A 138,165-nucleotide genomic window follows, 5' to 3' on the forward strand; every position below is an offset into this window, starting at 1 on the left:
AACATCAGGCGCAGGCAAATGACAGAGAGTGAAATTCAGTGATAGAGAACAGACCCCAGTTTCCAGCTTTGTGGATCTTTCAAAAACTCTTCATGTCCCAAGTGGAGGAAAATGGTTGAATAATCCGTCAATGGACAGGGCCCAGTCCCAGGGAAAAGGACAGACTGGAGACAGAACGAGAAGATGATGTTCTTGAAACTCTTCCCTGCTTCCAATTCCCGGAGCAAGGTGGGACGGATTTCGCTCGGAGCCGGTCTCAGCTGATAAGGCACACGCTGCACGTTTCATCGGATGGTTCGTACGTGGAAGTCTGTGCTTCCCGCTTCGGGCTTTGTTCTATTGTACACATGGGAGAGGTCAGCAGTTCCAATCCCGGACGAGTTCTTGTTGCTTGTTCTCAGTTTCGCCAAAATGTGCGATCCGCTTTCCAACAAAGCAGCTTCGCTCAATGTGGTTGGACTACCTGACGTGGAGATGGGGCATAGGCTAACACTTGGAGAAAGTGTAAACAAGTGTCTCCGAGTGTTCGCCCACGCCACCCGACTCTGAGTGTATCCCCCCAGCTGCATCATTGCTGAATTCTGGGTGTGAAACTTCAGGAAGCGGTGAAGTGGTTGGAGACAGGTTCACAGGAAAGGTGCAATGTTTGAGGAATGTCAGCAATGAAGAGAGATTGGGAAGTAGAGACACTTCTCCTAGGAGAACAGAAAGCTGAAAGCTGGTCTGATTGAAGCTTCCCAAGTCATAGGGGATCTGGACAGAGGAAATACGGGAGTGAAAATGCTGCCACACCTGAAAGGATCGAGAACAATTAGACAGAGATTTGAAGTCTCCAGGAAAAGGAGTAAAAGTGCCATGAGGAAGACTGTTTTCACACAGGGAGTGGTTCGGGTCTGTGAGCGAGCTGCATGTTGCTGCATGTGCGCCCGGTCCCCGTCAGTGTTCCTCTGGAACGCAACTCTGTTTTCCTCGCTGCATTTTTAATCAGCTTTCTGATTGTGAGACACAGAATTTATAGCAAACGTTTACAGTGTGATGGAACTGAAATTATAGATTGAAAAATACCTTGATTGTTTGTTCTGTCTCTCATCTGTTAGAATGTCCGTGATAGGTTCACTTCTTTCATATGTAAATCGCAAAACATCTCTTTCAAAGAGTTACATTCTCAAGTGAACCTTAACAACTGGCGTCAGCCCAGATAATGTATTGGGTATTAGCACCTCTGTGTGCTGCTCTCTGTATCAAAATGTTTGCACTGATTCTAATCTAAAACAATGAATGAACACTATCTTACATGGATTCATGCAGTTTTTGAGCAAAGCATCTGAACTGATCCCTCTCTTCATTTAATTTTCAACTTAACTTCAGCCCTAACATCATCCTGATATAATTCCCCTTGCTTAGGATTTAAACGATCGGCTTCGGGCCAACCTTCTCTCCCTCGAAGTAAATGGGAAACTCAGTTACAGAGGGGGTCCTGCACTCTGAGGTCATGAATTACCTCTGTTTCATTTTCCTGGTTGCGTCTAGAAAGTACTACTCTAATCAATTAATAATTTATCTTGATCAACGAGCAGCGCTCCTAAAGCTTGTGATTTCAAATAAACCTGATATGGTGAGACTTCTGACTTTGTCCATGTCAGTCCAACACCAGCATCTCCACATCGGAATCATGAATGAGATTGGTTGGCATAGTTGGAAAAGTAAGGTAGTTTGATAAGTTATGTGATAGCAATATATACAACGGGATTCAAAAGGGATCACAGTGAGTGATAGCATTCTCAGAATTTGGTAAATCACTGTACACAGTGAGGCAGGAAGGTGCACAATTCAGGAAAGTTTCCCACCCACAAACAAACGACAATGAGGAATGTAACTGTTGGGACAGTCTTTCTTGGAATCAGATTGTGAAATTTGGATGTGACTCTAACTGCAATTGGTTAGGACTGCAATTTGGAAATGACTCTAACTGCAACTGCATCGGTTTTAATGAGCACACCGATGTAGGCAAGTGCGGTGATGATTAGCAAACCCGGAAGAGGAAATACTCGCCTTCAAGATCATGTCAGAAATATTCAGTGATTCAGAGGAACGAGAAGATTGTTCTCCGGGAGCATACCAATAAAATCAGTCCATGAGCCATGGAGTTTAGAATAATGAGAGTTGGGGAGAATATCTTCATCCACAAAAATGAATCATCGTGTTGAATTCAACTCAGGGAAAAATGAAGTGATGCACACAAACGGGACACTGACATAGAAAGACAGCACACGATATATAGGAGAGGTTTTTATTGAAGTGTCGATTTCCGAATCCTAATGGCAGTTTATTGTCCTTATTCAAGCTGCAGTAGAAGTGATAATATCCCAAAGTGAGGTGGTTGAATCTCACTTACGTTTTGAAACAGTTGAGAGTCATTTTGATCCTGTTGGTCTCAGCAGTTGTTTATTTTAATGAGACAAATGTTCCAAGCAAAGCCGAAGATAACATTGACACGGTTCAATGAAATAAATGTAATAGCTTTTTGATAATGACATCGAGCTGTGTGAGTTTGTCGCCAGTTGAGTAAAGAAATACCAAGCAAACATGAGTTGGCCGCAATGAAAGTGGAAGCTGTCGGCCGTTTGGAAGCATTTTCGAGCTGAACAAGAAGCACCTGCGCATGTTTCTCCCCAGATATTTCTAGAAGTTTCAAATCGTTGCAGGATAAGCTGGTTGATGGCCGAGGTATTGTTCAGGAAAGGTCATCAGTCAATGCAGAGAAAGTTGCATTTTTCAGTAGACTGTCTGACCATGAGTAGATAAAACTGCTCCAGCTGAGGCTCGAACTCACAACCTCGGCATTGCGCACGCCGCCATACTGCTGTATAAGTACCGCGCGGTGACCGATTGCGCCACTGGAGCCGCACGTTTATTGCCCTCCCAATATCACGAGTTATACCTCAGCGGTTGACAAAGAGGCCCTGGTGGAAGATGTTCCGGTTGTATTCACATGTGGTTCCGCACTTATTTGAGGAATTTGCTTTATTACACAGTGCGGAACTGGATTGATGTTGAAAAATGTATTTTCAATATTTTCCTCCATTGTTCTCTCAGCCATTGAGGCCTTTAGTCAGTAGAAACATGACAACCTCATTGTCGGGTTGACTCAATTACTGATCGCCACCGTATCTTGGGCACCAAGTTCGCGAAGTTGATCTTGCTCGGAGTTTTGGCATCACAAACAGAAACATACCCTGGCTGTGGAGTAAATGAACGACCTTTTAGATTGGAGATCAGGAGAAACCTCTTCAGCCAGAGAGTGGTGGAATTCAAAAAGCTGTCGAGGCCAGTGGGTGATTGAGTCCATTTAAGATTGAGATGGATTGGTTCTTGAGTATCAAGGGGATCCAGGCTTACAGGGAGCAAGCGGGAGAATGGAATTGAGGAACTTAATAACCATGATTGAATGGAGGAGCGTACTCGATGGGCTGAATGGCGTGAATACTGCTCCTATGTCTAATGGTCTTACGGTCTATTCACCAAGTCGACAAAAGGAAGAATATTTTCGTTTTAAACATAACAAATGCAAATAACACATGCAGCCACTCAGCCCATCGAGCCCCGCCTCGCCGTTCAGTGAGATCATAGGTGGCCTCCTAATCATCGCTACTTTTCTGTACTACCCCCTGAGCTCTTGGTGTTTTCAATCCGTCGAAAACTACCAATCTCATTTGCAACCTCTGAGGCCCCGAATTCCATAGATTCTTCCCACTCTGAGTTCCCTCATCTCAGTGCGGGATTTGGTGAGTTTTTCTGGTGTTGTGTCTCTGGTGCTGCTCTTGGCATCGCCTCCAGCCCTGCACTTATTTGATGTTTCCTGGCGGCAGATTGCGTGGCGCCGAGATTGTTCAATAGTTGGTATTCTGTGTTGTTTCAAATCCTGGTCATGATCGTGTGTACTGCTCCATTTTCTTTCTCTTAACACGTGCAGCCGGAACACAGTTTGCGAATCAATTAATATTGCAATCAAACCTTTACAAGGAGGCGTGTGAAAATGCCGCAGTTGTCAGATCAAGTCTCACTCAAAGCAGTGTTTATGAACATAGATCAGGGCTTCTCGGAACATCAGGCGCAGGCAAATGACAGAGAGTGAAATTCAGTGATAGAGAACAGACCCCAGTTTCCAGCTTTGTGGATCTTTCAAAAACTCTTCATGTCCCAAGTGGAGGAAAATGGTTGAATAATCCGTCAATAGACAGGGCCCAGTCCCAGGGAAAAGGACAGACTGGAGACAGAACGAGAAGATGATGTTCTTGAAACTCTTCCCTGCTTCCAATTCCCGGAGCAAGGTGGGACGGATTTCGCTCGGAGCCGGTCTCAGCTGATAAGGCACACGCTGCACGTTTCATCGGATGGTTCGTACGTGGAAGTCTGTGCTTCCCGCTTCGGGCTTTGTTCTATTGTACACATGGGAGAGGTCAGCAGTTCCAATCCCGGACGAGTTCTTGTTGCTTGTTCTCAGTTTCGCCAAAATGTGCGATCCGCTTTCCAACAAAGCAGCTTCGCTCAATGTGGTTGGACTACCTGACGTGGAGATGGGGCATAGGCTAACACTTGGTCAAAGTGTAAACAAGTGTCTCCGAGTGTTCGCCCACGCCACCCGACTCTGAGTGTATCCCCCCAGCTGCATCATTGCTGAATTCTGGGTGTGAAACTTCAGGAAGCGGTGAAGTGGTTGGAGACAGGTTCACAGGAAAGGTGCAATGTTTGAGGAATGTCAGCAATGAAGAGAGATTGGGAAGTAGAGACACTTCTCCTAGGAGAACAGAAAGCTGAAAGCTGGTCTGATTGAAGCTTCCCAAGTCATAGGGGATCTGGACAGAGGAAATACGGGAGTGAAAATGCTGCCACACCTGAAAGGATCGAGAACAATTAGACAGAGATTTGAAGTCTCCAGGAAAAGGAGTAAAAGTGCCATGAGGAAGACTGTTTTCACACAGGGAGTGGTTCGGGTCTGTGAGCGAGCTGCATGTTGCTGCATGTGCGCCCCGTCCCCGTCAGTGTTCCTCTGGAACGCAACTCTGTTCTCCTCGCTGCATTTTTAATCAGCTTTCTGATTGTGAGACACAGAATTTATAGCAAACGTTTACAGTGTGATGGAACTGAAATTATAGATTGAAAAATACCTTGATTGTTTGTTCTGTCTCTCATCTGTTAGAATGTCCGTGATAGGTTCACTTCTTTCATATGTAAATCGCAAAACATCTCTTTCAAAGAGTTACATTCTCAAGTGAACCTTAACAACTGGCGTCAGCCCAGATAATGTATTGGGTATTAGCACCTCTGTGTGCTGCTCTCTGTATCAAAATGTTTGCACTGATTCTAATCTAAAACAATGAATGAACACTATCTTACATGGATTCATGCAGTTTTTGAGCAAAGCATCTGAACTGATCCCTCTCTTCATTTAATTTTCAACTTAACTTCAGCCCTAACATCATCCTGATATAATTCCCCTTGCTTAGGATTTAAACGATCGGCTTCGGGCCAACCTTCTCTCCCTCGAAGTAAATGGGAAACTCAGTTACAGAGGGGGTCCTGCACTCTGAGGTCATGAATTACCTCTGTTTCATTTTCCTGGTTGCGTCTAGAAAGTACTACTCTAATCAATTAATAATTTATCTTGATCAACGAGCAGCGCTCCTAAAGCTTGTGATTTCAAATAAACCTGATATGGTGAGACTTCTGACTTTGTCCATGTCAGTCCAACACCAGCATCTCCACATCGGAATCATGAATGAGATTGGTTGGCATAGTTGGAAAAGTAAGGTAGTTTGATAAGTTATGTGATAGCAATATATACAACGGGATTCAAAAGGGATCACAGTGAGTGATAGCATTCTCAGAATTTGGTAAATCACTGTACACAGTGAGGCAGGAAGGTGCACAATTCAGGAAAGTTTCCCACCCACAAACAAACGACAATGAGGAATGTAACTGTTGGGACAGTCTTTCTTGGAATCAGATTGTGAAATTTGGATGTGACTCTAACTGCAATTGGTTAGGACTGCAATTTGGAAATGACTCTAACTGCAACTGCATCGGTTTTAATGAGCACACCGATGTAGGCAAGTGCGGTGATGATTAGCAAACCCGGAAGAGGAAATACTCGCCTTCAAGATCATGTCAGAAATATTCAGTGATTCAGAGGAACGAGAAGATTGTTCTCCGGGAGCATACCAATAAAATCAGTCCATGAGCCATGGAGTTTAGAATAATGAGAGTTGGGGAGAATATCTTCATCCACAAAAATGAATCATCGTGTTGAATTCAACTCAGGGAAAAATGAAGTGATGCACACAAACGGGACACTGACATAGAAAGACAGCACACGATATATAGGAGAGGTTTTTATTGAAGTGTCGATTTCCGAATCCTAATGGCAGTTTATTGTCCTTATTCAAGCTGCAGTAGAAGTGATAATATCCCAAAGTGAGGTGGTTGAATCTCACTTACGTTTTGAAACAGTTGAGAGTCATTTTGATCCTGTTGGTCTCAGCAGTTGTTTATTTTAATGAGACAAATGTTCCAAGCAAAGCCGAAGATAACATTGACACGGTTCAATGAAATAAATGTAATAGCTTTTTGATAATGACATCGAGCTGTGTGAGTTTGTCGCCAGTTGAGTAAAGAAATACCAAGCAAACATGAGTTGGCCGCAATGAAAGTGGAAGCTGTCGGCCGTTTGGAAGCATTTTCGAGCTGAACAAGAAGCACCTGCGCATGTTTCTCCCCAGATATTTCTAGAAGTTTCAAATCGTTGCAGGATAAGCTGGTTGATGGCCGAGGTATTGTTCAGGAAAGGTCATCAGTCAATGCAGAGAAAGTTGCATTTTTCAGTAGACTGTCTGACCATGAGTAGATAAAACTGCTCCAGCTGAGGCTCGAACTCACAACCTCGGCATTGCGCACGCCGCCATACTGCTGTATAAGTACCGCGCGGTGACCGATTGCGCCACTGGAGCCGCACGTTTATTGCCCTCCCAATATCACGAGTTATACCTCAGCGGTTGACAAAGAGGCCCTGGTGGAAGATGTTCCGGTTGTATTCACATGTGGTTCCGCACTTATTTGAGGAATTTGCTTTATTACACAGTGCGGAACTGGATTGATGTTGAAAAATGTATTTTCAATATTTTCCTCCATTGTTCTCTCAGCCATTGAGGCCTTTAGTCAGTAGAAACATGACAACCTCATTGTCGGGTTGACTCAATTACTGATCGCCACCGTATCTTGGGCACCAAGTTCGCGAAGTTGATCTTGCTCGGAGTTTTGGCATCACAAACAGAAACATACCCTGGCTGTGGAGTAAATGAACGACCTTTTAGATTGGAGATCAGGAGAAACCTCTTCAGCCAGAGAGTGGTGGAATTCAAAAAGCTGTCGAGGCCAGTGGGTGATTGAGTCCATTTAAGATTGAGATGGATTGGTTCTTGAGTATCAAGGGGATCCAGGCTTACAGGGAGCAAGCGGGAGAATGGAATTGAGGAACTTAATAACCATGATTGAATGGAGGAGCGTACTCGATGGGCTGAATGGCGTGAATACTGCTCCTATGTCTAATGGTCTTACGGTCTATTCACCAAGTCGACAAAAGGAAGAATATTTTCGTTTTAAACATAACAAATGCAAATAACACATGCAGCCACTCAGCCCATCGAGCCCCGCCTCGCCGTTCAGTGAGATCATAGGTGGCCTCCTAATCATCGCTACTTTTCTGTACTACCCCCTGAGCTCTTGGTGTTTTCAATCCGTCGAAAACTACCAATCTCATTTGCAACCTCTGAGGCCCCGAATTCCATAGATTCTTCCCACTCTGAGTTCCCTCATCTCAGTGCGGGATTTGGTGAGTTTTTCTGGTGTTGTGTCTCTGGTGCTGCTCTTGGCATCGCCTCCAGCCCTGCACTTATTTGATGTTTCCTGGCGGCAGATTGCGTGGCGCCGAGATTGTTCAATAGTTGGTATTCTGTGTTGTTTCAAATCCTGGTCATGATCGTGTGTACTGCTCCATTTTCTTTCTCTTAACACGTGCAGCCGGAACACAGTTTGCGAATCAATTAATATTGCAATCAAACCTTTACAAGGAGGCGTGTGAAAATGCCGCAGTTGTCAGATCAAGTCTCACTCAAAGCAGTGTTTATGAACATAGATCAGGGCTTCTCGGAACATCAGGCGCAGGCAAATGACAGAGAGTGAAATTCAGTGATAGAGAACAGACCCCAGTTTCCAGCTTTGTGGATCTTTCAAAAACTCTTCATGTCCCAAGTGGAGGAAAATGGTTGAATAATCCGTCAATAGACAGGGCCCAGTCCCAGGGAAAAGGACAGACTGGAGACAGAACGAGAAGATGATGTTCTTGAAACTCTTCCCTGCTTCCAATTCCCGGAGCAAGGTGGGACGGATTTCGCTCGGAGCCGGTCTCAGCTGATAAGGCACACGCTGCACGTTTCATCGGATGGTTCGTACGTGGAAGTCTGTGCTTCCCGCTTCGGGCTTTGTTCTATTGTACACATGGGAGAGGTCAGCAGTTCCAATCCCGGACGAGTTCTTGTTGCTTGTTCTCAGTTTCGCCAAAATGTGCGATCCGCTTTCCAACAAAGCAGCTTCGCTCAATGTGGTTGGACTACCTGACGTGGAGATGGGGCATAGGCTAACACTTGGTCAAAGTGTAAACAAGTGTCTCCGAGTGTTCGCCCACGCCACCCGACTCTGAGTGTATCCCCCCAGCTGCATCATTGCTGAATTCTGGGTGTGAAACTTCAGGAAGCGGTGAAGTGGTTGGAGACAGGTTCACAGGAAAGGTGCAATGTTTGAGGAATGTCAGCAATGAAGAGAGATTGGGAAGTAGAGACACTTCTCCTAGGAGAACAGAAAGCTGAAAGCTGGTCTGATTGAAGCTTCCCAAGTCATAGGGGATCTGGACAGAGGAAATACGGGAGTGAAAATGCTGCCACACCTGAAAGGATCGAGAACAATTAGACAGAGATTTGAAGTCTCCAGGAAAAGGAGTAAAAGTGCCATGAGGAAGACTGTTTTCACACAGGGAGTGGTTCGGGTCTGTGAGCGAGCTGCATGTTGCTGCATGTGCACCCCGTCCCCGTCAGTGTTCCTCTGGAACGCAACTCTGTTTTCCTCGCTGCATTTTTAATCAGCTTTCTGATTGTGAGACACAGAATTTATAGCAAACGTTTACAGTGTGATGGAACTGAAATTATAGATTGAAAAATACCTTGATTGTTTGTTCTGTCTCTCATCTGTTAGAATGTCCGTGATAGGTTCACTTCTTTCATATGTAAATCGCAAAACATCTCTTTCAAAGAGTTACATTCTCAAGTGAACCTTAACAACTGGCGTCAGCCCAGATAATGTATTGGGTATTAGCACCTCTGTGTGCTGCTCTCTGTATCAAAATGTTTGCACTGATTCTAATCTAAAACAATGAATGAACACTATCTTACATGGATTCATGCAGTTTTTGAGCAAAGCATCTGAACTGATCCCTCTCTTCATTTAATTTTCAACTTAACTTCAGCCCTAACATCATCCTGATATAATTCCCCTTGCTTAGGATTTAAACGATCGGCTTCGGGCCAACCTTCTCTCCCTCGAAGTAAATGGGAAACTCAGTTACAGAGGGGGTCCTGCACTCTGAGGTCATGAATTACCTCTGTTTCATTTTCCTGGTTGCGTCTAGAAAGTACTACTCTAATCAATTAATAATTTATCTTGATCAACGAGCAGCGCTCCTAAAGCTTGTGATTTCAAATAAACCTGATATGGTGAGACTTCTGACTTTGTCCATGTCAGTCCAACACCAGCATCTCCACATCGGAATCATGAATGAGATTGGTTGGCATAGTTGGAAAAGTAAGGTAGTTTGATAAGTTATGTGATAGCAATATATACAACGGGATTCAAAAGGGATCACAGTGAGTGATAGCATTCTCAGAATTTGGTAAATCACTGTACACAGTGAGGCAGGAAGGTGCACAATTCAGGAAAGTTTCCCACCCACAAACAAACGACAATGAGGAATGTAACTGTTGGGACAGTCTTTCTTGGAATCAGATTGTGAAATTTGGATGTGACTCTAACTGCAATTGGTTAGGACTGCAATTTGGAAATGACTCTAACTGCAACTGCATCGGTTTTAATGAGCACACCGATGTAGGCAAGTGCGGTGATGATTAGCAAACCCGGAAGAGGAAATACTCGCCTTCAAGATCATGTCAGAAATATTCAGTGATTCAGAGGAACGAGAAGATTGTTCTCCGGGAGCATACCAATAAAATCAGTCCATGAGCCATGGAGTTTAGAATAATGAGAGTTGGGGAGAATATCTTCATCCACAAAAATGAATCATCGTGTTGAATTCAACTCAGGGAAAAATGAAGTGATGCACACAAACGGGACACTGACATAGAAAGACAGCACACGATATATAGGAGAGGTTTTTATTGAAGTGTCGATTTCCGAATCCTAATGGCAGTTTATTGTCCTTATTCAAGCTGCAGTAGAAGTGATAATATCCCAAAGTGAGGTGGTTGAATCTCACTTACGTTTTGAAACAGTTGAGAGTCATTTTGATCCTGTTGGTCTCAGCAGTTGTTTATTTTAATGAGACAAATGTTCCAAGCAAAGCCGAAGATAACATTGACACGGTTCAATGAAATAAATGTAATAGCTTTTTGATAATGACATCGAGCTGTGTGAGTTTGTCGCCAGTTGAGTAAAGAAATACCAAGCAAACATGAGTTGGCCGCAATGAAAGTGGAAGCTGTCGGCCGTTTGGAAGCATTTTCGAGCTGAACAAGAAGCACCTGCGCATGTTTCTCCCCAGATATTTCTAGAAGTTTCAAATCGTTGCAGGATAAGCTGGTTGATGGCCGAGGTATTGTTCAGGAAAGGTCATCAGTCAATGCAGAGAAAGTTGCATTTTTCAGTAGACTGTCTGACCATGAGTAGATAAAACTGCTCCAGCTGAGGCTCGAACTCACAACCTCGGCATTGCGCACGCCGCCATACTGCTGTATAAGTACCGCGCGGTGACCGATTGCGCCACTGGAGCCGCACGTTTATTGCCCTCCCAATATCACGAGTTATACCTCAGCGGTTGACAAAGAGGCCCTGGTGGAAGATGTTCCGGTTGTATTCACATGTGGTTCCGCACTTATTTGAGGAATTTGCTTTATTACACAGTGCGGAACTGGATTGATGTTGAAAAATGTATTTTCAATATTTTCCTCCATTGTTCTCTCAGCCATTGAGGCCTTTAGTCAGTAGAAACATGACAACCTCATTGTCGGGTTGACTCAATTACTGATCGCCACCGTATCTTGGGCACCAAGTTCGCGAAGTTGATCTTGCTCGGAGTTTTGGCATCACAAACAGAAACATACCCTGGCTGTGGAGTAAATGAACGACCTTTTAGATTGGAGATCAGGAGAAACCTCTTCAGCCAGAGAGTGGTGGAATTCAAAAAGCTGTCGAGGCCAGTGGGTGATTGAGTCCATTTAAGATTGAGATGGATTGGTTCTTGAGTATCAAGGGGATCCAGGCTTACAGGGAGCAAGCGGGAGAATGGAATTGAGGAACTTAATAACCATGATTGAATGGAGGAGCGTACTCGATGGGCTGAATGGCGTGAATACTGCTCCTATGTCTAATGGTCTTACGGTCTATTCACCAAGTCGACAAAAGGAAGAATATTTTCGTTTTAAACATAACAAATGCAAATAACACATGCAGCCACTCAGCCCATCGAGCCCCGCCTCGCCGTTCAGTGAGATCATAGGTGGCCTCCTAATCATCGCTACTTTTCTGTACTACCCCCTGAGCTCTTGGTGTTTTCAATCCGTCGAAAACTACCAATCTCATTTGCAACCTCTGAGGCCCCGAATTCCATAGATTCTTCCCACTCTGAGTTCCCTCATCTCAGTGCGGGATTTGGTGAGTTTTTCTGGTGTTGTGTCTCTGGTGCTGCTCTTGGCATCGCCTCCAGCCCTGCACTTATTTGATGTTTCCTGGCGGCAGATTGCGTGGCGCCGAGATTGTTCAATAGTTGGTATTCTGTGTTGTTTCAAATCCTGGTCATGATCGTGTGTACTGCTCCATTTTCTTTCTCTTAACACGTGCAGCCGGAACACAGTTTGCGAATCAATTAATATTGCAATCAAACCTTTACAAGGAGGCGTGTGAAAATGCCGCAGTTGTCAGATCAAGTCTCACTCAAAGCAGTGTTTATGAACATAGATCAGGGCTTCTCGGAACATCAGGCGCAGGCAAATGACAGAGAGTGAAATTCAGTGATAGAGAACAGACCCCAGTTTCCAGCTTTGTGGATCTTTCAAAAACTCTTCATGTCCCAAGTGGAGGAAAATGGTTGAATAATCCGTCAATAGACAGGGCCCAGTCCCAGGGAAAAGGACAGACTGGAGACAGAACGAGAAGATGATGTTCTTGAAACTCTTCCCTGCTTCCAATTCCCGGAGCAAGGTGGGACGGATTTCGCTCGGAGCCGGTCTCAGCTGATAAGGCACACGCTGCACGTTTCATCGGATGGTTCGTACGTGGAAGTCTGTGCTTCCCGCTTCGGGCTTTGTTCTATTGTACACATGGGAGAGGTCAGCAGTTCCAATCCCGGACGAGTTCTTGTTGCTTGTTCTCAGTTTCGCCAAAATGTGCGATCCGCTTTCCAACAAAGCAGCTTCGCTCAATGTGGTTGGACTACCTGACGTGGAGATGGGGCATAGGCTAACACTTGGTCAAAGTGTAAACAAGTGTCTCCGAGTGTTCGCCCACGCCACCCGACTCTGAGTGTATCCCCCCAGCTGCATCATTGCTGAATTCTGGGTGTGAAACTTCAGGAAGCGGTGAAGTGGTTGGAGACAGGTTCACAGGAAAGGTGCAATGTTTGAGGAATGTCAGCAATGAAGAGAGATTGGGAAGTAGAGACACTTCTCCTAGGAGAACAGAAAGCTGAAAGCTGGTCTGATTGAAGCTTCCCAAGTCATAGGGGATCTGGACAGAGGAAATACGGGAGTGAAAATGCTGCCACACCTGAAAGGATCGAGAACAATTAGACAGAGATTTGAAGTCTCCAGGAAAAGGAGTAAAAGTGCCATGAGGAAGACTGTTTTCACACAGGGAGTGGTTCGGGTCTGTGAGCGAGCTGCATGTTGCTGCATGTGCGCCCCGTCCCCGTCAGTGTTCCTCTGGAACGCAACTCTGTTCTCCTCGCTGCATTTTTAATCAGCTTTCTGATTGTGAGACACAGAATTTATAGCAAACGTTTACAGTGTGATGGAACTGAAATTATAGATTGAAAAATACCTTGATTGTTTGTTCTGTCTCTCATCTGTTAGAATGTCCGTGATAGGTTCACTTCTTTCATATGTAAATCGCAAAACATCTCTTTCAAAGAGTTACATTCTCAAGTGAACCTTAACAACTGGCGTCAGCCCAGATAATGTATTGGGTATTAGCACCTCTGTGTGCTGCTCTCTGTATCAAAATGTTTGCACTGATTCTAATCTAAAACAATGAATGAACACTATCTTACATGGATTCATGCAGTTTTTGAGCAAAGCATCTGAACTGATCCCTCTCTTCATTTAATTTTCAACTTAACTTCAGCCCTAACATCATCCTGATATAATTCCCCTTGCTTAGGATTTAAACGATCGGCTTCGGGCCAACCTTCTCTCCCTCGAAGTAAATGGGAAACTCAGTTACAGAGGGGGTCCTGCACTCTGAGGTCATGAATTACCTCTGTTTCATTTTCCTGGTTGCGTCTAGAAAGTACTACTCTAATCAATTAATAATTTATCTTGATCAACGAGCAGCGCTCCTAAAGCTTGTGATTTCAAATAAACCTGATATGGTGAGACTTCTGACTTTGTCCATGTCAGTCCAACACCAGCATCTCCACATCGGAATCATGAATGAGATTGGTTGGCATAGTTGGAAAAGTAAGGTAGTTTGATAAGTTATGTGATAGCAATATATACAACGGGATTCAAAAGGGATCACAGTGAGTGATAGCATTCTCAGAATTTGGTAAATCACTGTACACAGTGAGGCAGGAAGGTGCACAATTCAGGAAAGTTTCCCACCCACAAACAAACGACAATGAGGAATGTAACTGTTGGGACAGTCTTTCTTGGAATCAGATTGTGAAATTTGGATGTGACTCTAACTGCAATTGGTTAGGACTGCAATTTGGAAATGACTCTAACTGCAACTGCATCGGTTTTAATGAGCACACCGATGTAGGCAAGTGCGGTGATGATTAGCAAACCCGGAAGAGGAAATACTCGCCTTCAAGATCATGTCAGAAATATTCAGTGATTCAGAGGAACGAGAAGATTGTTCTCCGGGAGCATACCAATAAAATCAGTCCATGAGCCATGGAGTTTAGAATAATGAGAGTTGGGGAGAATATCTTCATCCACAAAAATGAATCATCGTGTTGAATTCAACTCAGGGAAAAATGAAGTGATGCACACAAACGGGACACTGACATAGAAAGACAGCACACGATATATAGGAGAGGTTTTTATTGAAGTGTCGATTTCCGAATCCTAATGGCAGTTTATTGTCCTTATTCAAGCTGCAGTAGAAGTGATAATATCCCAAAGTGAGGTGGTTGAATCTCACTTACGTTTTGAAACAGTTGAGAGTCATTTTGATCCTGTTGGTCTCAGCAGTTGTTTATTTTAATGAGACAAATGTTCCAAGCAAAGCCGAAGATAACATTGACACGGTTCAATGAAATAAATGTAATAGCTTTTTGATAATGACATCGAGCTGTGTGAGTTTGTCGCCAGTTGAGTAAAGAAATACCAAGCAAACATGAGTTGGCCGCAATGAAAGTGGAAGCTGTCGGCCGTTTGGAAGCATTTTCGAGCTGAACAAGAAGCACCTGCGCATGTTTCTCCCCAGATATTTCTAGAAGTTTCAAATCGTTGCAGGATAAGCTGGTTGATGGCCGAGGTATTGTTCAGGAAAGGTCATCAGTCAATGCAGAGAAAGTTGCATTTTTCAGTAGACTGTCTGACCATGAGTAGATAAAACTGCTCCAGCTGAGGCTCGAACTCACAACCTCGGCATTGCGCACGCCGCCATACTGCTGTATAAGTACCGCGCGGTGACCGATTGCGCCACTGGAGCCGCACGTTTATTGCCCTCCCAATATCACGAGTTATACCTCAGCGGTTGACAAAGAGGCCCTGGTGGAAGATGTTCCGGTTGTATTCACATGTGGTTCCGCACTTATTTGAGGAATTTGCTTTATTACACAGTGCGGAACTGGATTGATGTTGAAAAATGTATTTTCAATATTTTCCTCCATTGTTCTCTCAGCCATTGAGGCCTTTAGTCAGTAGAAACATGACAACCTCATTGTCGGGTTGACTCAATTACTGATCGCCACCGTATCTTGGGCACCAAGTTCGCGAAGTTGATCTTGCTCGGAGTTTTGGCATCACAAACAGAAACATACCCTGGCTGTGGAGTAAATGAACGACCTTTTAGATTGGAGATCAGGAGAAACCTCTTCAGCCAGAGAGTGGTGGAATTCAAAAAGCTGTCGAGGCCAGTGGGTGATTGAGTCCATTTAAGATTGAGATGGATTGGTTCTTGAGTATCAAGGGGATCCAGGCTTACAGGGAGCAAGCGGGAGAATGGAATTGAGGAACTTAATAACCATGATTGAATGGAGGAGCGTACTCGATGGGCTGAATGGCGTGAATACTGCTCCTATGTCTAATGGTCTTACGGTCTATTCACCAAGTCGACAAAAGGAAGAATATTTTCGTTTTAAACATAACAAATGCAAATAACACATGCAGCCACTCAGCCCATCGAGCCCCGCCTCGCCGTTCAGTGAGATCATAGGTGGCCTCCTAATCATCGCTACTTTTCTGTACTACCCCCTGAGCTCTTGGTGTTTTCAATCCGTCGAAAACTACCAATCTCATTTGCAACCTCTGAGGCCCCGAATTCCATAGATTCTTCCCACTCTGAGTTCCCTCATCTCAGTGCGGGATTTGGTGAGTTTTTCTGGTGTTGTGTCTCTGGTGCTGCTCTTGGCATCGCCTCCAGCCCTGCACTTATTTGATGTTTCCTGGCGGCAGATTGCGTGGCGCCGAGATTGTTCAATAGTTGGTATTCTGTGTTGTTTCAAATCCTGGTCATGATCGTGTGTACTGCTCCATTTTCTTTCTCTTAACACGTGCAGCCGGAACACAGTTTGCGAATCAATTAATATTGCAATCAAACCTTTACAAGGAGGCGTGTGAAAATGCCGCAGTTGTCAGATCAAGTCTCACTCAAAGCAGTGTTTATGAACATAGATCAGGGCTTCTCGGAACATCAGGCGCAGGCAAATGACAGAGAGTGAAATTCAGTGATAGAGAACAGACCCCAGTTTCCAGCTTTGTGGATCTTTCAAAAACTCTTCATGTCCCAAGTGGAGGAAAATGGTTGAATAATCCGTCAATAGACAGGGCCCAGTCCCAGGGAAAAGGACAGACTGGAGACAGAACGAGAAGATGATGTTCTTGAAACTCTTCCCTGCTTCCAATTCCCGGAGCAAGGTGGGACGGATTTCGCTCGGAGCCGGTCTCAGCTGATAAGGCACACGCTGCACGTTTCATCGGATGGTTCGTACGTGGAAGTCTGTGCTTCCCGCTTCGGGCTTTGTTCTATTGTACACATGGGAGAGGTCAGCAGTTCCAATCCCGGACGAGTTCTTGTTGCTTGTTCTCAGTTTCGCCAAAATGTGCGATCCGCTTTCCAACAAAGCAGCTTCGCTCAATGTGGTTGGACTACCTGACGTGGAGATGGGGCATAGGCTAACACTTGGTCAAAGTGTAAACAAGTGTCTCCGAGTGTTCGCCCACGCCACCCGACTCTGAGTGTATCCCCCCAGCTGCATCATTGCTGAATTCTGGGTGTGAAACTTCAGGAAGCGGTGAAGTGGTTGGAGACAGGTTCACAGGAAAGGTGCAATGTTTGAGGAATGTCAGCAATGAAGAGAGATTGGGAAGTAGAGACACTTCTCCTAGGAGAACAGAAAGCTGAAAGCTGGTCTGATTGAAGCTTCCCAAGTCATAGGGGATCTGGACAGAGGAAATACGGGAGTGAAAATGCTGCCACACCTGAAAGGATCGAGAACAATTAGACAGAGATTTGAAGTCTCCAGGAAAAGGAGTAAAAGTGCCATGAGGAAGACTGTTTTCACACAGGGAGTGGTTCGGGTCTGTGAGCGAGCTGCATGTTGCTGCATGTGCGCCCCGTCCCCGTCAGTGTTCCTCTGGAACACAACTCTGTTCTCCTCGCTGCATTTTTAATCAGCTTTCTGATTGTGAGACACAGAATTTATAGCAAACGTTTACAGTGTGATGGAACTGAAATTATAGATTGAAAAATACCTTGATTGTTTGTTCTGTCTCTCATCTGTTAGAATGTCCGTGATAGGTTCACTTCTTTCATATGTAAATCGCAAAACATCTCTTTCAAAGAGTTACATTCTCAAGTGAACCTTAACAACTGGCGTCAGCCCAGATAATGTATTGGGTATTAGCACCTCTGTGTGCTGCTCTCTGTATCAAAATGTTTGCACTGATTCTAATCTAAAACAATGAATTAACACTATCTTACATGGATTCATGCAGTTTTTGAGCAAAGCATCTGAACTGATCCCTCTCTTCATTTAATTTTCAACTTAACTTCAGCCCTAACATCATCCTGATATAATTCCCCTTGCTTAAGATTTAAACGATCGGCTTCGGGCCAACCTTCTCTCCCTCGAAGTAAATGGGAAACTCAGTTACAGAGGGGGTCCTGCACTCTGAGGTCATGAATTACCTCTGTTTCATTTTCCTGGTTGCGTCTAGAAAGTACTACTCTAATCAATTAATAATTTATCTTGATCAACGAGCAGCGCTCCTAAAGCTTGTGATTTCAAATAAACCTGATATGGTGAGACTTCTGACTTTGTCCATGTCAGTCCAACACCAGCATCTCCACATCGGAATCATGAATGAGATTGGTTGGCATAGTTGGAAAAGTAAGGTAGTTTGATAAGTTATGTGATAGCAATATATACAACGGGATTCAAAAGGGATCACAGTGAGTGATAGCATTCTCAGAATTTGGTAAATCACTGTACACAGTGAGGCAGGAAGGTGCACAATTCAGGAAAGTTTCCCACCCACAAACAAACGACAATGAGGAATGTAACTGTTGGGACAGTCTTTCTTGGAATCAGATTGTGAAATTTGGATGTGACTCTAACTGCAATTGGTTAGGACTGCAATTTGGAAATGACTCTAACTGCAACTGCATCGGTTTTAATGAGCACACCGATGTAGGCAAGTGCGGTGATGATTAGCAAACCCGGAAGAGGAAATACTCGCCTTCAAGATCATGTCAGAAATATTCAGTGATTCAGAGGAACGAGAAGATTGTTCTCCGGGAGCATACCAATAAAATCAGTCCATGAGCCATGGAGTTTAGAATAATGAGAGTTGGGGAGAATATCTTCATCCACAAAAATGAATCATCGTGTTGAATTCAACTCAGGGAAAAATGAAGTGATGCACACAAACGGGACACTGACATAGAAAGACAGCACACGATATATAGGAGAGGTTTTTATTGAAGTGTCGATTTCCGAATCCTAATGGCAGTTTATTGTCCTTATTCAAGCTGCAGTAGAAGTGATAATATCCCAAAGTGAGGTGGTTGAATCTCACTTACGTTTTGAAACAGTTGAGAGTCATTTTGATCCTGTTGGTCTCAGCAGTTGTTTATTTTAATGAGACAAATGTTCCAAGCAAAGCCGAAGATAACATTGACACGGTTCAATGAAATAAATGTAATAGCTTTTTGATAATGACATCGAGCTGTGTGAGTTTGTCGCCAGTTGAGTAAAGAAATACCAAGCAAACATGAGTTGGCCGCAATGAAAGTGGAAGCTGTCGGCCGTTTGGAAGCATTTTCGAGCTGAACAAGAAGCACCTGCGCATGTTTCTCCCCAGATATTTCTAGAAGTTTCAAATCGTTGCAGGATCAGCTGGTTGATGGCCGAGGTATTGTTCAGGAAAGGTCATCAGTCAATGCAGAGAAAGTTGCATTTTTCAGTAGACTGTCTGACCATGAGTTGATAAAACTGCTCCAGGTGAGGCTCGAACTCACAACCTCGGCATTGCGCACGCCGCCATACTGCTGTATAAGTACCGCGCGCTGACCGATTGCGCCACTGGAGCCGCACGTTTACGGCCGTCCCAATATCACGAGTTATACCTCAGCGGTTGACAAAGAGGCCCTGGTGGAAGATGTTCCGGTTGTATTCACATGTGGTTCCGCACTTATTTGAGGAATTTGCTTTATTACACAGTGCGGAACTGGATTGATGTTGAAAAATGTATTTTCAATATTTTCCTCCATTGTTCTCTCAGCCATTGAGGCCTTTAGTCAGTAGAAACATGACAACCTCATTGTCGGGTTGACTCAATTACTGATCGCCACCGTATCTTGGGCACCAAGTTCGCGAAGTTGATCTTGCTCGGAGTTTTGGCATCACAAACAGAAACATACCCTGGCTGTGGAGTAAATGAACGACCTTTTAGATTGGAGATCAGGAGAAACCTCTTCAGCCAGAGAGTGGTGGAATTCAAAAAGCTGTCGAGGCCAGTGGGTGATTGAATCCATTTAAGATTGAGATGGATTGGTTCTTGAGTATCAAGGGGATCCAGGCTTACAGGGAGCAAGCGGGAGAATGGAATTGAGGAACTTAATAACCATGATTGAATGGAGGAGCGTACTCGATGGGCTGAATGGCGTGAATACTGCTCCTATGTCTAATGGTCTTACGGTCTATTCACCAAGTCAACAAAAGGAAGAATATTTTCGTTTTAAACATAACAAATGCAAATAACACATGCAGCCACTCAGCCCATCGAGCCCCGCCTCGCCGTTCAGTGAGATCATAGGCGGCCTCCTAATCATCGCTACTTTTCTGTACTATCCCCTGAGCTCTTGGTGTTTTCAATCCGTCGAAAACTACCAATCTCATTTGCAACCTCTGAGGCCCCGAATTCCATAAATTCTTCCCACTCTGAGTTCCCTCATCTCAGTGCGGGATTTGGTGAGTTTTCCTGGTGTTGTGTCTCTGGTGCTGCTCTTGGCATCCCCTCCAGCCCTGCACTTATTTGATGTTTCCTGGCGGCAGATTGCGTGGCGCCGAGATTGTTCAATAGTTGGTATTCTGTGTTGTTTCAAATCCTGGTCATGATCGTGTGTACTGCTCCATTTTCTTTCTCTTAACACGTGCAGCCGGAACACAGTTTGCGAATCAATTAATATTGCAATCAAACCTTTACAAGGAGGCGTGTGAAAATGCCGCAGTTGTCAGATCAAGTCTCACTCAAAGCAGTGTTTATGAACATAGATCAGGGCTTCTCGGAACATCAGGCTCAGGCAAGTGAGAGAGAGAGTGAAATTCATTGATAGAGAACAGACCCCAGTTTCCAGCTTTGTGGATCTTTCAAAAACTCTTCATGTCCCAAGTGGAGGAAAATGGTTGAATAATCCGTCAATGGAAATGACTCTAACTGCAACTGCATCGGTTTTAATGAGCACACCGATGTAGGCAAGTGCGGTGATGATTAGCAAACCCGGAAGAGGAAATACTCGCCTTCAAGATCATGTCAGAAATATTCAGTGATTCAGAGGAACGAGAAGATTGTTCTCCGGGAGCATACCAATAAAATCAGTCCATGAGCCATGGAGTTTAGAATAATGAGAGTTGGGGAGAATATCTTCATCCACAAAAATGAATCATCGTGTTGAATTCAACTCAGGGAAAAATGAAGTGATGCACACAAACGGGACACTGACATAGAAAGACAGCACACGATATATAGGAGAGGTTTTTATTGAAGTGTCGATTTCCGAATCCTAATGGCAGTTTATTGTCCTTATTCAAGCTGCAGTAGAAGTGATAATATCCCAAAGTGAGGTGGTTGAATCTCACTTACGTTTTGAAACAGTTGAGAGTCATTTTGATCCTGTTGGTCTCAGCAGTTGTTTATTTTAATGAGACAAATGTTCCAAGCAAAGCCGAAGATAACATTGACACGGTTCAATGAAATAAATGTAATAGCTTTTTGATAATGACATCGAGCTGTGAGAGTTTGTCGCCAGTTGAGTAAAGAAATACCAAGCAAACATGAGTTGGCCGCAATGAAAGTGGAAGCTGTCGGCCGTTTGGAAGCATTTTCGAGCTGAACAAGAAGCACCTGCGCATGTTTCTCCCCAGATATTTCTAGAAGTTTCAAATCGTTGCAGGATAAGCTGGTTGATGGCCGAGGTATTGTTCAGGAAAGGTCATCAGTCAATGCAGAGAAAGTTGCATTTTTCAGTAGACTGTCTGACCATGAGTGGATAAAACTGCTCCTGGCGAGGGTCGAACTCACAACCTCGGCATTGCGCACGCCGCCATACTGCTGTATAAGTACCGCGCGCTGACCGATTGCGCCACTGGAGCTGCACGTTTATTGCCGTCCCAATATCACGAGTTATACCTCAGCGGTTGACAAAGAGGCCCTGGTGGAAGATGTTCCGGTTGTATTCACATGTGGTTCCGCACTTATTTGAGGAATTTGCTTTATTACACAGTGCGGAACTGGATTGATGTTGAAAAATGTATTTTCAATATTTTCCTCCATTGTTCTCTCAGCCATTGAGGCCTTTAGTCAGTAGAAACATGACAACCTCATTGTCGGGTTGACTCAATTACTGATCGCCACCGTATCTTGGGCACCAAGTTCGCGAAGTTGATCTTGCTCGGAGTTTTGGCATCACAAACAGAAACATACCCTGGCTGTGGAGTAAATGAACGACCTTTTAGATTGGAGATCAGGAGAAACCTCTTCAGCCAGAGAGTGGTGGAATTCAAAAAGCTGTCGAGGCCAGTGGGTGATTGAGTCCATTTAAGATTGAGATGGATTGGTTCTTGAGTATCAAGGGGATCCAGGCTTACAGGGAGCAAGCGGGAGAATGGAATTGAGGAACTTAATAACCATGATTGAATGGAGGAGCGTACTCGATGGGCTGAATGGCGTGAATACTGCTCCTATGTCTAATGGTCTTACGGTCTATTCACCAAGTCAACAAAAGGAAGAATATTTTCGTTTTAAACATAACAAATGCAAATAACACATGCAGCCACTCAGCCCATCGAGCCCCGCCTCGCCGTTCAGTGAGATCATAGGCGGCCTCCTAATCATCGCTACTTTTCTGTACTATCCCCTGAGCTCTTGGTGTTTTCAATCCGTCGAAAACTACCAATCTCATTTGCAACCTCTGAGGCCCCGAATTCCATAAATTCTTCCCACTCTGAGTTCCCTCATCTCAGTGCGGGATTTGGTGAGTTTTCCTGGTGTTGTGTCTCTGGTGCTGCTCTTGGCATCCCCTCCAGCCCTGCACTTATTTGATGTTTCCTGGCGGCAGATTGCGTGGCGCCGAGATTGTTCAATAGTTGGTATTCTGTGTTGTTTCAAATCCTGGTCATGATCGTGTGTACTGCTCCATTTTCTTTCTCTTAACACGTGCAGCCGGAACACAGTTTGCGAATCAATTAATATTGCAATCAAACCTTTACAAGGAGGCGTGTGAAAATGCCGCAGTTGTCAGATCAAGTCTCACTCAAAGCAGTGTTTATGAACATAGATCAGGGCTTCTCGGAACATCAGGCTCAGGCAAATGACAGAGAGTGAAATTCAGTGATAGAGAACAGACCCCAGTTTCCAGCTTTGTGGATCTTTCAAAAACTCTTCATGTCCCAAGTGGAGGAAAATGGTTGAATAATCCGTCAATGGAAATGACTCTAACTGCAACTGCATCGGTTTTAATGAGCACACCGATGTAGGCAAGTGCGGTGATGATTAGCAAACCCGGAAGAGGAAATACTCGCCTTCAAGATCATGTCAGAAATATTCAGTGATTCAGAGGAACGAGAAGATTGTTCTCCGGGAGCATACCAATAAAATCAGTCCATGAGCCATGGAGTTTAGAATAATGAGAGTTGGGGAGAATATCTTCATCCACAAAAATGAATCATCGTGTTGAATTCAACTCAGGGAAAAATGAAGTGATGCACACAAACGGGACACTGACATAGAAAGACAGCACACGATATATAGGAGAGGTTTTTATTGAAGTGTCGATTTCCGAATCCTAATGGCAGTTTATTGTCCTTATTCAAGCTGCAGTAGAAGTGATAATATCCCAAAGTGAGGTGGTTGAATCTCACTTACGTTTTGAAACAGTTGAGAGTCATTTTGATCCTGTTGGTCTCAGCAGTTGTTTATTTTAATGAGACAAATGTTCCAAGCAAAGCCGAAGATAACATTGACACGGTTCAATGAAATAAATGTAATAGCTTTTTGATAATGACATCGAGCTGTGTGAGTTTGTCGCCAGTTGAGTAAAGAAATACCAAGCAAACATGAGTTGGCCGCAATGAAAGTGGAAGCTGTCGGCCGTTTGGAAGCATTTTCGAGCTGAACAAGAAGCACCTGCGCATGTTTCTCCCCAGATATTTCTAGAAGTTTCAAATCGTTGCAGGATAAGCTGGTTGATGGCCGAAGTATTGTTCAGGAAAGGTCATCAGTCAATGCAGAGAAAGTTGCATTTTTCAGTAGACTGTCTGACCATGAGTTGATAAAACTGCTCCAGGTGAGGCTCGAACTCACAACCTCGGCATTGCGCACGCCGCCATACTGCTGTATAAGTACCGCGCGCTGACCGATTGCGCCACTGGAGCTGCACGTTTATTGCCGTCCCAATATCACGAGTTATACCTCAGCGGTTGACAAAGAGGCCCTGGTGGAAGATGTTCCGGTTGTATTCACATGTGGTTCCGCACTTATTTGAGGAATTTGCTTTATTACACAGTGCGGAACTGGATTGATGTTGAAAAATGTATTTTCAATATTTTCCTCCATTGTTCTCTCAGCCATTGAGGCCTTTAGTCAGTAGAAACATGACAACCTCATTGTCGGGTTGACTCAATTACTGATCGCCACCGTATCTTGGGCACCAAGTTCGCGAAGTTGATCTTGCTCGGAGTTTTGGCATCACAAACAGAAACATACCCTGGCTGTGGAGTAAATGAACGACCTTTTAGATTGGAGATCAGGAGAAACCTCTTCAGCCAGAGAGTGGTGGAATTCAAAAAGCTGTCGAGGCCAGTGGGTGATTGAGTCCATTTAAGATTGAGATGGATTGGTTCTTGAGTATCAAGGGGATCCAGGCTTACAGGGAGCAAGCGGGAGAATGGAATTGAGGAACTTAATAACCATGATTGAATGGAGGAGCGTACTCGATGGGCTGAATGGCGTGAATACTGCTCCTATGTCTAATGGTCTTACGGTCTATTCACCAAGTCAACAAAAGGAAGAATATTTTCGTTTTAAACATAACAAATGCAAATAACACATGCAGCCACTCAGCCCATCGAGCCCCGCCTCGCCGTTCAGTGAGATCATAGGCGGCCTCCTAATCATCGCTACTTTTCTGTACTATCCCCTGAGCTCTTGGTGTTTTCAATCCGTCGAAAACTACCAATCTCATTTGCAACCTCTGAGGCCCCGAATTCCATAAATTCTTCCCACTCTGAGTTCCCTCATCTCAGTGCGGGATTTGGTGAGTTTTCCTGGTGTTGTGTCTCTGGTGCTGCTCTTGGCATCCCCTCCAGCCCTGCACTTATTTGATGTTTCCTGGCGGCAGATTGCGTGGCGCCGAGATTGTTCAATAGTTGGTATTCTGTGTTGTTTCAAATCCTGGTCATGATCGTGTGTACTGCTCCATTTTCTTTCTCTAAACACGTGCAGCCGGAACACAGTTTGCGAATCAATTAATATTGCAATCAAACCTTTACAAGGAGGCGTGTGAAAATGCCGCAGTTGTCAGATCAAGTCTCACTCAAAGCAGTGTTTATGAACATAGATCAGGGCTTCTCGGAACATCAGGCTCAGGCAAGTGAGAGAGAGTGAAATTCAGTGATAGAGAACAGACCCCAGTTTCCAGCTTTGTGGATCTTTCAAAAACTCTTCATGTCCCAAGTGGAGGAAAATGGTTGAATAATCCGTCAATGGAAATGACTCTAACTGCAACTGCATCGGTTTTAATGAGCACACCGATGTAGGCAAGTGCGGTGATGATTAGCAAACCCGGAAGAGGAAATACTCGCCTTCAAGATCATGTCAGAAATATTCAGTGATTCAGAGGAACGAGAAGATTGTTCTCCGGGAGCATACCAATAAAATCAGTCCATGAGCCATGGAGTTTAGAATAATGAGAGTTGGGGAGAATATCTTCATCCACAAAAATGAATCATCGTGTTGAATTCAACTCAGGGAAAAATGAAGTGATGCACACAAACGGGACACTGACATAGAAAGACAGCACACGATATATAGGAGAGGTTTTTATTGAAGTGTCGATTTCCGAATCCTAATGGCAGTTTATTGTCCTTATTCAAGCTGCAGTAGAAGTGATAATATCCCAAAGTGAGGTGGTTGAATCTCACTTACGTTTTGAAACAGTTGAGAGTCATTTTGATCCTGTTGGTCTCAGCAGTTGTTTATTTTAATGAGACAAATGTTCCAAGCAAAGCCGAAGATAACATTGACACGGTTCAATGAAATAAATGTAATAGCTTTTTGATAATGACATCGAGCTGTGTGAGTTTGTCGCCAGTTGAGTAAAGAAATACCAAGCAAACATGAGTTGGCCGCAATGAAAGTGGAAGCTGTCGGCCGTTTGGAAGCATTTTCGAGCTGAACAAGAAGCACCTGCGCATGTTTCTCCCCAGATATTTCTAGAAGTTTCAAATCGTTGCAGGATAAGCTGGTTGATGGCCGAAGTATTGTTCAGGAAAGGTCATCAGTCAATGCAGAGAAAGTTGCATTTTTCAGTAGACTGTCTGACCATGAGTTGATAAAACTGCTCCAGGTGAGGCTCGAACTCACAACCTCGGCATTGCGCACGCCGCCATACTGCTGTATAAGTACCGCGCGCTGACCGATTGCGCCACTGGAGCTGCACGTTTATTGCCGTCCCAATATCACGAGTTATACCTCAGCGGTTGACAAAGAGGCCCTGGTGGAAGATGTTCCGGTTGTATTCACATGTGGTTCCGCACTTATTTGAGGAATTTGCTTTATTACACAGTGCGGAACTGGATTGATGTTGAAAAATGTATTTTCAATATTTTCCTCCATTGTTCTCTCAGCCATTGAGGCCTTTAGTCAGTAGAAACATGACAACCTCATTGTCGGGTTGACTCAATTACTGATCGCCACCGTATCTTGGGCACCAAGTTCGCGAAGTTGATCTTGCTCGGAGTTTTGGCATCACAAACAGAAACATACCCTGGCTGTGGAGTAAATGAACGACCTTTTAGATTGGAGATCAGGAGAAACCTCTTCAGCCAGAGAGTGGTGGAATTCAAAAAGCTGTCGAGGCCAGTGGGTGATTGAGTCCATTTAAGATTGAGATGGATTGGTTCTTGAGTATCAAGGGGATCCAGGCTTACAGGGAGCAAGCGGGAGAATGGAATTGAGGAACTTAATAACCATGATTGAATGGAGGAGCGTACTCGATGGGCTGAATGGCGTGAATACTGCTCCTATGTCTAATGGTCTTACGGTCTATTCACCAAGTCAACAAAAGGAAGAATATTTTCGTTTTAAACATAACAAATGCAAATAACACATGCAGCCACTCAGCCCATCGAGCCCCGCCTCGCCGTTCAGTGAGATCATAGGCGGCCTCCTAATCATCGCTACTTTTCTGTACTATCCCCTGAGCTCTTGGTGTTTTCAATCCGTCGAAAACTACCAATCTCATTTGCAACCTCTGAGGCCCCGAATTCCATAAATTCTTCCCACTCTGAGTTCCCTCATCTCAGTGCGGGATTTGGTGAGTTTTCCTGGTGTTGTGTCTCTGGTGCTGCTCTTGGCATCCCCTCCAGCCCTGCACTTATTTGATGTTTCCTGGCGGCAGATTGCGTGGCGCCGAGATTGTTCAATAGTTGGTATTCTGTGTTGTTTCAAATCCTGGTCATGATCGTGTGTACTGCTCCATTTTCTTTCTCTAAACACGTGCAGCCGGAACACAGTTTGCGAATCAATTAATATTGCAATCAAACCTTTACAAGGAGGCGTGTGAAAATGCCGCAGTTGTCAGATCAAGTCTCACTCAAAGCAGTGTTTATGAACATAGATCAGGGCTTCTCGGAACATCAGGCTCAGGCAAGTGAGAGAGAGTGAAATTCAGTGATAGAGAACAGACCCCAGTTTCCAGCTTTGTGGATCTTTCAAAAACTCTTCATGTCCCAAGTGGAGGAAAATGGTTGAATAATCCGTCAATGGAAATGACTCTAACTGCAACTGCATCGGTTTTAATGAGCACACCGATGTAGGCAAGTGCGGTGATGATTAGCAAACCCGGAAGAGGAAATACTCGCCTTCAAGATCATGTCAGAAATATTCAGTGATTCAGAGGAACGAGAAGATTGTTCTCCGGGAGCATACCAATAAAATCAGTCCATGAGCCATGGAGTTTAGAATAATGAGAGTTGGGGAGAATATCTTCATCCACAAAAATGAATCATCGTGTTGAATTCAACTCAGGGAAAAATGAAGTGATGCACACAAACGGGACACTGACATAGAAAGACAGCACACGATATATAGGAGAGGTTTTTATTGAAGTGTCGATTTCCGAATCCTAATGGCAGTTTATTGTCCTTATTCAAGCTGCAGTAGAAGTGATAATATCCCAAAGTGAGGTGGTTGAATCTCACTTACGTTTTGAAACAGTTGAGAGTCATTTTGATCCTGTTGGTCTCAGCAGTTGTTTATTTTAATGAGACAAATGTTCCAAGCAAAGCCGAAGATAACATTGACACGGTTCAATGAAATAAATGTAATAGCTTTTTGATAATGACATCGAGCTGTGTGAGTTTGTCGCCAGTTGAGTAAAGAAATACCAAGCAAACATGAGTTGGCCGCAATGAAAGTGGAAGCTGTCGGCCGTTTGGAAGCATTTTCGAGCTGAACAAGAAGCACCTGCGCATGTTTCTCCCCAGATATTTCTAGAAGTTTCAAATCGTTGCAGGATAAGCTGGTTGATGGCCGAAGTATTGTTCAGGAAAGGTCATCAGTCAATGCAGAGAAAGTTGCATTTTTCAGTAGACTGTCTGACCATGAGTTGATAAAACTGCTCCAGGTGAGGCTCGAACTCACAACCTCGGCATTGCGCACGCCGCCATACTGCTGTATAAGTACCGCGCGCTGACCGATTGCGCCACTGGAGCTGCACGTTTATTGCCGTCCCAATATCACGAGTTATACCTCAGCGGTTGACAAAGAGGCCCTGGTGGAAGATGTTCCGGTTGTATTCACATGTGGTTCCGCACTTATTTGAGGAATTTGCTTTATTACACAGTGCGGAACTGGATTGATGTTGAAAAATGTATTTTCAATATTTTCCTCCATTGTTCTCTCAGCCATTGAGGCCTTTAGTCAGTAGAAACATGACAACCTCATTGTCGGGTTGACTCAATTACTGATCGCCACCGTATCTTGGGCACCAAGTTCGCGAAGTTGATCTTGCTCGGAGTTTTGGCATCACAAACAGAAACATACCCTGGCTGTGGAGTAAATGAACGACCTTTTAGATTGGAGATCAGGAGAAACCTCTTCAGCCAGAGAGTGGTGGAATTCAAAAAGCTGTCGAGGCCAGTGGGTGATTGAGTCCATTTAAGATTGAGATGGATTGGTTCTTGAGTATCAAGGGGATCCAGGCTTACAGGGAGCAAGCGGGAGAATGGAATTGAGGAACTTAATAACCATGATTGAATGGAGGAGCGTACTCGATGGGCTGAATGGCGTGAATACTGCTCCTATGTCTAATGGTCTTACGGTCTATTCACCAAGTCAACAAAAGGAAGAATATTTTCGTTTTAAACATAACAAATGCAAATAACACATGCAGCCACTCAGCCCATCGAGCCCCGCCTCGCCGTTCAGTGAGATCATAGGCGGCCTCCTAATCATCGCTACTTTTCTGTACTATCCCCTGAGCTCTTGGTGTTTTCAATCCGTCGAAAACTACCAATCTCATTTGCAACCTCTGAGGCCCCGAATTCCATAAATTCTTCCCACTCTGAGTTCCCTCATCTCAGTGCGGGATTTGGTGAGTTTTCCTGGTGTTGAGTCTCTGGTGCTGCTCTTGGCATCCCCTCCAGCCCTGCACTTATTTGATGTTTCCTGGCGGCAGATTGCGTGGCGCCGAGATTGTTCAATAGTTGGTATTCTGTGTTGTTTCAAATCCTGGTCATGATCGTGTGTACTGCTCCATTTTCTTTCTCTTAACACGTGCAGCCGGAACACAGTTTGCGAATCAATTAATATTGCAATCAAACCTTTACAAGGAGGCGTGTGAAAATGCCGCAGTTGTCAGATCAAGTCTCACTCAAAGCAGTGTTTATGAACATAGATCAGGGCTTCTCGGAACATCAGGCTCAGGCAAGTGAGAGAGAGTGAAATTCAGTGATAGAGAACAGACCCCAGTTTCCAGCTTTGTGGATCTTTCAAAAACTCTTCATGTCCCAAGTGGAGGAAAATGGTTGAATAATCCGTCAATGGAAATGACTCTAACTGCAACTGCATCGGTTTTAATGAGCACACCGATGTAGGCAAGTGCGGTGATGATTAGCAAACCCGGAAGAGGAAATACTCGCCTTCAAGATCATGTCAGAAATATTCAGTGATTCAGAGGAACGAGAAGATTGTTCTCCGGGAGCATACCAATAAAATCAGTCCATGAGCCATGGAGTTTAGAATAATGAGAGTTGGGGAGAATATCTTCATCCACAAAAATGAATCATCGTGTTGAATTCAACTCAGGGAAAAATGAAGTGATGCACACAAACGGGACACTGACATAGAAAGACAGCACACGATATATAGGAGAGGTTTTTATTGAAGTGTCGATTTCCGAATCCTAATGGCAGTTTATTGTCCTTATTCAAGCTGCAGTAGAAGTGATAATATCCCAAAGTGAGGTGGTTGAATCTCACTTACGTTTTGAAACAGTTGAGAGTCATTTTGATCCTGTTGGTCTCAGCAGTTGTTTATTTTAATGAGACAAATGTTCCAAGCAAAGCCGAAGATAACATTGACACGGTTCAATGAAATAAATGTAATAGCTTTTTGATAATGACATCGAGCTGTGTGAGTTTGTCGCCAGTTGAGTAAAGAAATACCAAGCAAACATGAGTTGGCCGCAATGAAAGTGGAAGCTGTCGGCCGTTTGGAAGCATTTTCGAGCTGAACAAGAAGCACCTGCGCATGTTTCTCCCCAGATATTTCTAGAAGTTTCAAATCGTTGCAGGATAAGCTGGTTGATGGCCGAGGTATTGTTCAGGAAAGGTCATCAGTCAATGCAGAGAAAGTTGCATTTTTCAGTAGACTGTCTGACCATGAGTTGATAAAACTGCTCCAGGTGAGGCTCGAACTCACAACCTCGGCATTGCGCACGCCGCCATACTGCTGTATAAGTACCGCGCGCTGACCGATTGCGCCACTGGAGCTGCACGTTTACTGCCGTCCCAATATCACGAGTTATACCTCAGCGGTTGACAAAGAGGCCCTGGTGGAAGATGTTCCGGTTGTATTCACATGTGGTTCCGCACTTATTTGAGGAATTTGCTTTATTACACAGTGCGGAACTGGATTGATGTTGAAAAATGTATTTTCAATATTTTCCTCCATTGTTCTCTCAGCCATTGAGGCCTTTAGTCAGTAGAAACATGACAACCTCATTGTCGGGTTGACTCAATTACTGATCGCCACCGTATCTTGGGCACCAAGTTCGCGAAGTTGATCTTGCTCGGAGTTTTGGCATCACAAACAGAAACATACCCTGGCTGTGGAGTAAATGAACGACCTTTTAGATTGGAGATCAGGAGAAACCTCTTCAGCCAGAGAGTGGTGGAATTCAAAAAGCTGTCGAGGCCAGTGGGTGATTGAGTCCATTTAAGATTGAGATGGATTGGTTCTTGAGTATCAAGGGGATCCAGGCTTACAGGGAGCAAGCGGGAGAATGGAATTGAGGAACTTAATAACCATGATTGAATGGAGGAGCGTACTCGATGGGCTGAATGGCGTGAATACTGCTCCTATGTCTAATGGTCTTACGGTCTATTCACCAAGTCAACAAAAGGAAGAATATTTTCGTTTTAAACATAACAAATGCAAATAACACATGCAGCCACTCAGCCCATCGAGCCCCGCCTCGCCGTTCAGTGAGATCATAGGCGGCCTCCTAATCATCGCTACTTTTCTGTACTATCCCCTGAGCTCTTGGTGTTTTCAATCCGTCGAAAACTACCAATCTCATTTGCAACCTCTGAGGCCCCGAATTCCATAAATTCTTCCCACTCTGAGTTCCCTCATCTCAGTGCGGGATTTGGTGAGTTTTCCTGGTGTTGTGTCTCTGGTGCTGCTCTTGGCATCCCCTCCAGCCCTGCACTTATTTGATGTTTCCTGGCGGCAGATTGCGTGGCGCCGAGATTGTTCAATAGTTGGTATTCTGTGTTGTTTCAAATCCTGGTCATGATCGTGTGTACTGCTCCATTTTCTTTCTCTAAACACGTGCAGCCGGAACACAGTTTGCGAATCAATTAATATTGCAATCAAACCTTTACAAGGAGGCGTGTGAAAATGCCGCAGTTGTCAGATCAAGTCTCACTCAAAGCAGTGTTTATGAACATAGATCAGGGCTTCTCGGAACATCAGGCTCAGGCAAGTGAGAGAGAGTGAAATTCAGTGATAGAGAACAGACCCCAGTTTCCAGCTTTGTGGATCTTTCAAAAACTCTTCATGTCCCAAGTGGAGGAAAATGGTTGAATAATCCGTCAATGGAAATGACTCTAACTGCAACTGCATCGGTTTTAATGAGCACACCGATGTAGGCAAGTGCGGTGATGATTAGCAAACCCGGAAGAGGAAATACTCGCCTTCAAGATCATGTCAGAAATATTCAGTGATTCAGAGGAACGAGAAGATTGTTCTCCGGGAGCATACCAATAAAATCAGTCCATGAGCCATGGAGTTTAGAATAATGAGAGTTGGGGAGAATATCTTCATCCACAAAAATGAATCATCGTGTTGAATTCAACTCAGGGAAAAATGAAGTGATGCACACAAACGGGACACTGACATAGAAAGACAGCACACGATATATAGGAGAGGTTTTTATTGAAGTGTCGATTTCCGAATCCTAATGGCAGTTTATTGTCCTTATTCAAGCTGCAGTAGAAGTGATAATATCCCAAAGTGAGGTGGTTGAATCTCACTTACGTTTTGAAACAGTTGAGAGTCATTTTGATCCTGTTGGTCTCAGCAGTTGTTTATTTTAATGAGACAAATGTTCCAAGCAAAGCCGAAGATAACATTGACACGGTTCAATGAAATAAATGTAATAGCTTTTTGATAATGACATCGAGCTGTGTGAGTTTGTCGCCAGTTGAGTAAAGAAATACCAAGCAAACATGAGTTGGCCGCAATGAAAGTGGAAGCTGTCGGCCGTTTGGAAGCATTTTCGAGCTGAACAAGAAGCACCTGCGCATGTTTCTCCCCAGATATTTCTAGAAGTTTCAAATCGTTGCAGGATAAGCTGGTTGATGGCCGAAGTATTGTTCAGGAAAGGTCATCAGTCAATGCAGAGAAAGTTGCATTTTTCAGTAGACTGTCTGACCATGAGTTGATAAAACTGCTCCAGGTGAGGCTCGAACTCACAACCTCGGCATTGCGCACGCCGCCATACTGCTGTATAAGTACCGCGCGCTGACCGATTGCGCCACTGGAGCTGCACGTTTATTGCCGTCCCAATATCACGAGTTATACCTCAGCGGTTGACAAAGAGGCCCTGGTGGAAGATGTTCCGGTTGTATTCACATGTGGTTCCGCACTTATTTGAGGAATTTGCTTTATTACACAGTGCGGAACTGGATTGATGTTGAAAAATGTATTTTCAATATTTTCCTCCATTGTTCTCTCAGCCATTGAGGCCTTTAGTCAGTAGAAACATGACAACCTCATTGTCGGGTTGACTCAATTACTGATCGCCACCGTATCTTGGGCACCAAGTTCGCGAAGTTGATCTTGCTCGGAGTTTTGGCATCACAAACAGAAACATACCCTGGCTGTGGAGTAAATGAACGACCTTTTAGATTGGAGATCAGGAGAAACCTCTTCAGCCAGAGAGTGGTGGAATTCAAAAAGCTGTCGAGGCCAGTGGGTGATTGAGTCCATTTAAGATTGAGATGGATTGGTTCTTGAGTATCAAGGGGATCCAGGCTTACAGGGAGCAAGCGGGAGAATGGAATTGAGGAACTTAATAACCATGATTGAATGGAGGAGCGTACTCGATGGGCTGAATGGCGTGAATACTGCTCCTATGTCTAATGGTCTTACGGTCTATTCACCAAGTCAACAAAAGGAAGAATATTTTCGTTTTAAACATAACAAATGCAAATAACACATGCAGCCACTCAGCCCATCGAGCCCCGCCTCGCCGTTCAGTGAGATCATAGGCGGCCTCCTAATCATCGCTACTTTTCTGTACTATCCCCTGAGCTCTTGGTGTTTTCAATCCGTCGAAAACTACCAATCTCATTTGCAACCTCTGAGGCCCCGAATTCCATAAATTCTTCCCACTCTGAGTTCCCTCATCTCAGTGCGGGATTTGGTGAGTTTTCCTGGTGTTGTGTCTCTGGTGCTGCTCTTGGCATCCCCTCCAGCCCTGCACTTATTTGATGTTTCCTGGCGGCAGATTGCGTGGCGCCGAGATTGTTCAATAGTTGGTATTCTGTGTTGTTTCAAATCCTGGTCATGATCGTGTGTACTGCTCCATTTTCTTTCTCTTAACACGTGCAGCCGGAACACAGTTTGCGAATCAATTAATATTGCAATCAAACCTTTACAAGGAGGCGTGTGAAAATGCCGCAGTTGTCAGATCAAGTCTCACTCAAAGCAGTGTTTATGAACATAGATCAGGGCTTCTCGGAACATCAGGCTCAGGCAAGTGAGAGAGAGTGAAATTCAGTGATAGAGAACAGACCCCAGTTTCCAGCTTTGTGGATCTTTCAAAAACTCTTCATGTCCCAAGTGGAGGAAAATGGTTGAATAATCCGTCAATGGAAATGACTCTAACTGCAACTGCATCGGTTTTAATGAGCACACCGATGTAGGCAAGTGCGGTGATGATTAGCAAACCCGGAAGAGGAAATACTCGCCTTCAAGATCATGTCAGAAATATTCAGTGATTCAGAGGAACGAGAAGATTGTTCTCCGGGAGCATACCAATAAAATCAGTCCATGAGCCATGGAGTTTAGAATAATGAGAGTTGGGGAGAATATCTTCATCCACAAAAATGAATCATCGTGTTGAATTCAACTCAGGGAAAAATGAAGTGATGCACACAAACGGGACACTGACATAGAAAGACAGCACACGATATATAGGAGAGGTTTTTATTGAAGTGTCGATTTCCGAATCCTAATGGCAGTTTATTGTCCTTATTCAAGCTGCAGTAGAAGTGATAATATCCCAAAGTGAGGTGGTTGAATCTCACTTACGTTTTGAAACAGTTGAGAGTCATTTTGATCCTGTTGGTCTCAGCAGTTGTTTATTTTAATGAGACAAATGTTCCAAGCAAAGCCGAAGATAACATTGACACGGTTCAATGAAATAAATGTAATAGCTTTTTGATAATGACATCGAGCTGTGTGAGTTTGTCGCCAGTTGAGTAAAGAAATACCAAGCAAACATGAGTTGGCCGCAATGAAAGTGGAAGCTGTCGGCCGTTTGGAAGCATTTTCGAGCTGAACAAGAAGCACCTGCGCATGTTTCTCCCCAGATATTTCTAGAAGTTTCAAATCGTTGCAGGATAAGCCGGTTGATGGCCGAGGTATTGTTCAGGAAAGGTCATCAGTCAATGCAGAGAAAGTTGCATTTTTCAGTAGACTGTCTGACCATGAGTTGATAAAACTGCTCCAGGTGAGGCTCGAACTCACAACCTCGGCATTGCGCACGCCGCCATACTGCTGTATAAGTACCGCGCGCTGACCGATTGCACCACTGGGGCTGCACGTTTTCTGCCGTCCCAATATCACGAGTTATACCTCAGCGGTTGACAAAGAGGCCCTGGTGGAAGATGTTCCGGTTGTATTCACATGTGGTTCCGCACTTATTTGAGGAATTTGCTTTATTACACAGTGCGGAACTGGATTGATGTTGAAAAATGTATTTTCAATATTTTCCTCCATTGTTCTCTCAGCCATTGAGGCCTTTAGTCAGTAGAAACATGACAACCTCATTGTCGGGTTGACTCAATTACTGATCGCCACCGTATCTTGGGCACCAAGTTCGCGAAGTTGATCTTGCTCGGAGTTTTGGCATCACAAACAGAAACATACCCTGGCTGTGGAGTAAATGAACGACCTTTTAGATTGGAGATCAGGAGAAACCTCTTCAGCCAGAGAGTGGTGGAATTCAAAAAGCTGTCGAGGCCAGTGGGTGATTGAGTCCATTTAAGATTGAGATGGATTGGTTCTTGAGTATCAAGGGGATCCAGGCTTACAGGGAGCAAGCGGGAGAATGGAATTGAGGAACTTAATAACCATGATTGAATGGAGGAGCGTACTCGATGGGCTGAATGGCGTGAATACTGCTCCTATGTCTAATGGTCTTACGGTCTATTCACCAAGTCAACAAAAGGAAGAATATTTTCGTTTTAAACATAACAAATGCAAATAACACATGCAGCCACTCAGCCCATCGAGCCCCGCCTCGCCGTTCAGTGAGATCATAGGCGGCCTCCTAATCATCGCTACTTTTCTGTACTATCCCCTGAGCTCTTGGTGTTTTCAATCCGTCGAAAACTACCAATCTCATTTGCAACCTCTGAGGCCCCGAATTCCATAAATTCTTCCCACTCTGAGTTCCCTCATCTCAGTGCGGGATTTGGTGAGTTTTCCTGGTGTTGTGTCTCTGGTGCTGCTCTTGGCATCCCCTCCAGCCCTGCACTTATTTGATGTTTCCTGGCGGCAGATTGCGTGGCGCCGAGATTGTTCAATAGTTGGTATTCTGTGTTGTTTCAAATCCTGGTCATGATCGTGTGTACTGCTCCATTTTCTTTCTCTAAACACGTGCAGCCGGAACACAGTTTGCGAATCAATTAATATTGCAATCAAACCTTTACAAGGAGGCGTGTGAAAATGCCGCAGTTGTCAGATCAAGTCTCACTCAAAGCAGTGTTTATGAACATAGATCAGGGCTTCTCGGAACATCAGGCTCAGGCAAGTGAGAGAGAGTGAAATTCAGTGATAGAGAACAGACCCCAGTTTCCAGCTTTGTGGATCTTTCAAAAACTCTTCATGTCCCAAGTGGAGGAAAATGGTTGAATAATCCGTCAATGGAAATGACTCTAACTGCAACTGCATCGGTTTTAATGAGCACACCGATGTAGGCAAGTGCGGTGATGATTAGCAAACCCGGAAGAGGAAATACTCGCCTTCAAGATCATGTCAGAAATATTCAGTGATTCAGAGGAACGAGAAGATTGTTCTCCGGGAGCATACCAATAAAATCAGTCCATGAGCCATGGAGTTTAGAATAATGAGAGTTGGGGAGAATATCTTCATCCACAAAAATGAATCATCGTGTTGAATTCAACTCAGGGAAAAATGAAGTGATGCACACAAACGGGACACTGACATAGAAAGACAGCACACGATATATAGGAGAGGTTTTTATTGAAGTGTCGATTTCCGAATCCTAATGGCAGTTTATTGTCCTTATTCAAGCTGCAGTAGAAGTGATAATATCCCAAAGTGAGGTGGTTGAATCTCACTTACGTTTTGAAACAGTTGAGAGTCATTTTGATCCTGTTGGTCTCAGCAGTTGTTTATTTTAATGAGACAAATGTTCCAAGCAAAGCCGAAGATAACATTGACACGGTTCAATGAAATAAATGTAATAGCTTTTTGATAATGACATCGAGCTGTGTGAGTTTGTCGCCAGTTGAGTAAAGAAATACCAAGCAAACATGAGTTGGCCGCAATGAAAGTGGAAGCTGTCGGCCGTTTGGAAGCATTTTCGAGCTGAACAAGAAGCACCTGCGCATGTTTCTCCCCAGATATTTCTAGAAGTTTCAAATCGTTGCAGGATAAGCTGGTTGATGGCCGATGGCCGAAGTATTGTTCAGGAAAGGTCATCAGTCAATGCAGAGAAAGTTGCATTTTTCAGTAGACTGTCTGACCATGAGTTGATAAAACTGCTCCAGGTGAGGCTCGAACTCACAACCTCGGCATTGCGCACGCCGCCATACTGCTGTATAAGTACCGCGCGCTGACCGATTGCGCCACTGGAGCTGCACGTTTTCTGCCGTCCCAATATCACGAGTTATACCTCAGCGGTTGACAAAGAGGCCCTGGTGGAAGATGTTCCGGTTGTATTCACATGTGGTTCCGCACTTATTTGAGGAATTTGCTTTATTACACAGTGCGGAACTGGATTGATGTTGAAAAATGTATTTTCAATATTTTCCTCCATTGTTCTCTCAGCCATTGAGGCCTTTAGTCAGTAGAAACATGACAACCTCATTGTCGGGTTGACTCAATTACTGATCGCCACCGTATCTTGGGCACCAAGTTCGCGAAGTTGATCTTGCTCGGAGTTTTGGCATCACAAACAGAAACATACCCTGGCTGTGGAGTAAATGAACGACCTTTTAGATTGGAGATCAGGAGAAACCTCTTCAGCCAGAGAGTGGTGGAATTCAAAAAGCTGTCGAGGCCAGTGGGTGATTGAGTCCATTTAAGATTGAGATGGATTGGTTCTTGAGTATCAAGGGGATCCAGGCTTACAGGGAGCAAGCGGGAGAATGGAATTGAGGAACTTAATAACCATGATTGAATGGAGGAGCGTACTCGATGGGCTGAATGGCGTGAATACTGCTCCTATGTCTAATGGTCTTACGGTCTATTCACCAAGTCAACAAAAGGAAGAATATTTTCGTTTTAAACATAACAAATGCAAATAACACATGCAGCCACTCAGCCCATCGAGCCCCGCCTCGCCGTTCAGTGAGATCATAGGCGGCCTCCTAATCATCGCTACTTTTCTGTACTATCCCCTGAGCTCTTGGTGTTTTCAATCCGTCGAAAACTACCAATCTCATTTGCAACCTCTGAGGCCCCGAATTCCATAAATTCTTCCCACTCTGAGTTCCCTCATCTCAGTGCGGGATTTGGTGAGTTTTCCTGGTGTTGTGTCTCTGGTGCTGCTCTTGGCATCCCCTCCAGCCCTGCACTTATTTGATGTTTCCTGGCGGCAGATTGCGTGGCGCCGAGATTGTTCAATAGTTGGTATTCTGTGTTGTTTCAAATCCTGGTCATGATCGTGTGTACTGCTCCATTTTCTTTCTCTAAACACGTGCAGCCGGAACACAGTTTGCGAATCAATTAATATTGCAATCAAACCTTTACAAGGAGGCGTGTGAAAATGCCGCAGTTGTCAGATCAAGTCTCACTCAAAGCAGTGTTTATGAACATAGATCAGGGCTTCTCGGAACATCAGGCTCAGGCAAGTGAGAGAGAGTGAAATTCAGTGATAGAGAACAGACCCCAGTTTCCAGCTTTGTGGATCTTTCAAAAACTCTTCATGTCCCAAGTGGAGGAAAATGGTTGAATAATCCGTCAATGGAAATGACTCTAACTGCAACTGCATCGGTTTTAATGAGCACACCGATGTAGGCAAGTGCGGTGATGATTAGCAAACCCGGAAGAGGAAATACTCGCCTTCAAGATCATGTCAGAAATATTCAGTGATTCAGAGGAACGAGAAGATTGTTCTCCGGGAGCATACCAATAAAATCAGTCCATGAGCCATGGAGTTTAGAATAATGAGAGTTGGGGAGAATATCTTCATCCACAAAAATGAATCATCGTGTTGAATTCAACTCAGGGAAAAATGAAGTGATGCACACAAACGGGACACTGACATAGAAAGACAGCACACGATATATAGGAGAGGTTTTTATTGAAGTGTCGATTTCCGAATCCTAATGGCAGTTTATTGTCCTTATTCAAGCTGCAGTAGAAGTGATAATATCCCAAAGTGAGGTGGTTGAATCTCACTTACGTTTTGAAACAGTTGAGAGTCATTTTGATCCTGTTGGTCTCAGCAGTTGTTTATTTTAATGAGACAAATGTTCCAAGCAAAGCCGAAGATAACATTGACACGGTTCAATGAAATAAATGTAATAGCTTTTTGATAATGACATCGAGCTGTGTGAGTTTGTCGCCAGTTGAGTAAAGAAATACCAAGCAAACATGAGTTGGCCGCAATGAAAGTGGAAGCTGTCGGCCGTTTGGAAGCATTTTCGAGCTGAACAAGAAGCACCTGCGCATGTTTCTCCCCAGATATTTCTAGAAGTTTCAAATCGTTGCAGGATAAGCTGGTTGATGGCCGAAGTATTGTTCAGGAAAGGTCATCAGTCAATGCAGAGAAAGTTGCATTTTTCAGTAGACTGTCTGACCATGAGTTGATAAAACTGCTCCAGGTGAGGCTCGAACTCACAACCTCGGCATTGCGCACGCCGCCATACTGCTGTATAAGTACCGCGCGCTGACCGATTGCGCCACTGGAGCTGCACGTTTACTGCCGTCCCAATATCACGAGTTATACCTCAGCGGTTGACAAAGAGGCCCTGGTGGAAGATGTTCCGGTTGTATTCACATGTGGTTCCGCACTTATTTGAGGAATTTGCTTTATTACACAGTGCGGAACTGGATTGATGTTGAAAAATGTATTTTCAATATTTTCCTCCATTGTTCTCTCAGCCATTGAGGCCTTTAGTCAGTAGAAACATGACAACCTCATTGTCGGGTTGACTCAATTACTGATCGCCACCGTATCTTGGGCACCAAGTTCGCGAAGTTGATCTTGCTCGGAGTTTTGGCATCACAAACAGAAACATACCCTGGCTGTGGAGTAAATGAACGACCTTTTAGATTGGCGATCAGGAGAAACCTCTTCAGCCAGAGAGTGGTGGAATTCAAAAAGCTGTCGAGGCCAGTGGGTGATTGAGTCCATTTAAGATTGAGATGGATTGGTTCTTGAGTATCAAGGGGATCCAGGCTTACAGGGAGCAAGCGGGAGAATGGAATTGAGGAACTTAATAACCATGATTGAATGGAGGAGCGTACTCGATGGGCTGAATGGCGTGAATACTGCTCCTATGTCTAATGGTCTTACGGTCTATTCACCAAGTCAACAAAAGGAAGAATATTTTCGTTTTAAACATAACAAATGCAAATAACACATGCAGCCACTCAGCCCATCGAGCCCCGCCTCGCCGTTCAGTGAGATCATAGGCGGCCTCCTAATCATCGCTACTTTTCTGTACTATCCCCTGAGCTCTTGGTGTTTTCAATCCGTCGAAAACTACCAATCTCATTTGCAACCTCTGAGGCCCCGAATTCCATAAATTCTTCCCACTCTGAGTTCCCTCATCTCAGTGCGGGATTTGGTGAGTTTTCCTGGTGTTGTGTCTCTGGTGCTGCTCTTGGCATCCCCTCCAGCCCTGCACTTATTTGATGTTTCCTGGCGGCAGATTGCGTGGCGCCGAGATTGTTCAATAGTTGGTATTCTGTGTTGTTTCAAATCCTGGTCATGATCGTGTGTACTGCTCCATTTTCTTTCTCTAAACACGTGCAGCCGGAACACAGTTTGCGAATCAATTAATATTGCAATCAAACCTTTACAAGGAGGCGTGTGAAAATGCCGCAGTTGTCAGATCAAGTCTCACTCAAAGCAGTGTTTATGAACATAGATCAGGGCTTCTCGGAACATCAGGCTCAGGCAAGTGAGAGAGAGTGAAATTCAGTGATAGAGAACAGACCCCAGTTTCCAGCTTTGTGGATCTTTCAAAAACTCTTCATGTCCCAAGTGGAGGAAAATGGTTGAATAATCCGTCAATGGAAATGACTCTAACTGCAACTGCATCGGTTTTAATGAGCACACCGATGTAGGCAAGTGCGGTGATGATTAGCAAACCCGGAAGAGGAAATACTCGCCTTCAAGATCATGTCAGAAATATTCAGTGATTCAGAGGAACGAGAAGATTGTTCTCCGGGAGCATACCAATAAAATCAGTCCATGAGCCATGGAGTTTAGAATAATGAGAGTTGGGGAGAATATCTTCATCCACAAAAATGAATCATCGTGTTGAATTCAACTCAGGGAAAAATGAAGTGATGCACACAAACGGGACACTGACATAGAAAGACAGCACACGATATATAGGAGAGGTTTTTATTGAAGTGTCGATTTCCGAATCCTAATGGCAGTTTATTGTCCTTATTCAAGCTGCAGTAGAAGTGATAATATCCCAAAGTGAGGTGGTTGAATCTCACTTACGTTTTGAAACAGTTGAGAGTCATTTTGATCCTGTTGGTCTCAGCAGTTGTTTATTTTAATGAGACAAATGTTCCAAGCAAAGCCGAAGATAACATTGACACGGTTCAATGAAATAAATGTAATAGCTTTTTGATAATGACATCGAGCTGTGTGAGTTTGTCGCCAGTTGAGTAAAGAAATACCAAGCAAACATGAGTTGGCCGCAATGAAAGTGGAAGCTGTCGGCCGTTTGGAAGCATTTTCGAGCTGAACAAGAAGCACCTGCGCATGTTTCTCCCCAGATATTTCTAGAAGTTTCAAATCGTTGCAGGATAAGCTGGTTGATGGCCGAAGTATTGTTCAGGAAAGGTCATCAGTCAATGCAGAGAAAGTTGCATTTTTCAGTAGACTGTCTGACCATGAGTTGATAAAACTGCTCCAGGTGAGGCTCGAACTCACAACCTCGGCATTGCGCACGCCGCCATACTGCTGTATAAGTACCGCGCGCTGACCGATTGCGCCACTGGAGCTGCACGTTTACTGCCGTCCCAATATCACGAGTTATACCTCAGCGGTTGACAAAGAGGCCCTGGTGGAAGATGTTCCGGTTGTATTCACATGTGGTTCCGCACTTATTTGAGGAATTTGCTTTATTACACAGTGCGGAACTGGATTGATGTTGAAAAATGTATTTTCAATATTTTCCTCCATTGTTCTCTCAGCCATTGAGGCCTTTAGTCAGTAGAAACATGACAACCTCATTGTCGGGTTGACTCAATTACTGATCGCCACCGTATCTTGGGCACCAAGTTCGCGAAGTTGATCTTGCTCGGAGTTTTGGCATCACAAACAGAAACATACCCTGGCTGTGGAGTAAATGAACGACCTTTTAGATTGGAGATCAGGAGAAACCTCTTCAGCCAGAGAGTGGTGGAATTCAAAAAGCTGTCGAGGCCAGTGGGTGATTGAGTCCATTTAAGATTGAGATGGATTGGTTCTTGAGTATCAAGGGGATCCAGGCTTACAGGGAGCAAGCGGGAGAATGGAATTGAGGAACTTAATAACCATGATTGAATGGAGGAGCGTACTCGATGGGCTGAATGGCGTGAATACTGCTCCTATGTCTAATGGTCTTACGGTCTATTCACCAAGTCAACAAAAGGAAGAATATTTTCGTTTTAAACATAACAAATGCAAATAACACATGCAGCCACTCAGCCCATCGAGCCCCGCCTCGCCGTTCAGTGAGATCATAGGCGGCCTCCTAATCATCGCTACTTTTCTGTACTATCCCCTGAGCTCTTGGTGTTTTCAATCCGTCGAAAACTACCAATCTCATTTGCAACCTCTGAGGCCCCGAATTCCATAAATTCTTCCCACTCTGAGTTCCCTCATCTCAGTGCGGGATTTGGTGAGTTTTCCTGGTGTTGTGTCTCTGGTGCTGCTCTTGGCATCCCCTCCAGCCCTGCACTTATTTGATGTTTCCTGGCGGCAGATTGCGTGGCGCCGAGATTGTTCAATAGTTGGTATTCTGTGTTGTTTCAAATCCTGGTCATGATCGTGTGTACTGCTCCATTTTCTTTCTCTAAACACGTGCAGCCGGAACACAGTTTGCGAATCAATTAATATTGCAATCAAACCTTTACAAGGAGGCGTGTGAAAATGCCGCAGTTGTCAGATCAAGTCTCACTCAAAGCAGTGTTTATGAACATAGATCAGGGCTTCTCGGAACATCAGGCTCAGGCAAGTGAGAGAGAGTGAAATTCAGTGATAGAGAACAGACCCCAGTTTCCAGCTTTGTGGATCTTTCAAAAACTCTTCATGTCCCAAGTGGAGGAAAATGGTTGAATAATCCGTCAATGGAAATGACTCTAACTGCAACTGCATCGGTTTTAATGAGCACACCGATGTAGGCAAGTGCGGTGATGATTAGCAAACCCGGAAGAGGAAATACTCGCCTTCAAGATCATGTCAGAAATATTCAGTGATTCAGAGGAACGAGAAGATTGTTCTCCGGGAGCATACCAATAAAATCAGTCCATGAGCCATGGAGTTTAGAATAATGAGAGTTGGGGAGAATATCTTCATCCACAAAAATGAATCATCGTGTTGAATTCAACTCAGGGAAAAATGAAGTGATGCACACAAACGGGACACTGACATAGAAAGACAGCACACGATATATAGGAGAGGTTTTTATTGAAGTGTCGATTTCCGAATCCTAATGGCAGTTTATTGTCCTTATTCAAGCTGCAGTAGAAGTGATAATATCCCAAAGTGAGGTGGTTGAATCTCACTTACGTTTTGAAACAGTTGAGAGTCATTTTGATCCTGTTGGTCTCAGCAGTTGTTTATTTTAATGAGACAAATGTTCCAAGCAAAGCCGAAGATAACATTGACACGGTTCAATGAAATAAATGTAATAGCTTTTTGATAATGACATCGAGCTGTGTGAGTTTGTCGCCAGTTGAGTAAAGAAATACCAAGCAAACATGAGTTGGCCGCAATGAAAGTGGAAGCTGTCGGCCGTTTGGAAGCATTTTCGAGCTGAACAAGAAGCACCTGCGCATGTTTCTCCCCAGATATTTCTAGAAGTTTCAAATCGTTGCAGGATAAGCTGGTTGATGGCCGAAGTATTGTTCAGGAAAGGTCATCAGTCAATGCAGAGAAAGTTGCATTTTTCAGTAGACTGTCTGACCATGAGTTGATAAAACTGCTCCAGGTGAGGCTCGAACTCACAACCTCGGCATTGCGCACGCCGCCATACTGCTGTATAAGTACCGCGCGCTGACCGATTGCGCCACTGGAGCTGCACGTTTACTGCCGTCCCAATATCACGAGTTATACCTCAGCGGTTGACAAAGAGGCCCTGGTGGAAGATGTTCCGGTTGTATTCACATGTGGTTCCGCACTTATTTGAGGAATTTGCTTTATTACACAGTGCGGAACTGGATTGATGTTGAAAAATGTATTTTCAATATTTTCCTCCATTGTTCTCTCAGCCATTGAGGCCTTTAGTCAGTAGAAACATGACAACCTCATTGTCGGGTTGACTCAATTACTGATCGCCACCGTATCTTGGGCACCAAGTTCGCGAAGTTGATCTTGCTCGGAGTTTTGGCATCACAAACAGAAACATACCCTGGCTGTGGAGTAAATGAACGACCTTTTAGATTGGAGATCAGGAGAAACCTCTTCAGCCAGAGAGTGGTGGAATTCAAAAAGCTGTCGAGGCCAGTGGGTGATTGAGTCCATTTAAGATTGAGATGGATTGGTTCTTGAGTATCAAGGGGATCCAGGCTTACAGGGAGCAAGCGGGAGAATGGAATTGAGGAACTTAATAACCATGATTGAATGGAGGAGCGTACTCGATGGGCTGAATGGCGTGAATACTGCTCCTATGTCTAATGGTCTTACGGTCTATTCACCAAGTCAACAAAAGGAAGAATATTTTCGTTTTAAACATAACAAATGCAAATAACACATGCAGCCACTCAGCCCATCGAGCCCCGCCTCGCCGTTCAGTGAGATCATAGGCGGCCTCCTAATCATCGCTACTTTTCTGTACTATCCCCTGAGCTCTTGGTGTTTTCAATCCGTCGAAAACTACCAATCTCATTTGCAACCTCTGAGGCCCCGAATTCCATAAATTCTTCCCACTCTGAGTTCCCTCATCTCAGTGCGGGATTTGGTGAGTTTTCCTGGTGTTGTGTCTCTGGTGCTGCTCTTGGCATCCCCTCCAGCCCTGCACTTATTTGATGTTTCCTGGCGGCAGATTGCGTGGCGCCGAGATTGTTCAATAGTTGGTATTCTGTGTTGTTTCAAATCCTGGTCATGATCGTGTGTACTGCTCCATTTTCTTTCTCTTAACACGTGCAGCCGGAACACAGTTTGCGAATCAATTAATATTGCAATCAAACCTTTACAAGGAGGCGTGTGAAAATGCCGCAGTTGTCAGATCAAGTCTCACTCAAAGCAATGTTTATGAACATAGATCAGGGCTTCTCGGAACATCAGGCGCAGGCAAATGACAGAGAGTGAAATTCAGTGATAGAGAACAGACCCCAGTTTCCAGCTTTGTGGATCTTTCAAAAACTCTTCATGTCCCAAGTGGAGGAAAATGGTTGAATAATCCGTCAATGGACAGGGCCCAGTCCCAGGGAAAAGGACAGACTGGAGACAGAACGAGAAGATGATGTTCTTGAAACTCTTCCCTGCTTCCAATTCCCGGAGCAAGGTGGGACGGATTTCGCTCGGAGCCGGTCTCAGCTGATAAGGCACACGCTGCACGTTTCATCGGATGGTTCGTACGTGGAAGTCTGTGCTTCCCGCTTCGGGCTTTGTTCTATTGTACACATGGGAGAGGTCAGCAGTTCCAATCCCGGACGAGTTCTTGTTGCTTGTTCTCAGTTTCGCCAAAATGTGCGATCCGCTTTCCAACAAAGCAGCTTCGCTCAATGTGGTTGGACTACCTGACGTGGAGATGGGGCATAGGCTAACACTTGGTCAAAGTGTAAACAAGTGTCTCCGAGTGTTCGCCCACGCCACCCGACTCTGAGTGTATCCCCCCAGCTGCATCATTGCTGAATTCTGGGTGTGAAACTTCAGGAAGCGGTGAAGTGGTTGGAGACAGGTTCACAGGAAAGGTGCAATGTTTGAGGAATGTCAGCAATGAAGAGAGATTGGGAAGTAGAGACACTTCTCCTAGGAGAACAGAAAGCTGAAAGCTGGTCTGATTGAAGCTTCCCAAGTCATAGGGGATCTGGACAGAGGAAATACGGGAGTGAAAATGCTGCCACACCTGAAAGGATCGAGAACAATTAGACAGAGATTTGAAGTCTCCAGGAAAAGGAGTAAAAGTGCCATGAGGAAGACTGTTTTCACACAGGGAGTGGTTCGGGTCTGTGAGCGAGCTGCATGTTGCTGCATGTGCGCCCCGTCCCCGTCAGTGTTCCTCTGGAACGCAACTCTGTTTTCCTCGCTGCATTTTTAATCAGCTTTCTGATTGTGAGACACAGAATTTATAGCAAACGTTTACAGTGTGATGGAACTGAAATTATAGATTGAAAAATACCTTGATTGTTTGTTCTGTCTCTCATCTGTTAGAATGTCCGTGATAGGTTCACTTCTTTCATATGTAAATCGCAAAACATCTCTTTCAAAGAGTTACATTCTCAAGTGAACCTTAACAACTGGCGTCAGCCCAGATAATGTATTGGGTATTAGCACCTCTGTGTGCTGCTCTCTGTATCAAAATGTTTGCACTGATTCTAATCTAAAACAATGAATTAACACTATCTTACATGGATTCATGCAGTTTTTGAGCAAAGCATCTGAACTGATCCCTCTCTTCATTTAATTTTCAACTTAACTTCAGCCCTAACATCATCCTGATATAATTCCCCTTGCTTAGGATTTAAACGATCGGCTTCGGGCCAACCTTCTCTCCCTCGAAGTAAATGGGAAACTCAGTTACAGAGGGGGTCCTGCACTCTGAGGTCATGAATTACCTCTGTTTCATTTTCCTGGTTGCGTCTAGAAAGTACTACTCTAATCAATTAATAATTTATCTTGATCAACGAGCAGCGCTCCTAAAGCTTGTGATTTCAAATAAACCTGATATGGTGAGACTTCTGACTTTGTCCATGTCAGTCCAACACCAGCATCTCCACATCGGAATCATGAATGAGATTGGTTGGCATAGTTGGAAAAGTAAGGTAGTTTGATAAGTTATGTGATAGCAATATATACAACGGGATTCAAAAGGGATCACAGTGAGTGATAGCATTCTCAGAATTTGGTAAATCACTGTACACAGTGAGGCAGGAAGGTGCACAATTCAGGAAAGTTTCCCACCCACAAACAAACGACAATGAGGAATGTAACTGTTGGGACAGTCTTTCTTGGAATCAGATTGTGAAATTTGGATGTGACTCTAACTGCAATTGGTTAGGACTGCAATTTGGAAATGACTCTAACTGCAACTGCATCGGTTTTAATGAGCACACCGATGTAGGCAAGTGCGGTGATGATTAGCAAACCCGGAAGAGGAAATACTCGCCTTCAAGATCATGTCAGAAATATTCAGTGATTCAGAGGAACGAGAAGATTGTTCTCCGGGAGCATACCAATAAAATCAGTCCATGAGCCATGGAGTTTAGAATAATGAGAGTTGGGGAGAATATCTTCATCCACAAAAATGAATCATCGTGTTGAATTCAACTCAGGGAAAAATGAAGTGATGCACACAAACGGGACACTGACATAGAAAGACAGCACACGATATATAGGAGAGGTTTTTATTGAAGTGTCGATTTCCGAATCCTAATGGCAGTTTATTGTCCTTATTCAAGCTGCAGTAGAAGTGATAATATCCCAAAGTGAGGTGGTTGAATCTCACTTACGTTTTGAAACAGTTGAGAGTCATTTTGATCCTGTTGGTCTCAGCAGTTGTTTATTTTAATGAGACAAATGTTCCAAGCAAAGCCGAAGATAACATTGACACGGTTCAATGAAATAAATGTAATAGCTTTTTGATAATGACATCGAGCTGTGTGAGTTTGTCGCCAGTTGAGTAAAGAAATACCAAGCAAACATGAGTTGGCCGCAATGAAAGTGGAAGCTGTCGGCCGTTTGGAAGCATTTTCGAGCTGAACAAGAAGCACCTGCGCATGTTTCTCCCCAGATATTTCTAGAAGTTTCAAATCGTTGCAGGATAAGCTGGTTGATGGCCGAGGTATTGTTCAGGAAAGGTCATCAGTCAATGCAGAGAAAGTTGCATTTTTCAGTAGACTGTCTGACCATGAGTAGATAAAACTGCTCCAGGTGAGGCTCGAACTCACAACCTCGGCATTGCGCACGCCGCCATACTGCTGTATAAGTACCGCGCGCTGACCGATTGCGCCACTGGAGCCGCACGTTTATTGCCCTCCCAATATCACGAGTTATACCTCAGCGGTTGACAAAGAGGCCCTGGTGGAAGATGTTCCGGTTGTATTCACATGTGGTTCCGCACTTATTTGAGGAATTTGCTTTATTACACAGTGCGGAACTGGATTGATGTTGAAAAATGTATTTTCAATATTTTCCTCCATTGTTCTCTCAGCCATTGAGGCCTTTAGTCAGTAGAAACATGACAACCTCATTGTCGGGTTGACTCAATTACTGATCGCCACCGTATCTTGGGCACCAAGTTCGCGAAGTTGATCTTGCTCGGAGTTTTGGCATCACAAACAGAAACATACCCTGGCTGTGGAGTAAATGAACGACCTTTTAGATTGGAGATCAGGAGAAACCTCTTCAGCCAGAGAGTGGTGGAATTCAAAAAGCTGTCGAGGCCAGTGGGTGATTGAGTCCATTTAAGATTGAGATGGATTGGTTCTTGAGTATCAAGGGGATCCAGGCTTACAGGGAGCAAGCGGGAGAATGGAATTGAGGAACTTAATAACCATGATTGAATGGAGGAGCGTACTCGATGGGCTGAATGGCGTGAATACTGCTCCTATGTCTAATGGTCTTACGGTCTATTCACCAAGTCGACAAAAGGAAGAATATTTTCGTTTTAAACATAACAAATGCAAATAACACATGCAGCCACTCAGCCCATCGAGCCCCGCCTCGCCGTTCAGTGAGATCATAGGCGGCCTCCTAATCATCGCTACTTTTCTGTACTATCCCCTGAGCTCTTGGTGTTTTCAATCCGTCGAAAACTACCAATCTCATTTGCAACCTCTGAGGCCCCGAATTCCATAAATTCTTCCCACTCTGAGTTCCCTCATCTCAGTGCGGGATTTGGTGAGTTTTTCTGGTGTTGTGTCTCTGGTGCTGCTCTTGGCATCCCCTCCAGCCCTGCACTTATTTGATGTTTCCTGGCGGCAGATTGCGTGGCGCCGAGATTGTTCAATAGTTGGTATTCTGTGTTGTTTCAAATCCTGGTCATGATCGTGTGTACTGCTCCATTTTCTTTCTCTAAACACGTGCAGCCGGAACACAGTTTGCGAATCAATTAATATTGCAATCAAACCTTTACAAGGAGGCGTGTGAAAATGCCGCAGTTGTCAGATCAAGTCTCACTCAAAGCAGTGTTTATGAACATAGATCAGGGCTTCTCGGAACATCAGGCTCAGGCAAGTGAGAGAGAGTGAAATTCAGTGATAGAGAACAGACCCCAGTTTCCAGCTTTGTGGATCTTTCAAAAACTCTTCATGTCCCAAGTGGAGGAAAATGGTTGAATAATCCGTCAATGGAAATGACTCTAACTGCAACTGCATCGGTTTTAATGAGCACACCGATGTAGGCAAGTGCGGTGATGATTAGCAAACCCGGAAGAGGAAATACTCGCCTTCAAGATCATGTCAGAAATATTCAGTGATTCAGAGGAACGAGAAGATTGTTCTCCGGGAGCATACCAATAAAATCAGTCCATGAGCCATGGAGTTTAGAATAATGAGAGTTGGGGAGAATATCTTCATCCACAAAAATGAATCATCGTGTTGAATTCAACTTAGGGAAAAATGAAGTGATGCACACAAACGGGACACTGACATAGAAAGACAGCACACGATATATAGGAGAGGTTTTTATTGAAGTGTCGATTTCCGAATCCTAATGGCAGTTTATTGTCCTTATTCAAGCTGCAGTAGAAGTGATAATATCCCAAAGTGAGGTGGTTGAATCTCACTTACGTTTTGAAACAGTTGAGAGTCATTTTGATCCTGTTGGTCTCAGCAGTTGTTTATTTTAATGAGACAAATGTTCCAAGCAAAGCCGAAGATAACATTGACACGGTTCAATGAAATAAATGTAATAGCTTTTTGATAATGACATCGAGCTGTGTGAGTTTGTCGCCAGTTGAGTAAAGAAATACCAAGCAAACATGAGTTGGCCGCAATGAAAGTGGAAGCTGTCGGCCGTTTGGAAGCATTTTCGAGCTGAACAAGAAGCACCTGCGCATGTTTCTCCCCAGATATTTCTAGAAGTTTCAAATCGTTGCAGGATAAGCTGGTTGATGGCCGAAGTATTGTTCAGGAAAGGTCATCAGTCAATGCAGAGAAAGTTGCATTTTTCAGTAGACTGTCTGACCATGAGTTGATAAAACTGCTCCAGGTGAGGCTCGAACTCACAACCTCGGCATTGCGCACGCCGCCATACTGCTGTATAAGTACCGCGCGCTGACCGATTGCGCCACTGGAGCTGCACGTTTACTGCCGTCCCAATATCACGAGTTATACCTCAGCGGTTGACAAAGAGGCCCTGGTGGAAGATGTTCCGGTTGTATTCACATGTGGTTCCGCACTTATTTGAGGAATTTGCTTTATTACACAGTGCGGAACTGGATTGATGTTGAAAAATGTATTTTCAATATTTTCCTCCATTGTTCTCTCAGCCATTGAGGCCTTTAGTCAGTAGAAACATGACAACCTCATTGTCGGGTTGACTCAATTACTGATCGCCACCGTATCTTGGGCACCAAGTTCGCGAAGTTGATCTTGCTCGGAGTTTTGGCATCACAAACAGAAACATACCCTGGCTGTGGAGTAAATGAACGACCTTTTAGATTGGAGATCAGGAGAAACCTCTTCAGCCAGAGAGTGGTGGAATTCAAAAAGCTGTCGAGGCCAGTGGGTGATTGAGTCCATTTAAGATTGAGATGGATTGGTTCTTGAGTATCAAGGGGATCCAGGCTTACAGGGAGCAAGCGGGAGAATGGAATTGAGGAACTTAATAACCATGATTGAATGGAGGAGCGTACTCGATGGGCTGAATGGCGTGAATACTGCTCCTATGTCTAATGGTCTTACGGTCTATTCACCAAGTCAACAAAAGGAAGAATATTTTCGTTTTAAACATAACAAATGCAAATAACACATGCAGCCACTCAGCCCATCGAGCCCCGCCTCGCCGTTCAGTGAGATCATAGGCGGCCTCCTAATCATCGCTACTTTTCTGTACTATCCCCTGAGCTCTTGGTGTTTTCAATCCGTCGAAAACTACCAATCTCATTTGCAACCTCTGAGGCCCCGAATTCCATAAATTCTTCCCACTCTGAGTTCCCTCATCTCAGTGCGGGATTTGGTGAGTTTTCCTGGTGTTGTGTCTCTGGTGCTGCTCTTGGCATCCCCTCCAGCCCTGCACTTATTTGATGTTTCCTGGCGGCAGATTGCGTGGCGCCGAGATTGTTCAATAGTTGGTATTCTGTGTTGTTTCAAATCCTGGTCATGATCGTGTGTACTGCTCCATTTTCTTTCTCTTAACACGTGCAGCCGGAACACAGTTTGCGAATCAATTAATATTGCAATCAAACCTTTACAAGGAGGCGTGTGAAAATGCCGCAGTTGTCAGATCAAGTCTCACTCAAAGCAGTGTTTATGAACATAGATCAGGGCTTCTCGGAACATCAGGCGCAGGCAAATGACAGAGAGTGAAATTCAGTGATAGAGAACAGACCCCAGTTTCCAGCTTTGTGGATCTTTCAAAAACTCTTCATGTCCCAAGTGGAGGAAAATGGTTGAATAATCCGTCAATGGACAGGGCCCAGTCCCAGGGAAAAGGACAGACTGGAGACAGAACGAGAAGATGATGTTCTTGAAACTCTTCCCTGCTTCCAATTCCCGGAGCAAGGTGGGACGGATTTCGCTCGGAGCCGGTCTCAGCTGATAAGGCACACGCTGCACGTTTCATCGGATGGTTCGTACGTGGAAGTCTGTGCTTCCCGCTTCGGGCTTTGTTCTATTGTACACATGGGAGAGGTCAGCAGTTCCAATCCCGGACGAGTTCTTGTTGCTTGTTCTCAGTTTCGCCAAAATGTGCGATCCGCTTTCCAACAAAGCAGCTTCGCTCAATGTGGTTGGACTACCTGACGTGGAGATGGGGCATAGGCTAACACTTGGTCAAAGTGTAAACAAGTGTCTCCGAGTGTTCGCCCACGCCACCCGACTCTGAGTGTATCCCCCCAGCTGCATCATTGCTGAATTCTGGGTGTGAAACTTCAGGAAGCGGTGAAGTGGTTGGAGACAGGTTCACAGGAAAGGTGCAATGTTTGAGGAATGTCAGCAATGAAGAGAGATTGGGAAGTAGAGACACTTCTCCTAGGAGAACAGAAAGCTGAAAGCTGGTCTGATTGAAGCTTCCCAAGTCATAGGGGATCTGGACAGAGGAAATACGGGAGTGAAAATGCTGCCACACCTGAAAGGATCGAGAACAATTAGACAGAGATTTGAAGTCTCCAGGAAAAGGAGTAAAAGTGCCATGAGGAAGACTGTTTTCACACAGGGAGTGGTTCGGGTCTGTGAGCGAGCTGCATGTTGCTGCATGTGCGCCCGGTCCCCGTCAGTGTTCCTCTGGAACGCAACTCTGTTTTCCTCGCTGCATTTTTAATCAGCTTTCTGATTGTGAGACACAGAATTTATAGCAAACGTTTACAGTGTGATGGAACTGAAATTATAGATTGAAAAATACCTTGATTGTTTGTTCTGTCTCTCATCTGTTAGAATGTCCGTGATAGGTTCACTTCTTTCATATGTAAATCGCAAAACATCTCTTTCAAAGAGTTACATTCTCAAGTGAACCTTAACAACTGGCGTCAGCCCAGATAATGTATTGGGTATTAGCACCTCTGTGTGCTGCTCTCTGTATCAAAATGTTTGCACTGATTCTAATCTAAAACAATGAATTAACACTATCTTACATGGATTCATGCAGTTTTTGAGCAAAGCATCTGAACTGATCCCTCTCTTCATTTAATTTTCAACTTAACTTCAGCCCTAACATCATCCTGATATAATTCCCCTTGCTTAGGATTTAAACGATCGGCTTCGGGCCAACCTTCTCTCCCTCGAAGTAAATGGGAAACTCAGTTACAGAGGGGGTCCTGCACTCTGAGGTCATGAATTACCTCTGTTTCATTTTCCTGGTTGCGTCTAGAAAGTACTACTCTAATCAATTAATAATTTATCTTGATCAACGAGCAGCGCTCCTAAAGCTTGTGATTTCAAATAAACCTGATATGGTGAGACTTCTGACTTTGTCCATGTCAGTCCAACACCAGCATCTCCACATCGGAATCATGAATGAGATTGGTTGGCATAGTTGGAAAAGTAAGGTAGTTTGATAAGTTATGTGATAGCAATATATACAACGGGATTCAAAAGGGATCACAGTGAGTGATAGCATTCTCAGAATTTGGTAAATCACTGTACACAGTGAGGCAGGAAGGTGCACAATTCAGGAAAGTTTCCCACCCACAAACAAACGACAATGAGGAATGTAACTGTTGGGACAGTCTTTCTTGGAATCAGATTGTGAAATTTGGATGTGACTCTAACTGCAATTGGTTAGGACTGCAATTTGGAAATGACTCTAACTGCAACTGCATCGGTTTTAATGAGCACACCGATGTAGGCAAGTGCGGTGATGATTAGCAAACCCGGAAGAGGAAATACTCGCCTTCAAGATCATGTCAGAAATATTCAGTGATTCAGAGGAACGAGAAGATTGTTCTCCGGGAGCATACCAATAAAATCAGTCCATGAGCCATGGAGTTTAGAATAATGAGAGTTGGGGAGAATATCTTCATCCACAAAAATGAATCATCGTGTTGAATTCAACTCAGGGAAAAATGAAGTGATGCACACAAACGGGACACTGACATAGAAAGACAGCACACGATATATAGGAGAGGTTTTTATTGAAGTTGCAAATGTGTTGCTGGTCAAAGCACAGCAGGCCAGGCAGCATCTCAGGAATAGAGAATTCGACGTTTCGAGCATAAGCCCTGATGAAGGGCTTATGCTCGAAACGTCGAATTCTCTATTCTGAGATGCTGCCTGGCCTGCTGTGCTTTGACCAGCAACACATTTGCAGCTGTGATCTCCAGCATCTGCAGACCTCACTTTTTACTCGAAGTTTTTATTGAAGTGTCGATTTCCGAATCCTAATGGCAGTTTATTGTCCTTATTCAAGCTGCAGTAGAAGTGATAATATCCCAAAGTGAGGTGGTTGAATCTCACTTACGTTTTGAAACAGTTGAGAGTCATTTTGATCCTGTTGGTCTCAGCAGTTGTTTATTTTAATGAGACAAATGTTCCAAGCAAAGCCGAAGATAACATTGACACGGTTCAATGAAATAAATGTAATAGCTTTTTGATAATGACATCGAGCTGTGTGAGTTTGTCGCCAGTTGAGTAAAGAAATACCAAGCAAACATGAGTTGGCCGCAATGAAAGTGGAAGCTGTCGGCCGTTTGGAAGCATTTTCGAGCTGAACAAGAAGCACCTGCGCATGTTTCTCCCCAGATATTTCTAGAAGTTTCAAATCGTTGCAGGATAAGCTGGTTGATGGCCGAGGTATTGTTCAGGAAAGGTCATCAGTCAATGCAGAGAAAGTTGCATTTTTCAGTAGACTGTCTGACCATGAGTAGATAAAACTGCTCCAGCTGAGGCTCGAACTCACAACCTCGGCATTGCGCACGCCGCCATACTGCTGTATAAGTACCGCGCGGTGACCGATTGCGCCACTGGAGCCGCACCTTTATTGCCCTCCCAATATCACGAGTTATACCTCAGCGGTTGACAAAGAGGCCCTGGTGGAAGATGTTCCGGTTGTATTCACATGTGGTTCCGCACTTATTTGAGGAATTTGCTTTATTACACAGTGCGGAACTGGATTGATGTTGAAAAATGTATTTTCAATATTTTCCTCCATTGTTCTCTCAGCCATTGAGGCCTTTAGTCAGTAGAAACATGACAACCTCATTGTCGGGTTGACTCAATTACTGATCGCCACCGTATCTTGGGCACCAAGTTCGCGAAGTTGATCTTGCTCGGAGTTTTGGCATCACAAACAGAAACATACCCTGGCTGTGGAGTAAATGAACGACCTTTTAGATTGGAGATCAGGAGAAACCTCTTCAGCCAGAGAGTGGTGGAATTCAAAAAGCTGTCGAGGCCAGTGGGTGATTGAGTCCATTTAAGATTGAGATGGATTGGTTCTTGAGTATCAAGGGGATCCAGGCTTACAGGGAGCAAGCGGGAGAATGGAATTGAGGAACTTAATAACCATGATTGAATGGAGGAGCGTACTCGATGGGCTGAATGGCGTGAATACTGCTCCTATGTCTAATGGTCTTACGGTCTATTCACCAAGTCGACAAAAGGAAGAATATTTTCGTTTTAAACATAACAAATGCAAATAACACATGCAGCCACTCAGCCCATCGAGCCCCGCCTCGCCGTTCAGTGAGATCATAGGTGGCCTCCTAATCATCGCTACTTTTCTGTACTACCCCCTGAGCTCTTGGTGTTTTCAATCCGTCGAAAACTACCAATCTCATTTGCAACCTCTGAGGCCCCGAATTCCATAGATTCTTCCCACTCTGAGTTCCCTCATCTCAGTGCGGGATTTGGTGAGTTTTTCTGGTGTTGTGTCTCTGGTGCTGCTCTTGGCATCGCCTCCAGCCCTGCACTTATTTGATGTTTCCTGGCGGCAGATTGCGTGGCGCCGAGATTGTTCAATAGTTGGTATTCTGTGTTGTTTCAAATCCTGGTCATGATCGTGTGTACTGCTCCATTTTCTTTCTCTTAACACGTGCAGCCGGAACACAGTTTGCGAATCAATTAATATTGCAATCAAACCTTTACAAGGAGGCGTGTGAAAATGCCGCAGTTGTCAGATCAAGTCTCACTCAAAGCAGTGTTTATGAACATAGATCAGGGCTTCTCGGAACATCAGGCGCAGGCAAATGACAGAGAGTGAAATTCAGTGATAGAGAACAGACCCCAGTTTCCAGCTTTGTGGATCTTTCAAAAACTCTTCATGTCCCAAGTGGAGGAAAATGGTTGAATAATCCGTCAATAGACAGGGCCCAGTCCCAGGGAAAAGGACAGACTGGAGACAGAACGAGAAGATGATGTTCTTGAAACTCTTCCCTGCTTCCAATTCCCGGAGCAAGGTGGGACGGATTTCGCTCGGAGCCGGTCTCAGCTGATAAGGCACACGCTGCACGTTTCATCGGATGGTTCGTACGTGGAAGTCTGTGCTTCCCGCTTCGGGCTTTGTTCTATTGTACACATGGGAGAGGTCAGCAGTTCCAATCCCGGACGAGTTCTTGTTGCTTGTTCTCAGTTTCGCCAAAATGTGCGATCCGCTTTCCAACAAAGCAGCTTCGCTCAATGTGGTTGGACTACCTGACGTGGAGATGGGGCATAGGCTAACACTTGGTCAAAGTGTAAACAAGTGTCTCCGAGTGTTCGCCCACGCCACCCGACTCTGAGTGTATCCCCCCAGCTGCATCATTGCTGAATTCTGGGTGTGAAACTTCAGGAAGCGGTGAAGTGGTTGGAGACAGGTTCACAGGAAAGGTGCAATGTTTGAGGAATGTCAGCAATGAAGAGAGATTGGGAAGTAGAGACACTTCTCCTAGGAGAACAGAAAGCTGAAAGCTGGTCTGATTGAAGCTTCCCAAGTCATAGGGGATCTGGACAGAGGAAATACGGGAGTGAAAATGCTGCCACACCTGAAAGGATCGAGAACAATTAGACAGAGATTTGAAGTCTCCAGGAAAAGGAGTAAAAGTGCCATGAGGAAGACTGTTTTCACACAGGGAGTGGTTCGGGTCTGTGAGCGAGCTGCATGTTGCTGCATGTGCGCCCCGTCCCCGTCAGTGTTCCTCTGGAACACAACTCTGTTCTCCTCGCTGCATTTTTAATCAGCTTTCTGATTGTGAGACACAGAATTTATAGCAAACGTTTACAGTGTGATGGAACTGAAATTATAGATTGAAAAATACCTTGATTGTTTGTTCTGTCTCTCATCTGTTAGAATGTCCGTGATAGGTTCACTTCTTTCATATGTAAATCGCAAAACATCTCTTTCAAAGAGTTACATTCTCAAGTGAACCTTAACAACTGGCGTCAGCCCAGATAATGTATTGGGTATTAGCACCTCTGTGTGCTGCTCTCTGTATCAAAATGTTTGCACTGATTCTAATCTAAAACAATGAATGAACACTATCTTACATGGATTCATGCAGTTTTTGAGCAAAGCATCTGAACTGATCCCTCTCTTCATTTAATTTTCAACTTAACTTCAGCCCTAACATCATCCTGATATAATTCCCCTTGCTTAGGATTTAAACGATCGGCTTCGGGCCAACCTTCTCTCCCTCGAAGTAAATGGGAAACTCAGTTACAGAGGGGGTCCTGCACTCTGAGGTCATGAATTACCTCTGTTTCATTTTCCTGGTTGCGTCTAGAAAGTACTACTCTAATCAATTAATAATTTATCTTGATCAACGAGCAGCGCTCCTAAAGCTTGTGATTTCAAATAAACCTGATATGGTGAGACTTCTGACTTTGTCCATGTCAGTCCAACACCAGCATCTCCACATCGGAATCATGAATGAGATTGGTTGGCATAGTTGGAAAAGTAAGGTAGTTTGATAAGTTATGTGATAGCAATATATACAACGGGATTCAAAAGGGATCACAGTGAGTGATAGCATTCTCAGAATTTGGTAAATCACTGTACACAGTGAGGCAGGAAGGTGCACAATTCAGGAAAGTTTCCCACCCACAAACAAACGACAATGAGGAATGTAACTGTTGGGACAGTCTTTCTTGGAATCAGATTGTGAAATTTGGATGTGACTCTAACTGCAATTGGTTAGGACTGCAATTTGGAAATGACTCTAACTGCAACTGCATCGGTTTTAATGAGCACACCGATGTAGGCAAGTGCGGTGATGATTAGCAAACCCGGAAGAGGAAATACTCGCCTTCAAGATCATGTCAGAAATATTCAGTGATTCAGAGGAACGAGAAGATTGTTCTCCGGGAGCATACCAATAAAATCAGTCCATGAGCCATGGAGTTTAGAATAATGAGAGTTGGGGAGAATATCTTCATCCACAAAAATGAATCATCGTGTTGAATTCAACTCAGGGAAAAATGAAGTGATGCACACAAACGGGACACTGACATAGAAAGACAGCACACGATATATAGGAGAGGTTTTTATTGAAGTGTCGATTTCCGAATCCTAATGGCAGTTTATTGTCCTTATTCAAGCTGCAGTAGAAGTGATAATATCCCAAAGTGAGGTGGTTGAATCTCACTTACGTTTTGAAACAGTTGAGAGTCATTTTGATCCTGTTGGTCTCAGCAGTTGTTTATTTTAATGAGACAAATGTTCCAAGCAAAGCCGAAGATAACATTGACACGGTTCAATGAAATAAATGTAATAGCTTTTTGATAATGACATCGAGCTGTGTGAGTTTGTCGCCAGTTGAGTAAAGAAATACCAAGCAAACATGAGTTGGCCGCAATGAAAGTGGAAGCTGTCGGCCGTTTGGAAGCATTTTCGAGCTGAACAAGAAGCACCTGCGCATGTTTCTCCCCAGATATTTCTAGAAGTTTCAAATCGTTGCAGGATAAGCTGGTTGATGGCCGAGGTATTGTTCAGGAAAGGTCATCAGTCAATGCAGAGAAAGTTGCATTTTTCAGTAGACTGTCTGACCATGAGTTGATAAAACTGCTCCAGCTGAGGCTCGAACTCACAACCTCGGCATTGCGCACGCCGCCATACTGCTGTATAAGTACCGCGCGGTGACCGATTGCGCCACTGGAGCCGCACGTTTATTGCCCTCCCAATATCACGAGTTATACCTCAGCGGTTGACAAAGAGGCCCTGGTGGAAGATGTTCCGGTTGTATTCACATGTGGTTCCGCACTTATTTGAGGAATTTGCTTTATTACACAGTGCGGAACTGGATTGATGTTGAAAAATGTATTTTCAATATTTTCCTCCATTGTTCTCTCAGCCATTGAGGCCTTTAGTCAGTAGAAACATGACAACCTCATTGTCGGGTTGACTCAATTACTGATCGCCACCGTATCTTGGGCACCAAGTTCGCGAAGTTGATCTTGCTCGGAGTTTTGGCATCACAAACAGAAACATACCCTGGCTGTGGAGTAAATGAACGACCTTTTAGATTGGAGATCAGGAGAAACCTCTTCAGCCAGAGAGTGGTGGAATTCAAAAAGCTGTCGAGGCCAGTGGGTGATTGAGTCCATTTAAGATTGAGATGGATTGGTTCTTGAGTATCAAGGGGATCCAGGCTTACAGGGAGCAAGCGGGAGAATGGAATTGAGGAACTTAATAACCATGATTGAATGGAGGAGCGTACTCGATGGGCTGAATGGCGTGAATACTGCTCCTATGTCTAATGGTCTTACGGTCTATTCACCAAGTCGACAAAAGGAAGAATATTTTCGTTTTAAACATAACAAATGCAAATAACACATGCAGCCACTCAGCCCATCGAGCCCCGCCTCGCCGTTCAGTGAGATCATAGGTGGCCTCCTAATCATCGCTACTTTTCTGTACTACCCCCTGAGCTCTTGGTGTTTTCAATCCGTCGAAAACTACCAATCTCATTTGCAACCTCTGAGGCCCCGAATTCCATAGATTCTTCCCACTCTGAGTTCCCTCATCTCAGTGCGGGATTTGGTGAGTTTTTCTGGTGTTGTGTCTCTGGTGCTGCTCTTGGCATCGCCTCCAGCCCTGCACTTATTTGATGTTTCCTGGCGGCAGATTGCGTGGCGCCGAGATTGTTCAATAGTTGGTATTCTGTGTTGTTTCAAATCCTGGTCATGATCGTGTGTACTGCTCCATTTTCTTTCTCTTAACACGTGCAGCCGGAACACAGTTTGCGAATCAATTAATATTGCAATCAAACCTTTACAAGGAGGCGTGTGAAAATGCCGCAGTTGTCAGATCAAGTCTCACTCAAAGCAGTGTTTATGAACATAGATCAGGGCTTCTCGGAACATCAGGCGCAGGCAAATGACAGAGAGTGAAATTCAGTGATAGAGAACAGACCCCAGTTTCCAGCTTTGTGGATCTTTCAAAAACTCTTCATGTCCCAAGTGGAGGAAAATGGTTGAATAATCCGTCAATAGACAGGGCCCAGTCCCAGGGAAAAGGACAGACTGGAGACAGAACGAGAAGATGATGTTCTTGAAACTCTTCCCTGCTTCCAATTCCCGGAGCAAGGTGGGACGGATTTCGCTCGGAGCCGGTCTCAGCTGATAAGGCACACGCTGCACGTTTCATCGGATGGTTCGTACGTGGAAGTCTGTGCTTCCCGCTTCGGGCTTTGTTCTATTGTACACATGGGAGAGGTCAGCAGTTCCAATCCCGGACGAGTTCTTGTTGCTTGTTCTCAGTTTCGCCAAAATGTGCGATCCGCTTTCCAACAAAGCAGCTTCGCTCAATGTGGTTGGACTACCTGACGTGGAGATGGGGCATAGGCTAACACTTGGTCAAAGTGTAAACAAGTGTCTCCGAGTGTTCGCCCACGCCACCCGACTCTGAGTGTATCCCCCCAGCTGCATCATTGCTGAATTCTGGGTGTGAAACTTCAGGAAGCGGTGAAGTGGTTGGAGACAGGTTCACAGGAAAGGTGCAATGTTTGAGGAATGTCAGCAATGAAGAGAGATTGGGAAGTAGAGACACTTCTCCTAGGAGAACAGAAAGCTGAAAGCTGGTCTGATTGAAGCTTCCCAAGTCATAGGGGATCTGGACAGAGGAAATACGGGAGTGAAAATGCTGCCACACCTGAAAGGATCGAGAACAATTAGACAGAGATTTGAAGTCTCCAGGAAAAGGAGTAAAAGTGCCATGAGGAAGACTGTTTTCACACAGGGAGTGGTTCGGGTCTGTGAGCGAGCTGCATGTTGCTGCATGTGCGCCCCGTCCCCGTCAGTGTTCCTCTGGAACGCAACTCTGTTCTCCTCGCTGCATTTTTAATCAGCTTTCTGATTGTGAGACACAGAATTTATAGCAAACGTTTACAGTGTGATGGAACTGAAATTATAGATTGAAAAATACCTTGATTGTTTGTTCTGTCTCTCATCTGTTAGAATGTCCGTGATAGGTTCACTTCTTTCATATGTAAATCGCAAAACATCTCTTTCAAAGAGTTACATTCTCAAGTGAACCTTAACAACTGGCGTCAGCCCAGATAATGTATTGGGTATTAGCACCTCTGTGTGCTGCTCTCTGTATCAAAATGTTTGCACTGATTCTAATCTAAAACAATGAATTAACACTATCTTACATGGATTCATGCAGTTTTTGAGCAAAGCATCTGAACTGATCCCTCTCTTCATTTAATTTTCAACTTAACTTCAGCCCTAACATCATCCTGATATAATTCCCCTTGCTTAAGATTTAAACGATCGGCTTCGGGCCAACCTTCTCTCCCTCGAAGTAAATGGGAAACTCAGTTACAGAGGGGGTCCTGCACTCTGAGGTCATGAATTACCTCTGTTTCATTTTCCTGGTTGCGTCTAGAAAGTACTACTCTAATCAATTAATAATTTATCTTGATCAACGAGCAGCGCTCCTAAAGCTTGTGATTTCAAATAAACCTGATATGGTGAGACTTCTGACTTTGTCCATGTCAGTCCAACACCAGCATCTCCACATCGGAATCATGAATGAGATTGGTTGGCATAGTTGGAAAAGTAAGGTAGTTTGATAAGTTATGTGATAGCAATATATACAACGGGATTCAAAAGGGATCACAGTGAGTGATAGCATTCTCAGAATTTGGTAAATCACTGTACACAGTGAGGCAGGAAGGTGCACAATTCAGGAAAGTTTCCCACCCACAAACAAACGACAATGAGGAATGTAACTGTTGGGACAGTCTTTCTTGGAATCAGATTGTGAAATTTGGATGTGACTCTAACTGCAATTGGTTAGGACTGCAATTTGGAAATGACTCTAACTGCAACTGCATCGGTTTTAATGAGCACACCGATGTAGGCAAGTGCGGTGATGATTAGCAAACCCGGAAGAGGAAATACTCGCCTTCAAGATCATGTCAGAAATATTCAGTGATTCAGAGGAACGAGAAGATTGTTCTCCGGGAGCATACCAATAAAATCAGTCCATGAGCCATGGAGTTTAGAATAATGAGAGTTGGGGAGAATATCTTCATCCACAAAAATGAATCATCGTGTTGAATTCAACTCAGGGAAAAATGAAGTGATGCACACAAACGGGACACTGACATAGAAAGACAGCACACGATATATAGGAGAGGTTTTTATTGAAGTGTCGATTTCCGAATCCTAATGGCAGTTTATTGTCCTTATTCAAGCTGCAGTAGAAGTGATAATATCCCAAAGTGAGGTGGTTGAATCTCACTTACGTTTTGAAACAGTTGAGAGTCATTTTGATCCTGTTGGTCTCAGCAGTTGTTTATTTTAATGAGACAAATGTTCCAAGCAAAGCCGAAGATAACATTGACACGGTTCAATGAAATAAATGTAATAGCTTTTTGATAATGACATCGAGCTGTGTGAGTTTGTCGCCAGTTGAGTAAAGAAATACCAAGCAAACATGAGTTGGCCGCAATGAAAGTGGAAGCTGTCGGCCGTTTGGAAGCATTTTCGAGCTGAACAAGAAGCACCTGCGCATGTTTCTCCCCAGATATTTCTAGAAGTTTCAAATCGTTGCAGGATAAGCTGGTTGATGGCCGAGGTATTGTTCAGGAAAGGTCATCAGTCAATGCAGAGAAAGTTGCATTTTTCAGTAGACTGTCTGACCATGAGTAGATAAAACTGCTCCTGGCGAGGGTCGAACTCACAACCTCGGCATTGCGCACGCCGCCATACTGCTGTATAAGTACCGCGCGCTGACCGATTGCGCCACTGGAGCTGCACGTTTATTGCCGTCCCAATATCACGAGTTATACCTCAGCGGTTGACAAAGAGGCCCTGGTGGAAGATGTTCCGGTTGTATTCACATGTGGTTCCGCACTTATTTGAGGAATTTGCTTTATTACACAGTGCGGAACTGGATTGATGTTGAAAAATGTATTTTCAATATTTTCCTCCATTGTTCTCTCAGCCATTGAGGCCTTTAGTCAGTAGAAACATGACAACCTCATTGTCGGGTTGACTCAATTACTGATCGCCACCGTATCTTGGGCACCAAGTTCGCGAAGTTGATCTTGCTCGGAGTTTTGGCATCACAAACAGAAACATACCCTGGCTGTGGAGTAAATGAACGACCTTTTAGATTGGAGATCAGGAGAAACCTCTTCAGCCAGAGAGTGGTGGAATTCAAAAAGCTGTCGAGGCCAGTGGGTGATTGAGTCCATTTAAGATTGAGATGGATTGGTTCTTGAGTATCAAGGGGATCCAGGCTTACAGGGAGCAAGCGGGAGAATGGAATTGAGGAACTTAATAACCATGATTGAATGGAGGAGCGTACTCGATGGGCTGAATGGCGTGAATACTGCTCCTATGTCTAATGGTCTTACGGTCTATTCACCAAGTCAACAAAAGGAAGAATATTTTCGTTTTAAACATAACAAATGCAAATAACACATGCAGCCACTCAGCCCATCGAGCCCCGCCTCGCCGTTCAGTGAGATCATAGGCGGCCTCCTAATCATCGCTACTTTTCTGTACTATCCCCTGAGCTCTTGGTGTTTTCAATCCGTCGAAAACTACCAATCTCATTTGCAACCTCTGAGGCCCCGAATTCCATAAATTCTTCCCACTCTGAGTTCCCTCATCTCAGTGCGGGATTTGGTGAGTTTTCCTGGTGTTGTGTCTCTGGTGCTGCTCTTGGCATCCCCTCCAGCCCTGCACTTATTTGATGTTTCCTGGCGGCAGATTGCGTGGCGCCGAGATTGTTCAATAGTTGGTATTCTGTGTTGTTTCAAATCCTGGTCATGATCGTGTGTACTGCTCCATTTTCTTTCTCTTAACACGTGCAGCCGGAACACAGTTTGCGAATCAATTAATATTGCAATCAAACCTTTACAAGGAGGCGTGTGAAAATGCCGCAGTTGTCAGATCAAGTCTCACTCAAAGCAGTGTTTATGAACATAGATCAGGGCTTCTCGGAACATCAGGCGCAGGCAAATGACAGAGAGTGAAATTCAGTGATAGAGAACAGACCCCAGTTTCCAGCTTTGTGGATCTTTCAAAAACTCTTCATGTCCCAAGTGGAGGAAAATGGTTGAATAATCCGTCAATGGAAATGACTCTAACTGCAACTGCATCGGTTTTAATGAGCACACCGATGTAGGCAAGTGCGGTGATGATTAGCAAACCCGGAAGAGGAAATACTCGCCTTCAAGATCATGTCAGAAATATTCAGTGATTCAGAGGAACGAGAAGATTGTTCTCCGGGAGCATACCAATAAAATCAGTCCATGAGCCATGGAGTTTAGAATAATGAGAGTTGGGGAGAATATCTTCATCCACAAAAATGAATCATCGTGTTGAATTCAACTCAGGGAAAAATGAAGTGATGCACACAAACGGGACACTGACATAGAAAGACAGCACACGATATATAGGAGAGGTTTTTATTGAAGTGTCGATTTCCGAATCCTAATGGCAGTTTATTGTCCTTATTCAAGCTGCAGTAGAAGTGATAATATCCCAAAGTGAGGTGGTTGAATCTCACTTACGTTTTGAAACAGTTGAGAGTCATTTTGATCCTGTTGGTCTCAGCAGTTGTTTATTTTAATGAGACAAATGTTCCAAGCAAAGCCGAAGATAACATTGACACGGTTCAATGAAATAAATGTAATAGCTTTTTGATAATGACATCGAGCTGTGTGAGTTTGTCGCCAGTTGAGTAAAGAAATACCAAGCAAACATGAGTTGGCCGCAATGAAAGTGGAAGCTGTCGGCCGTTTGGAAGCATTTTCGAGCTGAACAAGAAGCACCTGCGCATGTTTCTCCCCAGATATTTCTAGAAGTTTCAAATCGTTGCAGGATAAGCTGGTTGATGGCCGAAGTATTGTTCAGGAAAGGTCATCAGTCAATGCAGAGAAAGTTGCATTTTTCAGTAGACTGTCTGACCATGAGTTGATAAAACTGCTCCAGGTGAGGCTCGAACTCACAACCTCGGCATTGCGCACGCCGCCATACTGCTGTATAAGTACCGCGCGCTGACCGATTGCGCCACTGGAGCTGCACGTTTATTGCCGTCCCAATATCACGAGTTATACCTCAGCGGTTGACAAAGAGGCCCTGGTGGAAGATGTTCCGGTTGTATTCACATGTGGTTCCGCACTTATTTGAGGAATTTGCTTTATTACACAGTGCGGAACTGGATTGATGTTGAAAAATGTATTTTCAATATTTTCCTCCATTGTTCTCTCAGCCATTGAGGCCTTTAGTCAGTAGAAACATGACAACCTCATTGTCGGGTTGACTCAATTACTGATCGCCACCGTATCTTGGGCACCAAGTTCGCGAAGTTGATCTTGCTCGGAGTTTTGGCATCACAAACAGAAACATACCCTGGCTGTGGAGTAAATGAACGACCTTTTAGATTGGAGATCAGGAGAAACCTCTTCAGCCAGAGAGTGGTGGAATTCAAAAAGCTGTCGAGGCCAGTGGGTGATTGAGTCCATTTAAGATTGAGATGGATTGGTTCTTGAGTATCAAGGGGATCCAGGCTTACAGGGAGCAAGCGGGAGAATGGAATTGAGGAACTTAATAACCATGATTGAATGGAGGAGCGTACTCGATGGGCTGAATGGCGTGAATACTGCTCCTATGTCTAATGGTCTTACGGTCTATTCACCAAGTCAACAAAAGGAAGAATATTTTCGTTTTAAACATAACAAATGCAAATAACACATGCAGCCACTCAGCCCATCGAGCCCCGCCTCGCCGTTCAGTGAGATCATAGGCGGCCTCCTAATCATCGCTACTTTTCTGTACTATCCCCTGAGCTCTTGGTGTTTTCAATCCGTCGAAAACTACCAATCTCATTTGCAACCTCTGAGGCCCCGAATTCCATAAATTCTTCCCACTCTGAGTTCCCTCATCTCAGTGCGGGATTTGGTGAGTTTTCCTGGTGTTGTGTCTCTGGTGCTGCTCTTGGCATCCCCTCCAGCCCTGCACTTATTTGATGTTTCCTGGCGGCAGATTGCGTGGCGCCGAGATTGTTCAATAGTTGGTATTCTGTGTTGTTTCAAATCCTGGTCATGATCGTGTGTACTGCTCCATTTTCTTTCTCTAAACACGTGCAGCCGGAACACAGTTTGCGAATCAATTAATATTGCAATCAAACCTTTACAAGGAGGCGTGTGAAAATGCCGCAGTTGTCAGATCAAGTCTCACTCAAAGCAGTGTTTATGAACATAGATCAGGGCTTCTCGGAACATCAGGCTCAGGCAAGTGAGAGAGAGTGAAATTCAGTGATAGAGAACAGACCCCAGTTTCCAGCTTTGTGGATCTTTCAAAAACTCTTCATGTCCCAAGTGGAGGAAAATGGTTGAATAATCCGTCAATGGAAATGACTCTAACTGCAACTGCATCGGTTTTAATGAGCACACCGATGTAGGCAAGTGCGGTGATGATTAGCAAACCCGGAAGAGGAAATACTCGCCTTCAAGATCATGTCAGAAATATTCAGTGATTCAGAGGAACGAGAAGATTGTTCTCCGGGAGCATACCAATAAAATCAGTCCATGAGCCATGGAGTTTAGAATAATGAGAGTTGGGGAGAATATCTTCATCCACAAAAATGAATCATCGTGTTGAATTCAACTCAGGGAAAAATGAAGTGATGCACACAAACGGGACACTGACATAGAAAGACAGCACACGATATATAGGAGAGGTTTTTATTGAAGTGTCGATTTCCGAATCCTAATGGCAGTTTATTGTCCTTATTCAAGCTGCAGTAGAAGTGATAATATCCCAAAGTGAGGTGGTTGAATCTCACTTACGTTTTGAAACAGTTGAGAGTCATTTTGATCCTGTTGGTCTCAGCAGTTGTTTATTTTAATGAGACAAATGTTCCAAGCAAAGCCGAAGATAACATTGACACGGTTCAATGAAATAAATGTAATAGCTTTTTGATAATGACATCGAGCTGTGTGAGTTTGTCGCCAGTTGAGTAAAGAAATACCAAGCAAACATGAGTTGGCCGCAATGAAAGTGGAAGCTGTCGGCCGTTTGGAAGCATTTTCGAGCTGAACAAGAAGCACCTGCGCATGTTTCTCCCCAGATATTTCTAGAAGTTTCAAATCGTTGCAGGATAAGCTGGTTGATGGCCGAAGTATTGTTCAGGAAAGGTCATCAGTCAATGCAGAGAAAGTTGCATTTTTCAGTAGACTGTCTGACCATGAGTTGATAAAACTGCTCCAGGTGAGGCTCGAACTCACAACCTCGGCATTGCGCACGCCGCCATACTGCTGTATAAGTACCGCGCGCTGACCGATTGCGCCACTGGAGCTGCACGTTTATTGCCGTCCCAATATCACGAGTTATACCTCAGCGGTTGACAAAGAGGCCCTGGTGGAAGATGTTCCGGTTGTATTCACATGTGGTTCCGCACTTATTTGAGGAATTTGCTTTATTACACAGTGCGGAACTGGATTGATGTTGAAAAATGTATTTTCAATATTTTCCTCCATTGTTCTCTCAGCCATTGAGGCCTTTAGTCAGTAGAAACATGACAACCTCATTGTCGGGTTGACTCAATTACTGATCGCCACCGTATCTTGGGCACCAAGTTCGCGAAGTTGATCTTGCTCGGAGTTTTGGCATCACAAACAGAAACATACCCTGGCTGTGGAGTAAATGAACGACCTTTTAGATTGGAGATCAGGAGAAACCTCTTCAGCCAGAGAGTGGTGGAATTCAAAAAGCTGTCGAGGCCAGTGGGTGATTGAGTCCATTTAAGATTGAGATGGATTGGTTCTTGAGTATCAAGGGGATCCAGGCTTACAGGGAGCAAGCGGGAGAATGGAATTGAGGAACTTAATAACCATGATTGAATGGAGGAGCGTACTCGATGGGCTGAATGGCGTGAATACTGCTCCTATGTCTAATGGTCTTACGGTCTATTCACCAAGTCAACAAAAGGAAGAATATTTTCGTTTTAAACATAACAAATGCAAATAACACATGCAGCCACTCAGCCCATCGAGCCCCGCCTCGCCGTTCAGTGAGATCATAGGCGGCCTCCTAATCATCGCTACTTTTCTGTACTATCCCCTGAGCTCTTGGTGTTTTCAATCCGTCGAAAACTACCAATCTCATTTGCAACCTCTGAGGCCCCGAATTCCATAAATTCTTCCCACTCTGAGTTCCCTCATCTCAGTGCGGGATTTGGTGAGTTTTCCTGGTGTTGTGTCTCTGGTGCTGCTCTTGGCATCCCCTCCAGCCCTGCACTTATTTGATGTTTCCTGGCGGCAGATTGCGTGGCGCCGAGATTGTTCAATAGTTGGTATTCTGTGTTGTTTCAAATCCTGGTCATGATCGTGTGTACTGCTCCATTTTCTTTCTCTAAACACGTGCAGCCGGAACACAGTTTGCGAATCAATTAATATTGCAATCAAACCTTTACAAGGAGGCGTGTGAAAATGCCGCAGTTGTCAGATCAAGTCTCACTCAAAGCAGTGTTTATGAACATAGATCAGGGCTTCTCGGAACATCAGGCTCAGGCAAGTGAGAGAGAGTGAAATTCAGTGATAGAGAACAGACCCCAGTTTCCAGCTTTGTGGATCTTTCAAAAACTCTTCATGTCCCAAGTGGAGGAAAATGGTTGAATAATCCGTCAATGGAAATGACTCTAACTGCAACTGCATCGGTTTTAATGAGCACACCGATGTAGGCAAGTGCGGTGATGATTAGCAAACCCGGAAGAGGAAATACTCGCCTTCAAGATCATGTCAGAAATATTCAGTGATTCAGAGGAACGAGAAGATTGTTCTCCGGGAGCATACCAATAAAATCAGTCCATGAGCCATGGAGTTTAGAATAATGAGAGTTGGGGAGAATATCTTCATCCACAAAAATGAATCATCGTGTTGAATTCAACTCAGGGAAAAATGAAGTGATGCACACAAACGGGACACTGACATAGAAAGACAGCACACGATATATAGGAGAGGTTTTTATTGAAGTGTCGATTTCCGAATCCTAATGGCAGTTTATTGTCCTTATTCAAGCTGCAGTAGAAGTGATAATATCCCAAAGTGAGGTGGTTGAATCTCACTTACGTTTTGAAACAGTTGAGAGTCATTTTGATCCTGTTGGTCTCAGCAGTTGTTTATTTTAATGAGACAAATGTTCCAAGCAAAGCCGAAGATAACATTGACACGGTTCAATGAAATAAATGTAATAGCTTTTTGATAATGACATCGAGCTGTGTGAGTTTGTCGCCAGTTGAGTAAAGAAATACCAAGCAAACATGAGTTGGCCGCAATGAAAGTGGAAGCTGTCGGCCGTTTGGAAGCATTTTCGAGCTGAACAAGAAGCACCTGCGCATGTTTCTCCCCAGATATTTCTAGAAGTTTCAAATCGTTGCAGGATAAGCTGGTTGATGGCCGAAGTATTGTTCAGGAAAGGTCATCAGTCAATGCAGAGAAAGTTGCATTTTTCAGTAGACTGTCTGACCATGAGTTGATAAAACTGCTCCAGGTGAGGCTCGAACTCACAACCTCGGCATTGCGCACGCCGCCATACTGCTGTATAAGTACCGCGCGCTGACCGATTGCGCCACTGGAGCTGCACGTTTATTGCCGTCCCAATATCACGAGTTATACCTCAGCGGTTGACAAAGAGGCCCTGGTGGAAGATGTTCCGGTTGTATTCACATGTGGTTCCGCACTTATTTGAGGAATTTGCTTTATTACACAGTGCGGAACTGGATTGATGTTGAAAAATGTATTTTCAATATTTTCCTCCATTGTTCTCTCAGCCATTGAGGCCTTTAGTCAGTAGAAACATGACAACCTCATTGTCGGGTTGACTCAATTACTGATCGCCACCGTATCTTGGGCACCAAGTTCGCGAAGTTGATCTTGCTCGGAGTTTTGGCATCACAAACAGAAACATACCCTGGCTGTGGAGTAAATGAACGACCTTTTAGATTGGAGATCAGGAGAAACCTCTTCAGCCAGAGAGTGGTGGAATTCAAAAAGCTGTCGAGGCCAGTGGGTGATTGAGTCCATTTAAGATTGAGATGGATTGGTTCTTGAGTATCAAGGGGATCCAGGCTTACAGGGAGCAAGCGGGAGAATGGAATTGAGGAACTTAATAACCATGATTGAATGGAGGAGCGTACTCGATGGGCTGAATGGCGTGAATACTGCTCCTATGTCTAATGGTCTTACGGTCTATTCACCAAGTCAACAAAAGGAAGAATATTTTCGTTTTAAACATAACAAATGCAAATAACACATGCAGCCACTCAGCCCATCGAGCCCCGCCTCGCCGTTCAGTGAGATCATAGGCGGCCTCCTAATCATCGCTACTTTTCTGTACTATCCCCTGAGCTCTTGGTGTTTTCAATCCGTCGAAAACTACCAATCTCATTTGCAACCTCTGAGGCCCCGAATTCCATAAATTCTTCCCACTCTGAGTTCCCTCATCTCAGTGCGGGATTTGGTGAGTTTTCCTGGTGTTGTGTCTCTGGTGCTGCTCTTGGCATCCCCTCCAGCCCTGCACTTATTTGATGTTTCCTGGCGGCAGATTGCGTGGCGCCGAGATTGTTCAATAGTTGGTATTCTGTGTTGTTTCAAATCCTGGTCATGATCGTGTGTACTGCTCCATTTTCTTTCTCTAAACACGTGCAGCCGGAACACAGTTTGCGAATCAATTAATATTGCAATCAAACCTTTACAAGGAGGCGTGTGAAAATGCCGCAGTTGTCAGATCAAGTCTCACTCAAAGCAGTGTTTATGAACATAGATCAGGGCTTCTCGGAACATCAGGCTCAGGCAAGTGAGAGAGAGTGAAATTCAGTGATAGAGAACAGACCCCAGTTTCCAGCTTTGTGGATCTTTCAAAAACTCTTCATGTCCCAAGTGGAGGAAAATGGTTGAATAATCCGTCAATGGAAATGACTCTAACTGCAACTGCATCGGTTTTAATGAGCACACCGATGTAGGCAAGTGCGGTGATGATTAGCAAACCCGGAAGAGGAAATACTCGCCTTCAAGATCATGTCAGAAATATTCAGTGATTCAGAGGAACGAGAAGATTGTTCTCCGGGAGCATACCAATAAAATCAGTCCATGAGCCATGGAGTTTAGAATAATGAGAGTTGGGGAGAATATCTTCATCCACAAAAATGAATCATCGTGTTGAATTCAACTCAGGGAAAAATGAAGTGATGCACACAAACGGGACACTGACATAGAAAGACAGCACACGATATATAGGAGAGGTTTTTATTGAAGTGTCGATTTCCGAATCCTAATGGCAGTTTATTGTCCTTATTCAAGCTGCAGTAGAAGTGATAATATCCCAAAGTGAGGTGGTTGAATCTCACTTACGTTTTGAAACAGTTGAGAGTCATTTTGATCCTGTTGGTCTCAGCAGTTGTTTATTTTAATGAGACAAATGTTCCAAGCAAAGCCGAAGATAACATTGACACGGTTCAATGAAATAAATGTAATAGCTTTTTGATAATGACATCGAGCTGTGTGAGTTTGTCGCCAGTTGAGTAAAGAAATACCAAGCAAACATGAGTTGGCCGCAATGAAAGTGGAAGCTGTCGGCCGTTTGGAAGCATTTTCGAGCTGAACAAGAAGCACCTGCGCATGTTTCTCCCCAGATATTTCTAGAAGTTTCAAATCGTTGCAGGATAAGCTGGTTGATGGCCGAAGTATTGTTCAGGAAAGGTCATCAGTCAATGCAGAGAAAGTTGCATTTTTCAGTAGACTGTCTGACCATGAGTTGATAAAACTGCTCCAGGTGAGGCTCGAACTCACAACCTCGGCATTGCGCACGCCGCCATACTGCTGTATAAGTACCGCGCGCTGACCGATTGCGCCACTGGAGCTGCACGTTTATTGCCGTCCCAATATCACGAGTTATACCTCAGCGGTTGACAAAGAGGCCCTGGTGGAAGATGTTCCGGTTGTATTCACATGTGGTTCCGCACTTATTTGAGGAATTTGCTTTATTACACAGTGCGGAACTGGATTGATGTTGAAAAATGTATTTTCAATATTTTCCTCCATTGTTCTCTCAGCCATTGAGGCCTTTAGTCAGTAGAAACATGACAACCTCATTGTCGGGTTGACTCAATTACTGATCGCCACCGTATCTTGGGCACCAAGTTCGCGAAGTTGATCTTGCTCGGAGTTTTGGCATCACAAACAGAAACATACCCTGGCTGTGGAGTAAATGAACGACCTTTTAGATTGGAGATCAGGAGAAACCTCTTCAGCCAGAGAGTGGTGGAATTCAAAAAGCTGTCGAGGCCAGTGGGTGATTGAGTCCATTTAAGATTGAGATGGATTGGTTCTTGAGTATCAAGGGGATCCAGGCTTACAGGGAGCAAGCGGGAGAATGGAATTGAGGAACTTAATAACCATGATTGAATGGAGGAGCGTACTCGATGGGCTGAATGGCGTGAATACTGCTCCTATGTCTAATGGTCTTACGGTCTATTCACCAAGTCAACAAAAGGAAGAATATTTTCGTTTTAAACATAACAAATGCAAATAACACATGCAGCCACTCAGCCCATCGAGCCCCGCCTCGCCGTTCAGTGAGATCATAGGCGGCCTCCTAATCATCGCTACTTTTCTGTACTATCCCCTGAGCTCTTGGTGTTTTCAATCCGTCGAAAACTACCAATCTCATTTGCAACCTCTGAGGCCCCGAATTCCATAAATTCTTCCCACTCTGAGTTCCCTCATCTCAGTGCGGGATTTGGTGAGTTTTCCTGGTGTTGTGTCTCTGGTGCTGCTCTTGGCATCCCCTCCAGCCCTGCACTTATTTGATGTTTCCTGGCGGCAGATTGCGTGGCGCCGAGATTGTTCAATAGTTGGTATTCTGTGTTGTTTCAAATCCTGGTCATGATCGTGTGTACTGCTCCATTTTCTTTCTCTAAACACGTGCAGCCGGAACACAGTTTGCGAATCAATTAATATTGCAATCAAACCTTTACAAGGAGGCGTGTGAAAATGCCGCAGTTGTCAGATCAAGTCTCACTCAAAGCAGTGTTTATGAACATAGATCAGGGCTTCTCGGAACATCAGGCTCAGGCAAGTGAGAGAGAGTGAAATTCAGTGATAGAGAACAGACCCCAGTTTCCAGCTTTGTGGATCTTTCAAAAACTCTTCATGTCCCAAGTGGAGGAAAATGGTTGAATAATCCGTCAATGGAAATGACTCTAACTGCAACTGCATCGGTTTTAATGAGCACACCGATGTAGGCAAGTGCGGTGATGATTAGCAAACCCGGAAGAGGAAATACTCGCCTTCAAGATCATGTCAGAAATATTCAGTGATTCAGAGGAACGAGAAGATTGTTCTCCGGGAGCATACCAATAAAATCAGTCCATGAGCCATGGAGTTTAGAATAATGAGAGTTGGGGAGAATATCTTCATCCACAAAAATGAATCATCGTGTTGAATTCAACTCAGGGAAAAATGAAGTGATGCACACAAACGGGACACTGACATAGAAAGACAGCACACGATATATAGGAGAGGTTTTTATTGAAGTGTCGATTTCCGAATCCTAATGGCAGTTTATTGTCCTTATTCAAGCTGCAGTAGAAGTGATAATATCCCAAAGTGAGGTGGTTGAATCTCACTTACGTTTTGAAACAGTTGAGAGTCATTTTGATCCTGTTGGTCTCAGCAGTTGTTTATTTTAATGAGACAAATGTTCCAAGCAAAGCCGAAGATAACATTGACACGGTTCAATGAAATAAATGTAATAGCTTTTTGATAATGACATCGAGCTGTGTGAGTTTGTCGCCAGTTGAGTAAAGAAATACCAAGCAAACATGAGTTGGCCGCAATGAAAGTGGAAGCTGTCGGCCGTTTGGAAGCATTTTCGAGCTGAACAAGAAGCACCTGCGCATGTTTCTCCCCAGATATTTCTAGAAGTTTCAAATCGTTGCAGGATAAGCTGGTTGATGGCCGAAGTATTGTTCAGGAAAGGTCATCAGTCAATGCAGAGAAAGTTGCATTTTTCAGTAGACTGTCTGACCATGAGTTGATAAAACTGCTCCAGGTGAGGCTCGAACTCACAACCTCGGCATTGCGCACGCCGCCATACTGCTGTATAAGTACCGCGCGCTGACCGATTGCGCCACTGGAGCTGCACGTTTATTGCCGTCCCAATATCACGAGTTATACCTCAGCGGTTGACAAAGAGGCCCTGGTGGAAGATGTTCCGGTTGTATTCACATGTGGTTCCGCACTTATTTGAGGAATTTGCTTTATTACACAGTGCGGAACTGGATTGATGTTGAAAAATGTATTTTCAATATTTTCCTCCATTGTTCTCTCAGCCATTGAGGCCTTTAGTCAGTAGAAACATGACAACCTCATTGTCGGGTTGACTCAATTACTGATCGCCACCGTATCTTGGGCACCAAGTTCGCGAAGTTGATCTTGCTCGGAGTTTTGGCATCACAAACAGAAACATACCCTGGCTGTGGAGTAAATGAACGACCTTTTAGATTGGAGATCAGGAGAAACCTCTTCAGCCAGAGAGTGGTGGAATTCAAAAAGCTGTCGAGGCCAGTGGGTGATTGAGTCCATTTAAGATTGAGATGGATTGGTTCTTGAGTATCAAGGGGATCCAGGCTTACAGGGAGCAAGCGGGAGAATGGAATTGAGGAACTTAATAACCATGATTGAATGGAGGAGCGTACTCGATGGGCTGAATGGCGTGAATACTGCTCCTATGTCTAATGGTCTTACGGTCTATTCACCAAGTCAACAAAAGGAAGAATATTTTCGTTTTAAACATAACAAATGCAAATAACACATGCAGCCACTCAGCCCATCGAGCCCCGCCTCGCCGTTCAGTGAGATCATAGGCGGCCTCCTAATCATCGCTACTTTTCTGTACTATCCCCTGAGCTCTTGGTGTTTTCAATCCGTCGAAAACTACCAATCTCATTTGCAACCTCTGAGGCCCCGAATTCCATAAATTCTTCCCACTCTGAGTTCCCTCATCTCAGTGCGGGATTTGGTGAGTTTTCCTGGTGTTGAGTCTCTGGTGCTGCTCTTGGCATCCCCTCCAGCCCTGCACTTATTTGATGTTTCCTGGCGGCAGATTGCGTGGCGCCGAGATTGTTCAATAGTTGGTATTCTGTGTTGTTTCAAATCCTGGTCATGATCGTGTGTACTGCTCCATTTTCTTTCTCTTAACACGTGCAGCCGGAACACAGTTTGCGAATCAATTAATATTGCAATCAAACCTTTACAAGGAGGCGTGTGAAAATGCCGCAGTTGTCAGATCAAGTCTCACTCAAAGCAGTGTTTATGAACATAGATCAGGGCTTCTCGGAACATCAGGCTCAGGCAAGTGAGAGAGAGTGAAATTCAGTGATAGAGAACAGACCCCAGTTTCCAGCTTTGTGGATCTTTCAAAAACTCTTCATGTCCCAAGTGGAGGAAAATGGTTGAATAATCCGTCAATGGAAATGACTCTAACTGCAACTGCATCGGTTTTAATGAGCACACCGATGTAGGCAAGTGCGGTGATGATTAGCAAACCCGGAAGAGGAAATACTCGCCTTCAAGATCATGTCAGAAATATTCAGTGATTCAGAGGAACGAGAAGATTGTTCTCCGGGAGCATACCAATAAAATCAGTCCATGAGCCATGGAGTTTAGAATAATGAGAGTTGGGGAGAATATCTTCATCCACAAAAATGAATCATCGTGTTGAATTCAACTCAGGGAAAAATGAAGTGATGCACACAAACGGGACACTGACATAGAAAGACAGCACACGATATATAGGAGAGGTTTTTATTGAAGTGTCGATTTCCGAATCCTAATGGCAGTTTATTGTCCTTATTCAAGCTGCAGTAGAAGTGATAATATCCCAAAGTGAGGTGGTTGAATCTCACTTACGTTTTGAAACAGTTGAGAGTCATTTTGATCCTGTTGGTCTCAGCAGTTGTTTATTTTAATGAGACAAATGTTCCAAGCAAAGCCGAAGATAACATTGACACGGTTCAATGAAATAAATGTAATAGCTTTTTGATAATGACATCGAGCTGTGTGAGTTTGTCGCCAGTTGAGTAAAGAAATACCAAGCAAACATGAGTTGGCCGCAATGAAAGTGGAAGCTGTCGGCCGTTTGGAAGCATTTTCGAGCTGAACAAGAAGCACCTGCGCATGTTTCTCCCCAGATATTTCTAGAAGTTTCAAATCGTTGCAGGATAAGCTGGTTGATGGCCGAAGTATTGTTCAGGAAAGGTCATCAGTCAATGCAGAGAAAGTTGCATTTTTCAGTAGACTGTCTGACCATGAGTTGATAAAACTGCTCCAGGTGAGGCTCGAACTCACAACCTCGGCATTGCGCACGCCGCCATACTGCTGTATAAGTACCGCGCGCTGACCGATTGCGCCACTGGAGCTGCACGTTTATTGCCGTCCCAATATCACGAGTTATACCTCAGCGGTTGACAAAGAGGCCCTGGTGGAAGATGTTCCGGTTGTATTCACATGTGGTTCCGCACTTATTTGAGGAATTTGCTTTATTACACAGTGCGGAACTGGATTGATGTTGAAAAATGTATTTTCAATATTTTCCTCCATTGTTCTCTCAGCCATTGAGGCCTTTAGTCAGTAGAAACATGACAACCTCATTGTCGGGTTGACTCAATTACTGATCGCCACCGTATCTTGGGCACCAAGTTCGCGAAGTTGATCTTGCTCGGAGTTTTGGCATCACAAACAGAAACATACCCTGGCTGTGGAGTAAATGAACGACCTTTTAGATTGGAGATCAGGAGAAACCTCTTCAGCCAGAGAGTGGTGGAATTCAAAAAGCTGTCGAGGCCAGTGGGTGATTGAGTCCATTTAAGATTGAGATGGATTGGTTCTTGAGTATCAAGGGGATCCAGGCTTACAGGGAGCAAGCGGGAGAATGGAATTGAGGAACTTAATAACCATGATTGAATGGAGGAGCGTACTCGATGGGCTGAATGGCGTGAATACTGCTCCTATGTCTAATGGTCTTACGGTCTATTCACCAAGTCAACAAAAGGAAGAATATTTTCGTTTTAAACATAACAAATGCAAATAACACATGCAGCCACTCAGCCCATCGAGCCCCGCCTCGCCGTTCAGTGAGATCATAGGCGGCCTCCTAATCATCGCTACTTTTCTGTACTATCCCCTGAGCTCTTGGTGTTTTCAATCCGTCGAAAACTACCAATCTCATTTGCAACCTCTGAGGCCCCGAATTCCATAAATTCTTCCCACTCTGAGTTCCCTCATCTCAGTGCGGGATTTGGTGAGTTTTCCTGGTGTTGAGTCTCTGGTGCTGCTCTTGGCATCCCCTCCAGCCCTGCACTTATTTGATGTTTCCTGGCGGCAGATTGCGTGGCGCCGAGATTGTTCAATAGTTGGTATTCTGTGTTGTTTCAAATCCTGGTCATGATCGTGTGTACTGCTCCATTTTCTTTCTCTTAACACGTGCAGCCGGAACACAGTTTGCGAATCAATTAATATTGCAATCAAACCTTTACAAGGAGGCGTGTGAAAATGCCGCAGTTGTCAGATCAAGTCTCACTCAAAGCAGTGTTTATGAACATAGATCAGGGCTTCTCGGAACATCAGGCTCAGGCAAGTGAGAGAGAGTGAAATTCAGTGATAGAGAACAGACCCCAGTTTCCAGCTTTGTGGATCTTTCAAAAACTCTTCATGTCCCAAGTGGAGGAAAATGGTTGAATAATCCGTCAATGGAAATGACTCTAACTGCAACTGCATCGGTTTTAATGAGCACACCGATGTAGGCAAGTGCGGTGATGATTAGCAAACCCGGAAGAGGAAATACTCGCCTTCAAGATCATGTCAGAAATATTCAGTGATTCAGAGGAACGAGAAGATTGTTCTCCGGGAGCATACCAATAAAATCAGTCCATGAGCCATGGAGTTTAGAATAATGAGAGTTGGGGAGAATATCTTCATCCACAAAAATGAATCATCGTGTTGAATTCAACTCAGGGAAAAATGAAGTGATGCACACAAACGGGACACTGACATAGAAAGACAGCACACGATATATAGGAGAGGTTTTTATTGAAGTGTCGATTTCCGAATCCTAATGGCAGTTTATTGTCCTTATTCAAGCTGCAGTAGAAGTGATAATATCCCAAAGTGAGGTGGTTGAATCTCACTTACGTTTTGAAACAGTTGAGAGTCATTTTGATCCTGTTGGTCTCAGCAGTTGTTTATTTTAATGAGACAAATGTTCCAAGCAAAGCCGAAGATAACATTGACACGGTTCAATGAAATAAATGTAATAGCTTTTTGATAATGACATCGAGCTGTGAGAGTTTGTCGCCAGTTGAGTAAAGAAATACCAAGCAAACATGAGTTGGCCGCAATGAAAGTGGAAGCTGTCGGCCGTTTGGAAGCATTTTCGAGCTGAACAAGAAGCACCTGCGCATGTTTCTCCCCAGATATTTCTAGAAGTTTCAAATCGTTGCAGGATAAGCTGGTTGATGGCCGAAGTATTGTTCAGGAAAGGTCATCAGTCAATGCAGAGAAAGTTGCATTTTTCAGTAGACTGTCTGACCATGAGTTGATAAAACTGCTCCAGGTGAGGCTCGAACTCACAACCTCGGCATTGCGCACGCCGCCATACTGCTGTATAAGTACCGCGCGCTGACCGATTGCGCCACTGGAGCTGCACGTTTATTGCCGTCCCAATATCACGAGTTATACCTCAGCGGTTGACAAAGAGGCCCTGGTGGAAGATGTTCCGGTTGTATTCACATGTGGTTCCGCACTTATTTGAGGAATTTGCTTTATTACACAGTGCGGAACGGGATTGATGTTGAAAAATGTATTTTCAATATTTTCCTCCATTGTTCTCTCAGCCATTGAGGCCTTTAGTCAGTAGAAACATGACAACCTCATTGTCGGGTTGACTCAATTACTGATCGCCACCGTATCTTGGGCACCAAGTTCGCGAAGTTGATCTTGCTCGGAGTTTTGGCATCACAAACAGAAACGTACCCTGGCTGTGGAGTAAATGAACGACCTTTTAGATTGGAGATCAGGAGAAACCTCTTCAGCCAGAGAGTGGTGGAATTCAAAAAGCTGTCGAGGCCAGTGGGTGATTGAGTCCATTTAAGATTGAGATGGATTGGTTCTTGAGTATCAAGGGGATCCAGGCTTACAGGGAGCAAGCGGGAGAATGGAATTGAGGAACTTAATAACCATGATTGAATGGAGGAGCGTACTCGATGGGCTGAATGGCGTGAATACTGCTCCTATGTCTAATGGTCTTACGGTCTATTCACCAAGTCAACAAAAGGAAGAATATTTTCGTTTTAAACATAACAAATGCAAATAACACATGCAGCCACTCAGCCCATCGAGCCCCGCCTCGCCGTTCAGTGAGATCATAGGCGGCCTCCTAATCATCGCTACTTTTCTGTACTATCCCCTGAGCTCTTGGTGTTTTCAATCCGTCGAAAACTACCAATCTCATTTGCAACCTCTGAGGCCCCGAATTCCATAAATTCTTCCCACTCTGAGTTCCCTCATCTCAGTGCGGGATTTGGTGAGTTTTCCTGGTGTTGTGTCTCTGGTGCTGCTCTTGGCATCCCCTCCAGCCCTGCACTTATTTGATGTTTCCTGGCGGCAGATTGCGTGGCGCCGAGATTGTTCAATAGTTGGTATTCTGTGTTGTTTCAAATCCTGGTCATGATCGTGTGTACTGCTCCATTTTCTTTCTCTAAACACGTGCAGCCGGAACACAGTTTGCGAATCAATTAATATTGCAATCAAACCTTTACAAGGAGGCGTGTGAAAATGCCGCAGTTGTCAGGTCAAGTCTCACTCAAAGCAGTGTTTATGAACATAGATCAGGGCTTCTCGGAACATCAGGCTCAGGCAAATGACAGTGAGTGAAATTCAGTGATAGAGAACAGACCCCAGTTTCCAGCTTTGTGGATCTTTCAAAAACTCTTCATGTCCCAAGTGGAGGAAAATGATTGAATAATCCGTCAATGGAAATGACTCTAACTGCAACTGCATCGGTTTTAATGAGCACACCGATGTAGGCAAGTGCGGTGATGATTAGCAAACCCGGAAGAGGAAATACTCGCCTTCAAGATCATGTCAGAAATATTCAGTGATTCAGAGGAACGAGAAGATTGTTCTCCGGGAGCATACCAATAAAATCAGTCCATGAGCCATGGAGTTTAGAATAATGAGAGTTGGGGAGAATATCTTCATCCACAAAAATGAATCATCGTGTTGAATTCAACTCAGGGAAAAATGAAGTGATGCACACAAACGGGACACTGACATAGAAAGACAGCACACGATATATAGGAGAGGTTTTTATTGAAGTGTCGATTTCCGAATCCTAATGGCAGTTTATTGTCCTTATTCAAGCTGCAGTAGAAGTGATAATATCCCAAAGTGAGGTGGTTGAATCTCACTTACGTTTTGAAACAGTTGAGAGTCATTTTGATCCTGTTGGTCTCAGCAGTTGTTTATTTTAATGAGACAAATGTTCCAAGCAAAGCCGAAGATAACATTGACACGGTTCAATGAAATAAATGTAATAGCTTTTTGATAATGACATCGAGCTGTGTGAGTTTGTCGCCAGTTGAGTAAAGAAATACCAAGCAAACATGAGTTGGCCGCAATGAAAGTGGAAGCTGTCGGCCGTTTGGAAGCATTTTCGAGCTGAACAAGAAGCACCTGCGCATGTTTCTCCCCAGATATTTCTAGAAGTTTCAAATCGTTGCAGGATAAGCTGGTTGATGGCCGAAGTATTGTTCAGGAAAGGTCATCAGTCAATGCAGAGAAAGTTGCATTTTTCAGTAGACTGTCTGACCATGAGTTGATAAAACTGCTCCAGGTGAGGCTCGAACTCACAACCTCGGCATTGCGCACGCCGCCATACTGCTGTATAAGTACCGCGCGCTGACCGATTGCGCCACTGGAGCTGCACGTTTATTGCCGTCCCAATATCACGAGTTATACCTCAGCGGTTGACAAAGAGGCCCTGGTGGAAGATGTTCCGGTTGTATTCACATGTGGTTCCGCACTTATTTGAGGAATTTGCTTTATTACACAGTGCGGAACTGGATTGATGTTGAAAAATGTATTTTCAATATTTTCCTCCATTGTTCTCTCAGCCATTGAGGCCTTTAGTCAGTAGAAACATGACAACCTCATTGTCGGGTTGACTCAATTACTGATCGCCACCGTATCTTGGGCACCAAGTTCGCGAAGTTGATCTTGCTCGGAGTTTTGGCATCACAAACAGAAACATACCCTGGCTGTGGAGTAAATGAACGACCTTTTAGATTGGAGATCAGGAGAAACCTCTTCAGCCAGAGAGTGGTGGAATTCAAAAAGCTGTCGAGGCCAGTGGGTGATTGAGTCCATTTAAGATTGAGATGGATTGGTTCTTGAGTATCAAGGGGATCCAGGCTTACAGGGAGCAAGCGGGAGAATGGAATTGAGGAACTTAATAACCATGATTGAATGGAGGAGCGTACTCGATGGGCTGAATGGCGTGAATACTGCTCCTATGTCTAATGGTCTTACGGTCTATTCACCAAGTCAACAAAAGGAAGAATATTTTCGTTTTAAACATAACAAATGCAAATAACACATGCAGCCACTCAGCCCATCGAGCCCCGCCTCGCCGTTCAGTGAGATCATAGGCGGCCTCCTAATCATCGCTACTTTTCTGTACTATCCCCTGAGCTCTTGGTGTTTTCAATCCGTCGAAAACTACCAATCTCATTTGCAACCTCTGAGGCCCCGAATTCCATAAATTCTTCCCACTCTGAGTTCCCTCATCTCAGTGCGGGATTTGGTGAGTTTTCCTGGTGTTGTGTCTCTGGTGCTGCTCTTGGCATCCCCTCCAGCCCTGCACTTATTTGATGTTTCCTGGCGGCAGATTGCGTGGCGCCGAGATTGTTCAATAGTTGGTATTCTGTGTTGTTTCAAATCCTGGTCATGATCGTGTGTACTGCTCCATTTTCTTTCTCTAAACACGTGCAGCCGGAACACAGTTTGCGAATCAATTAATATTGCAATCAAACCTTTACAAGGAGGCGTGTGAAAATGCCGCAGTTGTCAGATCAAGTCTCACTCAAAGCAGTGTTTATGAACATAGATCAGGGCTTCTCGGAACATCAGGCTCAGGCAAGTGAGAGAGAGTGAAATTCAGTGATAGAGAACAGACCCCAGTTTCCAGCTTTGTGGATCTTTCAAAAACTCTTCATGTCCCAAGTGGAGGAAAATGGTTGAATAATCCGTCAATGGAAATGACTCTAACTGCAACTGCATCGGTTTTAATGAGCACACCGATGTAGGCAAGTGCGGTGATGATTAGCAAACCCGGAAGAGGAAATACTCGCCTTCAAGATCATGTCAGAAATATTCAGTGATTCAGAGGAACGAGAAGATTGTTCTCCGGGAGCATACCAATAAAATCAGTCCATGAGCCATGGAGTTTAGAATAATGAGAGTTGGGGAGAATATCTTCATCCACAAAAATGAATCATCGTGTTGAATTCAACTCAGGGAAAAATGAAGTGATGCACACAAACGGGACACTGACATAGAAAGACAGCACACGATATATAGGAGAGGTTTTTATTGAAGTGTCGATTTCCGAATCCTAATGGCAGTTTATTGTCCTTATTCAAGCTGCAGTAGAAGTGATAATATCCCAAAGTGAGGTGGTTGAATCTCACTTACGTTTTGAAACAGTTGAGAGTCATTTTGATCCTGTTGGTCTCAGCAGTTGTTTATTTTAATGAGACAAATGTTCCAAGCAAAGCCGAAGATAACATTGACACGGTTCAATGAAATAAATGTAATAGCTTTTTGATAATGACATCGAGCTGTGTGAGTTTGTCGCCAGTTGAGTAAAGAAATACCAAGCAAACATGAGTTGGCCGCAATGAAAGTGGAAGCTGTCGGCCGTTTGGAAGCATTTTCGAGCTGAACAAGAAGCACCTGCGCATGTTTCTCCCCAGATATTTCTAGAAGTTTCAAATCGTTGCAGGATAAGCTGGTTGATGGCCGAAGTATTGTTCAGGAAAGGTCATCAGTCAATGCAGAGAAAGTTGCATTTTTCAGTAGACTGTCTGACCATGAGTTGATAAAACTGCTCCAGGTGAGGCTCGAACTCACAACCTCGGCATTGCGCACGCCGCCATACTGCTGTATAAGTACCGCGCGCTGACCGATTGCGCCACTGGAGCTGCACGTTTACTGCCGTCCCAATATCACGAGTTATACCTCAGCGGTTGACAAAGAGGCCCTGGTGGAAGATGTTCCGGTTGTATTCACATGTGGTTCCGCACTTATTTGAGGAATTTGCTTTATTACACAGTGCGGAACTGGATTGATGTTGAAAAATGTATTTTCAATATTTTCCTCCATTGTTCTCTCAGCCATTGAGGCCTTTAGTCAGTAGAAACATGACAACCTCATTGTCGGGTTGACTCAATTACTGATCGCCACCGTATCTTGGGCACCAAGTTCGCGAAGTTGATCTTGCTCGGAGTTTTGGCATCACAAACAGAAACATACCCTGGCTGTGGAGTAAATGAACGACCTTTTAGATTGGAGATCAGGAGAAACCTCTTCAGCCAGAGAGTGGTGGAATTCAAAAAGCTGTCGAGGCCAGTGGGTGATTGAGTCCATTTAAGATTGAGATGGATTGGTTCTTGAGTATCAAGGGGATCCAGGCTTACAGGGAGCAAGCGGGAGAATGGAATTGAGGAACTTAATAACCATGATTGAATGGAGGAGCGTACTCGATGGGCTGAATGGCGTGAATACTGCTCCTATGTCTAATGGTCTTACGGTCTATTCACCAAGTCAACAAAAGGAAGAATATTTTCGTTTTAAACATAACAAATGCAAATAACACATGCAGCCACTCAGCCCATCGAGCCCCGCCTCGCCGTTCAGTGAGATCATAGGCGGCCTCCTAATCATCGCTACTTTTCTGTACTATCCCCTGAGCTCTTGGTGTTTTCAATCCGTCGAAAACTACCAATCTCATTTGCAACCTCTGAGGCCCCGAATTCCATAAATTCTTCCCACTCTGAGTTCCCTCATCTCAGTGCGGGATTTGGTGAGTTTTCCTGGTGTTGTGTCTCTGGTGCTGCTCTTGGCATCCCCTCCAGCCCTGCACTTATTTGATGTTTCCTGGCGGCAGATTGCGTGGCGCCGAGATTGTTCAATAGTTGGTATTCTGTGTTGTTTCAAATCCTGGTCATGATCGTGTGTACTGCTCCATTTTCTTTCTCTAAACACGTGCAGCCGGAACACAGTTTGCGAATCAATTAATATTGCAATCAAACCTTTACAAGGAGGCGTGTGAAAATGCCGCAGTTGTCAGATCAAGTCTCACTCAAAGCAGTGTTTATGAACATAGATCAGGGCTTCTCGGAACATCAGGCTCAGGCAAGTGAGAGAGAGTGAAATTCAGTGATAGAGAACAGACCCCAGTTTCCAGCTTTGTGGATCTTTCAAAAACTCTTCATGTCCCAAGTGGAGGAAAATGGTTGAATAATCCGTCAATGGAAATGACTCTAACTGCAACTGCATCGGTTTTAATGAGCACACCGATGTAGGCAAGTGCGGTGATGATTAGCAAACCCGGAAGAGGAAATACTCGCCTTCAAGATCATGTCAGAAATATTCAGTGATTCAGAGGAACGAGAAGATTGTTCTCCGGGAGCATACCAATAAAATCAGTCCATGAGCCATGGAGTTTAGAATAATGAGAGTTGGGGAGAATATCTTCATCCACAAAAATGAATCATCGTGTTGAATTCAACTCAGGGAAAAATGAAGTGATGCACACAAACGGGACACTGACATAGAAAGACAGCACACGATATATAGGAGAGGTTTTTATTGAAGTGTCGATTTCCGAATCCTAATGGCAGTTTATTGTCCTTATTCAAGCTGCAGTAGAAGTGATAATATCCCAAAGTGAGGTGGTTGAATCTCACTTACGTTTTGAAACAGTTGAGAGTCATTTTGATCCTGTTGGTCTCAGCAGTTGTTTATTTTAATGAGACAAATGTTCCAAGCAAAGCCGAAGATAACATTGACACGGTTCAATGAAATAAATGTAATAGCTTTTTGATAATGACATCGAGCTGTGTGAGTTTGTCGCCAGTTGAGTAAAGAAATACCAAGCAAACATGAGTTGGCCGCAATGAAAGTGGAAGCTGTCGGCCGTTTGGAAGCATTTTCGAGCTGAACAAGAAGCACCTGCGCATGTTTCTCCCCAGATATTTCTAGAAGTTTCAAATCGTTGCAGGATAAGCTGGTTGATGGCCGAAGTATTGTTCAGGAAAGGTCATCAGTCAATGCAGAGAAAGTTGCATTTTTCAGTAGACTGTCTGACCATGAGTTGATAAAACTGCTCCAGGTGAGGCTCGAACTCACAACCTCGGCATTGCGCACGCCGCCATACTGCTGTATAAGTACCGCGCGCTGACCGATTGCGCCACTGGAGCTGCACGTTTACTGCCGTCCCAATATCACGAGTTATACCTCAGCGGTTGACAAAGAGGCCCTGGTGGAAGATGTTCCGGTTGTATTCACATGTGGTTCCGCACTTATTTGAGGAATTTGCTTTATTACACAGTGCGGAACTGGATTGATGTTGAAAAATGTATTTTCAATATTTTCCTCCATTGTTCTCTCAGCCATTGAGGCCTTTAGTCAGTAGAAACATGACAACCTCATTGTCGGGTTGACTCAATTACTGATCGCCACCGTATCTTGGGCACCAAGTTCGCGAAGTTGATCTTGCTCGGAGTTTTGGCATCACAAACAGAAACATACCCTGGCTGTGGAGTAAATGAACGACCTTTTAGATTGGAGATCAGGAGAAACCTCTTCAGCCAGAGAGTGGTGGAATTCAAAAAGCTGTCGAGGCCAGTGGGTGATTGAGTCCATTTAAGATTGAGATGGATTGGTTCTTGAGTATCAAGGGGATCCAGGCTTACAGGGAGCAAGCGGGAGAATGGAATTGAGGAACTTAATAACCATGATTGAATGGAGGAGCGTACTCGATGGGCTGAATGGCGTGAATACTGCTCCTATGTCTAATGGTCTTACGGTCTATTCACCAAGTCAACAAAAGGAAGAATATTTTCGTTTTAAACATAACAAATGCAAATAACACATGCAGCCACTCAGCCCATCGAGCCCCGCCTCGCCGTTCAGTGAGATCATAGGCGGCCTCCTAATCATCGCTACTTTTCTGTACTATCCCCTGAGCTCTTGGTGTTTTCAATCCGTCGAAAACTACCAATCTCATTTGCAACCTCTGAGGCCCCGAATTCCATAAATTCTTCCCACTCTGAGTTCCCTCATCTCAGTGCGGGATTTGGTGAGTTTTCCTGGTGTTGTGTCTCTGGTGCTGCTCTTGGCATCCCCTCCAGCCCTGCACTTATTTGATGTTTCCTGGCGGCAGATTGCGTGGCGCCGAGATTGTTCAATAGTTGGTATTCTGTGTTGTTTCAAATCCTGGTCATGATCGTGTGTACTGCTCCATTTTCTTTCTCTAAACACGTGCAGCCGGAACACAGTTTGCGAATCAATTAATATTGCAATCAAACCTTTACAAGGAGGCGTGTGAAAATGCCGCAGTTGTCAGATCAAGTCTCACTCAAAGCAGTGTTTATGAACATAGATCAGGGCTTCTCGGAACATCAGGCTCAGGCAAGTGAGAGAGAGTGAAATTCAGTGATAGAGAACAGACCCCAGTTTCCAGCTTTGTGGATCTTTCAAAAACTCTTCATGTCCCAAGTGGAGGAAAATGGTTGAATAATCCGTCAATGGAAATGACTCTAACTGCAACTGCATCGGTTTTAATGAGCACACCGATGTAGGCAAGTGCGGTGATGATTAGCAAACCCGGAAGAGGAAATACTCGCCTTCAAGATCATGTCAGAAATATTCAGTGATTCAGAGGAACGAGAAGATTGTTCTCCGGGAGCATACCAATAAAATCAGTCCATGAGCCATGGAGTTTAGAATAATGAGAGTTGGGGAGAATATCTTCATCCACAAAAATGAATCATCGTGTTGAATTCAACTCAGGGAAAAATGAAGTGATGCACACAAACGGGACACTGACATAGAAAGACAGCACACGATATATAGGAGAGGTTTTTATTGAAGTGTCGATTTCCGAATCCTAATGGCAGTTTATTGTCCTTATTCAAGCTGCAGTAGAAGTGATAATATCCCAAAGTGAGGTGGTTGAATCTCACTTACGTTTTGAAACAGTTGAGAGTCATTTTGATCCTGTTGGTCTCAGCAGTTGTTTATTTTAATGAGACAAATGTTCCAAGCAAAGCCGAAGATAACATTGACACGGTTCAATGAAATAAATGTAATAGCTTTTTGATAATGACATCGAGCTGTGTGAGTTTGTCGCCAGTTGAGTAAAGAAATACCAAGCAAACATGAGTTGGCCGCAATGAAAGTGGAAGCTGTCGGCCGTTTGGAAGCATTTTCGAGCTGAACAAGAAGCACCTGCGCATGTTTCTCCCCAGATATTTCTAGAAGTTTCAAATCGTTGCAGGATAAGCCGGTTGATGGCCGAGGTATTGTTCAGGAAAGGTCATCAGTCAATGCAGAGAAAGTTGCATTTTTCAGTAGACTGTCTGACCATGAGTTGATAAAACTGCTCCAGGTGAGGCTCGAACTCACAACCTCGGCATTGCGCACGCCGCCATACTGCTGTATAAGTACCGCGCGCTGACCGATTGCACCACTGGAGCTGCACGTTTTCTGCCGTCCCAATATCACGAGTTATACCTCAGCGGTTGACAAAGAGGCCCTGGTGGAAGATGTTCCGGTTGTATTCACATGTGGTTCCGCACTTATTTGAGGAATTTGCTTTATTACACAGTGCGGAACTGGATTGATGTTGAAAAATGTATTTTCAATATTTTCCTCCATTGTTCTCTCAGCCATTGAGGCCTTTAGTCAGTAGAAACATGACAACCTCATTGTCGGGTTGACTCAATTACTGATCGCCACCGTATCTTGGGCACCAAGTTCGCGAAGTTGATCTTGCTCGGAGTTTTGGCATCACAAACAGAAACATACCCTGGCTGTGGAGTAAATGAACGACCTTTTAGATTGGAGATCAGGAGAAACCTCTTCAGCCAGAGAGTGGTGGAATTCAAAAAGCTGTCGAGGCCAGTGGGTGATTGAGTCCATTTAAGATTGAGATGGATTGGTTCTTGAGTATCAAGGGGATCCAGGCTTACAGGGAGCAAGCGGGAGAATGGAATTGAGGAACTTAATAACCATGATTGAATGGAGGAGCGTACTCGATGGGCTGAATGGCGTGAATACTGCTCCTATGTCTAATGGTCTTACGGTCTATTCACCAAGTCAACAAAAGGAAGAATATTTTCGTTTTAAACATAACAAATGCAAATAACACATGCAGCCACTCAGCCCATCGAGCCCCGCCTCGCCGTTCAGTGAGATCATAGGCGGCCTCCTAATCATCGCTACTTTTCTGTACTATCCCCTGAGCTCTTGGTGTTTTCAATCCGTCGAAAACTACCAATCTCATTTGCAACCTCTGAGGCCCCGAATTCCATAAATTCTTCCCACTCTGAGTTCCCTCATCTCAGTGCGGGATTTGGTGAGTTTTCCTGGTGTTGTGTCTCTGGTGCTGCTCTTGGCATCCCCTCCAGCCCTGCACTTATTTGATGTTTCCTGGCGGCAGATTGCGTGGCGCCGAGATTGTTCAATAGTTGGTATTCTGTGTTGTTTCAAATCCTGGTCATGATCGTGTGTACTGCTCCATTTTCTTTCTCTAAACACGTGCAGCCGGAACACAGTTTGCGAATCAATTAATATTGCAATCAAACCTTTACAAGGAGGCGTGTGAAAATGCCGCAGTTGTCAGATCAAGTCTCACTCAAAGCAGTGTTTATGAACATAGATCAGGGCTTCTCGGAACATCAGGCTCAGGCAAGTGAGAGAGAGTGAAATTCAGTGATAGAGAACAGACCCCAGTTTCCAGCTTTGTGGATCTTTCAAAAACTCTTCATGTCCCAAGTGGAGGAAAATGGTTGAATAATCCGTCAATGGAAATGACTCTAACTGCAACTGCATCGGTTTTAATGAGCACACCGATGTAGGCAAGTGCGGTGATGATTAGCAAACCCGGAAGAGGAAATACTCGCCTTCAAGATCATGTCAGAAATATTCAGTGATTCAGAGGAACGAGAAGATTGTTCTCCGGGAGCATACCAATAAAATCAGTCCATGAGCCATGGAGTTTAGAATAATGAGAGTTGGGGAGAATATCTTCATCCACAAAAATGAATCATCGTGTTGAATTCAACTCAGGGAAAAATGAAGTGATGCACACAAACGGGACACTGACATAGAAAGACAGCACACGATATATAGGAGAGGTTTTTATTGAAGTGTCGATTTCCGAATCCTAATGGCAGTTTATTGTCCTTATTCAAGCTGCAGTAGAAGTGATAATATCCCAAAGTGAGGTGGTTGAATCTCACTTACGTTTTGAAACAGTTGAGAGTCATTTTGATCCTGTTGGTCTCAGCAGTTGTTTATTTTAATGAGACAAATGTTCCAAGCAAAGCCGAAGATAACATTGACACGGTTCAATGAAATAAATGTAATAGCTTTTTGATAATGACATCGAGCTGTGTGAGTTTGTCGCCAGTTGAGTAAAGAAATACCAAGCAAACATGAGTTGGCCGCAATGAAAGTGGAAGCTGTCGGCCGTTTGGAAGCATTTTCGAGCTGAACAAGAAGCACCTGCGCATGTTTCTCCCCAGATATTTCTAGAAGTTTCAAATCGTTGCAGGATAAGCTGGTTGATGGCCGAAGTATTGTTCAGGAAAGGTCATCAGTCAATGCAGAGAAAGTTGCATTTTTCAGTAGACTGTCTGACCATGAGTTGATAAAACTGCTCCAGGTGAGGCTCGAACTCACAACCTCGGCATTGCGCACGCCGCCATACTGCTGTATAAGTACCGCGCGCTGACCGATTGCGCCACTGGAGCTGCACGTTTATTGCCGTCCCAATATCACGAGTTATACCTCAGCGGTTGACAAAGAGGCCCTGGTGGAAGATGTTCCGGTTGTATTCACATGTGGTTCCGCACTTATTTGAGGAATTTGCTTTATTACACAGTGCGGAACTGGATTGATGTTGAAAAATGTATTTTCAATATTTTCCTCCATTGTTCTCTCAGCCATTGAGGCCTTTAGTCAGTAGAAACATGACAACCTCATTGTCGGGTTGACTCAATTACTGATCGCCACCGTATCTTGGGCACCAAGTTCGCGAAGTTGATCTTGCTCGGAGTTTTGGCATCACAAACAGAAACATACCCTGGCTGTGGAGTAAATGAACGACCTTTTAGATTGGAGATCAGGAGAAACCTCTTCAGCCAGAGAGTGGTGGAATTCAAAAAGCTGTCGAGGCCAGTGGGTGATTGAGTCCATTTAAGATTGAGATGGATTGGTTCTTGAGTATCAAGGGGATCCAGGCTTACAGGGAGCAAGCGGGAGAATGGAATTGAGGAACTTAATAACCATGATTGAATGGAGGAGCGTACTCGATGGGCTGAATGGCGTGAATACTGCTCCTATGTCTAATGGTCTTACGGTCTATTCACCAAGTCAACAAAAGGAAGAATATTTTCGTTTTAAACATAACAAATGCAAATAACACATGCAGCCACTCAGCCCATCGAGCCCCGCCTCGCCGTTCAGTGAGATCATAGGCGGCCTCCTAATCATCGCTACTTTTCTGTACTATCCCCTGAGCTCTTGGTGTTTTCAATCCGTCGAAAACTACCAATCTCATTTGCAACCTCTGAGGCCCCGAATTCCATAAATTCTTCCCACTCTGAGTTCCCTCATCTCAGTGCGGGATTTGGTGAGTTTTCCTGGTGTTGTGTCTCTGGTGCTGCTCTTGGCATCCCCTCCAGCCCTGCACTTATTTGATGTTTCCTGGCGGCAGATTGCGTGGCGCCGAGATTGTTCAATAGTTGGTATTCTGTGTTGTTTCAAATCCTGGTCATGATCGTGTGTACTGCTCCATTTTCTTTCTCTAAACACGTGCAGCCGGAACACAGTTTGCGAATCAATTAATATTGCAATCAAACCTTTACAAGGAGGCGTGTGAAAATGCCGCAGTTGTCAGATCAAGTCTCACTCAAAGCAGTGTTTATGAACATAGATCAGGGCTTCTCGGAACATCAGGCTCAGGCAAGTGAGAGAGAGTGAAATTCAGTGATAGAGAACAGACCCCAGTTTCCAGCTTTGTGGATCTTTCAAAAACTCTTCATGTCCCAAGTGGAGGAAAATGGTTGAATAATCCGTCAATGGAAATGACTCTAACTGCAACTGCATCGGTTTTAATGAGCACACCGATGTAGGCAAGTGCGGTGATGATTAGCAAACCCGGAAGAGGAAATACTCGCCTTCAAGATCATGTCAGAAATATTCAGTGATTCAGAGGAACGAGAAGATTGTTCTCCGGGAGCATACCAATAAAATCAGTCCATGAGCCATGGAGTTTAGAATAATGAGAGTTGGGGAGAATATCTTCATCCACAAAAATGAATCATCGTGTTGAATTCAACTCAGGGAAAAATGAAGTGATGCACACAAACGGGACACTGACATAGAAAGACAGCACACGATATATAGGAGAGGTTTTTATTGAAGTGTCGATTTCCGAATCCTAATGGCAGTTTATTGTCCTTATTCAAGCTGCAGTAGAAGTGATAATATCCCAAAGTGAGGTGGTTGAATCTCACTTACGTTTTGAAACAGTTGAGAGTCATTTTGATCCTGTTGGTCTCAGCAGTTGTTTATTTTAATGAGACAAATGTTCCAAGCAAAGCCGAAGATAACATTGACACGGTTCAATGAAATAAATGTAATAGCTTTTTGATAATGACATCGAGCTGTGTGAGTTTGTCGCCAGTTGAGTAAAGAAATACCAAGCAAACATGAGTTGGCCGCAATGAAAGTGGAAGCTGTCGGCCGTTTGGAAGCATTTTCGAGCTGAACAAGAAGCACCTGCGCATGTTTCTCCCCAGATATTTCTAGAAGTTTCAAATCGTTGCAGGATAAGCTGGTTGATGGCCGATGGCCGAAGTATTGTTCAGGAAAGGTCATCAGTCAATGCAGAGAAAGTTGCATTTTTCAGTAGACTGTCTGACCATGAGTTGATAAAACTGCTCCAGGTGAGGCTCGAACTCACAACCTCGGCATTGCGCACGCCGCCATACTGCTGTATAAGTACCGCGCGCTGACCGATTGCGCCACTGGAGCTGCACGTTTACTGCCGTCCCAATATCACGAGTTATACCTCAGCGGTTGACAAAGAGGCCCTGGTGGAAGATGTTCCGGTTGTATTCACATGTGGTTCCGCACTTATTTGAGGAATTTGCTTTATTACACAGTGCGGAACTGGATTGATGTTGAAAAATGTATTTTCAATATTTTCCTCCATTGTTCTCTCAGCCATTGAGGCCTTTAGTCAGTAGAAACATGACAACCTCATTGTCGGGTTGACTCAATTACTGATCGCCACCGTATCTTGGGCACCAAGTTCGCGAAGTTGATCTTGCTCGGAGTTTTGGCATCACAAACAGAAACATACCCTGGCTGTGGAGTAAATGAACGACCTTTTAGATTGGAGATCAGGAGAAACCTCTTCAGCCAGAGAGTGGTGGAATTCAAAAAGCTGTCGAGGCCAGTGGGTGATTGAGTCCATTTAAGATTGAGATGGATTGGTTCTTGAGTATCAAGGGGATCCAGGCTTACAGGGAGCAAGCGGGAGAATGGAATTGAGGAACTTAATAACCATGATTGAATGGAGGAGCGTACTCGATGGGCTGAATGGCGTGAATACTGCTCCTATGTCTAATGGTCTTACGGTCTATTCACCAAGTCAACAAAAGGAAGAATATTTTCGTTTTAAACATAACAAATGCAAATAACACATGCAGCCACTCAGCCCATCGAGCCCCGCCTCGCCGTTCAGTGAGATCATAGGCGGCCTCCTAATCATCGCTACTTTTCTGTACTATCCCCTGAGCTCTTGGTGTTTTCAATCCGTCGAAAACTACCAATCTCATTTGCAACCTCTGAGGCCCCGAATTCCATAAATTCTTCCCACTCTGAGTTCCCTCATCTCAGTGCGGGATTTGGTGAGTTTTCCTGGTGTTGTGTCTCTGGTGCTGCTCTTGGCATCCCCTCCAGCCCTGCACTTATTTGATGTTTCCTGGCGGCAGATTGCGTGGCGCCGAGATTGTTCAATAGTTGGTATTCTGTGTTGTTTCAAATCCTGGTCATGATCGTGTGTACTGCTCCATTTTCTTTCTCTAAACACGTGCAGCCGGAACACAGTTTGCGAATCAATTAATATTGCAATCAAACCTTTACAAGGAGGCGTGTGAAAATGCCGCAGTTGTCAGATCAAGTCTCACTCAAAGCAGTGTTTATGAACATAGATCAGGGCTTCTCGGAACATCAGGCTCAGGCAAGTGAGAGAGAGTGAAATTCAGTGATAGAGAACAGACCCCAGTTTCCAGCTTTGTGGATCTTTCAAAAACTCTTCATGTCCCAAGTGGAGGAAAATGGTTGAATAATCCGTCAATGGAAATGACTCTAACTGCAACTGCATCGGTTTTAATGAGCACACCGATGTAGGCAAGTGCGGTGATGATTAGCAAACCCGGAAGAGGAAATACTCGCCTTCAAGATCATGTCAGAAATATTCAGTGATTCAGAGGAACGAGAAGATTGTTCTCCGGGAGCATACCAATAAAATCAGTCCATGAGCCATGGAGTTTAGAATAATGAGAGTTGGGGAGAATATCTTCATCCACAAAAATGAATCATCGTGTTGAATTCAACTCAGGGAAAAATGAAGTGATGCACACAAACGGGACACTGACATAGAAAGACAGCACACGATATATAGGAGAGGTTTTTATTGAAGTGTCGATTTCCGAATCCTAATGGCAGTTTATTGTCCTTATTCAAGCTGCAGTAGAAGTGATAATATCCCAAAGTGAGGTGGTTGAATCTCACTTACGTTTTGAAACAGTTGAGAGTCATTTTGATCCTGTTGGTCTCAGCAGTTGTTTATTTTAATGAGACAAATGTTCCAAGCAAAGCCGAAGATAACATTGACACGGTTCAATGAAATAAATGTAATAGCTTTTTGATAATGACATCGAGCTGTGTGAGTTTGTCGCCAGTTGAGTAAAGAAATACCAAGCAAACATGAGTTGGCCGCAATGAAAGTGGAAGCTGTCGGCCGTTTGGAAGCATTTTCGAGCTGAACAAGAAGCACCTGCGCATGTTTCTCCCCAGATATTTCTAGAAGTTTCAAATCGTTGCAGGATAAGCTGGTTGATGGCCGAAGTATTGTTCAGGAAAGGTCATCAGTCAATGCAGAGAAAGTTGCATTTTTCAGTAGACTGTCTGACCATGAGTTGATAAAACTGCTCCAGGTGAGGCTCGAACTCACAACCTCGGCATTGCGCACGCCGCCATACTGCTGTATAAGTACCGCGCGCTGACCGATTGCGCCACTGGAGCTGCACGTTTATTGCCGTCCCAATATCACGAGTTATACCTCAGCGGTTGACAAAGAGGCCCTGGTGGAAGATGTTCCGGTTGTATTCACATGTGGTTCCGCACTTATTTGAGGAATTTGCTTTATTACACAGTGCGGAACTGGATTGATGTTGAAAAATGTATTTTCAATATTTTCCTCCATTGTTCTCTCAGCCATTGAGGCCTTTAGTCAGTAGAAACATGACAACCTCATTGTCGGGTTGACTCAATTACTGATCGCCACCGTATCTTGGGCACCAAGTTCGCGAAGTTGATCTTGCTCGGAGTTTTGGCATCACAAACAGAAACATACCCTGGCTGTGGAGTAAATGAACGACCTTTTAGATTGGAGATCAGGAGAAACCTCTTCAGCCAGAGAGTGGTGGAATTCAAAAAGCTGTCGAGGCCAGTGGGTGATTGAGTCCATTTAAGATTGAGATGGATTGGTTCTTGAGTATCAAGGGGATCCAGGCTTACAGGGAGCAAGCGGGAGAATGGAATTGAGGAACTTAATAACCATGATTGAATGGAGGAGCGTACTCGATGGGCTGAATGGCGTGAATACTGCTCCTATGTCTAATGGTCTTACGGTCTATTCACCAAGTCAACAAAAGGAAGAATATTTTCGTTTTAAACATAACAAATGCAAATAACACATGCAGCCACTCAGCCCATCGAGCCCCGCCTCGCCGTTCAGTGAGATCATAGGCGGCCTCCTAATCATCGCTACTTTTCTGTACTATCCCCTGAGCTCTTGGTGTTTTCAATCCGTCGAAAACTACCAATCTCATTTGCAACCTCTGAGGCCCCGAATTCCATAAATTCTTCCCACTCTGAGTTCCCTCATCTCAGTGCGGGATTTGGTGAGTTTTCCTGGTGTTGTGTCTCTGGTGCTGCTCTTGGCATCCCCTCCAGCCCTGCACTTATTTGATGTTTCCTGGCGGCAGATTGCGTGGCGCCGAGATTGTTCAATAGTTGGTATTCTGTGTTGTTTCAAATCCTGGTCATGATCGTGTGTACTGCTCCATTTTCTTTCTCTAAACACGTGCAGCCGGAACACAGTTTGCGAATCAATTAATATTGCAATCAAACCTTTACAAGGAGGCGTGTGAAAATGCCGCAGTTGTCAGATCAAGTCTCACTCAAAGCAGTGTTTATGAACATAGATCAGGGCTTCTCGGAACATCAGGCTCAGGCAAGTGAGAGAGAGTGAAATTCAGTGATAGAGAACAGACCCCAGTTTCCAGCTTTGTGGATCTTTCAAAAACTCTTCATGTCCCAAGTGGAGGAAAATGGTTGAATAATCCGTCAATGGAAATGACTCTAACTGCAACTGCATCGGTTTTAATGAGCACACCGATGTAGGCAAGTGCGGTGATGATTAGCAAACCCGGAAGAGGAAATACTCGCCTTCAAGATCATGTCAGAAATATTCAGTGATTCAGAGGAACGAGAAGATTGTTCTCCGGGAGCATACCAATAAAATCAGTCCATGAGCCATGGAGTTTAGAATAATGAGAGTTGGGGAGAATATCTTCATCCACAAAAATGAATCATCGTGTTGAATTCAACTCAGGGAAAAATGAAGTGATGCACACAAACGGGACACTGACATAGAAAGACAGCACACGATATATAGGAGAGGTTTTTATTGAAGTGTCGATTTCCGAATCCTAATGGCAGTTTATTGTCCTTATTCAAGCTGCAGTAGAAGTGATAATATCCCAAAGTGAGGTGGTTGAATCTCACTTACGTTTTGAAACAGTTGAGAGTCATTTTGATCCTGTTGGTCTCAGCAGTTGTTTATTTTAATGAGACAAATGTTCCAAGCAAAGCCGAAGATAACATTGACACGGTTCAATGAAATAAATGTAATAGCTTTTTGATAATGACATCGAGCTGTGTGAGTTTGTCGCCAGTTGAGTAAAGAAATACCAAGCAAACATGAGTTGGCCGCAATGAAAGTGGAAGCTGTCGGCCGTTTGGAAGCATTTTCGAGCTGAACAAGAAGCACCTGCGCATGTTTCTCCCCAGATATTTCTAGAAGTTTCAAATCGTTGCAGGATAAGCCGGTTGATGGCCGAGGTATTGTTCAGGAAAGGTCATCAGTCAATGCAGAGAAAGTTGCATTTTTCAGTAGACTGTCTGACCATGAGTTGATAAAACTGCTCCAGGTGAGGCTCGAACTCACAACCTCGGCATTGCGCACGCCGCCATACTGCTGTATAAGTACCGCGCGCTGACCGATTGCACCACTGGAGCTGCACGTTTACTGCCGTCCCAATATCACGAGTTATACCTCAGCGGTTGACAAAGAGGCCCTGGTGGAAGATGTTCCGGTTGTATTCACATGTGGTTCCGCACTTATTTGAGGAATTTGCTTTATTACACAGTGCGGAACTGGATTGATGTTGAAAAATGTATTTTCAATATTTTCCTCCATTGTTCTCTCAGCCATTGAGGCCTTTAGTCAGTAGAAACATGACAACCTCATTGTCGGGTTGACTCAATTACTGATCGCCACCGTATCTTGGGCACCAAGTTCGCGAAGTTGATCTTGCTCGGAGTTTTGGCATCACAAACAGAAACATACCCTGGCTGTGGAGTAAATGAACGACCTTTTAGATTGGAGATCAGGAGAAACCTCTTCAGCCAGAGAGTGGTGGAATTCAAAAAGCTGTCGAGGCCAGTGGGTGATTGAGTCCATTTAAGATTGAGATGGATTGGTTCTTGAGTATCAAGGGGATCCAGGCTTACAGGGAGCAAGCGGGAGAATGGAATTGAGGAACTTAATAACCATGATTGAATGGAGGAGCGTACTCGATGGGCTGAATGGCGTGAATACTGCTCCTATGTCTAATGGTCTTACGGTCTATTCACCAAGTCAACAAAAGGAAGAATATTTTCGTTTTAAACATAACAAATGCAAATAACACATGCAGCCACTCAGCCCATCGAGCCCCGCCTCGCCGTTCAGTGAGATCATAGGCGGCCTCCTAATCATCGCTACTTTTCTGTACTATCCCCTGAGCTCTTGGTGTTTTCAATCCGTCGAAAACTACCAATCTCATTTGCAACCTCTGAGGCCCCGAATTCCATAAATTCTTCCCACTCTGAGTTCCCTCATCTCAGTGCGGGATTTGGTGAGTTTTCCTGGTGTTGTGTCTCTGGTGCTGCTCTTGGCATCCCCTCCAGCCCTGCACTTATTTGATGTTTCCTGGCGGCAGATTGCGTGGCGCCGAGATTGTTCAATAGTTGGTATTCTGTGTTGTTTCAAATCCTGGTCATGATCGTGTGTACTGCTCCATTTTCTTTCTCTTAACACGTGCAGCCGGAACACAGTTTGCGAATCAATTAATATTGCAATCAAACCTTTACAAGGAGGCGTGTGAAAATGCCGCAGTTGTCAGATCAAGTCTCACTCAAAGCAGTGTTTATGAACATAGATCAGGGCTTCTCGGAACATCAGGCTCAGGCAAGTGAGAGAGAGTGAAATTCAGTGATAGAGAACAGACCCCAGTTTCCAGCTTTGTGGATCTTTCAAAAACTCTTCATGTCCCAAGTGGAGGAAAATGGTTGAATAATCCGTCAATGGAAATGACTCTAACTGCAACTGCATCGGTTTTAATGAGCACACCGATGTAGGCAAGTGCGGTGATGATTAGCAAACCCGGAAGAGGAAATACTCGCCTTCAAGATCATGTCAGAAATATTCAGTGATTCAGAGGAACGAGAAGATTGTTCTCCGGGAGCATACCAATAAAATCAGTCCATGAGCCATGGAGTTTAGAATAATGAGAGTTGGGGAGAATATCTTCATCCACAAAAATGAATCATCGTGTTGAATTCAACTCAGGGAAAAATGAAGTGATGCACACAAACGGGACACTGACATAGAAAGACAGCACACGATATATAGGAGAGGTTTTTATTGAAGTGTCGATTTCCGAATCCTAATGGCAGTTTATTGTCCTTATTCAAGCTGCAGTAGAAGTGATAATATCCCAAAGTGAGGTGGTTGAATCTCACTTACGTTTTGAAACAGTTGAGAGTCATTTTGATCCTGTTGGTCTCAGCAGTTGTTTATTTTAATGAGACAAATGTTCCAAGCAAAGCCGAAGATAACATTGACACGGTTCAATGAAATAAATGTAATAGCTTTTTGATAATGACATCGAGCTGTGTGAGTTTGTCGCCAGTTGAGTAAAGAAATACCAAGCAAACATGAGTTGGCCGCAATGAAAGTGGAAGCTGTCGGCCGTTTGGAAGCATTTTCGAGCTGAACAAGAAGCACCTGCGCATGTTTCTCCCCAGATATTTCTAGAAGTTTCAAATCGTTGCAGGATAAGCCGGTTGATGGCCGAGGTATTGTTCAGGAAAGGTCATCAGTCAATGCAGAGAAAGTTGCATTTTTCAGTAGACTGTCTGACCATGAGTTGATAAAACTGCTCCAGGTGAGGCTCGAACTCACAACCTCGGCATTGCGCACGCCGCCATACTGCTGTATAAGTACCGCGCGCTGACCGATTGCGCCACTGGAGCTGCACGTTTATTGCCGTCCCAATATCACGAGTTATACCTCAGCGGTTGACAAAGAGGCCCTGGTGGAAGATGTTCCGGTTGTATTCACATGTGGTTCCGCACTTATTTGAGGAATTTGCTTTATTACACAGTGCGGAACTGGATTGATGTTGAAAAATGTATTTTCAATATTTTCCTCCATTGTTCTCTCAGCCATTGAGGCCTTTAGTCAGTAGAAACATGACAACCTCATTGTCGGGTTGACTCAATTACTGATCGCCACCGTATCTTGGGCACCAAGTTCGCGAAGTTGATCTTGCTCGGAGTTTTGGCATCACAAACAGAAACATACCCTGGCTGTGGAGTAAATGAACGACCTTTTAGATTGGCGATCAGGAGAAACCTCTTCAGCCAGAGAGTGGTGGAATTCAAAAAGCTGTCGAGGCCAGTGGGTGATTGAGTCCATTTAAGATTGAGATGGATTGGTTCTTGAGTATCAAGGGGATCCAGGCTTACAGGGAGCAAGCGGGAGAATGGAATTGAGGAACTTAATAACCATGATTGAATGGAGGAGCGTACTCGATGGGCTGAATGGCGTGAATACTGCTCCTATGTCTAATGGTCTTACGGTCTATTCACCAAGTCAACAAAAGGAAGAATATTTTCGTTTTAAACATAACAAATGCAAATAACACATGCAGCCACTCAGCCCATCGAGCCCCGCCTCGCCGTTCAGTGAGATCATAGGCGGCCTCCTAATCATCGCTACTTTTCTGTACTATCCCCTGAGCTCTTGGTGTTTTCAATCCGTCGAAAACTACCAATCTCATTTGCAACCTCTGAGGCCCCGAATTCCATAAATTCTTCCCACTCTGAGTTCCCTCATCTCAGTGCGGGATTTGGTGAGTTTTCCTGGTGTTGTGTCTCTGGTGCTGCTCTTGGCATCCCCTCCAGCCCTGCACTTATTTGATGTTTCCTGGCGGCAGATTGCGTGGCGCCGAGATTGTTCAATAGTTGGTATTCTGTGTTGTTTCAAATCCTGGTCATGATCGTGTGTACTGCTCCATTTTCTTTCTCTAAACACGTGCAGCCGGAACACAGTTTGCGAATCAATTAATATTGCAATCAAACCTTTACAAGGAGGCGTGTGAAAATGCCGCAGTTGTCAGATCAAGTCTCACTCAAAGCAGTGTTTATGAACATAGATCAGGGCTTCTCGGAACATCAGGCTCAGGCAAGTGAGAGAGAGTGAAATTCAGTGATAGAGAACAGACCCCAGTTTCCAGCTTTGTGGATCTTTCAAAAACTCTTCATGTCCCAAGTGGAGGAAAATGGTTGAATAATCCGTCAATGGAAATGACTCTAACTGCAACTGCATCGGTTTTAATGAGCACACCGATGTAGGCAAGTGCGGTGATGATTAGCAAACCCGGAAGAGGAAATACTCGCCTTCAAGATCATGTCAGAAATATTCAGTGATTCAGAGGAACGAGAAGATTGTTCTCCGGGAGCATACCAATAAAATCAGTCCATGAGCCATGGAGTTTAGAATAATGAGAGTTGGGGAGAATATCTTCATCCACAAAAATGAATCATCGTGTTGAATTCAACTCAGGGAAAAATGAAGTGATGCACACAAACGGGACACTGACATAGAAAGACAGCACACGATATATAGGAGAGGTTTTTATTGAAGTGTCGATTTCCGAATCCTAATGGCAGTTTATTGTCCTTATTCAAGCTGCAGTAGAAGTGATAATATCCCAAAGTGAGGTGGTTGAATCTCACTTACGTTTTGAAACAGTTGAGAGTCATTTTGATCCTGTTGGTCTCAGCAGTTGTTTATTTTAATGAGACAAATGTTCCAAGCAAAGCCGAAGATAACATTGACACGGTTCAATGAAATAAATGTAATAGCTTTTTGATAATGACATCGAGCTGTGTGAGTTTGTCGCCAGTTGAGTAAAGAAATACCAAGCAAACATGAGTTGGCCGCAATGAAAGTGGAAGCTGTCGGCCGTTTGGAAGCATTTTCGAGCTGAACAAGAAGCACCTGCGCATGTTTCTCCCCAGATATTTCTAGAAGTTTCAAATCGTTGCAGGATAAGCCGGTTGATGGCCGAAGTATTGTTCAGGAAAGGTCATCAGTCAATGCAGAGAAAGTTGCATTTTTCAGTAGACTGTCTGACCATGAGTTGATAAAACTGCTCCAGGTGAGGCTCGAACTCACAACCTCGGCATTGCGCACGCCGCCATACTGCTGTATAAGTACCGCGCGCTGACCGATTGCGCCACTGGAGCTGCACGTTTACTGCCGTCCCAATATCACGAGTTATACCTCAGCGGTTGACAAAGAGGCCCTGGTGGAAGATGTTCCGGTTGTATTCACATGTGGTTCCGCACTTATTTGAGGAATTTGCTTTATTACACAGTGCGGAACTGGATTGATGTTGAAAAATGTATTTTCAATATTTTCCTCCATTGTTCTCTCAGCCATTGAGGCCTTTAGTCAGTAGAAACATGACAACCTCATTGTCGGGTTGACTCAATTACTGATCGCCACCGTATCTTGGGCACCAAGTTCGCGAAGTTGATCTTGCTCGGAGTTTTGGCATCACAAACAGAAACATACCCTGGCTGTGGAGTAAATGAACGACCTTTTAGATTGGAGATCAGGAGAAACCTCTTCAGCCAGAGAGTGGTGGAATTCAAAAAGCTGTCGAGGCCAGTGGGTGATTGAGTCCATTTAAGATTGAGATGGATTGGTTCTTGAGTATCAAGGGGATCCAGGCTTACAGGGAGCAAGCGGGAGAATGGAATTGAGGAACTTAATAACCATGATTGAATGGAGGAGCGTACTCGATGGGCTGAATGGCGTGAATACTGCTCCTATGTCTAATGGTCTTACGGTCTATTCACCAAGTCAACAAAAGGAAGAATATTTTCGTTTTAAACATAACAAATGCAAATAACACATGCAGCCACTCAGCCCATCGAGCCCCGCCTCGCCGTTCAGTGAGATCATAGGCGGCCTCCTAATCATCGCTACTTTTCTGTACTATCCCCTGAGCTCTTGGTGTTTTCAATCCGTCGAAAACTACCAATCTCATTTGCAACCTCTGAGGCCCCGAATTCCATAAATTCTTCCCACTCTGAGTTCCCTCATCTCAGTGCGGGATTTGGTGAGTTTTCCTGGTGTTGTGTCTCTGGTGCTGCTCTTGGCATCCCCTCCAGCCCTGCACTTATTTGATGTTTCCTGGCGGCAGATTGCGTGGCGCCGAGATTGTTCAATAGTTGGTATTCTGTGTTGTTTCAAATCCTGGTCATGATCGTGTGTACTGCTCCATTTTCTTTCTCTAAACACGTGCAGCCGGAACACAGTTTGCGAATCAATTAATATTGCAATCAAACCTTTACAAGGAGGCGTGTGAAAATGCCGCAGTTGTCAGATCAAGTCTCACTCAAAGCAGTGTTTATGAACATAGATCAGGGCTTCTCGGAACATCAGGCTCAGGCAAGTGAGAGAGAGTGAAATTCAGTGATAGAGAACAGACCCCAGTTTCCAGCTTTGTGGATCTTTCAAAAACTCTTCATGTCCCAAGTGGAGGAAAATGGTTGAATAATCCGTCAATGGAAATGACTCTAACTGCAACTGCATCGGTTTTAATGAGCACACCGATGTAGGCAAGTGCGGTGATGATTAGCAAACCCGGAAGAGGAAATACTCGCCTTCAAGATCATGTCAGAAATATTCAGTGATTCAGAGGAACGAGAAGATTGTTCTCCGGGAGCATACCAATAAAATCAGTCCATGAGCCATGGAGTTTAGAATAATGAGAGTTGGGGAGAATATCTTCATCCACAAAAATGAATCATCGTGTTGAATTCAACTTAGGGAAAAATGAAGTGATGCACACAAACGGGACACTGACATAGAAAGACAGCACACGATATATAGGAGAGGTTTTTATTGAAGTGTCGATTTCCGAATCCTAATGGCAGTTTATTGTCCTTATTCAAGCTGCAGTAGAAGTGATAATATCCCAAAGTGAGGTGGTTGAATCTCACTTACGTTTTGAAACAGTTGAGAGTCATTTTGATCCTGTTGGTCTCAGCAGTTGTTTATTTTAATGAGACAAATGTTCCAAGCAAAGCCGAAGATAACATTGACACGGTTCAATGAAATAAATGTAATAGCTTTTTGATAATGACATCGAGCTGTGTGAGTTTGTCGCCAGTTGAGTAAAGAAATACCAAGCAAACATGAGTTGGCCGCAATGAAAGTGGAAGCTGTCGGCCGTTTGGAAGCATTTTCGAGCTGAACAAGAAGCACCTGCGCATGTTTCTCCCCAGATATTTCTAGAAGTTTCAAATCGTTGCAGGATAAGCTGGTTGATGGCCGATGGCCGAAGTATTGTTCAGGAAAGGTCATCAGTCAATGCAGAGAAAGTTGCATTTTTCAGTAGACTGTCTGACCATGAGTTGATAAAACTGCTCCAGGTGAGGCTCGAACTCACAACCTCGGCATTGCGCACGCCGCCATACTGCTGTATAAGTACCGCGCGCTGACCGATTGCGCCACTGGAGCTGCACGTTTACTGCCGTCCCAATATCACGAGTTATACCTCAGCGGTTGACAAAGAGGCCCTGGTGGAAGATGTTCCGGTTGTATTCACATGTGGTTCCGCACTTATTTGAGGAATTTGCTTTATTACACAGTGCGGAACTGGATTGATGTTGAAAAATGTATTTTCAATATTTTCCTCCATTGTTCTCTCAGCCATTGAGGCCTTTAGTCAGTAGAAACATGACAACCTCATTGTCGGGTTGACTCAATTACTGATCGCCACCGTATCTTGGGCACCAAGTTCGCGAAGTTGATCTTGCTCGGAGTTTTGGCATCACAAACAGAAACATACCCTGGCTGTGGAGTAAATGAACGACCTTTTAGATTGGAGATCAGGAGAAACCTCTTCAGCCAGAGAGTGGTGGAATTCAAAAAGCTGTCGAGGCCAGTGGGTGATTGAGTCCATTTAAGATTGAGATGGATTGGTTCTTGAGTATCAAGGGGATCCAGGCTTACAGGGAGCAAGCGGGAGAATGGAATTGAGGAACTTAATAACCATGATTGAATGGAGGAGCGTACTCGATGGGCTGAATGGCGTGAATACTGCTCCTATGTCTAATGGTCTTACGGTCTATTCACCAAGTCAACAAAAGGAAGAATATTTTCGTTTTAAACATAACAAATGCAAATAACACATGCAGCCACTCAGCCCATCGAGCCCCGCCTCGCCGTTCAGTGAGATCATAGGCGGCCTCCTAATCATCGCTACTTTTCTGTACTATCCCCTGAGCTCTTGGTGTTTTCAATCCGTCGAAAACTACCAATCTCATTTGCAACCTCTGAGGCCCCGAATTCCATAAATTCTTCCCACTCTGAGTTCCCTCATCTCAGTGCGGGATTTGGTGAGTTTTCCTGGTGTTGTGTCTCTGGTGCTGCTCTTGGCATCCCCTCCAGCCCTGCACTTATTTGATGTTTCCTGGCGGCAGATTGCGTGGCGCCGAGATTGTTCAATAGTTGGTATTCTGTGTTGTTTCAAATCCTGGTCATGATCGTGTGTACTGCTCCATTTTCTTTCTCTTAACACGTGCAGCCGGAACACAGTTTGCGAATCAATTAATATTGCAATCAAACCTTTACAAGGAGGCGTGTGAAAATGCCGCAGTTGTCAGATCAAGTCTCACTCAAAGCAGTGTTTATGAACATAGATCAGGGCTTCTCGGAACATCAGGCGCAGGCAAATGACAGAGAGTGAAATTCAGTGATAGAGAACAGACCCCAGTTTCCAGCTTTGTGGATCTTTCAAAAACTCTTCATGTCCCAAGTGGAGGAAAATGGTTGAATAATCCGTCAATGGACAGGGCCCAGTCCCAGGGAAAAGGACAGACTGGAGACAGAACGAGAAGATGATGTTCTTGAAACTCTTCCCTGCTTCCAATTCCCGGAGCAAGGTGGGACGGATTTCGCTCGGAGCCGGTCTCAGCTGATAAGGCACACGCTGCACGTTTCATCGGATGGTTCGTACGTGGAAGTCTGTGCTTCCCGCTTCGGGCTTTGTTCTATTGTACACATGGGAGAGGTCAGCAGTTCCAATCCCGGACGAGTTCTTGTTGCTTGTTCTCAGTTTCGCCAAAATGTGCGATCCGCTTTCCAACAAAGCAGCTTCGCTCAATGTGGTTGGACTACCTGACGTGGAGATGGGGCATAGGCTAACACTTGGTCAAAGTGTAAACAAGTGTCTCCGAGTGTTCGCCCACGCCACCCGACTCTGAGTGTATCCCCCCAGCTGCATCATTGCTGAATTCTGGGTGTGAAACTTCAGGAAGCGGTGAAGTGGTTGGAGACAGGTTCACAGGAAAGGTGCAATGTTTGAGGAATGTCAGCAATGAAGAGAGATTGGGAAGTAGAGACACTTCTCCTAGGAGAACAGAAAGCTGAAAGCTGGTCTGATTGAAGCTTCCCAAGTCATAGGGGATCTGGACAGAGGAAATACGGGAGTGAAAATGCTGCCACACCTGAAAGGATCGAGAACAATTAGACAGAGATTTGAAGTCTCCAGGAAAAGGAGTAAAAGTGCCATGAGGAAGACTGTTTTCACACAGGGAGTGGTTCGGGTCTGTGAGCGAGCTGCATGTTGCTGCATGTGCGCCCCGTCCCCGTCAGTGTTCCTCTGGAACGCAACTCTGTTCTCCTCGCTGCATTTTTAATCAGCTTTCTGATTGTGAGACACAGAATTTATAGCAAACGTTTACAGTGTGATGGAACTGAAATTATAGATTGAAAAATACCTTGATTGTTTGTTCTGTCTCTCATCTGTTAGAATGTCCGTGATAGGTTCACTTCTTTCATATGTAAATCGCAAAACATCTCTTTCAAAGAGTTACATTCTCAAGTGAACCTTAACAACTGGCGTCAGCCCAGATAATGTATTGGGTATTAGCACCTCTGTGTGCTGCTCTCTGTATCAAAATGTTTGCACTGATTCTAATCTAAAACAATGAATTAACACTATCTTACATGGATTCATGCAGTTTTTGAGCAAAGCATCTGAACTGATCCCTCTCTTCATTTAATTTTCAACTTAACTTCAGCCCTAACATCATCCTGATATAATTCCCCTTGCTTAGGATTTAAACGATCGGCTTCGGGCCAACCTTCTCTCCCTCGAAGTAAATGGGAAACTCAGTTACAGAGGGGGTCCTGCACTCTGAGGTCATGAATTACCTCTGTTTCATTTTCCTGGTTGCGTCTAGAAAGTACTACTCTAATCAATTAATAATTTATCTTGATCAACGAGCAGCGCTCCTAAAGCTTGTGATTTCAAATAAACCTGATATGGTGAGACTTCTGACTTTGTCCATGTCAGTCCAACACCAGCATCTCCACATCGGAATCATGAATGAGATTGGTTGGCATAGTTGGAAAAGTAAGGTAGTTTGATAAGTTATGTGATAGCAATATATACAACGGGATTCAAAAGGGATCACAGTGAGTGATAGCATTCTCAGAATTTGGTAAATCACTGTACACAGTGAGGCAGGAAGGTGCACAATTCAGGAAAGTTTCCCACCCACAAACAAACGACAATGAGGAATGTAACTGTTGGGACAGTCTTTCTTGGAATCAGATTGTGAAATTTGGATGTGACTCTAACTGCAATTGGTTAGGACTGCAATTTGGAAATGACTCTAACTGCAACTGCATCGGTTTTAATGAGCACACCGATGTAGGCAAGTGCGGTGATGATTAGCAAACCCGGAAGAGGAAATACTCGCCTTCAAGATCATGTCAGAAATATTCAGTGATTCAGAGGAACGAGAAGATTGTTCTCCGGGAGCATACCAATAAAATCAGTCCATGAGCCATGGAGTTTAGAATAATGAGAGTTGGGGAGAATATCTTCATCCACAAAAATGAATCATCGTGTTGAATTCAACTCAGGGAAAAATGAAGTGATGCACACAAACGGGACACTGACATAGAAAGACAGCACACGATATATAGGAGAGGTTTTTATTGAAGTGTCGATTTCCGAATCCTAATGGCAGTTTATTGTCCTTATTCAAGCTGCAGTAGAAGTGATAATATCCCAAAGTGAGGTGGTTGAATCTCACTTACGTTTTGAAACAGTTGAGAGTCATTTTGATCCTGTTGGTCTCAGCAGTTGTTTATTTTAATGAGACAAATGTTCCAAGCAAAGCCGAAGATAACATTGACACGGTTCAATGAAATAAATGTAATAGCTTTTTGATAATGACATCGAGCTGTGTGAGTTTGTCGCCAGTTGAGTAAAGAAATACCAAGCAAACATGAGTTGGCCGCAATGAAAGTGGAAGCTGTCGGCCGTTTGGAAGCATTTTCGAGCTGAACAAGAAGCACCTGCGCATGTTTCTCCCCAGATATTTCTAGAAGTTTCAAATCGTTGCAGGATAAGCTGGTTGATGGCCGAGGTATTGTTCAGGAAAGGTCATCAGTCAATGCAGAGAAAGTTGCATTTTTCAGTAGACTGTCTGACCATGAGTAGATAAAACTGCTCCAGCCGAGGCTCGAACTCACAACCTCGGCATTGCGCACGCCGCCATACTGCTGTATAAGTACCGCGCGCTGACCGATTGCGCCACTGGAGCCGCACGTTTATTGCGCTCCCAATATCACGAGTTATACCTCAGCGGTTGACAAAGAGGCCCTGGTGGAAGATGTTCCGGTTGTATTCACATGTGGTTCCGCACTTATTTGAGGAATTTGCTTTATTACACAGTGCGGAACTGGATTGATGTTGAAAAATGTATTTTCAATATTTTCCTCCATTGTTCTCTCAGCCATTGAGGCCTTTAGTCAGTAGAAACATGACAACCTCATTGTCGGGTTGACTCAATTACTGATCGCCACCGTATCTTGGGCACCAAGTTCGCGAAGTTGATCTTGCTCGGAGTTTTGGCATCACAAACAGAAACATACCCTGGCTGTGGAGTAAATGAACGACCTTTTAGATTGGAGATCAGGAGAAACCTCTTCAGCCAGAGAGTGGTGGAATTCAAAAAGCTGTCGAGGCCAGTGGGTGATTGAGTCCATTTAAGATTGAGATGGATTGGTTCTTGAGTATCAAGGGGATCCAGGCTTACAGGGAGCAAGCGGGAGAATGGAATTGAGGAACTTAATAACCATGATTGAATGGAGGAGCGTACTCGATGGGCTGAATGGCGTGAATACTGCTCCTATGTCTAATGGTCTTACGGTCTATTCACCAAGTCGACAAAAGGAAGAATATTTTCGTTTTAAACATAACAAATGCAAATAACACATGCAGCCACTCAGCCCATCGAGCCCCGCCTCGCCGTTCAGTGAGATCATAGGCGGCCTCCTAATCATCGCTACTTTTCTGTACTATCCCCTGAGCCCTTGGTGTTTTCAATCCGTCGAAAACTACCAATCTCATTTGCAACCTCTGAGGCCCCGAATTCCATAGATTCTTCCCACTCTGAGTTCCCTCATCTCAGTGCGGGATTTGGTGAGTTTTTCTGGTGTTGTGTCTCTGGTGCTGCTCTTGCAATCCCCTCCAGCCCTGCACTTATTTGATGTTTCCTGGCGGCAGATTGCGTGGCGCCGAGATTGTTCAATAGTTGGTATTCTGTGTTGTTTCAAATCCTGGTCATGATCGTGTGTACTGCTCCATTTTCTTTCTCTTAACACGTGTAGCCGGAACACAGTTTGCGAATCAATTAATATTGCAATCAAACCTTTACAAGGAGGCGTGTGAAAATGCCGCAGTTGTCAGATCAAGTCTCACTCAAAGCAGTGTTTATGAACATAGATCAGGGCTTCTCGGAACATCAGGCTCAGGCAAATGACAGAGAGTGAAATTCAGTGATAGAGAACAGACCCCAGTTTCCAGCTTTGTGGATCTTTCAAAAACTCTTCATGTCCCAAGTGGAGGAAAATGGTTGAATAATCCGTCAATGGACAGGGCCCAGTCCCAGGGAAAAGGACAGACTGGAGACAGAACGAGAAGATGATGTTCTTGAAACTCTTCCCTGCTTCCAATTCCCGGAGCAAGGTGGGACGGATTTCGCTCGGAGCCGGTCTCAGCTGATAAGGCACACGCTGCACGTTTCATCGGATGGTTCGTACGTGGAAGTCTGTGCTTCCCGCTTCGGGCTTTGTTCTATTGTACACATGGGAGAGGTCAGCAGTTCCAATCCCGGACGAGTTCTTGTTGCTTGTTCTCAGTTTCGCCAAAATGTGCGATCCGCTTTCCAACAAAGCAGCTTCGCTCAATGTGGTTGGACTACCTGACGTGGAGATGGGGCATAGGCTAACACTTGGAGAAAGTGTAAACAAGTGTCTCCGAGTGTTCGCCCACGCCACCCGACTCTGAGTGTATCCCCCCAGCTGCATCATTGCTGAATTCTGGGTGTGAAACTTCAGGAAGCGGTGAAGTGGTTGGAGACAGGTTCACAGGAAAGGTGCAATGTTTGAGGAATGTCAGCAATGAAGAGAGATTGGGAAGTAGAGACACTTCTCCTAGGAGAACAGAAAGCTGAAAGCTGGTCTGATTGAAGCTTCCCAAGTCATAGGGGATCTGGACAGAGGAAATACGGGAGTGAAAATGCTGCCACACCTGAAAGGATCGAGAACAATTAGACAGAGATTTGAAGTCTCCAGGAAAAGGAGTAAAAGTGCCATGAGGAAGACTGTTTTCACACAGGGAGTGGTTCGGGTCTGTGAGCGAGCTGCATGTTGCTGCATGTGCGCCCCGTCCCCGTCAGTGTTCCTCTGGAACGCAACTCTGTTCTCCTCGCTGCATTTTTAATCAGCTTTCTGATTGTGAGACACAGAATTTATAGCAAACGTTTACAGTGTGATGGAACTGAAATTATAGATTGAAAAATACCTTGATTGTTTGTTCTGTCTCTCATCTGTTAGAATGTCCGTGATAGGTTCACTTCTTTCATATGTAAATCGCAAAACATCTCTTTCAAAGAGTTACATTCTCAAGTGAACCTTAACAACTGGCGTCAGCCCAGATAATGTATTGGGTATTAGCACCTCTGTGTGCTGCTCTCTGTATCAAAATGTTTGCACTGATTCTAATCTAAAACAATGAATTAACACTATCTTACATGGATTCATGCAGTTTTTGAGCAAAGCATCTGAACTGATCCCTCTCTTCATTTAATTTTCAACTTAACTTCAGCCCTAACATCATCCTGATATAATTCCCCTTGCTTAGGATTTAAACGATCGGCTTCGGGCCAACCTTCTCTCCCTCGAAGTAAATGGGAAACTCAGTTACAGAGGGGGTCCTGCACTCTGAGGTCATGAATTACCTCTGTTTCATTTTCCTGGTTGCGTCTAGAAAGTACTACTCTAATCAATTAATAATTTATCTTGATCAACGAGCAGCGCTCCTAAAGCTTGTGATTTCAAATAAACCTGATATGGTGAGACTTCTGACTTTGTCCATGTCAGTCCAACACCAGCATCTCCACATCGGAATCATGAATGAGATTGGTTGGCATAGTTGGAAAATTAAGGTAGTTTGATAAGTTATGTGATAGCAATATATACAACGGGATTCAAAAGGGATCACAGTGAGTGATAGCATTCTCAGAATTTGGTAAATCACTGTACACAGTGAGGCAGGAAGGTGCACAATTCAGGAAAGTTTCCCACCCACAAACAAACGACAATGAGGAATGTAACTGTTGGGACAGTCTTTCTTGGAATCAGATTGTGAAATTTGGATGTGACTCTAACTGCAATTGGTTAGGACTGCAATTTGGAAATGACTCTAACTGCAACTGCATCGGTTTTAATGAGCACACCGATGTAGGCAAGTGCGGTGATGATTAGCAAACCCGGAAGAGGAAATACTCGCCTTCAAGATCATGTCAGAAATATTCAGTGATTCAGAGGAACGAGAAGATTGTTCTCCGGGAGCATACCAATAAAATCAGTCCATGAGCCATGGAGTTTAGAATAATGAGAGTTGGGGAGAATATCTTCATCCACAAAAATGAATCATCGTGTTGAATTCAACTCAGGGAAAAATGAAGTGATGCACACAAACGGGACACTGACATAGAAAGACAGCACACGATATATAGGAGAGGTTTTTATTGAAGTGTCGATTTCCGAATCCTAATGGCAGTTTATTGTCCTTATTCAAGCTGCAGTAGAAGTGATAATATCCCAAAGTGAGGTGGTTGAATCTCACTTACGTTTTGAAACAGTTGAGAGTCATTTTGATCCTGTTGGTCTCAGCAGTTGTTTATTTTAATGAGACAAATGTTCCAAGCAAAGCCGAAGATAACATTGACACGGTTCAATGAAATAAATGTAATAGCTTTTTGATGATGACATCGAGCTGTGTGAGTTTGTCGCCAGTTGAGTAAAGAAATACCAAGCAAACATGAGTTGGCCGCAATGAAAGTGGAAGCTGTGGGCCGTTTGGAAGCATTTTCGAGCTGAACAAGAAGCACCTGCGCATGTTTCTCCCCAGATATTTCTAGAAGTTTCAAATCGTTGCAGGATAAGCTGGTTGATGGCCGAGGTATTGTTCAGGAAAGGTCATCAGTCAATGCAGAGAAAGTTGCATTTTTCAGTAGACTGTCTGACCATGAGTAGATAAAACTGCTCCAGCTGAGGCTCGAACTCACAACCTCGGCATTGCGCACGCCGCCATACTGCTGTATAAGTACCGCGCACTGACCGATTGCGCCACTGGAGCCGCACGTCTATTGCCCTCCCAATATCACGAGTTATACCTCAGCGGTTGACAAAGAGGCCCTGGTGTAAGATGTTCCGGTTGTATTCACATGTGGTTCCGCACTTATTTGAGGAATTTGCTTTATTACACAGTGCGGAACTGGATTGATGTTGAAAAATGTATTTTCAATATTTTCCTCCATTGTTCTCTCAGCCATTGAGGCCTTTAGTCAGTAGAAACATGACAACCTCATTGTCGGGTTGACTCAATTACTGATCGCCACCGTATCTTGGGCACCAAGTTCGCGAAGTTGATCTTGCTCGGAGTTTTGGCATCACAAACAGAAACATACCCTGGCTGTGGAGTAAATGAACGACCTTTTAGATTGGAGATCAGGAGAAACCTCTTCAGCCAGAGAGTGGTGGAATTCAAAAAGCTGTCGAGGCCAGTGGGTGATTGAGTCCATTTAAGATTGAGATGGATTGGTTCTTGAGTATCAAGGGGATCCAGGCTTACAGGGAGCAAGCGGGAGAATGGAATTGAGGAACTTAATAACCATGATTGAATGGAGGAGCGTACTCGATGGGCTGAATGGCGTGAATACTGCTCCTATGTCTAATGGTCTTACGGTCTATTCACCAAGTCGACAAAAGGAAGAATATTTTCGTTTTAAACATAACAAATGCAAATAACACATGCAGCCACTCAGCCCATCGAGCCCCGCCTCGCCGTTCAGTGAGATCATAGGCGGCCTCCTAATCATCGCTACTTTTCTGTACTATCCCCTGAGCCCTTGGTGTTTTCAATCCGTCGAAAACTACCAATCTCATTTGCAACCTCTGAGGCCCCGAATTCCATAGATTCTTCCCACTCTGAGTTCCCTCATCTCAGTGCGGGATTTGGTGAGTTTTTCTGGTGTTGTGTCTCTGGTGCTGCTCTTGCAATCCCCTCCAGCCCTGCACTTATTTGATGTTTCCTGGCGGCAGATTGCGTGGCGCCGAGATTGTTCAATAGTTGGTATTCTGTGTTGTTTCAAATCCTGGTCATGATCGTGTGTACTGCTCCATTTTCTTTCTCTTAACACGTGTAGCCGGAACACAGTTTGCGAATCAATTAATATTGCAATCAAACCTTTACAAGGAGGCGTGTGAAAATGCCGCAGTTGTCAGATCAAGTCTCACTCAAAGCAGTGTTTATGAACATAGATCAGGGCTTCTCGGAACATCAGGCTCAGGCAAATGACAGAGAGTGAAATTCAGTGATAGAGAACAGACCCCAGTTTCCAGCTTTGTGGATCTTTCAAAAACTCTTCATGTCCCAAGTGGAGGAAAATGGTTGAATAATCCGTCAATGGACAGGGCCCAGTCCCAGGGAAAAGGACAGACTGGAGACAGAACGAGAAGATGATGTTCTTGAAACTCTTCCCTGCTTCCAATTCCCGGAGCAAGGTGGGACGGATTTCGCTCGGAGCCGGTCTCAGCTGATAAGGCACACGCTGCACGTTTCATCGGATGGTTCGTACGTGGAAGTCTGTGCTTCCCGCTTCGGGCTTTGTTCTATTGTACACATGGGAGAGGTCAGCAGTTCCAATCCCGGACGAGTTCTTGTTGCTTGTTCTCAGTTTCGCCAAAATGTGCGATCCGCTTTCCAACAAAGCAGCTTCGCTCAATGTGGTTGGACTACCTGACGTGGAGATGGGGCATAGGCTAACACTTGGAGAAAGTGTAAACAAGTGTCTCCGAGTGTTCGCCCACGCCACCCGACTCTGAGTGTATCCCCCCAGCTGCATCATTGCTGAATTCTGGGTGTGAAACTTCAGGAAGCGGTGAAGTGGTTGGAGACAGGTTCACAGGAAAGGTGCAATGTTTGAGGAATGTCAGCAATGAAGAGAGATTGGGAAGTAGAGACACTTCTCCTAGGAGAACAGAAAGCTGAAAGCTGGTCTGATTGAAGCTTCCCAAGTCATAGGGGATCTGGACAGAGGAAATACGGGAGTGAAAATGCTGCCACACCTGAAAGGATCGAGAACAATTAGACAGAGATTTGAAGTCTCCAGGAAAAGGAGTAAAAGTGCCATGAGGAAGACTGTTTTCACACAGGGAGTGGTTCGGGTCTGTGAGCGAGCTGCATGTTGCTGCATGTGCACCCCGTCCCCGTCAGTGTTCCTCTGGAACGCAACTCTGTTCTCCTCGCTGCATTTTTAATCAGCTTTCTGATTGTGAGACACAGAATTTATAGCAAACGTTTACAGTGTGATGGAACTGAAATTATAGATTGAAAAATACCTTGATTGTTTGTTCTGTCTCTCATCTGTTAGAATGTCCGTGATAGGTTCACTTCTTTCATATGTAAATCGCAAAACATCTCTTTCAAAGAGTTACATTCTCAAGTGAACCTTAACAACTGGCGTCAGCCCAGATAATGTATTGGGTATTAGCACCTCTGTGTGCTGCTCTCTGTATCAAAATGTTTGCACTGATTCTAATCTAAAACAATGAATTAACACTATCTTACATGGATTCATGCAGTTTTTGAGCAAAGCATCTGAACTGATCCCTCTCTTCATTTAATTTTCAACTTAACTTCAGCCCTAACATCATCCTGATATAATTCCCCTTGCTTAGGATTTAAACGATCGGCTTCGGGCCAACCTTCTCTCCCTCGAAGTAAATGGGAAACTCAGTTACAGAGGGGGTCCTGCACTCTGAGGTCATGAATTACCTCTGTTTCATTTTCCTGGTTGCGTCTAGAAAGTACTACTCTAATCAATTAATAATTTATCTTGATCAACGAGCAGCGCTCCTAAAGCTTGTGATTTCAAATAAACCTGATATGGTGAGACTTCTGACTTTGTCCATGTCAGTCCAACACCAGCATCTCCACATCGGAATCATGAATGAGATTGGTTGGCATAGTTGGAAAAGTAAGGTAGTTTGATAAGTTATGTGATAGCAATATATACAACGGGATTCAAAAGGGATCACAGTGAGTGACAGCATTCTCAGAATTTGGTAAATCACTGTACACAGTGAGGCAGGAAGGTGCACAATTCAGGAAAGTTTCCCACCCACAAACAAACGACAATGAGGAATGTAACTGTTGGGACAGTCTTTCTTGGAATCAGATTGTGAAATTTGGATGTGACTCTAACTGCAATTGGTTAGGACTGCAATTTGGAAATGACTCTAACTGCAACTGCATCGGTTTTAATGAGCACACCGATGTAGGCAAGTGCGGTGATGATTAGCAAACCCGGAAGAGGAAATACTCGCCTTCAAGATCATGTCAGAAATATTCAGTGATTCAGAGGAACGAGAAGATTGTTCTCCGGGAGCATACCAATAAAATCAGTCCATGAGCCATGGAGTTTAGAATAATGAGAGTTGGGGAGAATATCTTCATCCACAAAAATGAATCATCGTGTTGAATTCAACTCAGGGAAAAATGAAGTGATGCACACAAACGGGACACTGACATAGAAAGACAGCACACGATATATAGGAGAGGTTTTTATTGAAGTGTCGATTTCCGAATCCTAATGGCAGTTTATTGTCCTTATTCAAGCTGCAGTAGAAGTGATAATATCCCAAAGTGAGGTGGTTGAATCTCACTTACGTTTTGAAACAGTTGAGAGTCATTTTGATCCTGTTGGTCTCAGCAGTTGTTTATTTTAATGAGACAAATGTTCCAAGCAAAGCCGAAGATAACATTGACACGGTTCAATGAAATAAATGTAATAGCTTTTTGATGATGACATCGAGCTGTGTGAGTTTGTCGCCAGTTGAGTAAAGAAATACCAAGCAAACATGAGTTGGCCGCAATGAAAGTGGAAGCTGTGGGCCGTTTGGAAGCATTTTCGAGCTGAACAAGAAGCACCTGCGCATGTTTCTCCCCAGATATTTTGAGAAGTTTCAAATAGTTGCAGGATAAGCTGGTTGATGGCCGAGGTATTGTTCAGGAAAGGTCATCAGTCAATGCAGAGAAAGTTGCATTTTTCAGTAGACTGTCTGACCATGAGTAGATAAAACTGCTCCAGGTGAGGCTCGAACTCGCAACCTCGGCATTGCGCACGCCGCCATACTGCTATATAAGTACCGCGCGCTGACCGATTGCGCCACTGGAGCTGCACGTTTATTGTCGTTCCCAATATCACGAGTTATACCTCAGCGGTTGACAAAGAGGCCCTGGTGTAAGATGTTCCGGTTGTATTCACATGTGGTTCCGCACTTATTTGAGGAATTTGCTTTATTACACAGTGCGGAACTGGATTGATGTTGAAAAATGTATTTTCAATATTTTCCTCCATTGTTCTCTCAGCCATTGAGGCCTTTAGTCAGTAGAAACATGACAACCTCATTGTCGGGTTGACTCAATTACTGATCGCCACCGTATCTTGGGCACCAAGTTCGCGAAGTTGATCTTGCTCGGAGTTTTGGCATCACAAACAGAAACATACCCTGGCTGTGGAGTAAATGAACGACCTTTTAGATTGGAGATCAGGAGAAACCTCTTCAGCCAGAGAGTGGTGGAATTCAAAAAGCTGTCGAGGCCAGTGGGTGATTGAGTCCATTTAAGATTGAGATGGATTGGTTCTTGAGTATCAAGGGGATCCAGGCTTACAGGGGGCAAGCGGGAGAATGGAATTGAGGAACTTAATAACCATGATTGAACGGAAGAGCGTACTCGATGGGCTGAATGGCGTGAATACTGCTCCTATGTCTAATGGTCTTACGGTCTATTCACCAAGTCGACAAAAGGAAAAATATTTTCGTTTTAAACATAACAAATGCAAATAACACATGCAGCCACTCAGCCCATCGAGCCCCGCCTCGCCGTTCAGTGAGATCATGGGCGGCCTCCTAATCATCGCTACTTTTCTGTACTATCCCCTGAGCTCTTGGTGTTTTCAATCCGTCGAAAACTACCAATCTCATTTGCAACCTCTGAGGCCCCGAATTCCATAGATTCTTCCCACTCCGAGTTCCCTCATCTCAGTGCGGGATTTGGTGAGTTTTTCTGGTGTTGTGTCTCTGGTGCTGCTCTTGCAATCCCCTCCAGCCCTGCACTTATTTGATGTTTCCTGGCGGCAGATTGCGTGGCGTCAAAATTGTACAATATTTGGTATTCTGTGTTGTTTCAAATCCTGGTCATGATCGTGTGTACTGCTCCTTTGCTTTCTCTTAACACGAGCAGCCGGAACACAGTAAGAGAATCAAATAATATTGCAATAAAACATTTACATGCAGTGGTGGGAAAATGCCACCGTTGACAGATCAAGTCTAGGATATATGAGCTGTAATCACAGTGAGTCTTGGTCAGGGCTGATCCTGGGTGGGATATCGGAGCTGTAATCACAGTGAGTCTTGGTTTGTGCTGAATCTGGCTGTGGGTGAAGGTGATTATTTCACAGTGAATCTGTGTCTGAGCTGACTCTGGGTGGCGTCCTGTTCTGAACAGACACTGGTGATAAATCAGAGCTGTATTCACAGAGAGTCTGCATGAGAACTGACCCTGGCTGTGGAATATAGGAGCAATAATCATAGTGTACCTTGGTCAGACCTGACACTGGGTGGGATATCGGAACTGTACTCACAGTGTGTCTTGGTCTTTGCTGACCGTGGATGGGATATCGGAGCTGTAATCACAGAGATTCTTGGTCTGAGCTGACCCTGGGTGGGATATCGGAGCTGTAATCACAGTGAGATTTGGTCAGTGCTGACCGTGGGTGGGATATCAGAGCCGTATTCACAGTGAGTCTTGGTCAGAGCTGATGATTGATGGGATATCGGAGCTGTAATCACAGTGTACCTTGGTCAGACCTGACACTGGGTGGGATATTGGAACTGTAATCACAGTGAGTCTTGGTCTGAGCTGACCCTGGGTGGGATAGAACAGAAAAATGCTTTGCAGTACAGGCCCTTCAACCCTCGATGTTGCGTCGATCCAAGCCCACCTAACCTACACAAGCCCACTCTCCTCCATATGTCTACCCAATGCCCGTTTAAATGTCCATAAAGAGGAAGAGTCCTGTCCTTTACAATTCTCTCTAAGACATTGCCCACAACAGAAGCGATACTCACCAGCCTATAGTTACTAGGGTTATCCCTACTCCCCTTCTTGAACAAGGGAACCACATTTGCTATCTTCCAGTCTTCAGGCACTATTCCTGTAGACAACAAGGACATAAAAATCAAGGCCAATGGCTCTGCAATCTCCTCCCTTGCTTCCCACAGAATCCTAGGACAAATGCCATCAGGCCCAGGGGACTTATCTATTTTCACCCTTTCCAGAATTTCCAACACCTAATCCTTACATACTTCAAAGCCTCACCGATATCGGAGCTGTAGTCACAGTGAGCCATGGTCTGAGCTCACCCCGGGTGAGTTATCAGAGCTGTAATCACAATGAGTCTTGGTCTGAGCTGACCCTGGGTGGGATATCGGAGCTGTAATCACAGTGAGACTTGGTCTGTGCTGACCGTGGGTGGGATATCGGAGCTGTAATCACAGAGAGTCTGGGTCAGAGCTGACCCTGGGTTGGATATCAGAGCTGTACTCACAATGAGACTTGGTCTGTGTTGACCGTGGGTGAGATATTGGAGCCGCAATTCACAGTGAGTCTTGGTCAGAGCTGATAATCGATGGGATATCGGATCTGTAATCACAATGAGTCTTAGTCTGAGCTGACCCTGGGTGGGATATCGGAGCTGTAATCTCAGTGAGCCTTGTTCTGAGCAGACCCTGATGATAAATCGGAGCTGTATTCGCAGTGAGTCTGCGTCAGAACTGACCCTGGCTGTGGATTTAGAAGCTGAAATCACAGTGAATTTTGATCTGGACTGACCCTGGCTGTGGGATATCAGAGCTATAATCATAGTGTACCTTGGTCAAACCTGACACTGGGTGGGATATCGGAACTGTAATCTCAGTGAGCCTTAATCTGAGCTGACCCTGGCTGTGGGGTATCGGAGCTGTAATCACAGTGAGTCTTGGTCTGAGCTGACCCTGGTTGGGATATCGGAGCTGTAATCACAGTGAGTTTTGGTCTGAGCTGACCCTGGGTGGAATATTGGAGCTGTAATCACAGTGAGGCTTGGTCTTTGATGACCCTGAGTGGAATATCGGAGCCGTAGTCACAGTGAGACTTGGTCTGAGCTGATCCAGGGTGGGATATCGGAGCTGTAATCACAGTGAGAATGTTCTGAGCTGACCCTGGGTGGGATTTCGGAGCAGTAATCACAGTGAGTCTTTGTCTGAGCTCACCCTGGGTGGGATATCGGAGCTGTAATCACAGTAAGACTTGATCTGTGCTGACCCTGGGTGGGATATCAGAGCTGAAATCACAGTGAGACTTCTTCTGAGCTGACCCTGGGAGGGATATCAGAGCTGTAATCACAGTGAGTCTTTGTCTGAGCTCACCCTGGGTGGGATATCGGAGCTGGAATCAAAGTGCATCTTGTTCTGAGCAGACCCCCGGTGATAAATCGGAGCTGTATTCCCAGTGAGTCTGCATCAGAACTGACCCTGGCTGTGGGATTTAGGAGCTGAAATCACAGTGAGTTTTGATCTGGACTGACCCTGGCTGTGGGATATCAGAGCTGTAATCATAGTGTACCTTGGTCAGACCTGACACTGGGTGGGATATCGGAACTGTACTCACAGTGAATCTTGGTCTGAGCTGACCCTGGGTGGGATAGAACAGAGATAAATACAACGCAGTACAGGCCCTTTGGCCCTCGATGTTGCGCCGATCCAAGCCCATCTAACCTACACTAGCCCACTCTCTGCCATATGTGTATCCAATGCCCATTTAAATGCCCATAAAGAGGGAGAGTCTACCTCTGCTACTGGCAGGGCATTCCATGAACTCACGACTCACTGAGTAAAGAATCTACCCCTAACATCTGTCCTATACCTACTAACCCTTAAGTTAAAACTGGCCCCTCGTAATAGCTGACTCCATACGTGGAAAAAGGTTCTCATGGTCAACCCTATCTAAACCCCTAATCTCCTTGTACACTGCTATCAAGTCACCCCTAAACCTTCTTTTCTCCAATGAAAACAGCCCCAAGTGGCTCAATCTTTCCTCATACCATCTTCCTACCATACCAGGCAACATCTTGGTAAACCACCTCTGCACCCGTTCCAATGCCTCCACATCCTTCCTGTAGTATGGTGACCAAAACTGCACACAATACTCCAGATGCGGCCGCACCAGAGTCTTATACAACTGCAACATGATCTCAGGACTCCGGAACTCAATTCCTCTACCAATAAAAGCCAGTACGCCATATGCCTTCTTCACAGCACAAATTACCTGGGTGGCTACTTTCAGAGATCTATGTACATGGACACCAAGATACCTCTGCTCATCCACACTACCAAGTATCCGACCATTAGCCCAGTACCCCATCTTCTTGTTACTCTTCCCAAAGTGAATCACTTCACACTTAGCTACGTTGAACTCCATTTGTCACCTTTCTGCCCAGCTCTGCAGCTTATCTATATCCTGCTGTAACCTGCCACATCCTTCCTCACTATCAACAACTCCACCGACTTTCGTATCATCTGCAAACTTGCTCACCCAACCTTCTAGCCCCTCCTCCAGGTCATTTATAAAAATGACAAACAGCAATGGTCCCAAAACAGATCCTTGTGGAACACCGCTAGTAACTGCACTCCAAGATGAACCTTTACCATCAACTACTACCCGCTGTCTTCTTCCAGCCAGCCAATTCCTAATCCAAACCTCCAACTCACCCTCAATGCCATACCTCCGCATTTTTTGCAGTAGCCTACCATGGGGAACCTTATCAAACACCTTACTAAAATCCATATACACCACATCTACCGCTTTACCCTCATCCACCTCCTTAGTCACCTTCTCAAAGAATTCAATAAGGTTTGTGAGGCACGACCTGCCCTTCACGAAACCATGCTGACTATCCTTGATCACATTATTCCTATCCAGATGTTCATAAATCCTATACTTTACAATTCTCTCTAAGACTTTGCCCACAACAGAAGCGAGACTCACCAGCCTATAGTTACTGGGTTATCCCTACTCCCCTTCTTGAACAAGGGAACCACATTTGATATCCTCCAGTCTTCTGGCACTATTCCTGTAGACAAAAAGGACATAAAAATCAAGGCCAATGGCTCTGCAATCTCCTCCCTTGCTTCCCAGAGAATCCTAGGATAAATGCCATCAGGCCCAGGGGACTTATCTATTTTCACCCTTTCCAGAATTTCCAACACCTAATCCTTACATACTTCAAAGCCTCACCGATATCGGAGCTGTAATCACAGTGAGACTTGGTCTGTGCTGACCGTGGATGGGATATCAGAACTGTAATCACAATGAGACTTGGTCTGTGCTGACCATGGGTGTGATATTGGAGCTGTATTCACAGTGAGTCTTGGTCAGGGCTGATGATCGATGGGATATTGGATCTGTAATCACAGTGAGTCTAAGTCTGAGCTGACCCTGAGTGGGATATCGGAGCTGTAATCTCAGTGAGTCTTGTTCTGAGCAGACCCTGATGATAAATCGGAGCTGTATTCGCAGTGAGTCTGCGTCAGAACTGACCCTGGCTGTGGGATTTAGGAGCTGAAATCACAGTGAGCTTTGATCTGGACTGACCCTGGCTGTGGGATATCAGAGCTACAATCATAATGTACCTTGGTCAGACCTGACACTGGGTGGGGTATCGGAACTGTAATCACAGTGATCCTTAGTCTGAGCTGACCCTGGCTGTGGGGTATCAGAGCTGTAATCGCAGTGAGCCATGGTCTGAGCTCACCCTGGGTGAGATATCAGAGCTGTAATCACAGTGATACTTGGACTGAGCTGACCCTGGGTGGGATACCAGAGCTGTAATCACAGTGAGGCTTCGTCTTTGCTGACATTCAATGGGTTATCAGAGCTGTAATTACAGTGTGTCGTGTTCTGACCAGACCCTGGGTGAAATTCGGAGTTGTAATCATAGGGAGTCTTGGTCTGAGCTGACCCCTGGCTGTGGGATACCGGAGCTATAATCATAGTGAGTCTTGGTCAGAGGGGATCATGGGAGGGATATTGGAGCTGTAATCAGAGTGAGTCTTGGTCTGAGCTGACCCTGGGTGGGATATTAGACCTGTAATCATAGTCACACTTGGTCTGAGCTGACCCTGGGTGGGATATCGGAGCTGTAATCACACTGAGTCTTGATCTGAGCTGACCATGAGTGGGATATCGGAGTTGTAATCATAGTGAGACATGGTCTGTGTTGACCCTGGGTGGGATATCAGAGCCGTAGTCACAATGAGTCTTGGCCTAAGCTGACCCTGGGTGGGATATCGGAGCCGTAGTCACAGTGAGTCTTGGTCTGAGCTGACGCTGGCTGTGGGATATCGCAGCTGTAATCACAGTGAGAGTTGGGCGGACCTGAACCTAGGTGGGATATCGGGGTGTCATTCACACTGTGTCTTGGTCTGAGCTGACCCTGGGTGGGTAATCAGAACTGTAATCACAGTCAGTCTTGGTCTGAGCTGACCCTGGGTGGGTAATCGGAACTGTAATCACAGTCAGTCTTGGTCTGAGTTGACCCTGGATGTGGGATATTGGAGCTCAAAGTTTGTGAGAAGATTTGTAGCTCGGGTGCTCTTTGTTGTGGTTCTGTTCGCCGAGCTGGGAGTTTTTGTTGCAAACATTTCATCCCCTTTCTAGGTGACATCACCAGTGCTTGGGAGCCTCCTGTGAAGCGCTTCTCTGCTGATTCCTCCGGCATTTATACTGGTTTGAATCTGCTGCTTCCGGTTGTCAGTAGCTGTCCGCTGCAGTGGCTGGTATGTAGGGTCTAGGTCGATGTGTCTGTTGATAGAATTTGTGGATGAGTGCCATGCCTCTTGGAATTCCCTGGCTGTTCTCTGTTTGGCCTGCCCTATAATAGTGGTGTTGTCCCAATCAAATTCATGTTGTTTGTCATCTGAGTTATGGCTACTAAGGATAGCTGGTCGTGTCGTTTCGTGGCTAGTTGGTGTTCATGGATGCGGGTTGTTAGCTGTCTTCCTGTTTGTCCTATGAAGTGTTTTGTGCAGTCCTTGCATGGTATTTTGTACACTACGTTGGTTTTGCTCATGCTGGGTATCGGGTCCTTTGTCCTGGTGAGTTGTTGTCTGAGCGTGGCTGTTGGTTTGTGTGCTGTTATGAGTCCTAGTGGTCGCAGCAGTCTGGCTGTCAGTTCAGAAATGCTCCTGATGTATGGTAGTGTGGCCAATCCTTTGGGTTGTGGCATGTCCTCATTCCGTTGTCTTTCCCTTAGGCATCTGTTGATAAAATTGCCCGGGTATCTGTTTTTGTTGAACACCTTGTATAGGTGTTCTTCTTCCTCTTTTTGTAGTTCTGGTGTACTGCAGTGTGTTGTGGCCCTTTTGAATAATGTCCTGATGCAACTTCGTTTGTATGTGTTGGGGTGGTCAGGACTTGGACTGTATGTGTGGCTTTTCTGTATACCTTCGTGGTGAATTCTCCGTTCGGTGTTCTCTGTACCATCACATCTAGGAATGGGAGCTGGTTGTCCTTTTCTTCCTCTCTCGTGAATCGGATTCCTGTGAGTGTGGCATTGATGATCCGGTGTGTGTTCTCTATTTCTGTGTTTTTAATGATTACAAAGGTGTCGTCCACGTCTCTGACCCAGAGTTTGGGTTGTAATTGCGTTAAAACTGTTTTTTCTAACCTTTGCATTACTGCTTCTGCTATGAGTCCGGAGATCGGTGAGCCCATGGGTGTTCCCTTGATTTGTTCATATATCCGGTTGTTGAATGTGAAGTGTGTTGTGAGGCACAGGTCCAGTAGTTTAGGTATGCCGTCTTTGTTAATAGGTTCAGCGTCCTGTTGTCTGTTACGTATGTCCAGCAGATTGGATATTGTTTCTCTGGCTAGGGTTTTGTCAATAGAGGGGAACAGTGCTGTTACATCGAATGAGACCATGGTTTCGTCCTTGTCTATGTGTATGTTTCTGGTGATGTCCAAGAATTCTTGTGTTGACTGTATAGAGTGTCTGGATCCGCTGATCAGGTGTTTCAGTTTCTGCTGTAGCTCTTTAGCTAGTTTGTGAGATGGTGTTCCTGGTAGTGATACTATGGGTCTGAGTGGGATGTCTGGTTTGTGTACTTTAGGTATTGGAGCTATAATCACAATGAGTCTTAGTCTGAGCTGACCCCGGATGGGATATCGGAGCAGTAATCACAGTGAGTCTTGGTCTGAGCTGACCCTTGGTGGGATATATGAGCTGTAATCTCAGTGAGTCTTGGTCTGAGCTGACCCTTGGTGGAATATCAGAGCTGTAATCACAGTATGTCTTGGTTTGAGCTGACCCTGGGTGGGATATATGAACTGTAATCTCAATGAGTCTTGGTCTGAGCTGACCCTGGATGGGATATCGGAGCTGTAATCACAGTGAGTCTTGGTCTAAGCTGGCCCTTGGTGGGATATATGAGCTGTAATCTCAGTGAGACTTGTGCTGAGCTGACCCAGGTGGGATATTGGAGCGGTTATCACTGTGAGTCTTGTTCTGTGCTGACCCCTGGCTGTGGGATATCGAAGCTGTAATCACTGTGAGTCTTGGTCTGTGCTGACCCTGGGTGGGACATCGGAGCTGTAATCACAGTGAGCCTTCTTCTGAACTGACCCTGGGTGGGATATCTGGGCTGTAATCACAGTGAGTCTTGGTCTAAGCTGACCCTTGGTTTGATATATGAGCTGTAATCTCAGTGAGTCTTGGTCTGAGCTGACCCTGGGTGGGATATCGGAGCTGTAATCATAGGCATTCGTGGTCTGAGCTGACCCCTGTCTGTGGCATTTCGGATCTGTAATCAATAGACAATAGACAATGGACAATAGACAATAGGTGCAGGAGTAGGCCATTCAGCCCTTCGAGCCTGCACCACCATTCAATATGATCATGGCTGATCATTCCTAATTAGTATCCTCTTCCTGCCTTATCTCCTTCACCCTTGGTTCCACTATCTTTGAGAGCTCTATCCAACTCTTTCTTAAATGAATCCAGAGACTGGGCCTCCACTGCCCTCTGGGGCAGAGCATTCCATACAACCACCACTCTCTGGGTGAAGAGGTTTCTCTTCATCTTGTCCTAAATGGTCTACCCCATATTTTTAAGCTGTGTCCTCTGGTTCGGCACTCACCCATCAGGGGAAACATGTTTCCTGCTGCCAGAGTGTCCAATCCTTTCATAATCTTATATGTCTCAATCAGATCCCCTCAGTCTTCCATACTCAAGGGTGTACAAGCCCAGTCGCTTCAGTCTTTCAGTGTAAGGTAATCCCGCTATTAAGGAATTGACCTCGTGAACCTACGCTGCACTCCCTCAATAGCCAGAATGTCTTTCCTCAAATTTGGAGACCAGATCTGCACACAGTACTCCAGGTGTGGTCTCACCAGGGCCCCTGTACAGCTGCAGAAGCACCTCTTTGCATCAATATTCAATTCCTCTTGTTAAGAAGGCCAGCATGTTATTAGCCTTCTTCACTACCTGCTGTACCTGCATGCTTACCTTCATTGACTGGTGTACAAGAACACCCAGATCTCTCTGTACTGCCCCTTTATCACAGTGAGTCTTGGTTAGAGCTGACTGTGGGTGGGATATCTGGGCTGTAATCACAGTGAGTCTTGTTCTGAGCTGACCCTGGGTGGGATATTGGTGCTGTAATTACAGTGAGTCTTGGTCAGAGCTGACCCTGGGTGGGATATCGGAGCTGTTATCAAAGTGAGTCTCGATCTGGATGGACCCTGGCTGTGGGTATCGGAGCTATAATCATTGTGTATCTTGGTCAGACCTGCCACTGGCTGGGATATCGGAGCTGTAATCACAGTGAGACTTGGTCTGTGCTGACCCTGGGTGGTATATTGGAGCTGTAATCACAGGGATTTTGCATCTGATCTGACCCTGGCCAGTTGGTATCGGAGCTTAAATCACAGTGAGACTTGTTCTGACCTAACCCTGGGTGGAATATCAGAGCTGGAATCGCAGTGAGTCTTGGTCTGAGCTGACCCTGGATGGCATTTGGTTGCTGTATTCACTATGAATTTGCGTTGTAACTCACCCTCTGTGACGTAAGTGGGATGTAGTCGTAATGAATCTGGCCCTGAGCTGACCCTACTTAGGGTAGGGGGATGTTTTCACAGTGAATCTGTTGCTGAGCTGATCCTGAATGGGGTATGGGCACTGCATTCACTGGAGGAGACCCTGCGTGTGGTATGGGCGATGTATCAACAGGAAATTTAGATCTGAGCTGACCCTGGGTGATGTATGGAAGCTGTATGGAGTCTGAGCTGTCCCTGGGTCGGGAATGGGTGATGTATTTGCAGTCAATCTGGGTCTGAGCCTGTCCCTGGATGAGGTTTTGTGGGGTGTATTCACAATGCATCTGGTTCAGAGCTGACCCTGGGTGGTGCATAGGATCTGTATTCACAGTAAATCTGTTTCTTTGTTGACCCTGGGTGGGGGTATCAGAGCTGTATTCACAGTGAGTCTGGTTCTGAGGTGATCCTGGCTGTGGTATGGGTGTGTGTTCACAGTGAATCTGGGACTGAGCTGGCCCTGGGTGGGGTAGGAATGTAGTATTCACTGTGAAACTTGGTCTGGGCTGACCCTGGGCGAAGTTTTCACAATGAACCTGGAAACATGGTCTGTATTCACAGCATAACATGTGGTATTACATCTTAGACTTCCTACAGTGTGGATACAGGCCTTTCAGACCAACAAGTCCACACTGACCACCGAAGCGTAACCCAACCAGACTCATTCTCCTACATTTACCCCTTCACTTCACACTACAGGCAATTTAGCATGGCCAATTCGCCTAACCTGCACATTTTTGGACTGTGGGAGGAAACCGGAGCACACCCACGCAGAATGTGCAAACTCCATACAGCCAGTCATCTGAGGTGGGAATTGAACCCGGGTCTCTGGCGCTGTGAGGCAGCAATGCTAACCACTGTTTCACCGTGCTGCCCATAAATGTAATCACAGTCAACCTGTTTGTGAGTTGACCCTGTGTACGATATAGGGCCTGTATTCACAGTGAGTCTGTGTCTGAGCTGACCCTGGTTGGGGTATTGGGGCTGTATTCACAGTGAATCTGGGTCGGAGCTGTTCCTGAGTAGTGTAAGGGGAATGTATTCACAGCGAATCTGGGTCTGAGCTATCCATCGGTGGGGTATGTGTGAAGTATTCAGAGTAAATCTGTATCTGAGCTGACCCTGGTGGTGGGTGTAAAAGAGGCAGAATTCACAATATTCACTGTGAATCTTGGTCTGAGCTGACCCTGGGTGCGGTATGGGCGGTGCATTAACATTGAGTCTGGGTCTGAGCTGACCGTGGGTGGATATGGTGTGAGCATTCTCAGTGAGTCTGTGTTTGTACTATCGCTGGGCTGTGTATGGGATCTGTATTTGCAATGAATCTTGGTCATCACTAACCCTGGGTGGGTTTGGGGACTGTACATAGAATATAGAACATAGAAAAATACAACGCAGTACTGGCCCTTCGGCCCTTGATGTTGCGCCAACCGAAGCCTACCTAACCTACACTAGCCCAATAACCTCCATATGCTTATCCAATACCCACTTAAATGACCATAAAGAGGGAGAGTCCACCACTGCTACTGGCAGGGCATTCCATGAACTCACAACCCGCTGAGTAAAGAATCTACCCCTAACATCTGTCCTATACCTACCACCCCTTAATTTAAAGCTGTGTCCCCTAGTAACAGCTGACTCCATCAGCGGAAAAAGGTTCTCACTGTCAACCCTATCTAAACCCCTAATCATCTTGTACACCTCTACCAAATCTCCCCTAAACCTTCTTTTCTCCAATGAGAACAGCCCCAAGTGCCTCAGCCTTTCCTCATACGATCTTCCTACGATGCCAGGCAACATCCTGGTAAACCTCCTCTGCACTCGTTCCAATGCCTCCACATCCTTCCTATAGTATGGTGACCAAAACTGCACACAATACTCCAGATGAGGCCGCACCAGAGTCTTATACAACTGCAACATGACCTCAGGACTCCGGAACTCAATTCCTCTACCAATAAAGCCCAGTACACCATATGCCTTCTTCACTGCACTATTTACCTGGGTGGCAACTTTCAGAGATCTGTGTACATGGACACCAAGATCCCTCTGCTCATCCACACTACCAAGTAGCCTACCATTAGCCCAGTAATCCATCTTCTTGTTACTCCTACCAAAGTGAATGACTTCACACGTAGCTACATTGAACTCCATATCACTCCACAGTGAATCTGTGTCTGAGCTAACACTGGGTGGGTATGGGTACTGTATTCGCAGTGATTTTGTGTCTGAGCTAATCCTGTGTTGGGTATGACAGATGTGTTCACAGTGAATTTGGATCTGAGCTGATCCTGGTGGGATATGACGGCAGTATTCAAAGTGAATCTGGGCCTGAGCTAATCCTGGGTGTGGTATGCGTTCTGTATTCTCTGTGAATCCCTGTCTGAGCTCAAGGTGTATTGTGTATTGGAGATGTATTCACAGTGAACCTGAGTCTGAGCGGAACCTTGGTGGAGGATGAGGGCTGTATTTACAGTGAATCTGGGTCTGAGCTGTCCCTGGGTTGTGTATGGGTGCTGCTTTGACAGTGAATCTGGGTCTGAGCTGACCCTGGATGGGATATGGGGGTTGTATTCACAGTAACTCTGGTTCTGAGGTATCCTTGGGGAGGGTATGTTGGATGGATTCACAGTGAACCTGTGTCTGAGCTGACCCTGGGTGAGGTATGTGCGCTGTATTCACAGTGAATCTGAGTCTGAGCTGACCTTGGGTGGGGTATGGGTCTATATTTTCAGTGAACCTGTGTCTGAGCTAACCCTGGGTGGGAAATGGTGGATGTATTCACAGTAAATTTGGGTCTGAGCTGTCCCTGGAAGGGGATGGTGCTGTACTCACTATGCATTTGTGTCTGAGCTATCCCTGTGTGGGGTAAAGAAGGATGTTCATAGTGAATTTGGTTCTGAGCTGAGTATGGGGGCTGTTTTCCTACTGAATCTGAGTCTGAGCTGACCCAGGGTGGAGAATGGGGGTTGTATTCACAATGAATCTGGCTTTGAGCTGACCCTGGTTGGGGGAGGATCTGTATTTTCAGTGAACCTTGTGTCTGAGCTAACCCTGGGTGGGGAACGAGGGATGTATTCATAATGAATCTGGGCCTGAGTTGATCCTAGATGGGATATGAGGGCTGTATTCACAGTGAATCTGTGTCTGTGCTATCCCTGGGCTGTGTATGGGAGCTGTATTCACTGTGAATCTGTGTCTGTGCTATCCCTGGGTTGTCTATGGGAGTTGCATTCACAGTGAATCTGGCTTTGAGCTGACCCTGGTTGGGGTATGAGTCTGTATTTTCAGTGTACCTTGTGTCTGAGTTAACCCTGGGTGGTGAACGAGGGATGTATTCACAGTGAATCTGTGTCTGTGCTATCCCTGGGCTGTGTATGGGAGCTGTATTCACTGTGAATCTGTGTCTGTGCTATCCCTGGGTTGTCTATGGGAGTTGCATTCACAGTGAATCTGGCTTTGAGCTGACCCTGGTTGGGGTATGAGTCTGTATTTTCAGTGTACCTTGTGTCTGAGCTAACCCTGGGTGGGGAACGAGGGATGTATCCACAGTGAATCTGGGTCTGAGCTGACCCTGGGAGGGGAATGGTGCTGCATTCACAGTGAATTTGTGTGTGAGCTATTTCTGTGGGAGAAAGTGAGGACTGCAGATGCTGGAGATCAGAGCTGAAAAATGTGTTGCTGGAAAGGCACAGCAGGTCAAGCAACATCCAAGGAGCAGAAGAATCGACATTTGGGGCATAAGCCCTTCTTCAGGAATGAGGATTGTGCCAAGCAGGCTCAGATAAAAGGTAGGGAGGAGGGACTTGGGGGAGGGGCGTTGGGAATGTGATGGTGGAAGGAGGTTAAGGTGAGGGTGATAGGCCGGAGAGGGGGTGGGGGCGGAGAGGTCAGGAAGAAGATTGCAGGTCAAGTAGGTGGTGCTGAGTCCGAGGGTTGGGACTGAGGTAAGGTTGGGGGAGGGGAAATGAGGAAGCTGGAGAAATCTGCATTCATCCCTTGTGGTTGGAGGGTTTCTAGGCAGAAGATGAGGTGCTCTTCCTCCAAGCGTCGTGTTGACATGGTCTGGCGATAGAGGAGGCCAATGACCTGTATGTCCTTGGCGGAGTGGGAGGGGGAGTTAAAGTGTTCCGCCACAGGGCAGTTGGGTTGGTGGTGTGGGTGTTCTCTGAAACGTTCCGCAAATAGGCGGACTGTCGCCCCAATGTAGAGGAGGCCACATCAAGTGCAGCAGATACAGTAAATGATGTGTGTGGAGGTGCAGGTGAATTTGTGACGGATATGGAAGGATCCCTTGGAGCCTTGGAGGGAAGTGAGGGGGGAGGTGTGGGCGCAAGTTTTGCATTTCTTGTGGTTGCAGGGGAAGGTGCCGGGAGTGGAAGGAGTGGAGGGCTGCACGTTCTGAGGGTGAGAGGTTGGAGTGGGTGAGAGGGGTGGACAGGTTGAGGCGGTTAATGTCGTGGCGGCAGTTGGCTATGAAGAGATCGAGGGCGGGTAAGAGCCCAGCACGGGGTCTCCAGGTGCTGTATGGTTGTTGTATTTGCAGTGAATCTGTGTCTGTGCTCTCCCTGGGCAGCGTGTGAGAGCTGTATTCACAGTGAATCTGGGTCTGGACTAAACCTGGGTGGGGAATGGGGGCTGTATTCACAGTGAATGTGGCTTTGAGCTGTTCCCTGTTGGGGTATGGGTCTGTATTTTCAGTGAAACTGTGTCTGACCTTCCCCTGTGTGGGGAACGGGGTTGCATTCACAGGGAATGTGGGTCTGAGCTGTCACTGGGTGGGCAATAGTGCTGTATTCACAGTGCATTTGGTACTGCTCTGATGCTGGGTGGGCCATGGTGGCTGTATTTAGTTAATCTGAATGTGCAGCATGCAACGTGGTGGAGTATGAGGGTTGTATTCGAAGTGTGTCTGTGAATGACATGCTGGGTGGGATATGGGGACTGTACTCACAGTGAGTCTGGGTTGGGGCTGACTCTGGTTGAGGTATGGGGCTGTATTCAGAGTGAATCTGGTCCTGAGCTGACACTGGTTGGGACATAGGGGATGGATTTACAGTGAATCTGGGTCTGAGGTAACGCTGAGTGGGGAAAGGGAGGGGTGAATTCACAGCGAATCTGTGTCTGAGCTGGCCCTAGGTGCACTATGTGGCTGTGCACAATGTGAATCTGGCTCGGAGCTGACCCTGGGTGTTCTATGGGGGCTGCCTTCACAGTGAATCTGGGTCTGAGCTGACTCTGGGTATGGTATGGGGTCTGTATTCTCAATGAATCTGGCTCTGAGATATCCTTGGGTAGGGTATGGGGGATGTATTCACAGTGAACCTGTGGCTGAGCTGATGCTGGGTGAGGTCTGTGGGCTGTATTCAGAGTGAATCTGGTCCTGAGCTGACCCAGGATGCAGTATGGGGGCCGTATTCACAGTGTATCTGGGTATGAGCTGACACTGGATTTGGTATGGGGTCTGTATTCTCACTGAATTTGGCTCTGAGATATCCTTGGGTAGGGTATGGGGGATGTATTCACAGTGAACTTGTGTCTGAGCTGATGCTGGGTTAGGTATGTGGGCTGTATTCACAATAATTGAAAATGTGTTGCTGGTTAAAGCACAGCAGGTTCGGCAGCATCCAAGGAATAGGCAATTCGATGTTTCGGGCATAAGCCCTTCATCAGGAATGAGGCGAGTGTGCCAAGCAGGCTAAGATAAAAGGTAGGGAGGAGGGACTTGGGGGAGGGGCGATGGAGATGTGATAGGTGGAAGGAGGTCAAGGTGAGGGTGATAGGCCGGAGTGGGGTGGGGGCGGAGAGGTCAGGAAGAAGATTGCAGGTTAGGAGGGTGGTGCTGAGTTGAGGGAACCGACTGAGACAAGGTGGGGGGAGGGGAAATGAGGAAACTGGAGAAATCTGAGTTCATCCCTTGTGGTTGGAGGGTTCCCAGGCGGAAGATGAGGCGCTCCTCCTCCAGCCGTCGTGTTGTTATGTTCTGCCGGTGGAGGAGTCCAAGGACCTGCATGTCCTCGGTGGAGTGGGAGGGAGAGTTAAAGTGGTGAGCCACGGGGTGGTTGGGTTGGTTGGTCCGGGCGTCCCTGAGGTGTTCTCTGAAGTGTTCCGCAAGTAAGCGGCCCGTCTCCCCAATGTAAAGGAGGCCGCATCGGGTGCAGCGGATGCAATAGATGATGTGTGTGGAGGTACAGGTGAAATTGTGGCGGATATGGAAGGATCCCTTGGGCCCTGGAGGGAAGTGAGGGAGGAGGTGTGGGCGCAAGTCTTACATTTCCTGCGGTTGCAGGGGAAGGTGCCGGGAGTGGAGGTTGGGTTGGTGGGGGGTGTGGACCTGACGAGGGAGTCACGAAGGGAGTGGTCTTTGCGGAACGCTGATAGGGGCGGGGAGGGAAATATATCCCTGGTGGTGGGGTCCGTTTGGAGGTGGCGGAAATGACGGCGGATGATACGTTGTATACGGAGGTTGGTGGGGTGGTAGGTGAGAACCAGTGGGGTTCTGTCTTGGTGGCGGTTGGAGGGGCGGGGCTCAAGGGCGGAGGAGCGGGAAGTGGAGGAGATGTGGTGGAGGGCATCGTCGATCACGTTTGGGGGGAATCTGCGGTCCTTGAAGAAGGAGGCCAACTGGGCTGTGTGGTGTTGGAACTGGTCCTCCTGGGAGCAGATGCGGCGGAGACGAAGGAATTGGGAATATGGAATGGCGTTTTTACAGGGGGCAGGGTGGGAGGAGGTGTAGTCCAGGTAGCTGTGGGAGTCAGTCGGTTTATAGTAGATGTCTGTGTTGAGTCGGTCGCCTGAGATAGAAATGGAAAGGTCTAGGAAGGGGAGGGAGGGGTCTGAGACAGTCCAGGTGAATTTGAGGTCAGGATGGAAGGTGTTGGTAAAGTTGATGAACTGTTCAACCTCCTCGTGGGAGCATGAGGCAGCGCCGATACAGTCATCGATGTAGCGGAGGAAAAGGTGGGGGGTGGTGCCAGTGTAGTTGCGGAAGATGGACTGTTCCACATATCCTACGAAGAGACAGGGATAGCTGGGGCCCATGCGGGTGCCCATGGCAACTCCTTTAGTTTGGAGGAAGTGGGAGGATTGAAAAGAGAAGTTATTCAGGGTGAGGACCAGTTCAGTCAGTCGAAGGAGGGTGTCAGTGGAAGGGTACTGGTTGGTGCGGCAGGAAAGGAAGAAGCGGAGGGCTTTGAGTCCTTCGTGATGGAGGATGGAGGTGTACAGGGACTGGATGTCCATGGTGAAGATAAGACGTTGGGGACCGGGGAAGCGAAAATCCTGGAGGAGGTGGAGGGCGTGGGTGGTGTCCCGAATGTAGGTGGGGAGTTCTTGGACTAAAGGGGACAGAACCGTGTTGAGGTACGCGGAGATGAGTTCAGTGGGGCAGGAGCAGGCTGAGACAATGGGTCGGCCGGGGCATTCAGGTATTCATAATAAATCTGGGTCTGAGCTGATCCTGGGTGGTGTATGGAGGCTGTCTTCATAGTGAATCTGGCATTGAGCTCACCCTGGTTGGGGTATGTGCCTGTATTTTCAGTGAAACTGTGTCTGAACTAACCCTGTGTGGGGCCTGGAGGATGTATTCACAGTGAATCTGTGTCTGTGCTTTCCCTGGACTGTGGGAGCTGTCTTCACAGTGAATTTTGGTCTGAGCTTACCTGGGGTGGTGTACGGCAGCTGTATTCACATTGAATCTGGATCTGAGCTGACCCTGGGTGGTTTATGGGAACTGTATTTACAGTGAATCTGAGTCTGAACTAAACCTGGGTCGGGTGTGGGGTCTGTATTCACAGTGATTCAGGGTCGAAGGTGAACCTGGTTGCTGTATTTACAGTGGGTGTTGTATTTATAGTGAATCCCTATCTGAGCTGACGCTGGGAGGTGTGTTGGGGCTGTATTCACAGTGAATCTGGGTCTGAACAGACCCTGGTTGGCGAATGGGTGATGTATTTACAAAGAATCTGGGTCTTAGCTGACCCTTGGAGTGTGGGGGCTGTATTCACAGTGAATCTGGGTGTGAGTTATCCCTGAGTTGGGTGTGGGTGCTGCATTGACAGTGAATCTGGGTCTGAGCTGACCCTGGTTGGAGTGTGGTGCAAGTATTCACAGTAAATCTAGGTCTGGACTAATACTGGGTGGAGTATGGGGGCTGTATTCACACTGAATCTGGGTCTGAGCTGACCATGGGTGGGGAATGGAGTCTGTATTCATAGTGAATCTGGCTTTGAGTTCACCCTGGTTGGGGTATGTGCCTGTATTTTCAGTGAAACTGTGTCTGAGCTAACCCAGTGTGGGGCCTGGAGGATGTATTCAGAGTGAATCTGTGTCTGTGCGGTCCCTGGGTGTGCAATGGTGCTGTATTCACAGTGAAACTGGTTTTGTGCTGAAGCTGGGTGGGGTCTTGGGGCTGTATTCACAGTGAATCTGGGTCAGAGCTAATCCTGGGTGGGGTGTAGGGGCTGTATTCAGAGTGAATCTGGGTCTGAGCCGACCCTGGGTCAGCTGTGTGTGTTATGACCACAGTTATTCTGGATCTGCAACATGACACTGGGTGGGGCATGAGGGTTGTATTCTTAGTGTATCTGGGCCTGAGCTCACCCTGGGTGGGATATGGGGATTGCACTCACGGTGAGTCTGGGTCTGAGCTGACTCTGGGTGTGCTATGGGGGATGTACTGACAGTGCATCTGGGTCTGAGCTCACACTGGGTGCAATGTGGGGAATGTATTCACAGTGAATCTGGGTCTAAGCTGACTCTGGGTTGGATATGGGGGCTGTATTTAGAGGGAATGGGGGTTTGAGCTGACCCAAGATGGGATATGTGGGCTGTATTCGCAGTGAGTCTGTGTCTGTGCTATCACTTGGCGGTGTATGGGAGCTGCATACACAGTGAATCTGTGTCTGGACTAACCCTGGTTGGAGTATGGGGGCTGTATTCCCACAGAATCTGGGTCTGAGCTGACCCTTGGTGGAGATTGGGGGATGTATTCACAGTGAATTTGTGTCTGAGGCGATCTCTCTGTGGGCTAAAGAGGGATGTATTCACAGTATATTTGTTGTGGTTCTGCTCGCCGAGCTGGAAGTTTTTGCTGCAAACGTTTCGTTCCCTGGCTAGGGAACATCATCAGTGCTGTTGGAGCCTCGTGTGAAGCGCTGCTTTGATGTTTCTTCCGGTATTTATATTGGTTTGTTCTTGCTGCTTCCGGGTGTTAATTTCAGCTGCAGTGATTTGTATGTGGGGTCCAGGTCGATGTGTCTGTTGATGGATGTTCTTGCCGTTTCCGGGTGTCAGTTTCAGCTGTAGTGGTTTGTATATGGTGTCCAGGTCAATGTGTCTGTTGTTGGAGTTTGGGGATGAATGCCATGCTTCTAGGAATTCTCTGGCTGTTCTCTGTCTGGCTTGTCCTATGATAGTGGTGTTTTCCCAGTCAAATTCATGTTTCTGGTTGTCTGAGTGTATGGCTACTAGAGATAGCTGGTCATGTTGTTTTGTGGCTAGCTGATGTTCATGGATGCGGATTGTTAGCTGTCTTCCTTATTGACTGGGAAAACACCACTATCATAGGACAAGCCAGACAGAGAACAGCCAGAGAATTCCTAGAAGCATGGCATTCATCCCCAAACTCCATCAACAGACACATTGACCTGGACACCATATACAAACCACTACAGCTGAAACTGACACCCGGAAACGGCAAGAACATCCATCAACAGACACATCGACCTGGACCCCACATACAAATCACTGCAGCTGAAACTGACACCCGGAAGCGGCAAGAACAAACCAATATAAATACCGGAAGAAACATCAAAGCAGCGCTTCACACGAGGCTCCAACAGCACTGATGATGTTCCCTAGCCAGGGAACGAAACGTTTGCAGCAAAAACTTCCAGCTCGGTGAGCAGAACCACAACAACGGATACCCGAGCTACAAATCTTCAATCAGATTTTAAACAGTATATTTGGTTCTGAGCTGATCCTGGATGGGGTAAAGGGGCTGTATTTAGAGTGAATCTGGGTCTGAGCTATCCCTGGGTTGGGGAATGGGTGCTGCACTGACAGTGAGTCTGGGTCTGAGCTGACCCTGGATGGAGAATGGAGTTTATATTCACAGTGATTCTGGCTTTGAGCTTACCCTGGTTAGGGTAAGGGTCTGTATTTTCAGTGAAACTTTGTCTGAGCTAATCCTGGGTGAGGAACTGGGGATGTATTCACAGTGAATCTGAGTCTGAGCTGTCCCTGGGTGTGGTATGGTTGTTGTATTCACAGTGAATCTGGGACTGAGATAACCCTGGGTGGGGAATGGGACAGTATTCACTGTGAATCTGAGCCTGAGCTAACCCTGGGTGTGGTATGGGAGCTGTATTGTCAGTGAATCTGAGTCCAGGCTGAATCTTGGTGGGGTATGGGGGCTGTAATCATTGTGAATCTGGATCTGTGCTGACCCTGTGTGGACTATGGGGCTGTTTCCAATGTGAATCTGGCTCTGAGCTGATTCTGGGTGCAGTATGAGAGCTGTATTCACTGTGAATCTGGGTCTGAGCTGACCCTCGGTGGGATATGGGGATTGTATTCACAGTGAATTTGTGTCAGAGTTAACCCTGTGTGGGGTATGGGGATTGTATTCGGAGTGAATCTGGGTCTGAGCTGACCATGGGTGGGATATGGGGGCTGTATTCGCAGTGAATCCGTGTCTGTGCTTTCCCTGGGATTTGTACGGGAATTGTATTCACAGTGAAATTTGGTCTTGGCTAACCCTGGGTGGAGTACCGGGACAATATTCACGGTGATTCTGAGTCTGAGTTGACCCTTGGTCGAGTAAAGGGCTGTATTCGCAGTGAATTGGGTCTGAGCTGACCATTGGTGGGGTATGAGGGATGTATTCACAGTAAATCTGTTTCTGAGCTGGTCATAGGTGGGAAACAGGGGCTGTATTCACTCTGAGTCTGTGTCTGAGTTAACCCTGGTTAGGGTATGGCATCTGTGTTAACAGTGATTCTGGCTCTGAGCTGACCCGGAGTGTGGTTATGGGCGATGTATTCACAGTGAATCTGGATCTGAGCTGACGCGGGGCTGGGTATGAGGGCTGCATTAATAGTGAATCTGGGTCTGAGCTGGCCCTTGGTGGGGTAAGGGTGTTTGTATCCACAGTGAATCTTGATCTGAACTGACCCTGGGTGGTTTATGGGGGCTGTATTCACAGTGAATCTGGATCTGGACTAACCCTGGGTGGACTGTGGGGTCTGTATTTACAGGGTGAATAAGGGTCTAAGGTGACCCTGGTTGGATATGGGAGGTGTATTCACAGTAAATCTCTGTCTGAGCTCATGCTGGGAGATGTATTGGGGCTGTATTGGCAGTGAATCTGGGTCTGAACAGACCCTAGTTGGGGAATGGGGGATGTATTTACAAAGAACCTGGGTCTGAGCTGACCCTTGGTGGGGTATGGGGGTTGTATTCACAGTG

General features: G+C 45.1%; 42 non-coding genes across 42 annotated transcripts; all 42 read right to left on the reverse strand.

Moving 5' to 3' along the window:
* Positions 1–2,808: 2,808 nt before the first annotated feature.
* Positions 2,809–2,904, reverse strand: trnai-uau (transfer RNA isoleucine (anticodon UAU)). The gene is made up of 2 exons: positions 2,867–2,904; positions 2,809–2,844 (listed from the first exon to the last, which is right to left on the reverse strand). It is a non-coding gene; the product is annotated as a tRNA-Ile (tRNA).
* Positions 2,905–6,911: 4,007 nt separating this feature from the next.
* Positions 6,912–7,007, reverse strand: trnai-uau (transfer RNA isoleucine (anticodon UAU)). The gene is made up of 2 exons: positions 6,970–7,007; positions 6,912–6,947 (listed from the first exon to the last, which is right to left on the reverse strand). It is a non-coding gene; the product is annotated as a tRNA-Ile (tRNA).
* A 4,007-nt stretch (positions 7,008–11,014) lies between these two features.
* Positions 11,015–11,110, reverse strand: trnai-uau (transfer RNA isoleucine (anticodon UAU)). Its single transcript has 2 exons — positions 11,073–11,110; positions 11,015–11,050 (listed from the first exon to the last, which is right to left on the reverse strand). It is a non-coding gene; the product is annotated as a tRNA-Ile (tRNA).
* A 4,007-nt stretch (positions 11,111–15,117) lies between these two features.
* Positions 15,118–15,213, reverse strand: trnai-uau (transfer RNA isoleucine (anticodon UAU)). Its single transcript has 2 exons — positions 15,176–15,213; positions 15,118–15,153 (listed from the first exon to the last, which is right to left on the reverse strand). It is a non-coding gene; the product is annotated as a tRNA-Ile (tRNA).
* Positions 15,214–19,220: 4,007 nt separating this feature from the next.
* trnai-uau (transfer RNA isoleucine (anticodon UAU)) lies at positions 19,221–19,316 on the reverse strand. Its single transcript has 2 exons — positions 19,279–19,316; positions 19,221–19,256 (listed from the first exon to the last, which is right to left on the reverse strand). It is a non-coding gene; the product is annotated as a tRNA-Ile (tRNA).
* A 2,186-nt stretch (positions 19,317–21,502) lies between these two features.
* trnai-uau (transfer RNA isoleucine (anticodon UAU)) lies at positions 21,503–21,598 on the reverse strand. The gene is made up of 2 exons: positions 21,561–21,598; positions 21,503–21,538 (listed from the first exon to the last, which is right to left on the reverse strand). It is a non-coding gene; the product is annotated as a tRNA-Ile (tRNA).
* Positions 21,599–23,782: 2,184 nt separating this feature from the next.
* trnai-uau (transfer RNA isoleucine (anticodon UAU)) lies at positions 23,783–23,878 on the reverse strand. Its single transcript has 2 exons — positions 23,841–23,878; positions 23,783–23,818 (listed from the first exon to the last, which is right to left on the reverse strand). It is a non-coding gene; the product is annotated as a tRNA-Ile (tRNA).
* A 2,184-nt stretch (positions 23,879–26,062) lies between these two features.
* trnai-uau (transfer RNA isoleucine (anticodon UAU)) lies at positions 26,063–26,158 on the reverse strand. The gene is made up of 2 exons: positions 26,121–26,158; positions 26,063–26,098 (listed from the first exon to the last, which is right to left on the reverse strand). It is a non-coding gene; the product is annotated as a tRNA-Ile (tRNA).
* Positions 26,159–28,342: 2,184 nt separating this feature from the next.
* trnai-uau (transfer RNA isoleucine (anticodon UAU)) lies at positions 28,343–28,438 on the reverse strand. Its single transcript has 2 exons — positions 28,401–28,438; positions 28,343–28,378 (listed from the first exon to the last, which is right to left on the reverse strand). It is a non-coding gene; the product is annotated as a tRNA-Ile (tRNA).
* A 2,184-nt stretch (positions 28,439–30,622) lies between these two features.
* trnai-uau (transfer RNA isoleucine (anticodon UAU)) lies at positions 30,623–30,718 on the reverse strand. The gene is made up of 2 exons: positions 30,681–30,718; positions 30,623–30,658 (listed from the first exon to the last, which is right to left on the reverse strand). It is a non-coding gene; the product is annotated as a tRNA-Ile (tRNA).
* A 2,184-nt stretch (positions 30,719–32,902) lies between these two features.
* On the reverse strand, positions 32,903–32,998 carry trnai-uau (transfer RNA isoleucine (anticodon UAU)). The gene is made up of 2 exons: positions 32,961–32,998; positions 32,903–32,938 (listed from the first exon to the last, which is right to left on the reverse strand). It is a non-coding gene; the product is annotated as a tRNA-Ile (tRNA).
* Positions 32,999–35,182: 2,184 nt separating this feature from the next.
* trnai-uau (transfer RNA isoleucine (anticodon UAU)) lies at positions 35,183–35,278 on the reverse strand. The gene is made up of 2 exons: positions 35,241–35,278; positions 35,183–35,218 (listed from the first exon to the last, which is right to left on the reverse strand). It is a non-coding gene; the product is annotated as a tRNA-Ile (tRNA).
* Positions 35,279–37,469: 2,191 nt separating this feature from the next.
* On the reverse strand, positions 37,470–37,565 carry trnai-uau (transfer RNA isoleucine (anticodon UAU)). Its single transcript has 2 exons — positions 37,528–37,565; positions 37,470–37,505 (listed from the first exon to the last, which is right to left on the reverse strand). It is a non-coding gene; the product is annotated as a tRNA-Ile (tRNA).
* Positions 37,566–39,749: 2,184 nt separating this feature from the next.
* On the reverse strand, positions 39,750–39,845 carry trnai-uau (transfer RNA isoleucine (anticodon UAU)). The gene is made up of 2 exons: positions 39,808–39,845; positions 39,750–39,785 (listed from the first exon to the last, which is right to left on the reverse strand). It is a non-coding gene; the product is annotated as a tRNA-Ile (tRNA).
* A 2,184-nt stretch (positions 39,846–42,029) lies between these two features.
* On the reverse strand, positions 42,030–42,125 carry trnai-uau (transfer RNA isoleucine (anticodon UAU)). Its single transcript has 2 exons — positions 42,088–42,125; positions 42,030–42,065 (listed from the first exon to the last, which is right to left on the reverse strand). It is a non-coding gene; the product is annotated as a tRNA-Ile (tRNA).
* A 2,184-nt stretch (positions 42,126–44,309) lies between these two features.
* trnai-uau (transfer RNA isoleucine (anticodon UAU)) lies at positions 44,310–44,405 on the reverse strand. Its single transcript has 2 exons — positions 44,368–44,405; positions 44,310–44,345 (listed from the first exon to the last, which is right to left on the reverse strand). It is a non-coding gene; the product is annotated as a tRNA-Ile (tRNA).
* Positions 44,406–48,412: 4,007 nt separating this feature from the next.
* On the reverse strand, positions 48,413–48,508 carry trnai-uau (transfer RNA isoleucine (anticodon UAU)). Its single transcript has 2 exons — positions 48,471–48,508; positions 48,413–48,448 (listed from the first exon to the last, which is right to left on the reverse strand). It is a non-coding gene; the product is annotated as a tRNA-Ile (tRNA).
* A 2,184-nt stretch (positions 48,509–50,692) lies between these two features.
* Positions 50,693–50,788, reverse strand: trnai-uau (transfer RNA isoleucine (anticodon UAU)). Its single transcript has 2 exons — positions 50,751–50,788; positions 50,693–50,728 (listed from the first exon to the last, which is right to left on the reverse strand). It is a non-coding gene; the product is annotated as a tRNA-Ile (tRNA).
* Positions 50,789–55,019: 4,231 nt separating this feature from the next.
* Positions 55,020–55,115, reverse strand: trnai-uau (transfer RNA isoleucine (anticodon UAU)). Its single transcript has 2 exons — positions 55,078–55,115; positions 55,020–55,055 (listed from the first exon to the last, which is right to left on the reverse strand). It is a non-coding gene; the product is annotated as a tRNA-Ile (tRNA).
* A 4,007-nt stretch (positions 55,116–59,122) lies between these two features.
* On the reverse strand, positions 59,123–59,218 carry trnai-uau (transfer RNA isoleucine (anticodon UAU)). The gene is made up of 2 exons: positions 59,181–59,218; positions 59,123–59,158 (listed from the first exon to the last, which is right to left on the reverse strand). It is a non-coding gene; the product is annotated as a tRNA-Ile (tRNA).
* Positions 59,219–63,225: 4,007 nt separating this feature from the next.
* Positions 63,226–63,321, reverse strand: trnai-uau (transfer RNA isoleucine (anticodon UAU)). Its single transcript has 2 exons — positions 63,284–63,321; positions 63,226–63,261 (listed from the first exon to the last, which is right to left on the reverse strand). It is a non-coding gene; the product is annotated as a tRNA-Ile (tRNA).
* Positions 63,322–65,505: 2,184 nt separating this feature from the next.
* Positions 65,506–65,601, reverse strand: trnai-uau (transfer RNA isoleucine (anticodon UAU)). The gene is made up of 2 exons: positions 65,564–65,601; positions 65,506–65,541 (listed from the first exon to the last, which is right to left on the reverse strand). It is a non-coding gene; the product is annotated as a tRNA-Ile (tRNA).
* Positions 65,602–67,785: 2,184 nt separating this feature from the next.
* trnai-uau (transfer RNA isoleucine (anticodon UAU)) lies at positions 67,786–67,881 on the reverse strand. Its single transcript has 2 exons — positions 67,844–67,881; positions 67,786–67,821 (listed from the first exon to the last, which is right to left on the reverse strand). It is a non-coding gene; the product is annotated as a tRNA-Ile (tRNA).
* A 2,184-nt stretch (positions 67,882–70,065) lies between these two features.
* Positions 70,066–70,161, reverse strand: trnai-uau (transfer RNA isoleucine (anticodon UAU)). The gene is made up of 2 exons: positions 70,124–70,161; positions 70,066–70,101 (listed from the first exon to the last, which is right to left on the reverse strand). It is a non-coding gene; the product is annotated as a tRNA-Ile (tRNA).
* Positions 70,162–72,345: 2,184 nt separating this feature from the next.
* Positions 72,346–72,441, reverse strand: trnai-uau (transfer RNA isoleucine (anticodon UAU)). Its single transcript has 2 exons — positions 72,404–72,441; positions 72,346–72,381 (listed from the first exon to the last, which is right to left on the reverse strand). It is a non-coding gene; the product is annotated as a tRNA-Ile (tRNA).
* Positions 72,442–74,625: 2,184 nt separating this feature from the next.
* Positions 74,626–74,721, reverse strand: trnai-uau (transfer RNA isoleucine (anticodon UAU)). Its single transcript has 2 exons — positions 74,684–74,721; positions 74,626–74,661 (listed from the first exon to the last, which is right to left on the reverse strand). It is a non-coding gene; the product is annotated as a tRNA-Ile (tRNA).
* A 2,184-nt stretch (positions 74,722–76,905) lies between these two features.
* Positions 76,906–77,001, reverse strand: trnai-uau (transfer RNA isoleucine (anticodon UAU)). The gene is made up of 2 exons: positions 76,964–77,001; positions 76,906–76,941 (listed from the first exon to the last, which is right to left on the reverse strand). It is a non-coding gene; the product is annotated as a tRNA-Ile (tRNA).
* A 2,184-nt stretch (positions 77,002–79,185) lies between these two features.
* Positions 79,186–79,281, reverse strand: trnai-uau (transfer RNA isoleucine (anticodon UAU)). The gene is made up of 2 exons: positions 79,244–79,281; positions 79,186–79,221 (listed from the first exon to the last, which is right to left on the reverse strand). It is a non-coding gene; the product is annotated as a tRNA-Ile (tRNA).
* A 2,184-nt stretch (positions 79,282–81,465) lies between these two features.
* Positions 81,466–81,561, reverse strand: trnai-uau (transfer RNA isoleucine (anticodon UAU)). The gene is made up of 2 exons: positions 81,524–81,561; positions 81,466–81,501 (listed from the first exon to the last, which is right to left on the reverse strand). It is a non-coding gene; the product is annotated as a tRNA-Ile (tRNA).
* Positions 81,562–83,745: 2,184 nt separating this feature from the next.
* On the reverse strand, positions 83,746–83,841 carry trnai-uau (transfer RNA isoleucine (anticodon UAU)). The gene is made up of 2 exons: positions 83,804–83,841; positions 83,746–83,781 (listed from the first exon to the last, which is right to left on the reverse strand). It is a non-coding gene; the product is annotated as a tRNA-Ile (tRNA).
* A 2,184-nt stretch (positions 83,842–86,025) lies between these two features.
* On the reverse strand, positions 86,026–86,121 carry trnai-uau (transfer RNA isoleucine (anticodon UAU)). Its single transcript has 2 exons — positions 86,084–86,121; positions 86,026–86,061 (listed from the first exon to the last, which is right to left on the reverse strand). It is a non-coding gene; the product is annotated as a tRNA-Ile (tRNA).
* Positions 86,122–88,305: 2,184 nt separating this feature from the next.
* On the reverse strand, positions 88,306–88,401 carry trnai-uau (transfer RNA isoleucine (anticodon UAU)). The gene is made up of 2 exons: positions 88,364–88,401; positions 88,306–88,341 (listed from the first exon to the last, which is right to left on the reverse strand). It is a non-coding gene; the product is annotated as a tRNA-Ile (tRNA).
* Positions 88,402–90,585: 2,184 nt separating this feature from the next.
* trnai-uau (transfer RNA isoleucine (anticodon UAU)) lies at positions 90,586–90,681 on the reverse strand. The gene is made up of 2 exons: positions 90,644–90,681; positions 90,586–90,621 (listed from the first exon to the last, which is right to left on the reverse strand). It is a non-coding gene; the product is annotated as a tRNA-Ile (tRNA).
* A 2,191-nt stretch (positions 90,682–92,872) lies between these two features.
* Positions 92,873–92,968, reverse strand: trnai-uau (transfer RNA isoleucine (anticodon UAU)). The gene is made up of 2 exons: positions 92,931–92,968; positions 92,873–92,908 (listed from the first exon to the last, which is right to left on the reverse strand). It is a non-coding gene; the product is annotated as a tRNA-Ile (tRNA).
* Positions 92,969–95,152: 2,184 nt separating this feature from the next.
* On the reverse strand, positions 95,153–95,248 carry trnai-uau (transfer RNA isoleucine (anticodon UAU)). The gene is made up of 2 exons: positions 95,211–95,248; positions 95,153–95,188 (listed from the first exon to the last, which is right to left on the reverse strand). It is a non-coding gene; the product is annotated as a tRNA-Ile (tRNA).
* Positions 95,249–97,432: 2,184 nt separating this feature from the next.
* trnai-uau (transfer RNA isoleucine (anticodon UAU)) lies at positions 97,433–97,528 on the reverse strand. The gene is made up of 2 exons: positions 97,491–97,528; positions 97,433–97,468 (listed from the first exon to the last, which is right to left on the reverse strand). It is a non-coding gene; the product is annotated as a tRNA-Ile (tRNA).
* Positions 97,529–99,712: 2,184 nt separating this feature from the next.
* Positions 99,713–99,808, reverse strand: trnai-uau (transfer RNA isoleucine (anticodon UAU)). Its single transcript has 2 exons — positions 99,771–99,808; positions 99,713–99,748 (listed from the first exon to the last, which is right to left on the reverse strand). It is a non-coding gene; the product is annotated as a tRNA-Ile (tRNA).
* A 2,184-nt stretch (positions 99,809–101,992) lies between these two features.
* trnai-uau (transfer RNA isoleucine (anticodon UAU)) lies at positions 101,993–102,088 on the reverse strand. Its single transcript has 2 exons — positions 102,051–102,088; positions 101,993–102,028 (listed from the first exon to the last, which is right to left on the reverse strand). It is a non-coding gene; the product is annotated as a tRNA-Ile (tRNA).
* Positions 102,089–104,279: 2,191 nt separating this feature from the next.
* trnai-uau (transfer RNA isoleucine (anticodon UAU)) lies at positions 104,280–104,375 on the reverse strand. The gene is made up of 2 exons: positions 104,338–104,375; positions 104,280–104,315 (listed from the first exon to the last, which is right to left on the reverse strand). It is a non-coding gene; the product is annotated as a tRNA-Ile (tRNA).
* A 4,007-nt stretch (positions 104,376–108,382) lies between these two features.
* trnai-uau (transfer RNA isoleucine (anticodon UAU)) lies at positions 108,383–108,478 on the reverse strand. Its single transcript has 2 exons — positions 108,441–108,478; positions 108,383–108,418 (listed from the first exon to the last, which is right to left on the reverse strand). It is a non-coding gene; the product is annotated as a tRNA-Ile (tRNA).
* Positions 108,479–112,485: 4,007 nt separating this feature from the next.
* trnai-uau (transfer RNA isoleucine (anticodon UAU)) lies at positions 112,486–112,581 on the reverse strand. The gene is made up of 2 exons: positions 112,544–112,581; positions 112,486–112,521 (listed from the first exon to the last, which is right to left on the reverse strand). It is a non-coding gene; the product is annotated as a tRNA-Ile (tRNA).
* A 4,007-nt stretch (positions 112,582–116,588) lies between these two features.
* trnai-uau (transfer RNA isoleucine (anticodon UAU)) lies at positions 116,589–116,684 on the reverse strand. Its single transcript has 2 exons — positions 116,647–116,684; positions 116,589–116,624 (listed from the first exon to the last, which is right to left on the reverse strand). It is a non-coding gene; the product is annotated as a tRNA-Ile (tRNA).
* Positions 116,685–138,165: the final 21,481 nt, after the last annotated feature.

This window comes from Hemiscyllium ocellatum, chromosome 21 (genome assembly GCF_020745735.1).
Source record: "Hemiscyllium ocellatum isolate sHemOce1 chromosome 21, sHemOce1.pat.X.cur, whole genome shotgun sequence".
Taxonomy (NCBI): Eukaryota; Metazoa; Chordata; class Chondrichthyes; order Orectolobiformes; family Hemiscylliidae; genus Hemiscyllium; species Hemiscyllium ocellatum.